Below are 144179 nucleotides of genomic sequence, written 5' to 3'. Positions count from 1 at the left end.
CAGAGTCCCTGTAATCACAACTACACAGGTAAAAGCTGCACTCTCTAAAGCCAAAACACAGCATCCATGGGACCGGACAATATCCCAGGCTGCATTTTACACAAACTTCAGAATGAACTGGCTCCCCACCTAAGCACCATGTTCAATCATAGCCTCACATCAGGCTTTGTGCCCACTGAATGGCACACAGCAACAGTTATCCCACTCCACAAAGGGGGAGCCAACACTGATCCCGAGAACTATCGCCCTATTAGCCTGATGAGCCTGGTCTGGACCCCACCAAGTTCGGGTTTGTGAAAGGCAGATCATGTCTCCTAAACCTGATCGACGTCTTTGAGGCAGTCACCAAAGCCATAGACGAGGGTAAGGTGGTTTATACAGCCTATTTTGACCTCGCCAAGACTATCGGCACCATCCTCCATTCTGGAATTATAGCTAAACTCACTAAACTAGGTATAAATCCCTACATCACAAGATGGGTTGCCAACTGGCTCACTGACAGAAGCCACACTGTAAAAGTTGCAGACTCCAAATCTGACTTCAAACCAGTGAAAGTGGAGTACCACAGGGTTCAATCCTGGGACCTCTCCTGTTTGGTATCAACTTCTCTGAAGTACAGGCTAACACAGAAGGCCTTTGGCTAATGAAGTTTGCAGATGACTGCAAACTAGGAGCCATAATCGAGTCCTCAAATGATGTCGATCAGGATGAGGATACAACTCATAGATTACTTCAGCAGTGAAGAATTCAAACATCTACTGTTATGAGTAAGGGTAACTTATACAATTGTACTTTCCTTCACCAGAGATGTCAACAGCACTTTTAGCAAGAAAGAACTTTACTTTTGTATCAGCCTTTCAGCAAGTTCTGCGTGTGAGGTAACCCAGGCATATGGACATCAAAAACAAACCAAAATTCAGGAGGAAATACTTTAGATTGATGACAAGCTTCTTTCTAACAAGTAAACACTTTTCTTTTGCAACCAATTAATAATGCTCAAAGTAGGTAACCTATTCAGAAGCAGTAGAAGAAAAACTGTGACAAACTTCTGAAAAGGCATTTGTTAACTAACAGAAAATGTAGTGCTATCAAGATGATCTGAAGGAAACATCACCAAGTGGTTAAACCAAAGTGCTGTACATGCATTTTTGGAAAAATAAAGTAATAACCTGTAAGCTTTTTTTGTATGAAAATTAGATGTCAATCTCTTGATAGCATCAGATTTAAATCTGCAAAATCAGGCAGTAAACTCTTGATAGCAGCTGGTCTAAAATTCACATATAAAATGCTGTTTTATGCACAAAACTGCATTGAGCAAATAGCTCAAGCATAGCACTGCACATTAACTTATATGCCCTTAGAAACTTTTACATTATCAGAACAGAAACAATTGGTAAACGTCTGCTATCAATGCAAACAAAGCCATGGACAGAGAACAGTTGATATATGACATAACCACCAATAAGATACATACCATTGACCAACCACAATTCACACATGGATTAAACCCCCCTCAAATTCTTATAGGTAGATAACACAAATCATGTCACAATATATCTCTCCTCATTTAACTGACTATATAGAGATTTACCAGACAGGAGGGGACAACTCTCAGGATCAATATTAGCAACACTTTAAAATGAACAACTGGATCCAATGTCACACTTGCGTTGAACATATGTAACATAAAACATACATAACATAACATAAAATTTCTGTTTTAACAAATTGCCAAGGAATGTGTACAATATACAATAATAGACATTTAAGTTACAGACTTCACATCCTTCAGAAAATGCATTTTTAGAAGTAAAACGTCTTTCATCTGCTTACATTTATAAGAGCAATTTAAAAATCTAACCCTGTGTTATGCTATTTATTATGCTATTTATTGTACTAGTATATCTACCTTTCTCAAGAATTTTTATGCAATGCATAAGACATATCCTGAAGTAGAACAACACTACCTTGTTTCAAATATCATTAATACATAAATAAATAATAAAATAAGCAATAAACACACTTTTGATGGAAACAAGACATAAAGAAACATGATCATTCTTATCAACTTCTTAGCCATTCGACATTTTGCTATGTTTGATCAAATGTTAGGTACTCATATATCTATTTATCTATCTATACATATATATATATATATATATATATATATATATATATATATATATATATATAAAATAAGCTCTAGATTTGACATAAACAGGAGTGTGTTGTTGATATAAGTACACAAGATTTTCAGGAGCTAGAAACATAAGCAGACTGGGTTCTTCAACGGCCTTCCAAATCTGGGGCATTTGATTGGGCTATTTTTCTCTGAAAGTCTGGCTGTTTTTGGACAGTTCTGGTTGGACTGTAATTTTTGACTGTTGACAACTAGATGATATTTCTTTGTAGCTCTTGACTGTCCCAGATTTTACAGTCTCCATTTTTCAGTTACAGTACTGACTGCTCTTCCTCCTTAAACATTAATGAGAGCTGGCTGCACTGCACTGTGTGATGTTACTGCATTATTTTCACTCAGAGTTTTCTTATTTTCCATGCAGTGTTTAGTGGACACCATGGTACTGTACTTATTGCTTAATATTTCTGTGATACCAAGGCATTGCTGTTGGTTGACATACCCTTCCTGGCTTATTCATATCTATATTCAGAAATCTTACTCTGTCATTCTGGTATTCTGTGGAGTATATTGCAGTCACCCCTCCACTTTCCCTCTTTGCACATTTCCAAATGTTCTTGACTATATACAGTTTCTGTTCTCTCACAGGATCACAGCCCTTGTACCTCTCTGGATTACATCTGCTTGCAATTCATCTGCATTATTTGTGCCATAGCATTTTAATGCTGATGCTTCTATAAGAAGTTTCTTTAGTATTTCCATTTTTTTCTTGTTCTTATATCCACTTCAAGGCTGTTTCTTGCTATAACTCTATGTTAGAGGCAGTGGTTATCTCAGCTGTATTAGCTACAAATTACAGAAGACACTGCATCATTCTTAGGAACACTTGAAAAATATGGTTTTCTGGATATGGCACACAATAATACAGACTTATTAAAACTTTTTTACAGTTATTCTTATTTGACTTTAAATTAGGTTTTGCTAATCTTTTTAGCAGCTGCATTATTCTTTTCTCATGTTATTCTTGCATTTGACCCCCGCATTACTAGATTGGTTATGTTTACAGCATCTTTGAGCTCCTCTGGTTCTGATGAAATACCAGAGAGAGAGAAGACTGAATAGTCTAGACCTTCCTAATAGTGCATAAAATGTACAGTGTTTGGGGCTTTGTTCATCTAGCTTTGTCTACTAGAATCACTGGTGTACATCTGCCACTGAGAAGAACTTTGCATTTAGTATTGTTGAGACTTCTTCAAGTATAACTATTGAGGAATGCTCTGCTTTATTCATGCTTTTCTAATCTTGCCAATCAGTTCAAATGCAAATATTGTATTGCTTCATAATAGTAATCATAGTATTCACCCAGTCTCATGGTTCTGATAGCTATTAATGACACTTAAGTTTTTTCACTTGCGTCATTTCTAAGCAACATAGCATGTATCACTGCATAGCATCAGGATATGCTTGCACATGACCTTCTGCCAAAATTTCATAGTCTTTAAGTATCTCAGTATAGTTGTAAAGAGAATCATTGCTAAGGGTATACATATATAGTATTAATAGTTTTTTGACTCGGTAGCTCTGCTTGATGCCTTGAATATGTAAACAAAGTGCACACCCATTTTTTTACCTTTTAGCCCAGGTACATTCAAAAAAGCTGTGGTGGTGGTGCAGCGTTGTCGCCTCACAGTTAGACGTTGCCCGTTTGATTCTCAGTTAAAGCGTCTACTGTGTGACGACATGCGTGAATGGGCGTTCCTTCGTTGAAGGTTGTGCGTTAGGCCCGGCAAGCCAGCATGTAAAACTCTACTGCCAATCATTAGCGGACCGGAGTTCCGCTGTGGCGACCCCTAACCGGGAAAAGCCGAAAGACACACACACATTCAAATATCTCATCAGACATAATTTCGCACTCTGTGCTTGTGTCTAATTTAGAGTTAATGTTTCATTTATTTCTTGTCATGAGAGTACATAAAAAATTGTCAAGAAATGTCACTTTTTTCTGATGCATGCATTGCATTGCATTTTTTAGACTTCAGATTCTTTTTTACTAGTGCCAATAACACATTTTCATTTTTGTGCTTGTAAGCCTAAGAATTCTTTTGAACATGCTTATTTTTCCATTTATACACTTTTTTTTTAATTATTCTTTCTGTCACACATTCTACATGCTTATAACCACCCTAGGACAAGAGGCTTGAATTTCAACTGTACCATTTTCCTGTACACTTAATTTCTCTATTGTTACAATATTGTGCCACTTTATTTCACATTTACTTCCATTTCCTTACTTAATGCTTTTAGTTGTGTAGCTGTAATTTTATCTGGTCTGCATATATATCCATAGACGTGTATAGATTCAGTTATATTTTTCATAATAGCTATTTCCTTGTTTGATCATTTCTATTATAATACATGTTTCTGTCTCTTATCAACAATCATGAAGCTCAACAAATTCAAAGTTTTTGGTTGATTATTCTGTTCAGTAACATAAGAATCTATAGTCTCAGTAGGACATTTTCCCTTGTAAAGAACACATAATGAATATATAGTAAGTTCTTTCTGTGCTCAGAGTAATTCCGGAATTTCTAATTGTTGCTATTTTGTCTTTTACTGAAAGACAGAGATGATGAATACCTTTAAGGCTTCTTCCCCAATTAGATTTTCAGCATTCTTGACTACTCCACTCTCAGTGAGGAATAAATAGAGTTCCTGGATCCAGAGTTTTCAGTTTTTTTTTTCAGAATTGCCTCACAGGAAAAGAAATATAGGTTGCAGCATTTATGGAATTTTCTTATTTAAAAAATTGCTAAACATATAAAGTCTCAAAATAAATGTAATTTTTCATTTCTACAAATCTATTTCTTCACTTTGTGGTGTAATATTTCAGATGTTCATCACTGTGCTCACTAAACAACACATGCACTGGGAAAATACTTTCAGCCATTTGGATTATTGGCATTGCTTCTAGTGGAAAATGTAGCACGTGACAATGCACATTCTTGTAGCTAGGCTTCAGCATAATGCTAGATATGAACCCCATAAACTACAAGAAGAAATACCACTATGAAAGTAAAGGGACTGCTTTCTTATGGTACAGCAGGGTATGGATAGAGATGCTAGCAGAGTAGGTGCTGCATTATTGTCTAAAGGAAGAAAATCAGGACTGGAAACAGAGATACAGGAAGTATGTGGATACAGAGACACAAGGAGAACATTGAACCTCATTCACAGGAAGATCATGAAAACAGACACAAGAGGAACTGAAACAGAGACACAGGGAGAACATGAGACACAGGCCAAACATGGAAAAAGAGACAGAAAGTGAGACAATAAAACAAAGACTCAGGGAGAACATGAGACACAGGCCAAACATGGAAAAAGAGACAGAAAGTGAGACAATAAAACAAAGACTCAGGGAGAACATGAGACACAGGCCAAACATGGAAAAAGACAGAAAGTGAGACAATAAAACAGAGACTCAGGGAAGACCTAAAAACAGAGACAAAGAACATGGAAACAGAAACCCAGAGGAAACAGTCATTGCCTAAGTTCTTCTTAGACTCCACTCACCCTCCTTTGCAAGGATTTAATTTGCTTGTCCAGCATTGGTGAGCAGTGACTGGCTAGAACACCACAGCCTAAGTAACCTGTAAGGTACTGTAGAAAAAAACGTCAAGTGTGCAAAAGCCTGAAGATGCAGCATTACAATCAGACTCTGAACTGGAACTTCATCCATGACAGGGGAATAGGATACTGCTGAAGGCACATTACATGAAACTGAGCACAGATAAGACAGCTGTCATGGCAGCAAATGGAGAAATCAGAAGAAGTTGAAAATTGAGCTAGACTTGAGAATAGTGGAAAAGGTTATCAGCTTCAAGTATCTGGGAATGGTAGTTAAGTAGAAGTGAAGTCTGAAAAGGAGGTCAAAGTTAGAATCAACAGGGATGCAGACAAGTAGCACAGAGTGTCAGGGATAGTGTGTGACATGAGGATGCCAAATAAGTGGAAAAGTAAGGTGTGCAAAACAGTTGTATGACCAATACTTCTGTACAGGCAGAGCAGATGAGGAAGCTAGAGATGATGGAGATGAAGTGCTTGAGACAGGTGGTAGGACACAGACTGGGGGACAGATGAAGAAATAATGGCACCAGAACAAAAGCCTGTGCAACTTCAATTGCAGAAAAGGTCAAGGAGAGCATTTTATGATGGTTTGGTCACATGTGCAGAAATTCGAAGATGATGTGGTGAAGAAGATTTAGTAGAGACAGAAAGAAGGCAAGAGAAAATGAGAACATCCAGCAGAGAGATGGATTGATTGAGAAAGAGAGAGAGAGAGAGAGATGACCTGCAACAATCAGGCATGACTGTCAATGAAAGTGGGAGAGTTGCAATGAATTTTGAGAGAAGGTGACATTTGACATGATACCCCCAACAGCATGGAGAAATGGGAAAAAGGGAATTGATGATGATAATTGGATCTGTAAGCATTGGCATATATATATATATATATATATATATATATATATATATATATATATATATATATATATATACTATGTTATTTGCACTCATATTAGCAGAAAGTGCAGAAAATTCAGACTTCTCTATCACATATTTCTTATATCAAAAATTCTTCAGCAGCTTCCTTGTGTGTAGGATATATGATTAATTCAGTGCAATTTTCTGCTTGAGATATTCAGGTATGTTAATCCATGTATTCTGAGAACTTTTTGCACTCCATCCAGGAAGTAATTTTTTATGTTCTCTTGGGCCCAAAACATTTTATTCCCATGCTTCTGCAGCAATATATGCACTGTCCAGTCTCACCAAGTGAATACACCTAGAAGTTAACTGACGATTTAACATTGCTGTCTCATTCAGTAAATGAATGTCCCTGTCTTAGGAATACTTCAAGGAAGGATCTTGGGAGTAACAGAGACTTCCTTAGAATATTGTCCACAGGTTTGCCAGGTTTTATTTTTTAACCATAAATCTGATCTAAAAAGCATCAAAGGATATATATATATATATATATATATATATATTATTATTGATTATATTAGTTTAACTAGCATTCGTCTTAGAACTGCATCCACACTCTGCAGTACATTATTCATTAATATTTGCTTTCCAATATTTCTCTTTTCAGCACAATGTGTATTAAATTTATAATCCTGAAAGGTTGTGATGGATCAGCAGGTTCTGCTTGTTTCACTGTCAGTGAAAACTCAAGCAGCAAACCAATTGGGGGCAGCCATGTTGGAACAATAGTAATGGCACTTCCGCAGGGTTTTTGAGTTAGTCCCGTCATGGAGGCATAAGGTGGTGCAGTCTTTGAATTCTTTGAGGGAGTATGTCCGTAAAATGAACTTGAAATTGTGATGCCATGATCACATCTGTAGTTTGTCTTTTAAAAATATGAAGTGTTTTCATCCCCTCATTAATTCCAGAGCAGTAAGCCTTCTTGAGTGTTTGAGTAGGGGAGATTGACAGCTTTTATCTGCGCCTCCAAGCAAAAGATACTGTAATCTCTACAATGAAGAACCTTTAGCCCTGGTACACCAGGGGAAGAATAAACATGCTAAATACTGAAGGCTGGCAAAGGAGGTGTGGTAGTATAGCTGGATGCCAAGTTGTATGCTAACAAAATGTTCAGTCTTGAAATATAAAGATAATGTTGATGAGTTGAGGATGTATGATGTCAAGAAGGCCAAATAGATGCCTTTAGTAAAGACTGGGTCCTTGAGGGTATAGGTTCATAGGTGTTTACTAGGCTAATGATCACAAGGGCCTTTATAAGCTTAGCGATGCATCCCAAATCTCTGACAAGTTCTGATACCCTTCATAAGTGTAAGCATGTACCTGGAAGATGAACCATTTACAGGTTATCTGTGTCCAATAGGTGCCAAACAAGGGATGAATTTCTGGTTTCTTATCCAATTGTCCAAATTGCACTTGCATTGGGTTAGGAAGGAACTCTGCTTCACATGGATGGGGAGCCTGTTTCATAGACAGGGAAGTCTCTGGGAAACATACCTATCTCTCCAGCAGGTCCTATTTATATCACAGGCAAGGCTTAAGTCTTTAGAATGGGTAATTCTGGTGTTGTTTGTTTTATGGATATGCAGGGGGTCCATCAGAGTGGGGTCTGACAATGCCTTATATGCCAGGCATAGCTCTCCCCTCAAAAGCCTGTAGGAGATATAATACAGTGATAGGGACTTGAGGAGGTCTGCATAGGACATTTTACTTACGCCCTGTATTCTTTTAGTGAGGAACCTCTGTGGATGTTCCAGTTCTTGGATATGTCTGGTTAGTTACATACCAAAGGGGGCATTGTACTCAATGATAGGTCTGATGAATGTCAAATACAGTGGAACGATGACTTCCTTGGACTTAGATGCCATACCTTTGTTTATAAGTTGCACAACATATAATGATTTCCTCACTACTGCAGACAAGGTTAGATTAGTATCTATATGAGTGCCTAAGCCCCTAACTACTGGGTCAACTCTAAGGGGTGTGTTGTCAATATGATAGTTACCAGGGATGGATGACTTCCCAAAGGATACTACTACGCATTTCTTGGCATTTAGTTTTAGTCCATGGCTCTGACACCCATTATTTGTCTTTGTCATCCCCTCCTGGAGAACATTTGTGTCAGTGTGAGATTCAGTCACAGCTCCTAATTTGCAATCATCTGCAGATTTAGTCAGCCAGAGTCCACTGACATTGGCCTTGACTTCTGAGAAATAAATGCCAAAATGGAGTGGTCCAAGGACTGATCCCTGAGTGACTCCACTTGTGACTGGCCTCTTTGTAGAGGTGGACTTCCCAGTTTTAACTTCCTGGGTCCTGTTTGTGAGTCAGTTGGCTATCCACTGGATGGCATACAGGTTTATACCTAACCTCTTGAGTTTGTCAACAATACCTGAGTGGGGTATTTTGTCAAATGCCTTGGCCAGGTCAAGGTAGGCAGTGTGAATGATTTTGCCCTCATCCATTGCTTTGGTGACCTTCTCAAAGCAGTCCACAAGGTTGACTAGGCATGATCTGCCCTCGACAAAACCAAACTAGGTCTGGTCCAGTGTCTGGAGGTTTACCATATCTCTATTGATCATTTCCATGATCATTCTTTCCATGGCTTTACATATAAGATTAGTGAGAATTATGGGTCTGTAGTTTCCAGGGTCTCTAGATGGCCCACCTTTGTACAGAGGGATGACTGTTGCTGTTCTCCATTCTTGAGGCACGAAGTCTGTTTGGAGGCTACAGTTAAATAGTAATTCCAGAATCCCAGATAGGTCATGTTTCATGCTATTTAGAAGGAATCCTGGGATATTGCCTGGGCCCATTGATGCAGTGTTCTTTGTCTTAGAGAGTGCATTAAGGTCCTGTTCCCTACTGATGGTAGGTAGGGGGAGTTATATTTGATGATATTTCCTGATGGAATGTTGAGGGTGAGAGAGGGGTAAAGTTGGAGCTGAATTTATCAGCCAGGAGGTTTGCTATATCTTCTAACTCAGTATAGGTGGCTCCATTTACAATGAGCTCTGCACAGAATTGCGTATTGCCTTTGAAGCTGCAGACATAGCTAAAGAATGCTTTGTGGTTGTCCTTGGCCTGGGAGGCCAAACTTACCTAAAATTTGGCTTTGGTAGACTTTATTTGCCCTCTGAGTTGTTTGTTTAGTTTGATGAGAGTGCCTTTATCCTGCTGGGTGCTGCACTTCTTAATTTTTTGCCATGATTTTCTTCCTTCTGTTATACTGCCTATTGATTTTGTGATCCACCAGGGTGGCATGTTTTTTGAGTTAGTTCTGTACTTTTTCCTAGTGGGTACAGCTGCCTCTATACAGCTATTAACATGTTTGTACAGGGTTTCTGTGAACAGTTCTGTATAGGCAGCAGTGTTCTCGGGGATTATGGGGGCTTGAAATTTTGCCAGGTTCTCACTTAATAGCAGGAGATTAGCCTTAGAATAGTTCCTGGATATTCCAGGTATAGCTGGGGGGTCCAGGTTTTATTTTTACTTCAAAGGAGACCATTTTGTGGTCTGACCTTACCAGGGAAGGCATTACAGTACAGGGTGTGCAGCACTCTCCCAAAGTAGTGAGGACCAGATCCAGTATGGTTGCACCCCTGGTTGGTGTATTGACTATATGGTCCAGGGATTTTGTGTTTACAAAATCCAGGAATCTCTGTGCATGTATGCTTGGTGTCATATAGGATTCCCAGTTAATAGTGGGTAATTAAAGTCACTCACGAATATGGTATTGTGTTGGATGGTTAATGTTTCTAATAAGTTAAAATACATGGTAAAGGCATACTTGATGAGAGCACAGAAGCTTAACTTGCTGTAAAGAATGGCATATCTTTTTAGGCTTCCAAAGATGCATAAATATATTTTAAACATCCTGCCCCCAATTGTGGTCCATAGTCTTGAGTAAAGAGGCCAAGACTAAACCCATAGCTATGGAAGTGACTGTGGCCCCCAGTTATGCTAATTTCATCAAAGACAGTGTGAGAAGAGAATATTTTAATGGTTCTTAATCAGTCCTGTATTACATGTTGTAAACACTTTATTGATGACATATTTATGGTGTTGGACTTGATCGAGACAACACCTTATGCTTGCTTACAGTGTTTAATCAGTTTGATAAGCATATGGCATTCACTATGAATTTTGTTCAACATGAAATTGTTTTATTAGATTTACATAAAAAGGGAGAAATTCTGCAGATGTCCATAGCCAGACAAGCTATATCCAGTAATGGCTATGTATCCCACAGCAGCATGTAGCCCCCTGAGTAAAGTGAAATGTAGTAAAAGGTTGAGTTATAAGGACCAGCAGATTAAGACCTAATAAAGGAGATTATTTATATGAGGCTAGCAACCTGAAGAAGCAAATCATTGGCACGTGTTGCCTCAAAAAAGAAAAAAAAGAAAAAAATATCTCTTGTTTTTCCTGCTTTACTAGTTTAGTCCAGTTTCAGAGTTGCTGATTCCTGGGCTTTGGTTGTAGTTCCTGTGTACTGTTTCCTTGCCTTATTTGGGGGAAGGGAAGCTACCTTGCTTTCCTGCTTTACTAGTTTAGTCCAGTTTCAGAGTTGCTGATTCCTGGGCTTTGGTTGTAGTTCCTGTGTACTGTTTCCTTGCCTTATTTGGGGGAAGGGAAGCTACCTTGCTTACCAGTGGGAGTGGGAAGCATTGAGCTGCCTTTTGTCCAGTTTTGTGAGGTTTCAGCCAGTAACTAGTAGTTTATTGGTCGTTTTGGGCCAGTTTCTAGCTTTTTCCAGCCCCCTGGTATAAAACGGCGCGATTTAGAGCGATTTAGCGCGGAGCTGCCACTGTTGCACACTAGGGCAGTGCCGGTTAAGCAGGTTTAAACTATTCGGGCTACCTAAAGTCCACTCTTCAAATTTTCCCTTAAAACTACCTTCCTCGAACTATACTACTGATCAAATCAGCGTATCCTATAACTAAAAAGATCAACTCTACTTGACTCCAAGTAGACTATTCTCTATCTATTAAACCTAGCACTTGCTCCTACAGTACTTATTACCTTGATACGGCACTCTTGTCATAGATAGCACCCCAAAAAGGCAACCCCCCATTTCTCGGTCACCCACGTCCTCCGGAATCTTTTTTAAAGTTTTTCGTCTACCCTTCCAGCATGTCGAGGCATCAGTTGCTAGTGTCCTCTCCTGCTCAGCTGGTGAACCTGGGAATATTGAGGCAATGTTTCAATTGCCTCATGTACACAGACAACCCTTTCCTCCTCCCACAAAACACAAATACATGCGAGAGATGCAACTATACGGCCAAACTGGAGGCTGAGCTCTCTCAACATAGGACTGGCAAGACCAGTCAGGAGGAGAAGGTTACCACACACACTATAGACCCAGTCTCACATAGTACCATTACAACCTCAAATCATACACATAAACACACAAAGACATACTCGGAGGCACTGATCAAAAATCTACCAAAACAGCAGAGGCCACCAAAGCAGACACCCAAACAACCACCACCTCAGAACACAACACCCGCAACACATAGACCTCACAGTCAGAGTGTCAAACAGTCACAGCCCTTAAGGCCAAACACAATGCCAGACACACTAGTCATTGGTGACTCCATAGTCAGACACACTGATGTCCCGCTCACCAGACTGAGTAAGGAGAAGGTCACAGTAAGCTGCCTGTCGGGCGCTAGAATCCGCCACATAACGCAAGCACTCAGGTCTCTCAACAGCAGGTACAAATATGACTCAGTCATTGTCCACGCTGGTGTAAACGACCTGAGACGCACCTCCTTGGACTACATGAAAAGAGACATTGAGGAGCTCTCTGATTATGTAGCCCAGGCAGGTATGACCCTGACCTTGAGCAGTATCCTACCTTCACCAAGAATGATGCCACAATACAGAGATAAGATGATCAGCTTTAACAATTGGCTTAAACACTGGTGTCATTCAAAGGGGATCCAGTATCTGTCTGCCTGGGATGACATGCTGGACAAGCCACGCTGCTTCGCAAGGGACGGCTTGCACCTGTCACCCTGGGATTCCGGATATTGGCAAAGGCTCTTGCCACCCCATAGTGCCTTTTTAGGCAAGGCTCAAATTCTAAACCTACCACCCTAGAACACAAAAAGGAAAAAACTAAGGGTAATGCTGCTCAATGCCAGAAGTCTAAATCTCAAAATGCACGCACTCGAGGCCCTTCTCAGTATGGAGAACATCGATGTCTGTGCTGTGACAGAAACCTGGTTCAAGGCTCCTGAGAGCACCCCAGCGCTATCAGGTTTTACCTCATATCATGCGTTCCAGCCCCAAAATCCGGACAATACCAAGAAAGGAGGGGGGGTATCCATATTCATCAAGGACACCCACACCTCAAGACTGGTGGCAACGCACGATGCATCGGAGACCATCCAGGTGCAATTAACCATAGGCAAGACTGCTCTGCAAATTGTAGCATGTTACAGGCCACCCTCACAAACTCAGGAAACTCACATGGCCTTCCTGAAAACACTAGAGGGGATAAATGTATCACCAAACACCATCATACTAGGTGACTTCAATTACCCTAATATAGACTGGGAACACTACTCAAGCCCAAACACCCTAGCCCAAAAGTTCCTGGAATTCATAAACTCAAATGCCATGGAACAACTAGTCACCATCCCCACAAGAGGGGATAACATACTTGATCTCATCATCACGAACATGGGAGCACAATGTTCAACACCGGAAGTATACCCCTCACTGGTGAGATCAGATCACAAACTAATCTCGCTGGAGGTCCTCATCCCACCCGCACCTGAAATAAAAAGACCACAGTAAAGACCTTCTCAAAAGCCGACTTCACACTTCTAAAGACTAGTGTGCTCTCCTTTCAGGCCCCGAGCCGGGAAAACAATACTCAAGCCGCTGAATCACTTACAAACGCCTTCTACCAGCACCTGCAGGACTGCATGGATAAGGCAATCCCAAGCAAAACAAAGACTCTTTGTACCAAAGGCAAGCGTCCAGTCTGGTGGACCCCAGCCATAAACAAACTCTACAACAAAAGGAGGAAGCTACTACAAGATAGAGCAAAATCCTTAAAAGGTAAGACACCCTTGATCACTATAAGTAAAAACTAAGAGCTCTCATAAAATCATCCAAAGCAAATTTCGAGAGAAAAATAGCTAAAGACTCAAAAGACAATCATAAGGCCTTCTTTAGCTATGTTAGAAACCTAGGAGGAAACTCCCAGATATGCTCAGAACTAGTTCAAAATGATGTGAAGATTACTGATCCTACAGACATTGCCAACATACTGGCTGACAGGTTCAGTGCAAACTTCTCCCCTCCCCCAAAAGGAGAGATATCTATACCAAATGAGTGCAGCCCCCAAACATCTCCAGCGCCCAAGTGAGAACTGCTCTCTCCAAAGCAAAAACACAGCATCCATGGGACCCGATGGTGTCCCCGGCTGTGTGCTCCACGAACTCAATGAGGAATTAAACCCACAGCTAGGACAGCTGTTTAATCAAAGTCTTACCTCTGGATACGCACTCCAGGAGTGGCGCACTGCAACTGTGGTCCCACTTCACAAAGGCGGTGCCTCCACAGACCCTGGAAATTACCGCCCATTAGCTTGACAAGCCTTATCTGCAAAGCCATGGAGAGGATCATAATGGACCTCATAAATAAAGACATAGGGAATTTGCAGACTTTGGATCCAACCCAGTTTGGCTTTGTCAAAGGCAGATCATGCCTTTTAAACTTGGTTGACTTTTTCAAACAGTCACCAAAGCCATTGATGAGGAAAGGCAGTCCATACAGCCTACCTCGATCTGGCTAAGGCCTTGATACAATACCCCACTCGGGTATCATTGAAAAACTCATCAGCTTAAATGTTAACCCATACATCACAAGATGGGTTGCAAACTGGCTGAGTGACAGAACCCACAGGGTCAGAGTTGCTGGCGCCATGTCAGACTCAAAGCCTGTCACAAGTGGTGTCCCACAGGGCTCAGTCCTGGGCCCACTCTTGTTTGGCATCTACTTTTCCAAGTACAAGCAAACACAGGAGGGTTATGGCTGACAAAGTTTGCAGATGACTGCAAACTGGGCCATAGTAGAAAACACATCTGACACAGATATCCTTCAGAAGGGTCTCACAGAAACGGATAACTGGTGCCAGAGCCACGGCCTAAAGTTAAATGCCAAAAATGCATAGTCATACCCTTCGGGAAAAACAAGGTTACCCCTAGCTACCAAATAGGTGGCAATCCACTGAGCACAGAAGAAGTTATCAGGGACCTGGGGACCCAGGTTGATAGTAGTCTGTCATTCGACACCCATGTAGCTAAAGTAGTTAGGAAGTCCTTCTACATTGCCCACCTTATCATGAAGGGATTCTCATCTAGATCAAGGGAGGTCATAGTCTCCCTTTACTCATCACTCATCAGACCAATGATTGAGTACAATGCCCCATTCGAATGTATCTGACCCGACACTTGCAGCAGCTGGAGAGGCCACAAAAGTTCCTCACCAAAAGGATAAAGGGTCTCAAAAATCTGTCCTATGCTGCCCGACTGAAAGAACTCCAGCTCTATTCAGTCGCCACCGCTTGCTCAGAGGTGACCTTTGCCTAACATACAAGGCCATGTCAAACCCAGATTTGATGAATATGCTTCACCTCAAAAATCTAGATCCATCAGAGCCACAAGGGCGGAGACTTAAACCTCGACACGGCTATTAATAGGACGTGCTGGAGAGATAGATTCATCACCCAAAGACTCCCTATGCTGTGGAACAAAATCCCGGTACATGTGAGGCAGAGCACCTCGCTGGCCTTGTTCAAGAGAAATCTTGACCAATGGATGGGAGATCGCAGATATACCCCAGGAATTACCTCAGTGTCACTGCTCGACAGAGGCACAGCAAAATAATGGGTATAGTTCCCCATACTAAAGGGGTGGCGTAAGCCACAAAACAATGGGCTAGGCTTATAAATGCCCTCGGGCAGATAGCCTAGTATGAACCTATGAACCTATGAACCTAAGAACCTTGTGCACCCAAAATATGCACAGCATCTAGAGGGGAGAAAGTACAAATACAAACCTTGTATTTTAGATGATGAATTGTATGCTAGAAACCTTAGTGATTCTGGAGAAGACAAATATTTTTCCATGAAGTTATTCAACTCCATTACTTCAGAGAGTATTAGACATGTTATAAATAACAACTGGGGACTTTTAAACAGTTTTCCTGATATAGCTAAAACTCCGGGAAGAAGAATCCCATGTTTGTCTTTAAGATAGAAAGAACCATGAAAGAAATATTAGAAACTGTAAGGGCGATAAGTAAGGTGGAAATGAATATCTGTGGCAACTGTAATCAGTATCAATATTTGATGGTGCTCAAGTCAGAAATAGTGTTATAGGGAAAATTATGCAGAATAGCCAATATATTGACTTGCAAAGCCAGAAATTTGATTTATGATGTCTGATGTATACCATTTAATGCTGTCTACACAGGCAAAATATCTAGATAACTATCAAAGAGAATTTATGAGTATATCTATGACATTAGGAATCAGGATGACAATAATGCACTTTCATCTTAAGTTTGCCATTTTGGAAGAGTTTTTTTTTTCTTATGCCAAAAAAAGACGCAGAAGAAATCAGGACTGCAATGAATGTGTATGGCAGATAAAATTAAATGTTTGCCAAGCACCAGGTCTAAATCAAATGGAAAATTTAAAGGTTTATTTAAAAAGAAGGACAGTTTGCTTATTAACAGTGATTATTTATGTTATTGAGCAAATTATTCAGAGTGAAAAATGCTTCCATTCATTTGTTACAATAAAATATAGGGTTGACATGATAGGTTCAAATGTTACATTTGATTTTTGAAACTAGTAACCTGTAACAGGATTTATACAAGCAGCTAGAATCTTTACATTAAGATATGACATTGATTGATGAATGATACTATTAATGTAATTGAGAAAGAAACGTATGTTTGAGTATTGAACATGAGATTTAGTGAAAGTGTTGCAAAAATGAGGTGAAAGAGAATGCCAAAAAGTGCTTGAGAGAAAGAAAGAGTGTAGATAAGATGAAGTACTAAAAACTTATTTAAGTTGTTGATTTGAGGAGCAAATATAGGTATTAATGTTATATTAGGTTATAGAAAGAGAGAGATAGAGAGGGAGAGAGCGATTGAGGAGATGACATTCAAGGTACGAATGAGATAAATGTCATAAAAGTTAGAAAAGGTAGGGGGTTGTTAACTTGGACAAGAATGTTAAAGGATTTTATCATAGGGTCATAGGAGGTTACTAGGTTATCTACCCGGAGATGATTTCAAGCCTAGACATTTCATCCCAATGTAATACCATAGATACTCTAATCAATACCTATGATAGTAATTATTAATTTACAGTGCAAACTTCCTGAGCTCCATTGGAGTGAATGAGTTAATGATTGTCCATATCCTGGAGGGCTGTGGGCAGTATTTACGGTGCCCCATCCACTCATCCAGGTTCCTTTTGAACAGTGTCATAGAGGTGCCCTGCTTTACATTAATTGGCAGCTGTTCCAAAGACACGTCAGTTGCTGAGAGACACATCTGCCCCTCCAGCATGTCCTATTCAAGTCATAGGGCATATTTAGTTCCCTGGAATGGGTAGCTCTAGTCCATTTGATTTATGGATGTGCACAAATTCATTAGGTTTGGGTCGGAGATTGCTCTGTAAGCCAGTCATAAGTCTCCCAATGATACTGAGTATAATGACAGGGACTTCAGTTGGTTTCTGTATGGTATGTGCTGGAATCCCTTGATCTTCTTAGTTAGAAGCCTCTGAGGTCTCTCCAATTGCTGCAGGTGCTTTGTACAGTACATGCCAAAAGGGGTGATATACTCAATTACAGGCCTGATTAGTGAGGAGCATAGAGGGGTTATAACTTCCTTTGCTCTAGAGGTGATGTCTTTCCTAATCAAGTGTGCTGTGTAGAAAGCCTTCCTTACTACAGTAGACACGTGGTGGTCAAAGTTAAGGTTGCGGTCTACTTGTGATCCTAGATCTCTTACCACTTCATAGGTACATAGGGTATTGTTGTTAATTTGATAGTGTGAAGGGACATTGTTTTTACAGAAGGGAATGATGATGCATTTCTTTGTATTCAGTTTGAGTCCATGAGTAAGGCACCAGTCATTGGTTTGCTTAAGACCATCCTGACGTATCATCATTTGGGGATTCAATAATTGCACCCAGTTTGCAGTCGTCCACAAACTTGGTCAGCCACTGCCCCTTAGTTTTGGCCTGAACTTCTGAGAAGTATATACCAAACAGTAGGGGGCCCAGCACTGAAACTTGTGGCATCCTGTTGGCGACAGATCTGTTGCCTGATGTGCAGTCACCCACTTTGATAGTGTGTGACCAGTTTGTGAGCCAGTTGGTAACCCATATTACAACAAAATAAAGGATAAAAAGAAAACCCAGTGGAGCCACCATGACCGGTTAAAACTTTATTTAACACACAGATAAGCACTTTTGAGCATTAGCTCTTCATCAGATCTAAAACACTTAAAATCAGCCATGTTTAAACAAATAGCAACCATGTAGAATCAATAGGAGAACCTATGCCCCTTCAGTAAGGGTTTTAAAGGCATACAAGCATTTAACCCAGGTGTATGGTTAGCTTGCAATTCAGCTATCCATCTTAACTAAGCTAATTCAGTACTATGTACAATGTCACCCCCCCATACTCACTTGTTGAATGTGTAACACCATAAACTGAAATCTATGCTCTTTATGTATTTCAATATGTTGATACATAGCATTACTTCTGAAACATAATCTGATATCACTCATATGTTGCAATATACATTGTTTTAACATTCTGTTGGCATGATATGCACTCAGCTAAATGCACCACATTTTTGTTCTACAGTCTGCATGTAATCTAGATATATATACTTCCTTACTGACACAGGGCGTACAAAGATGTTATTTTCTTTAATATATTGACATGCCTTACATTTCTTACATTTAAAAGTTCCCAACTTCTTTCTCTGTGTTTTGGACTTGTTGGGAAGTATGTTCTTACATAAAATCTGCTTCAGATTTTGGCTGTTAGTATAAGCAAATCTGGGGTGGGGACCTACTAGTGCTTTCAGCTTGTTATCATTGTGTAAAATCTTCTAGTTCTTTTTTTATCACCTGGGATATGGCATCTATATCACTATTATAGTGTAAATTTATTATCACAAATGGGTTATTTCTTAGCTTCTGTTCATTAACAATAATCCCATTGTCAGGACTGCCCATATTACATTCAAACCATGGCCTGCCTCTATTCCTTCTCCAACTCTTTGTTCTAGCTATTGTTCTCTTAACTCTTTGTGTTGGATAGCCATGACTAGCAAACATACACTGCACATTATCTACCTCACTTTCATATATACCCCAAGAAAACCAAACTTCTCATCTTTCCACCCACACACCTGTCTCCCTCAATGGATTTCACACTCACATCCAATAATGGCACCCTCATCACTCCAGACCAAACAACCAAACTCTTGGGTATTACTATTGACAACCAACTAAAATTTGACTTTCATATTAACTCAACAATAAAAACAACTAGCAGAAAACTAGGTTCTCTCTACAGAATCAAGTCTTGCTTAACTCCTGAAGCCAGATCTAATATAGCCAGAACCCACTTAATCTCTACCCTATTATATGCTTCCCCCATATACACTAATCTTTCTAAGTATAATCTCAATAAACTAGCCACATCATACAACAACATTGCCAGATTTGCAACAGCCTCTCCATATAGGACTCACCATTGCTTGAATCTCACAAAACTAGGTTGGCTGGAACTACCCCACCTAATACAATACTATCAACTTACAATTGCCCACAAAGCCCTTCATCACCTAGAGAACACACCAATGCTCTCCACCCTTATTAAACCCTATACCAATTTGAAGAACCTTCGCTCCTCTAACAAAGTACTGATTCAAACTTCTCTATCAAATAACATAGCAGGTGACTCCACATTTTCCAACTCAGTTGGCAAAATTTGGAATCAACTACCACCAGACCTCACATCCCTGACCTCAATTCCACTATTTAAAACAAACTCAAAATCTTCCTAACCAACCACTGGCTATGCTCTTGCTATAACCCTGGCTAACTTCTTTCTTTTTTCCCTCCTTCCTTTCTTCTGACCTCCCTCTCCTTCTCCTCCTAACTCTAGTATACCACAACTTCCACTTCTTAATTATTTCTATCTCTCTCTATTAAAAGACATAAATCTAATTTTGCTTCTCACGTATAATGTAGTAATACTGTAACTAAGTAGAATATCTAATCTTATTCACCTGCTAAGTCTCATATTGTACTCTTGTGTCTATACATTCTGGAAGAAATTTAAAGCAAATGTTTTCTTTTTATTGCATAATTCTGTATATTTTTTAACTTGTTAAGTAGTAGTTAGCGGAGCTTTTCTCCTCGGGCCTCCACTGAAAATGGACATGTATCCAGTTGGACTAGCCCGGTAAACAAATGTAAAATAAAATAAATAAATAAATAAATAAATATATTATCTTCAGTGCATAATCTAGAATTTCTTAAGCCCCTGCCCATTCATTACATTATCAAAAATGTGCCTTGGGTGCAAAGTGTCATACACTGTTATTTCTCCAACAACGTTTCCTATACACTCTGGTTTGTAGTTTGCCAGTCAAATCTTTGTAAATCTTCACATCTAAAAAACTTGATTGATTCATCAGAATATCTCACAGTAAAATGTAAGAAATCTTTTGTGTTTTCCAAGTATCTAATGAACAACAATGATTCTTCAGTTGTACCACTCCATAAAATAAATGTCATCCACAAAATGATTGTATATTTTCAAATTTACCTTCCATGGACAAGTACTAGACAGAACATGGGTAGCCTCCCACTGTGCCATGAATAAATTATTGCCCAAGATAATTCAAGAAAAGCACATATCTGTATAACTTTCTTTTCATCAAATGTTGCATGTGTTAAAATAAAATCTTTAACAGCTGTGATTCTATAAGAATTCAGAATCACAGTATACACATTATTTACACCTAAAGTCACAATTATGTAACTTTCATGAACAGTTATAGATTCATAAGAGTCATTCAGAGATCGTAAGAAACAGGAAGTGTCATTTATCACTGCTGGCACATAAGATAACATTATTTTAAGGTTCTTCTCCACCCATATGGATAGGAACTCAACCTCTGCCAGATACTATTGGTCTCTAGGGGGGTTTGAGGAGAGTCTTATGAATCTTAGGTAAACCTTTCAATATAGGTAACATGCAGTTGGAAAAGTGTTGGTTATTATGCACGTTAGATATTAGTGCATTATATACAAGCATTCCACACTGGGCAGGTCTACTGGCATTGGAGTTTTGGCTCTCAGGAATTTCCCTATACTCACCAGGATTTAATACATTCCTCCTATGTCTAACAGAACATGTGCTGAACAAAAATGTCTTTTATTTTGACAATGTATGCTACTTACAACTGAAGGGTACTGCAATGGAAACATCTTTTGCTCTCATTTATGCAGATCTGTTCATGTGTTTTGTGGAACACCACTTAACATGTAATGCCAGTCACAATTTATATCCTGGGGAGATTGACATTTGGCGCCACTACTTAGATGATTGCTGGTTAATTTGGTGTTCAGATGAGCAATATTTGAAGGAGTTTGTTGAGTATCTCAATGAAAACAAACGGGGGATTCAATTTACACTTAATTACCATTTGGAGACCATCACCTTTTTAGATGTTGAGGTTAAAGTATTGTAGTAATGTTTACAGGAAATATCCCCAGTTCAATAATTTGTTGCATGCTTCCAGTTGTCACTCTCAACATGTTATACAGAATATTCCCAAGTCTCAGTTTTTAAGACTCAAAAAGAATATATTCGACTTCGGATAATTATAATATACAGGCACTTGACATGGCTCAAAGATTCCATGACAGAGGTTATCGAAAACAAGATGTAGACTCAGTTAGTAGGATGGTCCAACAAGTTAATAGAAAGCAGACACTATCATACAGGGAAAAAAGCCAAGTATCTGACTTATAGTTCAGATTTATTATGGAATTTGGTGGTAATACTAGAAATTTGCAACAAATTATACATAAACATTGGGAAGTTTTGCACATGGAGGATAGATTAGCTACATTTTTACCACTTAGATGTAGGTTTAGTTATATGAGTGGAAAAACGTAGCTGGTTGGTTCAACCACTACAAAAAGGGAAATAAGGTAGTTCAGAATATGATACAAACCAGACTAGAAGGGGCCCTTTAATGGGTTGTTTTTCATGTGGACACTGCAGGTTTTGTAAGATGGTTCCTAAACAAAGTTCTTTTACTTCTTTCAATTGTTCCAAAGTGTATGACATTAAAGTTTTTGGTAACTATGGCAGTGACTGGGTAATTTACTTAGTAAAATGCACTTGTTTTGCCTTTTCTGTAAGGCAAACTTCTCGCCCTTTCAAACTTAGAATATCAGAACATATGAGTGATATTAAATGCCACAGAAGTACAAATGCCTTATTTAAACATCAGTTGATCCTTCTGCTATATTCAGGTTTGCTATCATAGATAGAATTTATAAGCAAAATACATCACAGGAGGATTTGCATTGTTTTTTGAACTTTAAGGAACAGATGTGGATAATTAAAATAGGAGCCTTATTCCCCCCAGGACTTAATGAACAATTGTGATTGGTTAATTATGTGGTGCACTAATCTGATGTCATGGTATATAAACTGTTTATAATATGTTAAGCTAGGTAGCATTGATGAAGGCTATATGCTGAAACCGGTATACTTTGTCACCCTTTGGGTGTTATGAGTTATGTATATTTAGAAGTGGGAGTAAAAGCCCACAGTTATATTTTTATATATTAAATATTCTTGTGGATTCTGGTGCTGGTCTGTTTGTTCTTGATGTCTGTAACTTATAAATGTAAGAAATGCAAGGCATTATTAAAGAAAATGACATCTTTGTACACCCTGTGTCAGGTTGGGAGTATATATCTAGACTACATGCAGACTGCAGAACTAAAAATGTGGTGTATTTAGCTGAGTGCATATCATGCCAAGCATTCTATGTTGGGAAGACTAACAGAATGTTAAAGCAACTTATATTGGAACATAAGAGTGACATCAGATTATGTCTGAGAAGTAATGCTCTGTATCAACATATTAAAATAAATGAAGAGAATAGATTTCAATTTATGGTGTTACACATTCAACAAGTGAGTATGAAGGGGGTGAGACTATACATAGTGCTGAATTAGCTGAGTTAAGATGGATAGCTGAATTGCAAACTAACCATACACCCAGGTTAAATGCTTGTATGCCTTTAAAACCCTTATTGAAAAGGTGTAGGTTCTGCTATTGATTCAAATTGGTTGCTATTTGTTTAAATATGGTTGATTTTAAATATTTTTTAGATCTGATGAAGAGCTAATGCTCGAAAGTGCTTGTCTGTGTGCTTAATAAAGTGTTAACTGGTTGTGGTGGCTCCAGTGGGTGTTTTTTACTCCTGTATGGAATATTTTACCACTGTGGACTTTTACTACTTCCTTGGCTGCTTTGGATTTTTGCATCTTACAACAAAAGGGTTTTCTTTCAGTTTGCTAAGTTTATCAGTAATACCTGAGCTTGGGATTGTGTCAAAGGCCTTTGCCAAGTTGAGGTATGCTGTGTGCACAGATTTACCTTCATCAATAGCCCTGGTCACATTTTTGAAGAAATCCACCAGGTTTAACAAGCAGGATTTGCCCTTGATGAAGCTGAACTTTTTCTGATCCAGGGTTTAGAGGTGTTCTATGTCTTTATTTATGAGGTGTATGATGATACATTCCATGGCTTTACAGATGAGGCTGGTCAGACTTATGGGTCTGTAATTCCCTGGGCCTGTTGCTAAGCCACCTTTGTGGAGGAGGAGGAATAACTGTTGCTGTTCTCTCTTCTGCTGGAACAAAGCCAGTGGTTAGACTGTGATTGAATAGGGTACTAAATGGTGATGCTGGTTCATGTTTTAGTTTGTTTAGAAGACAACTTGGGATGCCATCTGGCCACATAGAGGCTGTGTTTTTTGCCTTAGACAAGGCTATAATGACCACTCTTTGGGCATGTAGGGTAGGGGGGAAGTTGGGGGCAATGTTTGTGATATGTTTGTAGGGGATAAGGTAGTGAAATTTTAGCCAAATCTGTCCCCTAGCAAGTTTGCTATCTCTGCGGGATCAGTGTATGTGATACCATTAGTCACTAGTTCGGCACATGTTTGGTTCCTACCTTTTAAGATATGTACATAGCTGTAAAAGGCCTTATGATTATCCTTGGCTGTGATTTCAAGTTTTTCTCAAAGTTACTCTTAGGGTGCTTTTCCATTGTAGGGGCCTCACCTTAGTTTTCTTAGTCAGCATATTTTTGCATTTATTGTAAAGTTTATTGATGCTGGATGCCCACCAGGGCAACTTTTTTTTACTTGAGGCTCCGGCTTTGATTTTCTCTGGAATAGTTGAGTCTATACACTTATACAAGTAATTGTACAGGGCTTTAGTGTAGTTACCACTTCCAGCAGGGGATGAAGCTTGGAATACATTTATACCTTCTTTTAGGAGGGTATAGTTTGCTTTGGTGAAGTGTTTAGTCTGACTTCACCCTTTGTGAGTTCTGGTGTTAGTGCCACTTCTTAGGTAATTGATTTTTGGTTAGATTTAACTAATGAGGGTCCAACAGTTGCTGTGGTGCATCTGTTGTCATGTTAGTGTGGACCAGATCTAGTATATTTGTTCCTCATGTAGGGATTTGAACAATTTGTCCCAGGGCATTTGAGTTAACAAAGTCAAAGGACTTTTGTACTAGTGAATTAGGGCTGGAGTAGGTTCCCAGTTGATGGTGGGATAATTGAAAATCCCCATGACCGAGTGTTTGGTAGTATCTGGATTGACTCCAGTCTGGTCAAGAAGGCCTTGCGCTCATCATGATTCATGGAGGGGGATCTATAACTAGCTATGATGTGAATGGAGGTCTTACCCACAGTAATCTGAACTTGGAGTAACTCCATGGAGTTGTCCAGTCTAACTAGTCGGGAAGTGAATTTATCTCTAATATAGATAGAAACTCTCCCTCCTTTGGTTCTCATATGTTTGTTTTGCAGTCTGAAAGTGTGGAAGACTTTGTAGCCTTGCAAGGCTGGGGCACTCTCTGAGACCTGGAACCAGGTTTCTGTGACTGCAGAGACATGTACATCCTTCAGTGAAAGAAGTGCTTCCAGGGTGTGCAGTTTTTGATTTAACCTCCTAGCGTTTAGCAGCATAACCCTTATTTTGTTATGGCTGGCAATTTTCACATCTGCAATTTTGTTTTTGAGACCTTGCCTAAAAAATCACTATGGGAGAGGCAACATCCTTTGCCAGCAGCTGAAAGCCTAGTGGTGCCAGGTGCAAACCGTCTCTGGCAAAGCAGCAAGATTTTTAACTTTTTTATTTCTGTATTATGACAATTGATATTTAATATGTTGTATTTATGTACATTTTGCATGGTTATTTGGATTAGGGACATTATATTTTAAAGGTGAAATGTTTTGTAATTTGAATTTTATATATTTTTATATCTTGGTATAAATGTTTTTGATTGCTTTAATGGAGGAAGAAAGGATTTTATTGGTGCTTAGGAACTGTGATGTTGGCTAAAGGTTCATCTGGTTTTAAAATGTATTTCACATCTGATGAAGTCTCTTTGACAAAAATGCTGGTGATTAAGTTAAGGTGTTTATGTGCTATTCGCTGTATGTTACTGAATAAAGCCATTTTCCTTCACTGGTGCTGCTCGTCATTGGTGGGACCCTTCTGGCAGTGCCTTTTGTTGTTTTATTAGTTTATTTTGGCACTGGTACTCATTTTTTAAAAGCAGTGAGGTTTGTCGACCATGTCATCCCAGGCTGACAGAAACTGGATCGCTTTGAATGACAATTATTGAAATTGATCATTTTTTTGTTTATACTGTGGCATCATTCCAGGTGAAGGTAATATGTTGCTCAAGGCTAGGGACATACCTGCCTGGGACACATACTTGGAGAGCTCAGTCATGTCTCTCTTCATACAGTCTAGTGAGGTATTTCAGGTTTTTCACTCCAACATGAGCTATGCCAGAGTTATAATGGTATTTGTTGCTTAGAGACCTGAGTGCATGTGTGAAATGACAGATCCTGGCACCAGGCAGGCAGCTGACCATGATTTTCTCCTGATCTAACCCGGCGAGTGGGAGATCCATGTGTTTCACTAAGAAGTCTCTAATGACAAGAACATTTGGTTTTTGAGTGTTACACCTTAAGGGCTTGGTAGGTGAGACACTGATGTTGCTGTGTGTCTTGTGTGCTGTGGGAACTGTGTTAGTTGTAGCAGTCTTGTGTTTTGGAGGGCTCTGGTGTTTCAGTAAGTTTTTCGAGAGACCCTCTGTGATTGTTGATTTATATGTTGGATGCACACTATGTGTATGAGTAGTGCTACTATGTGCATGAGTAGTGGTGGGTGGGTTGACAACTTCTTCATTGTTACTGTTTTGAGTGCGAGAGAGCAGGGATTCAAGATTCTTGGTGTTGATACATTTCCCATACTCTGCACTAGAGTAAGTTATTAGTAGAAGATTGTCAGTGTACATGAGGCAGTTGCTACACTGCCACAGGAGACCCAACTCAACAAGGCTGGCAAGAGAAACAAGGGTAGTGCAACTGTCCATAATGCTAGGTTTGAAGAACTGTTATCACAAAGGGAGTGCTTTCAGTGTTAGGGAAGAATATGAGGTCATGAAAAAAATTGTCAGCCTGGAGATGAGGAAGAGCATGTCCAGAAACTGATTTAGATATTGTTTGACCTCTATTCTGAAGCAGGGTAGTTTGTGTATCATTTCTAATTTTGTGGGGATACCATTACATAGTCTGAGCACATAGCAGGAGTATAGTGAGTCTCCTAATGAGTTATTAGATTTAATAGAGCTTAGGAGGAATTTTATGAGGACTGAGCATTTTCTGAGAGAATGTAGTTGTTTATATGCAGTAAGTATCTGAAAGAATACGAGGCAATTGTTTACTTCTAGCCAATTTGGTTATTTTCAGGCCTTGCTGTGGTGGGCTCTATGTAAACTATTGGTAGCAAATTTTGTAACTTTATTATAACAGGAGCCTAGGATAGTCTTTAGTGGGACCCTTACATTAATAAGGATAGAATAAGTATAGAGGATATGGTAGTAAGCAGAGTTTGGATAGAACTCTTTTTGTCTGGTCATTTATGTAGTGTTTGACCCTGTAAAGGGATCCTATTTATTTTTTTCTTTTTAATAGTTTGAAGTATATGTAGAGTGAATTTAAGGTTGTTGTCTATTAGAATAATTAATAATTTAGCATGGGTTACTAGTTTGATTCTAGTGCTGTTAGCAACTGTGACTGTAAAATATTTTTAATTTGGTTAAGATATTGCTTTGGGCTGAAAAACATTAGTTTTGTTTTGTTAGGATTAAGAAGCATCTTTGAAGAGCTTAACCAGGTCTCAGTAGAACAGAAGGAAGTTTGAATGATTTCTTGGAGTTCGGGTTATGTTATGGCTGTACTTATTAAAGTTGAATTGTCTGTATATTGTACAATGCTTGCTTTACTTTTGGAAGTATGGAGCTTGTTAATGAAGATATTAAAAGGAAGAAGCCCAAGTGTCGAACCTTGTGAAACTCCTATTGTAACTAGGAGGGAGAATGAAAATTCCTCTTTCCATTTAACTGCTTGTTCTTTCTCTCTTGTAAATAACTAACAACCATGTAAGAGAGAGTTATGAGAGACATATAGATGCGAGTTTGTGAAGTAGATGCTGACAAGATATCATGTCAAAAGCTTTAGATAAATCTAGTAACATGGTTGACACTAATTTATTGTTATTTCTGTAATGGTTTATAGTATTAATAAAATGAAGGAGGGCAGTGGTTGTGCTGTGATGGGGTCTAAGACCATGCTGTGTTTTAGAGATGAAGTTATTTATGTTTAGGTATTGCATGAGTTGAGCATGGATACACTTTTCTAGTATTTTTGATGAGGAAAGGATTGCTATGGACCTGTAGTTATTCAGCTCTGTGGATACACTGTCTTTATTCATCATATGATGAATGATTTCTTCCAGATAGATGGGGTGTATTGTCTGTTTATTAGCATGGAGATAGGGTAAAAAGTAACATTAGCAGTTATTTTTAAGTAATCAGAGGGGAGTTGGTCACAGCAGTGGTGGTTTGCTTTAGATTAGATAAAAGTTTTCTGATAGTAGAGGTAGTAACTGGACTACAGTTAAGTTGTTATGAGTAGTTTGAAGAGAGTGAGGGTTCTTAGATGATAACTGAAGGATTTATGTTAGGCATGGATATTATTGTTTTTATGAAATAGGCATTAAACTGTGTGGGATTGAGTCAGTTGTGTTAATGGTTCTGGGGATAGGGCTGGTAGTTTGGAAAAGGGGTAATACTTTATTTATGGATAGACAGAAAAGTTTGGGCTTATGTTGGTTTCTATCTTGGAGTGAGTTATAGTTATGAGTTTGTCTTGTTTGATGCTGTATTTTGTAATATTTCTTATATGTCTAAAAATATGGTATATGTTTTATGTGTTTTGTTTTCTGTTTTTGTGCCAGTCTTTCCAGGTGTTGTCATGCTATAACATAGATTTTTTTTGTTTCCCTTGCTAACCATGGTGCTGTGTTAGCTTTAAGTCTTTTGGATACTGGGGCATGACTGAGGAATTTTAGGAATATATTATTGAAATGAGCTAAGGCCATGCTGAGGAGCAGCAGCTTGAGTACAGTTCAATTATACTGTACCGATGTTTGGGTGATGGTCTCTTTGTTAAAGTTGGTTGTATTGTGCACTTGGCTGTAAGTGATTTGTTTATCTTGACTATTGTAACATCTTTCTCCATAAGTTGGAAGCTGGTGACTTATGCTGTCTGGAGACTGTCATGTGTCGTTATTATGTCAGGATTATTGATTAGTGTCCAGTCCAAGGTAGATTGTCTATTTGCACATTTGCGGATGCCTGTAGTAGATGTGATTAGCTGAGTAAAGGTTCATGAAAACTGTTTGGGTGCAACTATGGTTCTACTGATCATATTCCAATCTATATTAAGGTCTCCTAGCATTGTTGTCTCATGATGGATATGATTAGATATCCACCATAGAATGTTTTTACAGTGGTGATGTTATTTCCCGGTGGAATATACATGGCTGATAAGCAGAGGGATTTTCTATTATTTATTTTGAGCTGTGTTAGTAGCATTTCTACATTATTGAACTTTGGTAGCTTTTGTGGGTAAGGGGTGATGTTTAATGAGTTTTTGTAAATAATGACATGACCACCTGACCTTTTTTGTTCACATGACTATATTGTTTATATGATTACCCCACTGCTTATATAAAATGGATAAAATGGATGTGCATTTGTCTGTGTTGTAAACAGTCTGAAGAGGTGCACTTGGAGGATGAAAACGCTTACTGTGATATTTTGTTTTTATAAATTTGTCATTTTACTAAAGTTGAATTCTGCGTTTCATCATTTGTTTCGCGGGATATTTTCATGAGTGACACAACCCCAGCATGCCTAGTCAACATGTCTCCAGTGGTGTCCGAGGCAGGCAGTCATATGACCTTGGTAAAACACCACATCTGTGCAGCAGAATAAGTCTATGTAACCTCCTTGTGCCAAAATATAATCTTCTCAGAAAATGGTCAGAAGAAACAACATACAGAAAATACAGTCCAAAACACCCTATCATTCTGTGTGGTAGCTAGATAAGGAAATGAACAGAGAGGTATGCCATTCACCACTAATAATACATTACATAGGAGAGTGCCAGCTTTCAAACATCAGTGGCAGTATGTGAGTTGTGCACGCTACAAAATAACAGTAATGCTTGCCCTACATGGATGTGCCATTCACCACTAATAATACATTACATAGGAGAGTGCCAGCTTTCGAACATCAGTGGCAGTATGTGAGTTGTGCACGCTACAAAATAACAGTAATGCTTGCCCTACGTGGATGTGCCATTCACCACTAATAATACATTACATAGGAGAGTGCCAGCTTTCGAACATCAGTGGCAGTATGTGAGTTGTGCACGCTACAAAATAACAGTAATGCTTGCCCTACGTGGATGTGCCATTCACCACTAATAATACATTACATAGGAGAGTGCCAGCTTTCGAACATCAGTGGCAGTATGTGAGTTGTGCACGCTACAAAATAACAGTAATGCTTGCCCTACGTGGATGTAGTGATAACAGGGTTTGTGTCAATAATACATCATATATCATAGATTACCACTAATATACTGGGCTGCCTACTAGACAGATACCACTTGGAAATGCTCTGAGATAAAGAGCATCAGAACTTCAAGTTTTATAGTTATGACGCTGATAACTAAATCTGACATCCAGGTAATGATTGTACTAAAAATTACACTTTACCTGGTTATCAGAGGGCTGAAGGTATCTATAGGTGCAACACAAGATATATATATATATATATATATATATATATATATATTCATTATATGAGGCATAGAGTAAATTGAGGCTGTGTAATACTGTTTTCCGCTAAACAGGCCATAACATACTCCGAAATGCCTTTCTTGAATGAGAACGTCCAGTAAGTGTATTTATATTGAGGTTCTTACATTTTTGTACAGATTACCATTATTACAATGATTACTGATTATATAATTTTGTGAAGTACATTTTCCTTACAAACGGGTACATATACATATCATGTTCAATATCATCTAGAGAAAGGCATCACAAGGTTAATAAAATGCAACTGATAGTAAATCTGCCTCTGAAACCGAAGGTTATAGGTTCTATTCTCAGGTGGGAAATGAGATCATACCTGAAGTGTGTGTGTGTGTGTGTGTGTGTGTGTGTGTGTGTGTGTGTGTGTGTGTGTGTGTGTGTGTGTGTCTGTGTGTCTGTGTGTGTGTGTGTGTGTGTGTGTGTGTGTGTGTGTGTGTGTGTGTGTGTGTGTGTGTGTGTGTGTGTGTGTGTGTTTGTGTGTCTGTGTGTATGCATGTATGTGTGTGGAGGGGGGTGGGGGTGGGGATTGCACTGGTAGCGCTAGCACGTTTTTGACTGAGATGTTAAGTCAAATCTCTCAGTTCTCCCTTATTTTGTAGGATGTCCCTGATTTTGCCTCATATATATATTTTTTGCCCTGCTCCTTGTAAAATTTTTATTTTCTGCTAAATCACAGAGTATTACAGTCAGTCAATCAGTAGTGATAAACATTATAGCTTCATACTTCTTGTTGTTCAGAAGTGTCCATGCTAATGCAAAACCTGATGTTCTATTACATTTTTAAATGAATTAGAATAATATTTAGAAGATTGTCACATATTTTGAGCCTTTGTCTTCTCTTATTTTTGGATTTGTCCCAGATTCTTGAACAAAGAAATTGACAGCTGTATGTTAAGTGGAGATTTCTTCTACCAGTCCTGGAGAGGTTACTGCCTTACAGACAGTAAGACATAAGTAAATGATATTAAGTTATTTTTCACAAAAATTGAATGGAATTTCTTGCGGATCTTCACCAACAGCTCCTTTCCATAAAACTAGTACATGCACTTTCCAGGTTGTATATTAATACTGTCGGTTTGTACACATTCAGTGACTTCCTTAATAGTGCTTTGGAATAAAAAAGCAATATACAAACAGGACTGTTTGTTTATTTGTTGAGGGGGTGAAGACAGGCCCAGCATATCCCATTTAACAGCTGGACATTTTTCAGTTGTTACCCTTATGTACAACAACAGAGGAAGGCACCTGCTCAGTGGGTGTGTCTGCCATTAAAATTCAGCATCTGTTTTTGTATGTTCTACAGATTTTGATAGTATGTTACTTTAAACAGACACAGCTGACATCACATAAAGTGTTCACAATGCTGCACTCAATAAATAAAGGTACTGTGGGTTACAATGTGCCCTTTCCAGGTCTGTGTCACCTGATGACATAACATCAATAACACCAGATGGCCATCGTGAAACTGTCCCTCAATGACAGCTTGATTTATAAATAAATTTACTAACAATGATTTTTATGAAGTGAAGAACAAAAAAGCAAGAATATCATTGTTATAGCAGTACAAATCCCTAATAGTGTCCCTAAAACTGCAGAGAAGTACTGTTACTCAAACTTAAATAGAGTAAACAAAGTATGGGCTGCATTTTTTCATAACTGAGTAAATTTCATGTTTTTGAAAACAGTCTTGAAACTACCGGTGTCACATAAAATATAGTGGGATAAAAAAGTATATTTAAAGTAGATGGTGCAATCTCATAGTTAAAAACAGTTAACTATTGCATTACATCTCTTCAAGGATCTTAATTTTTAGGAAAGCAGTAGGTGTAAGCCTCAGAAATGAAAAGCACATACTATAAAGAGGAGACATGTTGTGTCTCAGAGAACAATTATTATACTTGGTATATAGCATAAAGCACATCATAAAAGTTAAGCACAAATGCAAAGCAATCAGTATGAAACCATTATGATTTTCATTGTGGAGCATACCCACCAATATATCTATTTTTAAAACGGTATGAGAGAAGTCTTCCATATGCTATTTATTTAAACAGGAAGGGTATTATATTACCTTGTCATTTGTCCTAGTTCCAGAGAAAACACAAGACTTTTGTAGCAGTTAAAGCCCAATTGTGGTTTCCACAGGTGACAACAATGGGCTCTGAGTGCAAACAAACAAGCAAAATTACTCATCAATGCAGGTAGTTTTATGTTTTTTGTATTTCTGTTTAGGGTTAATGATCCATGTTGACAAATGTCACTTGCCTTTTAAATAGCCAGTCCCTCTCTTCCAGTGATGCGTAACAGCTGAAAAATGAGATCCCACTGATCAAAAGTGAACTCAGTATAGTATGGGCTTTTAGAACACATCAAATGGGAAAAAAGCTTTATTATGGACAAAGGTTTCATTAAGGATACAGGAACAGAAAATGAAATAAAATGATTGCATACCATGAAATGCAAAACTAGGTCAATGTTTTTGCGTTTTCTGCTTATACAGTTTCATGACCATACACCGCCAAATAATGCAGTCTTCTCAAATTTGACACACCTAAACAAAGATATAAAACTGAGGAGGTCATTGGTGGAGTGCCTTTCAGATGCCATGTATCATGAAGTACGACTCTCTATATTTTTCCTCTTCTACATTAAGAAATTGATATCATACATCACTCAACTATATTTACAAATGTAACCGAAATATTCTGTTGTGCTAAGTAGTTGACAAACATTCCAAGTTTAAATGCAGCCGTGTGTTTCTGCTTTTCAGTCTCTTGTTTGGCTATTGTCACACATTTTTCCAGTTTGTTACCTATTCTGTCACCTGTATGAGTGATTAAAGTTTCAGAGATGGGGCTTTCTGCCTCTGACACATTTTCCTGTTAAAACAAAAGAATGGAAATTGTCAGTTGCTAAGATTTCCAACCGATCGACTGATTATGTAAAGAAATAAATGTACACAAAACAACCTGCAGTTTTTGTTGACTTTTCACCCTGTCAGTCAAATCACAGGGGATTACCAGGCTGTAATTACTATTTTTGGACTTTTGTAGTAAACATTTGTTAACTCGATCTGACCTGCATCACTCTCACGAGGAATTAATAGCAGCAAAACACAAGATAGACAGCAGCAATGTAAAAGTTTTCAAAGTCCCAAACTGACAGCAAACAGAATCCTAGAAGATAAAGCCAAACATGTTTGCATGATACACTTTGCCTGAGTCTTCCCCAGTTCTAATGGAACATTACAGAGCCACATTTGCCTTCTGACTCTCATTCTCTCCTTGTCTTTGCATTGTGCCGTCTAGGTCTGCATATCTTTGGCATGTATCCATACCTCTCACCTTCTTAGAGCAGGAAATCTGGACAAAACCATAAATAATGGGGGGACAAAGGCCACGAAGTAAGGACGATTTTTAAATATTGTCTTAAACGTAAAAGTTGATAAAATAACAGGTTTTGCAATACCATGAATTTTATGAAGGGTATGAATTCTGAAAAATCAAATTTCTGTTATTATTTTCTGACTTCAGTCCTCAATGATTTGCCATAAAACCAAATGCTTATTAGGAACAGACAAAAATTAGAGTTAAAACTCTGGACATTATGTGAAAATCTGGACAGTTGTATAAATGCACCTATGTCTTATGCATGCCACTGTGGATGTCTTTGTCAGTTTGTGACTCCTTCAGAAATCCAAAGAGAAACTCACTCACGTTTCCAGTGTATTACTTATATTCAGTGACTATAGTATTTTTTTCATCCTTAACTTCACTAGACTTATTCTGCATTTATTCTTCCTGAAATGCAGTTTTCAAAACTTGGCTTAATACTTTCAAATGTTTTCTGGAGCTGTGACCAACACAACAGTATAACACTCCCCATCTTGTACTTGTGTAAGAAGTTCACGAGAAAAGTGCTTGTGAGTACAGGAAGTCCTGGCCTTCTGCACCCATCTGCATAGTAATGTTTTGTAGGTTTAACATTCACTGTAGAACAACATGCATATCATGCATAAAGTGGGGTTGATTACTTGTAAGTGACATGCATAAGGGATATTGATTTCTTGTGACATGCATAAAGGGGTACTGGTTTCATATGGTTATCAGACATAACTCATTTGTGTAAACTATTTTCTAGAATGTGAATGTGAGTTATCCTCATCTCTGTCTTTAAACAATGTCATTTAAATGTAGTAACCTTAACAATAACTGTAACCATAACACTAAAACTCTATTCTTAATATTAACCCTAAATTAACCACAAACTCTGCCTCTGTTTTGTTCTGTATATGAAATATATATATATTCTTCATTTTTTGAGTATTTCTTCTTGGCCCTCCACTGAAAAAAAATATATTTTTGGTTCAAACAGACTTTCATGGGAAACAAAATAAAAAAAAATAATAATAATAATCAAAGAAATCTGACTGTCCCTAACCCCAAAATGTTATACCTAACCTTAAAACACTATCTCTAACTCTCACTGTAAAACTCCAGCCCTAGCCCTCAGCACATCCCTAACCTTAATTGTAAAAATTTATCTCTAATGCTAACCCTAAAACTCTGTCCTTAAACCTAACCCTAAATCTAAAATGCTATCTATGACCCTAACCTAAAACTGTATCCCTAACTTCCAGCTTATACAGTAAAGTGAATTGCTTTGCTACATTGGAGTTTCGCATCAACATACAGGAGTGATAGATGGCCAACAAATTTTCCAATGGCCAGCATCTGGAAAGGCATTATGATGCTGAAGTTAAGAAAGTATGGTGTACTGAGTTAACAGATGACTCAAATAATAATAATAACCAGGAAATACCAAACTTCTCAGCACTACCAAATGACCAAAATGATGTTCCACACACATTTTTATTGTGCTGTTCCTCAATCATAGATATTAATACCAATAAAGAAACATTAAGCACTTAAATAATTATACCTTTTTATGTCTTCCAATCTATAATAGATTAATACCACAATAATTGTTTTCGTTTGAAACATCACTTATAGTCATTTGGTGGTGCTGAAAATTTAATTGTTTCCTGATTTCTTTTTGGCTCTTGCAGACCATCATGCAGTCTTAACCCTGACTTTTGAGTATTATGAAATGAGTATAACCCCTTTACTAGCTAGGTTAGCCCAGGCAGACAATGCTGCCGACTGCAGTTGTTGTTCTGGTCTTTGGTGCAGGCTGGAGAAGTTGGTTGACCGCAACTGAGCTACAAAATATAAGTATTTTTTGATTATTTTAACAGATTACTGTTTTTATAATTTAATATATATAAAGCACTTTGTCTATTCAGAATCTTCAGAAATCTTTTTCTGTTTAAAAACTGTCATAGCTTGTTGTCTTAGGCTATTTTGTCCCACCCTCCCTCCCTGTTGGTGTCTTGCTCTTATACTTGGTGGCTTTGCAGTTGCCCACCTCCCAGTCTAGTGTCATTAGCTCATTCTTCTTAATACAGAGAGAACATTTGATAAGGCCTTCTGTTCCTCCTTTTTACCTTTTCAAAATGTAAAACAAAACTTTTTTTTTCTTCTTCGCCTGAACCTTCTTGTGTTCTGACTGTCCTTCTCAAACATATTGGAAATATACAGTATATTTCAGAGCATTTGTTATAACTGTATTTGCTATAACTGATTTAAGTATTTTTTCTGGCTTTTGAATATTTACTGCTTAGCGACTGCATCTTAGCCTGTTTATACAGCTCTGCATTCTATTTAAACTGTTTTTGTGTTGATTAACTGTTTTGCACTCTTAAAAAGTTATTTGTTGCTTAATTTTACCTGTAGGCTAACACACTCAAGTGTGCTAGCCACTTAAAAGCATTTATAGCATTTACTGTCTGTTTTTTCCTTGTCTCTGTAAAAAAAAAAAAAAAAAAAAAATCTCTTGTTTTCCCACCTTACTGAACTAGAGTAGTCCAGTTTCAGAGTTGCTGATCCCTGGGCTTTGTTTTTAGTTCCTGTTACTGATCCATTGCCTTATTAGGAAGGAGGGAAGTTTCTTTGCTTACCAGTGGGAGTGGGAAGCACTGAGCAGCCCTTTTGTCCGACTTGGTGAAGTTTCAGCCAGAAACTAGTAGTCTATTGGTCGTTTTGGGCCAATTCCTAGCTCCTTTCAGCCCCCTGCTATAAAACACGCTAAACACGTGTTTTCCAGCTTGTACCAACTCTGCACAGATCCTCGTGGTGGCCTGCAGAGTGATCCAAGCAGCAGAGAGCTAAAAGAGTGACTTTCTACCAGATATAAGTATTTTTTGTGGCTTTCCCACTGTTATTAAGCTAGCGACTGCATTTCGCCTGTTTTACTGCTACTTTAAGTGATTTCTGCATTTTACACTGTTTATTGCACTTTAAGTTACTAATTGTTGCAAATTGTTTCTGTAGGCTACACACTAAAGTGCGCTAGCCGATTTACAGCATTTATAGCATTTACTGTCTGTTTTTTTTCCTTATCTCTGTAATAAAACAAAAAAATCTCTTGTTTTCCCACTTTACTGAACTAGAGTAGTCCAGTTTCAGAGTTGCTGATCCCTGGGCTTTGTTTTTAGTTCCTGTTACTGATCCATTGCCTTATTAGGAAGGAGGGAAGTTTCTTTGCTTACCAGTGGGAGTGGGAAGCACTGAGCGGCCTTTTTGTCCGATTTGGTGAAGTTTCAGCCAGAAACTAGTAGTCCATTGGTCGTTTTGGGCCAATTCCTAGCTCCCTTCAGCCCCTGCTATAAAACACGCTAAACTGTACTGCTGATCTAACCAGCATATCCTATAACTGAAAAGTTCATCTCTACTTGATTCCCAAGTAGACTATTCTCTATCTGTAAAGCCTAGCACTTACTCCTACAGTACTTGCACCTTGATAAAGCACTCTTATTATAGATAGTACCCCACCAGCCCAAAACCCACTCCCCCGGAGTCCTTTGAAAGTTCTTTATCTACTACTTCTAGTATGTCGAGGGATCAGTTGCTAGTGTCCTCTCCAGCTCAACTGGTGAACCTGGGAATATTGAGGCAATGTTACAATTGCCTCATGTACACAGACAATCCTCTCCTTCTCCCACAAAACACAAATACATGCGAGAGATGCAACTATACGGCCAAACTGGAGGCTGAGCTCTCTCAACATAGGACTGGCAAGACCAGACAGGAGGAGAAGGCAACCACACACAATACATACCCAGTCACACATGGTACCATCACAACTTCAAATCATACACATACTCACACAAAGACATACTCGGAGGCTCTGGTCAAAAATTTACCAAAACAGCAGAGGCCACCAAAGCAGACACCCAAACAACTACCACCTCATGACCCAACACATGCAACACATAGACCACACAGTCAGAGTGTCAAACAGTCACAGCCCTTAAGGCCAAACAAAATGCCAGACACACTTGTCATTGGGGATTCCATAGTCAGACACACTGACGTCCCGCTCACCAGACTGAGTAAGGAGAAGGTCACAGTAAGCTGCCTGTCGGGCGCTAGAATCCGCCACATAACGCAAGCACTCAGGTCTCTCAACAGCAGGTACAAGTACGACTCAGTCATTGTCCACGCTGGTGTCAACGACCTGAGACGTACCTCCTTGGACTACATGAAAAGGGACATCGAGGAGCTCTCTGATTATGTAGCCCAGGCAGGTATGACCCTGACCTTGAGCAGTATCCTACCTTCACCTAGAATGATGCCACAATACAGTGATAAGATGATCAGCTTTAATAATTGGCTTAAATTCTGGTGTCATTCAAAGGGGATCCAATGTCTGTCTGCCTGGGATGACATGCTGGACAAGCCACGCTGCTTCGCAAGGGACGGCTTGCACCTGTCACCCCTGGGCTTCCGGATATTGGCAAAGGCTCTTGCCACCCCCATAGTGCCTTTTTAGGCAAGGCTCAAATTCTAAACCTACCACCCTAGAACACCAAAAGGAAAAACTAAAGGTAATGCTGCTCAATGCCAGAAGTCTCAATCTCAAGATGCACGCACTCGAGGCCCTTCTCAATATGGAGAACATCGATGTCTGTGCTGTGACAGAAACCTGGTTCAAGGCTCCTGAGAGCACCCCAGCACTAACAGGTTTCACCTCATATCATACGTTCCGCCCCAAAATCCGGACAACACCATGAAAGGAGGGGGTGTCCATATTCATAAAGGACACCCACACCTCAAGGTTGGTGGCAACGCACGATGCATCTGAGACCATCCAGGTGCAATTAACCATAGGCAAGACTGCTCTGCAATTTGTAGCATGTTACAGGCCACCCTCTCAAACTCAGGAACCTCACATGGCCTTCCTGAAAACATTGGAGGATAAATGTATCTCCAAACACCATCATACTAGGTGACTTCAACTACCCTAATATAGACTGGGAACACTACTCAAGCCCGAACACTCTAACCCAAAGATTCCTGGAGTTCATAAACTCAAATGCCATGGAACAACTAGTCACCATCCCCACAAGAGGTGAAAACATACTTGATCTCATCATCACGAACATGGGATCAAAATGTTCAACACCGAAGTATACCCTCACTGGTGAGATCAGATCATAAACTAATCTCGCTGGAGGTCCTCATCCCGCCCCACCTGAAACAAAAAGACCACAGTGAAAAACTTCTCAAAAGCCGATTTCACACTTCTAAAAACTAGTGTGGTCTCCTTTAAGGCCCCTGAGCCAGTGGTAAACATTACTCAAACCGCTGAATCACTTACAAATGCCTTCTACCAGCACCTACAGGACTGCATGGATCAGGCAATCCCAAACAAGACTAAGACTCTCTGTACCAAAGGCAAGCATCCAGTCTGGTGGACCCCAGCCATAAACAAGCTCTACAACAAAAGGAGGAAGCTACTACAAGATAGAGCAAAATCCTTGAAAGGTAAGACACCTTTGATCATTATAAGTAAAAAACTAAGAGCTCTCATAAAATCATCCAAGGCAAATTTTGAGAGAAAAATCGCCAAGGACTCTAAAGACAATCATAAGGCCTTCTTTAGCTATGTTAGAAACCTAGGAGGAAACTCCCAGATATGCTCAGAATTAGTTCAAAATGATGTGAAAATTACTGAACCTACACACATTGCTAACATACTGGCTGACAGGTTCAGTGCAAACTTCTCCCTCCCCCAAAAGGAGAGATATCTATTCCAGAGGATTGTAGCCCCCAAACATCTCCAATGCCCAGGTGAGAACTGCCCTCACTAAGGCAAAAAACACAGCATCCATGGGACCGGATGGTGTCCCCGGCTGTGTGCTTCATGAACTCAACGAGGAATTAAACCCACAGTTAGGACAGCTGTTTAATCTTAGCCTCACCTCAGGATACGCACCAAGGAGTGGCGCACGGCGACTGTGGTCTCACTTCATAAGGGCAGTGCCTCCACAGACCCTGGAAATTACCGCCCCATTAGCTTGACAAGCCTTATCTGCAAAGCCATGGAGAGGATCATAATGGAACTCATAAATAAAGACATAGGGAACTTGCAGACTTTGGATCCAACCCAGTTTGGCTTTGTCAAAGGCAGATCCTGCTTCTTAAACTTGGTTGACTTTTTCGAGACAGTCACCAAGGCCATTGATGAGGAAAGGCAGTCCATACAGCCTACCTCGACCTGGCAAAGGCCTTCACACAATACCCCACTCAGGTATCATCGAAAAACTCATCAGCTTGAATGTAAACCCATACATCACAAGATGGGTTGCAAACTGGCTAAGCGACAGAACCCACAGGGTCAGAGTTGCTGGAGCCATGTCAGACTCAAAGCCTGTCACAAGTGGTGTCCCACAGGGCTCAGTCCTGGGTCCACTCTTGTTCAGCATCTACTTTTCTGAAGTACAAGCAAACACAGGAGGGTTATGGCTGACAAAGTTTGCAGATGACTGCAAACTGGGCCATAGTCGAAAACACATCTGACACAGATATCCTCCAGAAGGGCCTCACAGAAACGGATAACTGGTGCCAGAGCCATGGCCTGAAGTTAAACGCCAAAAATGCATAGTCATACCCTTCGGGAAAAACAAGGTTACCCCTAGCTACCATATAGGTGACAATCCACTGAGCACAGAAAAAGTCATCAGGGATCTGGGGACCCAAGTTGACAGTAGTCTTTTGACACTCATGTTGCTAAAGTAGTTAGGAAAACCTTCTATATCGCCCACCTGATCATGAAGGGATTCACATCTAGATCAAGGGAGGTCATCGTCCCCCTGTACTCATCACTCATTAGACCTATGATTGAGTACAATGCCCCGTTCGGAATGTATCTGACCAGACACCTGATGCAGCTTGAAAGGCCCCAAAAGTTCCTCACCAAAAGGATAAAGGGTCTCAAAAATATGTCTTATGCTGCCCGACTGAAAGAACTCCAGCTTTATTCAGTCTCATACCGCTTGCTCAGAGGTGACCTGTGCCTGACATATAAGAAAGGGTGGCAGGGGAGATTTTATTAGATACCCCGAACCCAAAGGACAATCAAATTGTACCTGATAAGATATTAAGCAATACTGTCAAACACACCTATGATAATTTTACCATTTATAATTTTAGTTCACTTGAGTTGAATCCAAACCATTTTTCATTATTAAGCAAAGGACTAAAGTATATACCTAAGAGTAGAGGGGACTTTACTCGTACAATTTTAGATGTTAAACTATTTATAAGAAAGATTAATTTGGAAGTAATGGCTTCCAGGATGGGCTTCAATAGAGAGGGAGGGGGTGAAAATACATTGAGAAGAAAGTCCATCTATAACCCACCATTAATCCCTCAAATAAAAAACTTTGAAAATATTATGATTGATTTAGTAAGGACAAAACATAATGATAGTTGGGTACAATACAACTTGAGTAATGAAGAAAATGAAATCTTAAAAGAACTGAGTAGGAATACATCATTGAGGGTTATGAAACCAGATAAGGGTGGGGGGATAGTCTTTATGGACAAAATTTTGTACGAAGGAAAGATGAATACTATCCTAAGGGACGAAACGAAATATACAGGGGTATCATTAAATGAAATTAATGTAGCATACCATAGGGTTGATTCTATCCTACAGGATTTAATGATAGAAAAAATAATAGATGACAAAACTTTTAAGTATTTGGAAGTTAAGAAACCTAGGGTAGCCACCATATTCGGAATTCCGAAAATTCATAAAGATATGGTAGACCCACCCCTCAGACCTATTGTCTCGGCTGAGGGCTCTAAAACTGTCCCCCTAGCAAAGTTTGTAGACTATAAGACCAAACATATTTGGGTCAATAACAAGCAAATTCTTAAAGATTCCTGGAATTTTTTGGGGGAATTAAATCAAGACAAGTTTAGGGATGATATTAGGTTCATTACAATAGATGTCATCGATTTGTTTGGAAGTATACCACATGCTGAAGGTATGAATTTATTTGAAGAATCTGTGTTTGAAGACGTTAGTTTGAGTCTCAATGATAAGGTAGCGAGTGTGATATTAATGGACACGGTACTAAAATACAATTTTATTATGTTCAACTGTGAATATTATAAACAAAAAACAGGGGTGTCCATGGGGGCCCCCACATATGCCAACATCGTACTTTCCAAATGGGAAGAGCAGTTCATCACTAATTGTAAGTTCAAGGAACAATGGATTTTGTACCATAGGTTCCTGGACGATATCGTCATATTTTGGATTGGGAGTGATGATAGTTTTATGGAATTTTTTGATTATATTAATCACACTACCAAGTTTCTGAAGTTCACCTATACTATCAGCACAGAATCTTTAAAATACCTTGACGTAGAAATATATAAAAGAAATGGAAAATTCGAGAGTAAGGTATATAGGAAGGAGACCTACATCAATTCATACCTACATTACAATAGTGCTCACCCCATACATAGCAAGAAGAACATTGTCAAAGGACAATTTGTTAGGGGTTCTCGAATGACATCAAATGACTCTGATTTTCAGGTGGAATGTAAGTTATTACACAACATGTTTAAAGAACGAGGTTACCCAGAGGAGTTTATCAATAAACTTAGAGAAGAGGTAGAAAAGGGAAGACCGGGTAGATTTGAACCCTTAATAGGTAAGGGGAATCAAAATAAAACTGGATCAGGGTGTTACAGAGAAACAGACAAAAAGAAAAATGATCAAGAAGGCTACAGGAGAAGTCTAGTTTTGGATTACAATAGTTCCAACACAAAATTATGTGACTTTTTCAAAAAAGAATGGAAAAAATTTAGTATTCTAACGGACATAGAGGAGATACCCAGAATGGAACCTGGGATAGTATTCAAAAATCCACCCAACATAGGTAAAATTTTGGAAAGGGGAAACAATAAGGTTAGGGACAACAGCACAAGGAGATGTGGGACTTATAAATGTGGAAGATGCCCACAATGCCCGTACATTACTAACAAGGCAGAAATATATATAGATAGTCGAAAGAGAAGAGTTACAAGTAGGACTTACTACAATTGTGATAGTAGGGGAGTTGTTTACATAGCAATATGTCAGATATGTCAGTCATTCTACGTTGGAAAGACTGAGAGATGTCTGAAACGTAGAATTTACGAACACAATTATGATATTTTAAAAGCTAAAAATACTAATGCACTTTACAAACATAGCAATGTATGTCCCGAGGCCAAATATGAATTTTTTGTATTGGATCAGGTTAAACCTGACAAAAGGGGAGGCCTTTGGGAGGAAATCTTGGAGAACAAGGAATTATGGTGGCAGGTGCATTTGGACTCTAACACCAGTCCAGGAATCAATGAATACCTGACCATAACACCCCTACTTAAATTAAGAGCTAACAAATTATAAAGAAGTTCAGAGTATGGACACCAGGGGGCATTAACACAGGATGAATATCCAAGTTCCATTCATTCGAAACACAAGTGAAGAATATAAAACAATATTGGTTTTTAACATTCATTCATTCATTTATTTTATATTTAATACATTTATATTTAAATATATATTTATTTATTTATTATAACCTATGGATAGAAGTCAGTTTTTAATAGTAGAACATATTTATATACATATTTTTTAACTCATAGCACTAAGCACTTTACTATGAAAAGAATTAATATTAATGAATTTTAGGTAGGGATTGGTGTGTTTGACTGAGTTTAATTGATTTATCGACCAATGGAATTGTTCATTAATCAACTGTTTTAGTATTTATATGTGTGTATTAAATTTATATCTTTGTCTGATGAAGTCTTCAGTGACGAAAACGCAGGAATTGAGTTGTATGGAAGAGCGTTTATGGTCTGGCATCTTGGAAACTAGGTGCAGCGTGGTTCATTTTTAAATTTTGTAATAAACCTTCGTGGATCATTTAACAGCGTGTCCAGGCACTTTTTTGGACTTAACAGTGTTTACGAGTGCTGTGTTCGTTTTTACAGTTTGCAGCTTGAAAGGCCCCAAAAGTTCCTCACCAAAAGGATAAAGGGTCTCAAAAATATGTCTTATGCTGCCCGACTGAAAGAACTCCAGCTTTATTCAGTCTCATACCGCTTGCTCAGAGGTGACCTGTGCCTGACATATAAGGCCATGTCAAACCCAGATTTGATGAATATGCTTCACCTCAAAAAATCTAGATCCCTCAGAACCACAAGGGCGGGAGACTTAAACCTTGACACGGTTATAAATAGAACGTGCTGGAGGGACAGATTCATCACCCAGAGACTCCCTATGCTGTGGAACAAAATCCCGGTACATGTGAGGCAGAGCACCTCGCTGGCCTTGTTCAAGAGGAATCTTGACCAATGGATGGGAGATCGCAGATATACCCCAGGGATTACTTCAGTGTCACTGCTTGACAGAGGCACAGAAAAATGATAGGCATAGTTTTTATTCAAACTAAAGGGGTGGCGAAAGCCACATAACTATGGGCTAGGCTTATAAATGCCCTTGGGCAGATAGCCTAGTATGAACCTATGAACCTATGAACCTATGAACCTATTTGTCTGAAGTGGTACCTGTGGAACATGACATAATTTGTGTACAATCCATGTACATGACATGGGAAATTGCATCATGTTTGTTAGACTCTGACTTCCTGTAGAAATAATCATCCCAGTGCACTTTGCCACATTTTCTCATGCTGGTACTTTACAAAATGTATGCCTTGTACTGGCACAATGTGTAATACTGCAGTGATACTCTCAGGTAATGACAAAATGTATGGCCTTGTACTGGCACAATGTGTAATTGTAATACTGCAGTGATACTCTCAGGTAATGACAAAATGTATGGCCTTGTACTGGCACAATGTGTAATACTGCAGAGATACTCACAGGTAAATAAAGACAGATAGCAGAACCATGTGTACCTATCAATGGAGATTAGGTCACCGACCACACTACCTAAATTCCACACCTCTCTAGTCAGTAAGCAACACTTATGTACCAGTAAATGTAGTTTGCAGATATTGTCTTTCAATATAGCCATATCAGTACAAATCACAATGCGTACACAATGTTTGAATGCAATATATGCCAAGGATGCTTATAGTAATTACTTAAACATGCGGTTGTGCATCTGCTTAAAGGTGAACTCTGGATGTTAGCTTGTCATCTAAACTCAAATGTTGTCTCATACCAGCATTACAGTATCTAAGCTGCCAGCTGTGAAATGACTTCATCATACTGTGGAGTGAGCAGTGCAAAGAAAACTTTCACCTCCACCCAGCACACTATGTACCTCTTAACTCACAGTTACCCACTATGTTATCACTGATGACAAATAACACTTGCAGCTTTTCAATGTTCTACACTATGTTAAGGTTATTCCCATTCTAAAACATAGGAATATTTATCTGTGAATTGTGGATGGCAAAGCATGTCCACTGAATTGATGCGGCATAAATACTGTTGTGCAAGGGCTGTAGCTATACATCCACATGTCTTTAAAAGCTGTACCGGTGGATAATGCACAGTAGGTTTGTAACATAACAAAGATCCATAATTGAGGTTAATATGTAGCAAACACACACACACACACACACACACACACACACACACACACACACACACACACACACACACACACACACACACACACACAACTGTTACCTTCACATATGCTTTATATATCTCCAGGTGTTAATCTGGAACAGGATTCCTGTGAGATAAGCATATGAGATGGTACACTATGTGTTTCTGTTTGGAATGCTTGCCCCTGCATATCATTGATAAATACAGTCGGGATGGATAGCTGGACTTTCTAAGCTACAAGGCTGACCTATAGACTTGTGTGTGTCCTGCTTTATGGCTCTGTTGTCTGATCTCTTTAGTGTGTGTGTTTGCGTGTGTGCATGTGCGTGTGTGTGTATGTTTGTGTGTGTGTGTGTGTGTGTGTGTGTGTGTGTGTGTGTGTGTGTGTGTGTGTGTATGTGTATGTGTGTGTGTGTGTGAATGTGTTTGTGTGTGTGTGAATGTGTGTGTGTGTGTGTGTGTGTGTGTGTGTGTGTGTGTGTCTGTGGCTGTATATGTCACCTGCTGTATATGTCATCTTAGTATACCTGCAGAGATGCAGTATATTATTGCCTGTTTTCTAGAATGTACATCCATATATTTACTTAATCATTTTCTACCTTCTGCATAAACAGCTTTTGCTGTATCATGCTTGAGCTGCATTCGCTTGATTTTCTGCTGCTGTCTGTGGAACTGACTCTCATGCATTAGTATACGTGATAGTGGAAGCAAGTTTATTGACTGACAAATGTGTAACATATGTCCTGCCAATATAATGGTCTCCTAACAAGTTAATTTTACTGCCCTGTGAATATGTGAATATACCAACCTGTGTGCTAATCAAATGAATAGGCACTGTTGTAGCTCATTGTTTGACACCTCTGCCTCACAGTACCAGGAAAGAGGGTTTAATCATGATCTGCACTGTCTGTGTGGAGTCTGCATGGTCTGACCATGTCTGCAAGTTCTCCTTATTTCTGCATTGCCTCCCCTCGTGAGCATGTATTCCCCATATCAGCATGGTCTTTGCATGTCTGTATGTTCTCTCCATGTGTGCATTGTCTCCACATGTCTGCATGTTTTTCCCCGTGTAAGCATGGTCTTCCCATGTCTACACATTCTCTCCATATCTGCATATTCTTCTCATGTCTGTATGTTCTCTCATGATTACATGTTCTTCCAATATCTGCATGTTCTGTCTGTGTCTGAAGCATGTTTTCCCCATGCCTGCATGGTCTCTCCTTGGCTACATGTTTTCCCCATTGCTGCATTGTCCCCTCTCTCTCTCTCTGTTTCCATACCTTCATGTTTTTCCCATGTCTATATGGTTTCTCCTTGGTTACATGTTCTCCCCATAGCTGCATGTCCTGTCTGTCTTTCTTTCTCTCTCTTTTTCTCCCTCTATGCCTGCATGTTATTCCTATGTCTGCATGTTCTCTCCTTGTCTTCATGTTCTTCCAATGGCTGCATGTCCTACCTCTCTCCATGCCTGAATGTTCTTCCCATGTCTGCACGGTTACTCCTTGGCTATATGTTCTCCAAATAGCTGCATGTCCTGTCTCTCTCTCTCTCTCTCTCTCTGTCACTCTCTGTCACTCTCTCTCTTCATACCTGCATGTTCTTCCCATGTCTGCATGCCTGTCCTCTGGGTGCTGTAAACCCCTACCTCATCTAGATTAATATTTTGGTTAAGTCAACAATCTAAAATATCCATAATAGTGCATTTACTCCTAACATAATGACACTAGTCATGACAAAGAAGGGTCTGAGAAGGGCATTTACCTTGCTAAATTAATTAAAAACTTATATCTGACAGAAAAAAGATTTTATTCATTAAAATCAATTGTGTTCATATGGGTAGTACTATAAAGCTCCCACTTAGTCTTCCAGCCCTATTATCCTGTTGCAGCTAGTTTTAAGCCTTCCTCTATCCTATACCTAATCAGGTCTTATTCTAATGTATTTCAAGGCTTTAGCCCCCTCTACATGTCTCTGTGTAATAATAGTTAATGCCTAGTATTTGGGAGACATTTACAGCAAAGCAGGAGTAGTAATTTGTGAAGGAAAGTAATATTAATGCTGTTATAATATTTATTTAACATTTTGTTTTACCGGGAAAGTCTGAGTGGGACAGAGCCCTTTTTCAGCGGAGTCCCAGGTAGAAATGCTCCAGATGCATGTCTTTAGAATGTGGGAGGAAACCGCAACACCCAGAGGAAACCCACGCAAATGCAGGGAGAACAAGCAGACTCCGCAAAGAAGGCACCCAGATGAGAATCAAAATGCAGGACCTGTTGCTCTGAGGTGACAATGCTAACCGCTGCACCACTGCTCCACCCAGTGTTTAATCACTGATGGTTTTGAGGAAACTTTTCTTGAATGACTACTTGCTTTTTTTGTAGGCTTTATCTTGCTCTGCTTTGAGCCCCAGTGCTTTTTATTTGTCTGAGGAGATACGAGCTGTGTTAATAAACTACTACTATAAACAGGCATAACCTAATTTCCCCTGATCTGACTCAATGCCAGTCCCTACAAGACCAGGGAAGTGCACATTTTACTTTTGTTTTACTTATAAGACACATTTGTGATTTGCTTGTTTGCTAATTCTGGATACAGCTTACTCTGCTTAATATTTGGGGGCAACCTGGAATACTGTTGTAGTTGTTATAGGATCATGTGATCACAGGAATTATCTTTGCACTGAAGCCAAATATCAATTACAATACAGACATGAATGTGCTCAAGATGAAGAAGAGCCTTGAGAACAATCTGTTATTTAGACTCTAATGTTGAGAAGAGCTACCTTAACATAGTCTGAATTTAAATGTGTTTAAGCTTTAAGTACATTGAGATGTCCAGCATCCAGCCTCTTGACTAAAAAGGCACTATGGGATAGCAAGAGTTTGGCCAGCTGGTGGAAGCCATGGAAAGAAAGATACAAGACTTTTTTTGTGGCGCAAGTATACATGTCCCTTTCTGACACATGCTGGGCCATCTGAAATGACACAAACTTCTTAGTCAGTTATTGAACCAGATATCTTATCTTTGTATTTAGACATCAACCTAGGTGAAGGTTGTATTTTGGTCAGCACAGGTGTGTTATCTGCATTTGGGAGATGCATAATGAGATCCAGCTTATCTTTTTGCATGTTCCTTGTGGGGTACTTATTTATTATTTATTTAATTTGTTAACTGGATGAGTAGCATCATCTGAAGACCCTTTCTTAGCCATGATCTGATCCCATAGCAGCAATAAATTTATTTATTTATTTTTATTTTACATTTGTTGACCGGGCTAGTCCAGCTGGATAATTTCCATTTTCAGTGGAGGCCCGGGGAGAAAAGCTCCTCAGATTAAAACAAGGCTATAGAAATTAAACAATTACAATAAAAGCCTGAGAAACAGACAGTGAGCAACAATGGATACATATTAGTTTAGATCAAGTAATAAAAAACACATAGTGCTATCTACGTATTGAGAAAGGCATTAATTCTTTACAGTACAATTATATTAGGATGGGGTAATTACATATTTTAAAATGTATGTACATACTTATAAAAGACAATGTTTGTCCCTCTTTTTTTTTTTTTTTTTTTTTTTGAGAACAGTCGTAACAGTACAGTCATTGAGACATTCGTGATCACAGAGAAAGATTGCAGTTTTGACATAAGGAATTATGATAGTAGAATGAAGATAGTAGATTAGTCTGGATTGGTACAAGAGCAGAGCCAGAAGTTGTTCAGATGTAAAAGAAGTTGTTTTTTAAAAAGATGAAAGGAGCCGAGAGAGGTAATGTGTGAGGGGAGGTTATTCCATATTTTGCCTACTGAGTTGGAGAAAAGGCAGTTACCTGCAGAATTTGTAATTCTAGTTGTGTTGATTTGTAGCTTTTCAAGGAGTGCAGCTGTTTCAAGTTATTATAGGGGGTCAAGAGGTTACTAAGAGCAGGTGTCTTTGAAGGTTGATACAGAATATTATGTGTTATTAAGAGTTGTTGATAGATAAGTTTATTAGGAAGTTCCAACCAGTGTAAGTGTTTTAAGTTTATACAGTGGTGAGTTCTATACTGGGATGCTGTGGCAAAACGAGCTATATTGTGGTAGGATGTAGTCAGTTTCCTAAGGTTGCTTTTAGAGAGGTTAGTGTAAATAGAGGAAGCATACAGTAGGGTAGAGATAAGATGTGATTGTGCTAAGGTGGTCCGTGTTTCAGGTGTAAGGAAGGGTTTAATTCTATACAGTGACCAAATCTTTTTATTAACTGCTTTTATAGTGTTATTGATGTGATAATCATAGCTAAGATGATTATCAATAGTAACACCAAGCAGTTTGGTAGTAGAGTCGGGGGAGATGAGGGAATTATCACTTGCAGTAATAGTAAAGTTTAGTTGAGAAGATTTGTGGGTAGGTGAGAATAGTAATAGTTTTGTTTTCTTAGGGTTGAGGAGAAGACATCTTTTGAGAACCACTGTTCGACGGTAGAAAAGGTAGATTGTGTTAGTGACTGGAGTTCAGATTGAGTGGAAGCTGTGCAAATAATGGTGGAATCATCTGCATATTGTATACAGGTAGTGTTTTGGATAGATGATTGGAGATCATTAATAAAGATAGAGAATAAGAGTGGGCCTAGTATAGATCCTTGAGGTACTCCTAAAGAGATAGGTAGTAGAGCAGATAGAGAATTTTTCCATAGTACTGCTTGTTGTCGGTTTTCAAGATAGGATGAGAACCAGGTTAAGGAAGAGAAATCCAAGGCAAGGGATTTTAATATATGTAGAAGAAGTGTATGGTTGACCATGTCGAAGGCTTTTGACAGGTCTAGGAAAAGAGAAGAGGTTAGTTTGTTGTTGTTACGGATACAGTTGATGCATAATGAGATCCAGCTTATCTTTTTGCATGTTCCTTGTGGGGTACTTATTTATTATTTATTTAATTTGTTAACTGGATGAGTAGCATCATCTGAAGACCCTTTCTTAGCCATGATCTGATCCCATAGCAGCAAGCTCCAAATCTTTGGAGTTGTTGTAATTAACACTATATTTCAGAAGTACATGGAATATTTACCAAGCTGTAGATATGATTTACATAATTTCATACGACACTAGAGAATATCTCATTACACTCTTACAGCATTTTATACACAATAGCCTTTTCCTAGTATACTTTATTGAAGGTGTGGCTTATCAACGGCTCAGCAAAATAAGAGCATTACTTTCTTAATGTTAGAGTTTGTCACTGTAAGGCTATAGCGCAACATTCTGTTTAATGCTAACGTAGATCTGCCACTCTGCTCTCAGTGGTCCAGGCCCTTATCCTGTCCAGCCACTATCACTTTCTCCCACAAAAATGACACTTCACACCAGAGTCAGTGTAAACAAAATGCAATACTTTGTGGTTTAAAACCTCAGTTGTCATCTTTTTACCCCTCTGTATAGCCTTTGATATTTCTTCCTTAGACTTTTCTCCACCTTCCGATGATGCGCCTTTGTGTCACCCCTAAATACACTGACACTGCTCTTTTCTCTTACATATGTCTGAAATGAACATCTTAAAGAGAAGCGGACCTAGTAACCCGACCACTGTTCCTTCATTCATTGCTTCCCTTACTTCTGACATATCCTTCTCACAACAACCTTCTGTGTTCTACATGCATGCAGTAGTCAAGTTCCACAGTCTCAATCCTTATTCATTCCTTGCAGTTTTCCTAGCATCTGCCTGCGTGGGACTGAGCTCGAGATCTTGATGAGATCCAGTAGTCCACATCTAAGCTCAGTACATCCTTTGCAAAACTGGATCACATTGAAATGACCCTTCCGTCTGGTCACAGTCCCACTGTGTTATAATATGATCTGCTGTGTCTAAGTCTTGATCAGAATATTACTTTTCTTGCCTTGGTAATTCTTATGATACCTGGACTCATAGTTTAGAACAAGAATGTCTAATTTTTGGAAGCCACAACGTCTACAAAACTCTGGCCTCGTAGTCCTCCCTTATGCATAATGTATTTACTATGGTAACCATTTGAAATGTTGAGACCCACAAGACTGAGTACAGAAAAGTGGAGACAAAATGGCTGAAAGAATGGACTTACATATATTAAATCTGAGATGCCATTGTTCTGAACTTTTCTGAATATTCTCTTTTCTCTGAGGTACAGTGATCTCAGAATTGGTATAATACATAATTCTGGGATTGTGGGGGTTTAGGGGAGCTTGCAAAAAAAAAACATTTTAAGGAGAAATGTGATTTTTCAGATTCAGTCTTCTGTTTTCTGTCTTTTTTTGGCTTGTTTACACTCGGCATTTCGAGTGGTGACATTTCAATAGGAAGCCATTTACTACAGCAGTTCAGGGTCTATGTTTTGGATCCAGTAGAAAAGATAGCAAGGAAAAAAAATACACTGAAACATTCTTTGCAGAACCTAGAGCCTGTCAAGAGCAGTTTTTAAGTACTGTCATGCATGTGTAATACAGTCTACACTTTACTTTATGAAAGCATTAATAACATTGGAGGACTTTATATGGAAAACAAACTGTGTCACAGGCCTGATAAAGCTGCAAAGTATGATGTTCTTTATGTTCATCACTGCTGCAGGAGCCTAAGCTATATGGATTATATCCTGCATAGGATAAAATGGTCGGCCAGCTTCCAAAGCTTCAGGGTAAATTCCACGTGCCCAAACCATTAGACAGATCAAGCTGAGCTGACTAAAAGGTTTGTGTACCAAGCTCTTCAGATCTTTCCCGCTATTGAAGAGACTGTTTCTCTGTGGGCTTATGAGGATCAATGGTCATCTAACAATGTTCCATTGATAGTTTTCTATGAAAAGAAACTATTTTAAAGCTATGGAAAAGTATTTTTATTAATTTCATGTTACTTTTATGTACTTCTAAATGGAAGTGGTAAAAAGTTGTTAAAAGTTGTTGAAAACTACTTTTTTCTGTAGTCAAATTGTGTTCATTTTACTTTATGGGGACGGAGAAGGTTTTATAGTACTTTTTACTGTGTTTTTGTGGGAAAAAGTGATTTTTTGTAGCTCTCCTGTTTTACCAGTTATTGCGGCTAAACTTCCCCAGGAAACAAGCACGTTTTTTGTCTCAACCACAAAAAGACAGCCTTTGCCATCAAAACAAGCTAGTAAATTACCTCAGCTGCAGGTGGGTGACTTTGCTGTGGCTAAAGTCACATCCTCAGACCACTCTTCTTTTTCATTGCAACCCTCTAGTGTTATCCATACATCCACTATGGGTCAGGAGTTAACCACATCCTCTGCAAGCGTTTTGAGTCCTGTCAGTGGTGACAGCCACTTTGTTGGTCTCAGTTGAAGGGGCAAAGAATGTGCCCTTGTTTATCTGGAATGGTGTGCCTATCTCTGGGGAAGCTGTTGCTGGCAGTACTAGGTTTGTTTGCCTCAGCTTCACTGTCAAAAAGAGTCAGAAAATTAAACATTTAAACATTTCCAGTGTCTGTTTTTTAGGACAAGAGTAATTTCTTGGCTTGGTGTAGGATCTTGTACAGGATATTGAACCTTCTTGTAAGGTGGTTTCTAATAAAAAGAAAAGGTATTTGTCTTTACCTGAAGTGATTCAAGATGGTGAATCTGTGGGGAAATGTGAAGGGACAGATGCATTTTTTTCTCCTCAGGTTTCTGATTCAGATTCAGAGGACACTATGGTATCTGGATCTCCCTGTGAGTGATTCACTTTCTCTGAGACCATTTCCAGAATGCACCAGTATTTTCAGTGGATGAATACTGAGGTTTCTCAGTCCTTCAGAAAATAGTATGAATTGCTACAACTGGAATTATTGGAATATTCACCTATGCTTCAGAGCTGTCAGCATTATAAGATGTGTTTGTTATAGCATGTGGTTTCCCTGACAGCCAACCTGCTCCCCCTACGAAAGCAGATAGAATATATAAAGTTCCTCAGTCTTTCAGGTTTTCAAAACTCATCCCAGACTTGACCCAGCAGCTATAGCTTTAGTTAATTTTGCTGCTCCCAAGCATTTTGTTAAGTCTGATTCTTCTTCTTCTAACAAGGATGGTAAAGCTGTTGATCAGTTTGTAAAAACAAATATTTGCTTCTGTAACTTTGATTTTTAGTATATTGATTTGTCAGTCTCACTTGTTAAAGTTTATACTGGGTTAGTCCAGCTGAGCCAAAGCCCATTTTCAGTGGAGACCTGAGGAGAAAAGTTCCAAATGTACCAACAAGGACATAGATTCTAAAGTGTACAAATTGAAAATTAACAATTACATTTGAAGTTTATACAAGATCAAATGGCAGGTTGTAAAGAGCAGGGACAGAATTAACTAACAGAAGGTGCATAAATATAACAGGTTAGCGCTAACATGTTAACATACAAGTGAGCATTACAGTGTATTACAGATTCAAGCTTTATAGCCAACGTACCACAAAAGTGTTGATATTTACATTAAATATATTTACAACAAAGCTGCTAATATCCTGCCAGAAATCTCTCAGATTATTCATCCCTCCTTCTCTAAATTTTCCAATGGATTTTCTGCACAATCCAGCTGGGGAACAGAGGATTTTATTCAAGAATATTTTTAGAGCCAAATAAAGAAAATTCCTGGAGACCAGTTCTGGATCATTCCTCCCTGAATCAATTTGTGATAGTGCCCAAGTTCAAAATGCTTTCACTATACAACCTGTTATCCCTTCTTCTTCATTTGAGCTTTTTTTTACCAACCTTAGATTTAAAAGATGCATGTCATCATATTCCTATCTATCCAAATTCCAGACATTTCTTAAGGTTTTGTGTGTCTGTATCACATTATCAGTTTTCTGCCTCACCCTTCTGGATATCCAGTGCTCCAAGTGTGTTCACAAATTGTTTACCTCCAGCTATAGCCTATTGCAGGCTAAAGGGTATCTACTTTTTTCCATATTTAGAGGACTTGTTTATCCTTAACATGTCTTTTTCAAAGCATGAGGACTCACTCAGTCTGGTGAGAGATCTCCGACACTGGCTGGGATTCCAAGAGAGTATTCAAAGGTCTTTTCTGACTCTGTCACACAGAAACATATTTCTGGGGTGCCTACTTGTTACCTCAGTTCAGAGAACTTTTCTTTCACTTGAACAAAGTAGATCTATTCAGGGGTTTTCCACTCAGACTTCTTTCACTGTGAGGAGATGCCTCAGGATTCTGGAGTTCTTGACACTCGTGATTCTTATAACACCCCTTGCATGACTCCATATGAAAAAGATACAATGGTATCGGAAGTTTCTTTTGCCCCAGCACCGACACCCATTGTCTTTGAAATTCCAGGATATGTGAAAAGAGAAGTCACTTGGTGGAGACATCAAATATTCCCTGAATTCAGGTTGGTCTCTCCTTCTCTCATCTTGCTCCAAAGCAGTCAGTCACTACAGATACTTTGGACTTTGCTTGGGGAACAGTGTCAAGAATGATAAAAATGCAAGGTCTGTGAGACAAGAAAGGCAAACCAAAGTACATAAACATGAAATAAAGACATGCTAGCTCTTGTAAGGTCTCAGAACTCTTTGAATCATTTATTGTCCTCAGGATGTCTTCTGGTTGTTGCACAGAATACCATAGTAATGTTGTACATAAGCAAAAAGGGGGCACCAGATTTTATCCCTATTCAGACTGGCCATGTTAACATGGGATTTAGCTTTAAAGCACAATCTCACTCTACAGACATCTTGCATTCCATCAGAGCAAACTGGTGTGGCAGACAAGTTGAGCAGGACAAAGGCAGACCCTCATGAATGGAAACTTGATCAGGGGGTCTTCCAAAATTTGATCCATCTGTTAGGGATTTCTCGGGTAGACCCTTTTTTGTTGTTTATTTATTTGCCTCTTCTCTGAATAATCAACTGGCAAAATCCTGTACTAGGATTCCATGCAAGAAAGCCTGGAAGACAGAAATCTGTATATTCCTTGGACATGAATGCTCCTATATGCTTTTCTACCCTTTCCACTTTCCACTGATCATTGTGGTGATGCTGTTCTAGCCCAGGCAGCAATAATTCTCACTTCTTCTGGAAATATCCAAGGCAAGTACCATAAACTCCCCTACAGACTTGATTTACTCAGATAAAAACAGAGGTGTATGAGACATGTTGGTGTTAGCCTAATACTACTCTATGAACACCCCAGTCACAAACAACTATAACTGACTGCCTGGATGTATGATACATCCCAACCACAAATAACTATAACTGACTGCCTGGCTGTATGATACAGCCCAACTACAAACAACTATAACTGACTGCCTGGATGTATGATACATCCAACTACAAACAACTATAACTGACTGCCTGGATGTATGATACATCCAACTACAAACAACTATAACTGACTGCCTGGATGATACAGTCTTAATACCTTTTAGGCACCTGTTTACTGAGGATGCGCAGCAGGTACTAATGCATGCAAGAAAGCCTGCTACTACAAAATTATGTATTAGCAAATGGTGCAAATAAAACAACTAGCACCCATTCAAAGGTAGTGTTTTCTGGTTTTATAGTATTTGTGCGAGTTACTTTCATATTGCCCGTCATACTTCTTTATCATTTATCAGCATTTTCAGCATGTCTGCCTGTGGATCTCACTCTTTCAGTGCATTCCCATATCAATATGGTTTTGAAAGGGGTGCTACATATGAAGCCTGCAGAAAACTGTTGCCTTCTCCTTGGAATCTTAATCTGGTGTGAGAGAAGCTCATCTGGCTAACTTGAGGTTCTTAACATGAAAAGCAGTTTTACTGATTGCTCTGACCTCTGCAATAAAGGTATCTGAGTTTCAAGCTGTTATGGTGGGTCACCCTCTACTCATTATCTGCACAGACTGGGATTCTAAGAGAATTAATCCTTCTGTTATTTTATTTTATTTTTATTTTACATTTGTTAACCAAGGATGTGTGACTGAGCCGAAAAGGCCCTTTTCGCAGATGCCCAGGAGAAAAGCTCCACACAGAAAAATTACAGATACATTTAGATATTTAGACATGATCAGTATACACACAAATTACAATAGACATGTTTTTACAGTGGTATGCAGCGCATCAACAGTTACAGTGGAGAGAACAAACAAGAAAATATTAATTTAAAAATAAAGGTAATTGATAGATTTGTGGTGTACAGCTGAAATTCGGAACATAGGTAGAATACATACATAGTACACATTAAAATAAAATAAAATAAATAAAGGGCTTGGTGACCATGCCTGTCTTTTAGTCAGCTCAGCACAAGACGACTAACAGTTTATGTGCATGGAAGGTGCCCTGAAGCTTTGGAAGCTGTCTGGCTGTTATAGCCTATGCAAGATATAACTCACATAACTTTGGATAATACAGCAGTGATCATTTGAACATCTTGCTGTTATAAGTTTACTTACACAGCTATACACTACTACTAAATAAAGTCCCAATAAACATGATACACTTTCTGACATTTTCCTTAAAAGCATTATACTTTGAAGGGATGAAAGAATAAAGGGATGGAACAAAATATCCACAATAATTTGTAAGTCAGTCAATATACATTTTCTGATCCTAAATGAAGATTAGTTGCTACTGATGTCCTGCGATTTGAAGCTTAAAGCATTCATCTATTTATCCCTAGTGTTAACTATGATTTAAATCCAGAAATTTTTTACAGTATTGAGATCCTTTTTAAGAGACAAATTTATTATTACCTTGTACAATATATATATATATATATATATATATATATATATATATATATATATATATATATATATATATATATATCATGCCACTTAGAATACGGATTTGAAAAGAAAAGAAGCTTGATGTATTAATTGTATTTCTTAGATTAGAATTACTTCATATATGCAAAAATGTTAAAAGTAAACATAATATCACTAGAATGTATCCTGTTTTATTCTCTTGTCTTTTATTTCCATGTTAACTGTCCCCTTTTTATATGTCTATTAACAACTGAAATGTTTTAATTAAGTACATTTTTTAGTCATGGTCCTTCAGGTTATTAATTTATTTGTATTTTTGTATGTCAGCTAAGGAAGTGAGCTTGTCACAAACTCTTTTGAGCCATGACTCAAACCAGAGGGAAGGAAAAATATGTATGAAAAGCTCACAAACGTCATTAGGACAAAACAAGGAAAGAAAAGCAGATCTGTATTACCAGAAGGAACAGAACAGAGATTAAGCAGCACATACAAGGAACAGCCAATATCTGAACTCATACAGACTAATGTAAGTATAATTAGAGAAGGCAAACACATATGGGGTCCATGCTGGAGTATTTCCAGTGACGTATTTTGAATTACAATGTACTCACAGTTTTATGTATAACATTGGTGTTTAAATATGTTGTGGAGACAGCTCATGTATTCAGTCAGTCTGTCTGTTTGTTTTGTAGCTGGAGCATAACTTTAGCTGCTTTTGGCTGCCCTTGGAGACATTATAGTGTTTATACCAACAAAGTGAAGATCAGGCTGCCTTTTTGTTGATGTGTTAGTTTCCTTCTACAAACAGGGTTATTGTTTTTCATTTTCCCCTGTGATTAATCAGGGGCAAATCGAAAACACAGGATTTCCATGGTCTAAAGCCAAAGCCCTTTAGGAACTTTCTAGAAAGAAGTTTATATTCAACCATTCTGATGGAAAAGTGTAACTGTGGTAATGTGTGTGTGTGTGTGTGTGTGTGTGTGTGTGTGTGTGTGTGTGTGTGTGTGTGTGTGTGTGTGTGTGTGCGTCTGTGTTTGTGTGTGCCTGTGTGTCTGTGTGTAGTTCTGGAAACAAGCAGATTTAAGTTTCCTTCTGTCAGGATTTCAGGTTTTGAGGAAAGCCAGATGCATGATTATTTCATTTGAGACTTAGGCTTTTAATATCATACTGTTTTTAGCTCAATTTCAATATATGTTGCAATTCATATACAAGACATTTTCTGATGTGTATTTCCAGTCCTGTTGATTTGCATTGATGCTACTGAAAATAAAATGGAAGTTTGAAACCTTAAATTATTGCTGTATACTTGTCAGTTTGTCAACCTGCTATGAAGAAACAAAAGAAAAGTCTGAGGAATTTCCATGGAAAAGTACTTAACAATATTTAATAAAATGTTTTGTAGGCAAGTAAATACTGTTCATGTAGGTGGGATAGCCTTTTATTCATTACTATAACTCTATGTTAATGGGCTAAAAATGGGGTGTGCCAGATACTTGGCTGTGCTTCGCTGATTCTGACAATGTAGAAGACAGATTCGAGACAACTTACAACATGTTGTGCTAAAGAGTTGCTATTTTGGGGTCAATACTGGCCAAATGCCACTAAAGTCTTTAAGCAATGTCAAGCATGGGTATTATTGTAGAGGTTTTAATGTGATATGGTATTCACTTTGTTATATGATTGCCTAGGATATTATTAGATGGTTGGGTACTTTCTGATAATCTTTTTGAAGAAAATAAATCTTTCTGACTGCCCTGTATGAATGGAACCTAAGCACTAATAAACAAAAACTGAACAAACTCCTAAGGCTGTAGTGAAATAAAAACTATAGAACACCTAAAATACCAGTTATTTTTAATAGCCACTTTTGTATCGAACAAACTTTATCAGAAAATACCATGCCTGATCTCGTCTTATTTCCAAAGTTAAGCAGGGTTGGGCCTGGTTAGTACCTGGATGGGAGCAAATACTTTGTATCTAAAATCCATAAGAGATACACAAAATCAAACACACAATTCAACCAATAGTGTAACATAATCAGTTAGATAATTAAACAGATAAATAAAAAGGTGAATGTTAACCTTTCAGCAACCACCTAATTTGCGATCACTAAGGAAACAATGTTTATCATTTCATTCAAACCAGGTAGAGAATCAGCACTTAACTTTATCTGCCATTCTGCTTTTTTTTTCTCTACTTGGTTTTTAAAATTGCCACCTCTGTTATCTTCAAAACCTTGTTCTAAACTGGCAAGGAAAACTTTATATAATTACTGCATAAAAGAGAATGTCTAAATAAGGCATTACTAAGACCCTTTGCTTTTATTGGGTAGGTATATTCTTTTAGTCTTTTTCTTAAACTTTTACTGGTCATTCCAACATAAAAGCTAGAACAACCTGAACAAAACCCAATATACACTACTCCTATAGAACCACAATGGCACCTTCCTGGGACATTAATAGTATAAGGAATGTGATTTAAAGAAATGTCGGGTCCCTCATAAATAAACCTATATGCAGTGAAACTATTGCAGTTATAAGTACCCCACCTTTTATTAGAGCTAGGTGCATAGATCTTTGTGCTATCACTCTCTATATTTGTTTAATAAAAACATTTTTCTTGTAGACGAAAGATGGATGTTCCCCAAAAATTGTGTAAAGTTCACTGTTTCCAGTTATAATTTTCCAGTTATTTTTGATTAGATTATTGATATTATAAGTATCTACAGACATATCAAGGTAGTATTGTGGAATCTGTTTCTTATCTACAATTGCATCGTTAGTTGCCCTTTGTGTTTTTTTTGCTCCTCACTCCCTTTATAAAAATGAATCTAAACTGTTCTTGTCTTTTTGAACAAATGTATTGGGCGGTTTTCTCAAGAAACTCAGTCTTATAGTCCGTAGCTTCAAAAAGAGAAATAATAAGCTTTATCTCATGCTGAAAATGTTGGTCATTGCTGACCATATGAGAGACCCTCATAAAATCGCCCCTGGGTATATTTCTTTTAATAAAACTTGGGTGATTACTCTGAAAATGACGATCTCCATTTGAAAAGTATTTTCCTATGGATTTTACTATCATATCTATTCATTTCTAGGTTCCATTCTAGCTGGATATCTAGGAAAGAAATATTGTGACCCTTCTCTCTTACTGTAAACTGAAAAAATGGGGAATACTGGTTTAAATGTGCACAGAAATCTAAATTATTGGTCTCTTCTTCCAAAACAAAAAACAAGGAATCTATAAATCTTCTATAGAAAGTTTCATTTTAGATTCAATAATAGTGGGCAATATCTCCCTTTCCCACCATGAAGCACTAACCTAGTATAAGTGATGGCCACTATTGCCCCAATTGCAATGCCTTTCTTCTGCTGGTAATATTTGTTATTAAAAAGGAAGAAATTGTTTTCTAGAAGAATTTCCAATAGTGCACAATACATGTTAGCTGAACTATTACTAACATAGGTTAAACAATCCTACCTAGGTTTGGGATTTACTGTGGAGCTGACAGGTAAGAGAAGTTTTATTTTAATTTATATTTTATTTGTTATCACTGTTTTTCACTGTTTGTAGGTATGAAAGGATACCTTGTTAACAAGATTTACTTTGATTCATATTTTGTTGTTTTACATTTAATTTCACTGTTGGTTGCTAGAAAGGACAAGCTCTAGCCATCCCAAGGGTCCTAGACAGCTATAAATTCACACAGACTGCAGAGAGGAAAATACAGAGCATATCTAAACAATCCCAGATTGGTTAGTGATTTATTGATCTTTACTGTTAAAAAGAAGTGTGACTGTGAACGATAGTGAACAGAAGCTACTGCGCTCATTCACTCGCAATGTAAAGTAATTACAAGTTTTATCTGGCTTGCAGAACTTGTACGATCAGAACAACTGTACTGTACTTACTTTAGTATTTACTTGTATATTGTTTGTGTGATTTTTGTCATAGAAGTTGATTTAAGTTTTCTTTGACTTCTGTTTAACTGATTTTAATTACTCTTTTCTTTTACAATATTTTATTCATTTGAAGCTGAATATGGATTCCTTAAATGAGTGCGCAATTAACGATTTGCTAATGCACAAATATCTTGTATAGTGTAGTAAATGCTATGTATATTTAAAGGTAACAGCTGATAACTCTGGTGATCTGTGTTCCTTGTGTCAAACGTTGGATGATTTGCTTACCATTGTTACAAGTAAATCTAGACTTAATGATGATGATTGCAGTTGTGTAATTGGCATGGCTTGGAGAACTGTTGTTTTATATATTAATGACTGGACTGGTGAGATAAATAATGTTAGACATAGAACAAATAGAACACATTTAGGGAATGATGCATCTATTGTCAGTAAAGATCATTCAACCCCTATGAAACAAGACAATGCCCCCGACAACTTTGGAATTCTGGTTGCAAGTATTCAGCAATCTGAGAATCCAGATTGTTTAGAAAGAAACAAAAAATAAAGAAAGGAAGAAGTTCACAACAAATAGCAAGGAAGAAAAAGAAATTGATTAATGACTGTAAAGTAAAAAGAATATGTAGTAAAAAAGATTCTGCTTTGTGTAACATACTGGTTACAGGGAATGATAATATTTTTCTATCAGAAAACCTTCAATCTACAGTAAAAGGCATACTTTTTACAAAAGAGAAGGCAGAAAAAAGAGGCAAGGGGCAGGTGAAAAGGAAGAAATCAAAACTGAATGTTGAAGGATTGAAGAATATCACTGTAAGAAAAAAAAAGAGAAAGACAGATGTTGACTACATGGCTCAAGCTGTAGATTTACAGTGTAAGCTGGATGAGAATTTAATACACAATAAAAACAGTGGGATTAATAAGGCTAATGGTGATGATGATCTATCCTTCAAAACAATTGATAGAGCAGATATTACTGTATTAGTAGCTGAAGATTCTTCAGAGCTGGTGAGCAATAATATTCTTGTAATTGGAGATTCAGTAATTAGAGGAACTGATACTTATATTTGGAGAGAACATAATTGACATCGAATAGTGTTATGCTTGCCAGGAGCAAAAATAAAAGATATGAGACAAGCCTTTGAACACCTTAATGTAAGGAAGTACGGATCTCTTTTGATTTATGCTGGTACAAATGATGTCATCCACAAAGATTCTCTGACTATTAGTCGGGAACTGACAGCCATCTTAGATAGTATAGCTTGCACTGGTATTAGGACGTATTTTTCACAAATGACCTATAGAAAGGATAGTCAGGTCACTGTGAATGAAAAGATGTTGGGGTAAATACCTACATGGAAAAAATGTCCTGTTTTAAAAAATGGAAATGTGTAGACCATCCAAGCCTTCTTTTGGGCACACGTGTTCAGACAGGATGGTGTGAATTTGTCTGGATCAGGGAAGAGAATTTTTGCAGCAGATATTTTGCAATATTTGACAAATACTAGGCAGGATTTTTGCCAGGTCAAAATTTTAACAGTTCACAGATAACAACATTTGATGCATCTCTGATGGTTGTTAATGTTAGGAGCATTAATATTAAAGTTTTTATTGGAAAATCTGCTACATTACCACAAGACTGATGCTGTTATTGTTTGTGAAACATGGTTAATGTTACAGTTCTGCCAGGGTATAAATGTTTTTACTGTAACAGACATTCTAACAAAAAATCAGGTGGAGGTATTATGATAGGGATTAAATGTAGTTATGATACCTGTGATTATTACATGTTCAGTGATAGCACCAATACTATAGACTGTATAACTGTAACAATAAAGACAGCATTGGAACATATAACAATTGTTGGAGTGTATAGACCACCAGAGTCAAGTGCAGATGACCTAGAGGAATTCAAACATTTCTTACATGAAACACAGGAGGGAAGAATAATATTAGCTGAGGACATAAATTTACCAGAAACAGACTGGAATAATATTGATTGAACAACATTAGTAAGGAAATTATTTGCAGTGTATATTCAGGAACAACAATTACTGCAGATTGTAAAAAAACAAACTACCAGGGGATGGAACATACTAGACATTGTGTTCCTAAAGAAATTACTGTTACTTCAAGTTAAGCTTTGCCACCATTGATGTGCAGTGATCATGGGGTTATAAAGGTTAATTTGTTGCTAGACAATTCTGCCAAACTGAAATCTAAACCAATATACAGAAGGTTAATTACAGAGTATACAGAAGTAAAACAGTCAGTATCTAAAACTAACAGGAGTGAGGTGTTCAGGGGAAAAAAAAACTGCAGAGGGAATGTGAAAGGTTTGAAAAGAGAAATTGTTTGAGTGCAAAAAAAATCAAAAAAATGTTTAATATCAAGGTCTAGGCATACAACACCAGGGGGATACACTTCCATAAGAACAAGATATCTGATTAAGGTGAGAGACAACAAAAATATAAGAAATGGAAGAGAGGTCAAACTACAACTTTGAAAACTGAATAAACAAGCTGGACAAACAAAGTAAGCATATTGTGAGAGCAGATCAAGAAAAAATTGAAGACAATTTATATAAAGATATTGAGCATAATAAGAAACCTTTTTATAGATACATAAGATGTGGAAGGAGTAAAGACACTGAAATTGATAAATTGTATGCGGATTCTAAAATGTATTCTCAGAAACAACAGATTATAGATATAGTTACAAAATCTTATGCAAAACAGTTTGGTTTCACAAAAGGGTGATATGTTGTCCTAGTGACATCCAGTTAACCTCAGATACTGGAATCAAATTAGATTATATTGAAAAAGAACTGCTCAAACCAGATCTGAGCAAAGCACAGGGAGACGATAGAATTTGTAACAATGACCTGAGAACACTTCAGCAAGAACTTATGGTACCATTATATATATTATTCACTTTAAGGGAAAGGGGAGTGGGACAAACCCAGAGTCATATAGACCCTTAAGTCTACTTTTATGTTGTGGAAAAATAATAGAGAAGGTAATATTGGATAAGTTATTGTCAGAAATGGTTAGGTTGGGACTTGAAACCATATATCTGCATCATATGTTGAAAATAGATCTAATACCACCTGTAACATGATGTTCTATAACAATATGACAACAGCTGTGAATGAAAAATTGAGCTGTGATGTAATTTATATAGCTTTAACTTCAGCATTTGACAGGGCCATTCACAAAACACTGATCAATAGTATAAAAATCCACGATAACTTGTTCCTTTACCCGTACACAGTTTCACACCAACACCCTTGTAAAAACACTTCTTTATTCCAGATAAGATTCAGTTGTTGAGCGCTTTCATCTAATTACAATAGACTTCATCAGAACATTCCTGAAACAATAATCCATTGCTTAAATACTTTTTTTAAAAAACGTCATTTTGTTAATCAGTATTTAAAGTGCCAGTGTGCTAATTCAAATAAAACCGTCCTAATGCCTCCATTAAACTGCTAAACTAGTTGCATAAATGCATTGCTCATATAAAAATATATACAAATGCTGCTGCTAAGTCATTTATTAAAACTTATTTATTAAAACTTATATTAAAACTACTCTATAATACCATTATTGTGTGTTATTATAAATTCATTTATTGAGAATGTCATTTTGTTAGTGTATTGATATATTTGTTTCACAAATGGATATTAATTTACTATATTTTTTCTATATTTTATCTAACATGGGCTTAATAGATATATGGTCATTGAGCCCAGAATGTGACATTTAGCCTAATTTGCCATCTGGTCTCTAATTCTGCAAGTTTCATTTTATACATCCACCTTGGATTCTCCTTGGCCATCTCAGTATACCAAATGAAACTCACTACATCCGTTTGACCATTTGACTGGGCAATATGCCTCCATAAAGCATTCCTAGTGTCTTCCTTTTAATATTATAGTAGTGGTCATATATTCTTTGTCGAAGACACCTGTCGGTCTTCCTATATAATAACATGGACACTTAGTACAATAGGCAAGGTATACTATATGTTTTGTCCTACAATTACCTTTTTTGAAGTTAACATTTGTGTGGTATAGGTCATCCAGCCTAATACTATTCTTCTTAGTAATGAACCTACATTGGTTGCAGGTGCCGCAACTAGTGGTTCCCCGAAGGACACCTGCATCCCCATCAGTTCCAAATTTCCTTTCTACCTCACTTTTCAAATTAACTCCATTCCTACCCACGAACTTTGGTACACTTCCTACTATATCCACTAATTTTTTGTCAGTCTTAAAAATACTCCAGTTTTTGGTAATAATGTCCCTTACATGTTTGTTCCACTGGGAGTATTGTACTATGCAGGCTCTACTATATTCCACACTTTCATCATCCTTTGCATTCCCTTTATTGTTGTTCTCTTGCTCCCTAAGGGGGCCAGTTCCTAAAAGGGGGATGTATTTATTACCCCATTCTTTTTTAACATATTCAAAAAAAAAAAAAAAAAGAATGGGGTAATAAATACATCCCCCTTTTAGGAACTGGCCCCCTTAGGGAGCAAGAGAACAACAATAAAGGGAATGCAAAGGATGATGAAAGTGTGGAATATAGTAGAGCCTGCATAGTACAATACTCCCAGTGGAACAAACATGTAAGGGACATTATTACCAAAAACTGGAGTATTTTTAAGACTGACAAAAAATTAGTGGATATAGTAGGAAGTGTACCAAAGTTCGTGGGTAGGAATGGAGTTAATTTGAAAAGTGAGGTAGAAAGGAAATTTGGAACTGATGGGGATGCAGGTGTCCTTCGGGGAACCACTAGTTGCGGCACCTGCAACCAATGTAGGTTCATTACTAAGAAGAATAGTATTAGGCTGGATGACCTATACCACACAAATGTTAACTTCAAAAAAGGTAATTGTAGGACAAAACATATAGTATACCTTGCCTATTGTACTAAGTGTCCATGTTATTATATAGGGAAGACCGACAGGTGTCTTCGACAAAGAATATATGACCACTACTATAATATTAAAAAGGAAGACACTAGGAATGCTTTATGGAGGCATATTGCCCAGTCAAATGGTCAAAACGGATGTAGTGAGTTTCATTTTGGTATACTGGAGATGGCCAAGGAGAATCCAAGGGGTGGATGTATAAAAATGAAACTTGCAGAATTAGAGACCAGATGGCAAATTAGGCTAAATGCCGCTACCCCCCCTGGGCTCAATGACCATATATCTATTAAGCCCATGTTAGATAAAATATAGAAAAAAAATATAGTAAATTAATATCCATTTGTGCGGAAACAAATATATCAATACACTAACAAAATGACATTCTCAATAAATGAATTTATAATAACACACAATAATGGTATTATAGAGTAGTTTTAATATAAGTTTTAATAAATAAGTTTTAATAAATGACTTAGCAGCAGCATTTGTATATATTTTTATATGAGCAATGCATTTATGCAACTAGTTTAGCAGTTTAATGGAGGCATTAGGACGGTTTTATTTGAATTAGCACACTGGCACTTTAAATACTGATTAACAAAATGACGTTTTTTAAAAAAAGTATTTAAGCAATGGATTATTGTTTCAGGAATGTTCTGATGAAGTCTATTGTAATTAGATGAAAGCGCTCAACAACTGAATCTTATCTGGAATAAAGAAGTGTTTTTACAAGGGTGTTGGTGTGAAACTGTGTACGGGTAAAGGAACAAGTTATCGTGGATTTTTATATTGTTGAACTGTTCCTTGGTGTTACGAACACTGATCAATAGATTAGAGCAACTAGGTATTGAAGTACTGTTGATAAGATGGATAGCTGCATGGCTTGCAAATAGGACATGGCAAGTATCATACAGCAACTAGACAGGTAAAATCCTTGGCTGCAGTCAGGGTGTCCCACAGAGCAATGTCCTAGGGCCTTACTTGTTTAGGTTGTATCTTTCAGACCTAACTTTTTCATCTAAGGTGTTCTACAGTCTATAAGCAGACGACCTGAAATTGGGTAAACTGATTACAAGTGTTACAGATAAGGCATGTCTGCAAAATAACTTAACTAAATTGACCATTTAAGCACAGTAGAATAATATACTGATAAATAAAAATATCAGCATATGGGATTTGGGAGACATAAATTGAAAGGGGAATATTTAATACAGCAAACAGGAATTGAAACAATAGACTCATTTAAGGACCTGTGTATATGGGTAGAGCCAGCTATGAGTTTTTCTAATCATGTCAACCAATTGGTAAATGATAGTTATAGAACTATAGGTTGTGTAAAAGATGTATAAAGTCTAGGAAATCAAAAATGATGAAGTCATTGTTTGTTAGTTACATAGACCCAGACTTGAGTATGGAATAACAATATGGAAACCCTATACCAAGGACATTACTGGATATAAAAATGTAGGTTATTATGAAAGAGTAAAATATCTGAACTTACACAGTGTGTCTTATAGATATCTAAGAGGATATCTCATACAGGGCATTTAGGGACAACTACCTCTGGGAATGTTTGCGGTTAACAAAAGGTACTAGAGACTCATCAAACAACCTATGTAGAAGATTCTATAAGAATGAGAAGTGTACTAACTGGTTCTCTGACAGAGTAGCTGATGCATAGAACAGACTACCAAATTAAATTAAACCAATTACTAGTGTAGATATTTTTAAAAACAGCCTGGACACTTATTATGGGAACAAGTGTTTTGGTATATTGGCAAGCTAGAAAGGTGGCAAGCTAGAAGGGCATTAATGCCCATGCTTCAAATATTTGTATGCATGTATGTATGTATGTATGTATGTATTTAGAAAGGCCCTCATATATTCTACACCATCTTCTTTAAGAATAGATGTAAAGAGAGTCACAACATCTACCGTAACCATAAAATTTGTACTAGTTTCATATTGATATTCTTGACTAAATAACCTGATCCTTTCTAAAAAGTCCCATGAATCCTGTGTATATGAGGGAAGTTGTTGTACTAACGGATTGAAAATAGAATCTAGGAATAAAGAGATTCTTTCGGTAACCCCACTAGGAGCAGAAATATTTGGCCTAACTGGAACCTAGAAATAAATAGATTTGATAGTAAAATCCACAGGAAAAATACTTTTTCCAATGAATATCTTCAGTTTCAGAGTAATCATCCCAGCTTTATTAAATGAAATATACCCTGGGGACAATTTATCAGGGCCTCTTGTAAGGTCAGCAAGTGGGGAAAAAAATAAAGTGGAAAAAAGTTGATTTCCTAACCTCAGTGTATGGTGATACACTGAGGTTAGAAAATTAACTTTTTTCCCCTGTAGTGTGATCTTGTAGTTGGTATATTTAATTTACGGGGGTGTGGGGGATGCATGGGGGCTTGCCCCCCTGCAGAAACATAGTAGAAAGTGTGTTTGTTAGTTAGGTCTTGTTATAGGTGGGGGATGTTATTTATGTATGCATTGTAGTTTTCAGTGTTATGAAGCACACTTTCAATGTTCTGATTTTTCAATGTTTTGGGTTTTCAGTGTTTTGGGATTTAGATGTTTTGGTCTCAATGTTATAAAATTCAAAGTTATGAAATGTTGATGTTATGAAGTAGACCATATATATATATATATATATATATATATATATATATATATATATATATATATATATATATAAAGGTTCATAGATTTCTACTAGGCTAGCTTCCTTTCTGGTCCATTTTAGCCCTATCCATTTGGTTAGAGATTGCCCTTACCCATCACATTGTTGACAATTATATATTACCCATAATAAGAATAAATGGGATCAATCATACCATGGATAATTCGAGGGGATCTATGCATGAGACAGAGGATCTAGGAGTTGCATCTGTCCATTAATAGTACAGGGTGCAATCCTGGGATAAAATTTCTGCTTTCCATCCATAGACCCAAGTTGCACTTGAATACAGACAGGAATTAACTTTGTTTTATGTGAATGGTGAGTCTGTTCTGCAGCAATGGTATCCTGTGCAAGATAAGCTTGTCCCTCCAAACCATTCTGTTGATACAGCAAAAAATCTCTAAAGAGGTTTAGATCCCTAGACAGAATAGTTCTGATGCCATTTGACTTGCTGATTTGCAGTAAATCCATCAGTACTGGGTTGGGGGATTCCTTGTGTGCTAGACAAAGGTCACCTATTTGTAGTCTGTAGGATACTGAGTTTAGTGACAGGGCTTTGAGTTGGTCCATGTTGGGCATATTGTTTAGATCTTGTATCCTTTCAGTAAGGTATCTCTGTTGATGTTTCAGTTGTTGTATGTGTCTCAACAGATACTTGCCAATGGGGGCATTATACACAATCAGGCCTAATGAGGGTTGTGTAACACGTTCTACTTCAGAATGACAAAAACGCAAACTCTCGAACGCTCACATGAGCTAATAATCAGAAACTTGAAAGTGGTATTTTGGAATCGCAGTACAGTGAAGATCGGAATATTTGCCCTTTCCTCACTGTAGTGCAATCTCGGAGTAGGAATATATTTTTAGCAGGGGGTTTGGGGGGCACAGTCCCCCACAATATCAATATTGAGTTTCTGATTATTCACTCATGTGAGCATTTGAAAGTTTGCGTTTTCAGTTTTAAGGCATAGACTCATGTAACAGGGGACAATAACATCCCTATATCAAAAAACAATCCCTTTATTTATAAGCTGCACAATACAGAAGGACTTTCTTACAACAATGGACACATATTGGTCAAAAGTTAGGTCACTGACTACATATGTTCCAAAATCCTGAACAACTGACATCACGTTATATTACATTAACAACAGTTTAGGAATGAGATCCTTTCCTTAGAGTTATCTCTGGGAATAACCACATTCTACTACATGGAAGAAATCAGTTTCATAATCAATTTGGCTAGATATCAGTAAGTGAAGAAAAGGTAATGTTAGATGATTAAAACAAAACTATTTGAATTTATTGTTTTGATGAAGTCAGAAAGGAGAATTAATGAGAATTATGAAGAGAATAAAGACGATGGAGCAGAAAGGAGAAAAAATACAGAGGAAATTAGCGCAAATAGGGTGATATACATGCTAAGACCGAGGATTTGGAATCCTCATGGATAGTGAGGTTTAGGGCTGATGTAGGACATGGGCTTAATGAATCAGTTCCATTAGTACCCAAATTAAAAAAGAGATCCCTAAGAAGGTAGTTATTAGTATTGAAGTATAGTTTTAGTATGCATTATTTATGTATGTTTTTAAATTAAATTTATATGTCTTTTATATGTGTTGTGTCTTTAAATTTGTGGTTTTAAATTTGAATTTGTATCATGTGACATTTGATGTATAAATAAGGGTGTGTTTGTTAGTGCTTTTGTAATATACCTGATGATGCCTGTTTGGTGAAAGCGCTTGTGTTTTGTTGCACTGCAGTAAAAGTTTGAACTGGATATATCAGCTGTCTCTGTGTCTTCCTATTCATTTGCATTTGAATTTCTTGTTTGGATGAAGTCAGAAAGGAGAATTAATGGGGGGCGTGGCCAAGGATGAACACAGGATAGCAGCAGATTTCTTCAGCTCCACCAATTTCATTACACTGACAGGAATTAATTACTTAAAAAAATAATTCTTGAAGTAATTTTCTTTCTAAATATGTTTGTTTTATATAGTTCTTGAACTATATCTAAAAAAGAAAGGAAATTTTAACAATATTTCTGTCAGAAATCACTTTGGAAATTTTCCTGTCAGTTTATCAGTCTGAAATGAGTTCCAGTAAGACAAATTCTCAAGACTCCAGCATCAAGAAAGAACTTCAGTCTCTGATAACTATAATCCAGCAACTTACTGCTAAGATGGATAAAATGGATACTAAAATAGATACTTTCATAGAAAAAACTACAAAACAAATAGACTTGTTACATATAGACATGCAACAACAGAAGATCCAGATGACAGGCATAGAAGAAGCTGTGAATGACATGGAAAATAGAATCCAAGAAGAGGAAATCAACATTGAGTTTCTGCTGAAACAAAATACACATTTACAAACAAAGCTGAATGACCTGGAAAATAGATCTAGGCGCAATAACATTAGGATTTTTGGACTGGCAGAAAATATTGAAGGTAACAATATTACTTCTTTTTTAACAGCATGGCTCCCTAAAACTTTAGACTTACCAGAAGCATTCTCTTTTGGTATTGAAAGAGCACATAGATCTATAGCTAATACTAACTCTAACAAAAACTATTCCTAGATCAGTTATAGTTAGATTTCTATCATCTTTTGATAAAGAGATGGTTCTTAAATCTGCTTGGGCTAAAGCTCCTGTTAAGATTAATGAGACAACTGTGCATTTTGACAATGACTATTCTTCCTTGGTAATAGCTAAAAGAAAAGTTTTTCTGCCACTAATAAGGGAGCTTAAAAAAGCACAGTTTAAAACATACCTTCTGTTTCCTGCCAAGCTAAAAATCTTCCTTCCTGATGGTCCTAATAAAAAAAAATAAGATTTTGGATAAAATAGAGGAAATGGAATGGGCTAGTCCTTCATTAAAGAGACTGACAACGGAAACTTCGTGGAAGACTTCAGAGAAGAAGAAGAGACTAAAAAACAAATGATTTGTTCTATGTTTTTTTTTCTTTTTTCTCTCATCATTTTACTTCATTATTAATCTTTTTAAATGTAGTTCCTGCATTTCCAGAAAGCCACAAATATTCTGAAAAAGATTTAATCAAAGTTATTCTCTGTGTGCAAAGAAATGTTTTGTTTCATAACCAGTCAAAATATCTGAGGAACTAATAACAAGCTATTATTCAATTTGTTTCTCTTTCTGAAAAAGAGAAGTAAGGTCAGTAATTTGATACATTTTTTTCTCTCTTTTCTCCTTTTCTTCTTTTCTTTGTTTAAACGATGACATTCTATTTAGATTATGTAGTGGGTAAAGGGTGGGGGAGGGCAGGGAGAGAAGAGTAATGAAAATATGATTAATAGAATAATAACATATTTATTCCTTGTAAAAAGTTTATATGTTCTTCAAATGCTATTCCTAATTATACTTTCTTGATTATACTGCTTATGCTTGTTTGTAAATAATCTGTCATGCTTTAACTAATAATAATTAGAACTAAATAATAGTAAATAATATGTTTTATTTTTAACTCTATTAATATAAACAGTAAGTAATATTCCATTGTATATACATCTTATAGCTTTCTCTTACATTTTTTTTTTATTTCTGCTTTACACTCTTTTATTTTCTACTCTCTTTTTCTTTTCCTTATTCTTTCTCTTTATTTTTTTTTCATATTAATATATAGAAATGCTTTTGATCATATAGACACAGTAAATAATACGATTTGCATAAAAATTGAGTTGGGACAAAAATATTGAGTTTTATTACTTATTAATAACTTTGGGCTTAATTTCACTTACATAGAGGCTGTAATAACCTGTAAAATACATCGCGAAGGTTTTGTCATGTTTAGATGCATTTACACTGCTAAATGAATGTTTGTCAATAGTTTTTAACAAGTTTCCCGCCAAAATGTTAAGGGAGACAATCTGGGATGTGGGCTACCTCATGAACAGTGTCCTCAAGTTGTTTCAAAAGCTTCAACTCTCAGAATTCTCACAGAGAAGCTGAAAGCAGTCAAATTGACCTTTGACCCAGATGTCACACTGACACATCACAGATTCAGGAAGAACACTCTACCAGGAAGTAGAACTGATGCAAATGCGACTATGTGAAGGAAAATTAACTCTTTAACATCTAAATGTGAGTTATTTTATATAATTACTTAAATATCTATGTTATAATTCATAAAATATGTCAGTTATAATGATTTTAAATGATGCAGTTTCTTGTAGTAAGTAAATGTCTTATTTTAGAAGGCATAGAAAATGAAACATTTATTCAAGTGTTTTTGAAAATCTACTTGACTGCAGCATACTAATCTGTGTTAAAAACTTATGTTCGAAACATATACATTACTATAACTCATTTAATTCATCTGATTGACAAGCATAAATAACTTTATAACTCTATTCTGGAAGAAATTGTCATGTGATATATTTTAAAGCAGTAGTATAGACATACAAAATACAGATGGCTTTTTTACAATAATGCAAGTGTTTCTGAGAATTTGCATAACTATGCAGTATGATTTATAACAATTTCTATAAATATAATATTTTATTCTATTGACAATAATGAGTATGAGTAAAATGCTCATATACAAGCAATTCAAGGTTTTTTTTTGAAAGCTGTTGACTGCATTTACATGACAGAAAATAGATGCATCTTAATATATGTAATGTCTGAACCATATTAGCCAAAGTTTTGATTTAAATGAATGTTAGAACTTATTTTTACATACTTTGAATAAATTAATATGTAAATATGCCTTCCTTTTTTTTTTTTCTCTTCTCTCTCTCTTTCTTTCACTCTCTCTCCCTCTTTCGCGTCTTTTATTTCTCTCTCTCCTCTTGGTTCCTAATATCAAGATTATTTGAATGCTATTTGAATACAAGTGTATTATATTACATAGATGTATATAGTAGTATGAATAGTTTTTAAAAAAAAAAAAAAGTTTATTTTAGTTTATATGATGCTGTTTTATCAAATGTGTAGTCTTGTCTTGCTAGATAATTGAATTGAAAGCTGTTAATTTAAGTTAAATATAGCCAGTATTAAATTGATAAGGTGGTAGCTGAGGTACTGCTGCTTAGGGTAGGGCGTTAACTTGAGTGGTAAATACTACTCTAAGTTGGAGTTTTTAACTCCAGGCTGGATGCAAGGTTTAATCCTTACATTATTTTCACTTGTTCATTGTTATATGTATATAGTTTTGACATCCACAATATATTTTGTACACTCATTGTCACTACAAACAAAATTGAATCCTATACAAAATCCCATAAGAGATTCAATAAATACAGCTATATTTAAAGGTACACCTAAAGGAGGAGATGTAACATTACTTATGTTGTTATTTGTTATTTTGATCATAAGATTCTTAAGTTTTAAAAATGCCAAATGACATCTTTAAAAGGAATTTCTTTAAACATTAATGGATTGAATAATCCATGTAAAAGGGCAAGCCTAATAAGATACATTAATTTACATAAGGCCAACTTAGTCTTCCTGCAAGAAACCCATCTCTTGAAAAATTATATTGATAAACTAGCCACAAACAAATATACAGTATTGGTTAGTTCAGAGCACACTCAGAAAAAGAGGAGTGGCTATTTTATGGAATAAAAGTATGCCCATTCCTAAAACCATTAAGTCTTATCAGGATGACAAAGGAATGTTTTGTATGGTTACAATACAAATTAATGGGAAGACTTACACTTTAATTAATGTATATTGGATACCTGGAATTGGTATTAATACAGTGAAACATCATCTTGATAAGATCATATCATTCTCTATAGGAGATATTATTTTAGCTGGTGACTTTAATTGTATACTACATGAAAGTGATACTACCACTATAGGAAAAAGAAGAATTACATCTAATGCAAAACATTTAAATGATTTTGCTAATTCTTATCATTTGAATGATATTAATAATCAGATAGATTCAAAATCATTACCATACACCTTTTTTTCTAACAGATACAAAACTTATTAAAAAATAGATAGGGTCTTTATTTCTAACCAGATGGTAACAGATTTAATTAATTCCAAAATCATTTCATGTCCTATATCTGATCATAATTCAATTGAATTCATGATAAAAAATACTCATAATGTTCAGATCAAAAGGATACCAGCATACTTAACTCAACTAAAAGACTATAAAGAATGTATACTTTCAGAAGTAAAACATTTTTTAGACATAAATAATACTCCTGAAGTCTACATTGTCTATGTTTGGGATGCCTTAAAATCATATCTATATGGACAAAGTATCAGATGGTATAATAATAAAAGGGAATCTTGGGATAAGGAATTGTTAGATATTCAAAGTAAATTAGACTCTTATAAACATAATAATAAAGAAAATATTATGGACAAGAAAGTTATTGAAGAAATAAACAAACTAAATGAGAAATACAAAGAAATTTTAACTCATAAAGTTAAAATAACTTTAGAGAAATACAAGTTTTTGTCTTATTCAATAAGCCCCAAATACTTACATAGACTTAAAAATAAAACAAAAAGGTTGAATAAACAAAACCATATCAAAGAAATATTTTCTCTAAGGAAAAAGAAGAATGTTTCTAGTATAACAGAAATACTAGATGAATTTAGAAATCACTTTCACAAAATTAACCATAATAACATTAACATGGAACGTAAAGATAAAATAAAGGAGTTTATAACCACAAACATGAATAAAAAGCTTAATAAACAACAGATTAAACTATTGGACAAAAGTATTTCATATACAGAGGTTATTACACAAATAAATAAGCTTAAATCAAACAAAGCACCGGGTAATGATGGTATTATACCAGAGATATATAAAATCCTTTCTAAAAGTACATATTCATTAATACGTAAGGTTTTTATTTTGGCCCAAACTGAGTTAATAACCACCCCATCTTGGCAATATACATTTATTTCGCCAATTTTAAAACCTAATAAAGATCCAACTAGATATACTTCATATCGGCCCATCTCATTACTTAATGTTGATTATAAAATGTTTATGAGTATTTTTGCTGATAGATTGAAGACAATCATCCCCGGCATTATAGATATAGATCAGACAGGCTTCATTGTAAATAGAAATACTTTTGATAATATAAGAAGAACTTTAACATTAATTGATTTTGCAAATAGGAAAAAGAAAGATTTAACACTTATTAGTCTTGATATAAGTTCAGCATTTGATTCAGTAAGTTGGGACTATCTGTTTACTTTACTGAAGTGCACAAACTTCTCAGATGCATTTGTAAATCTAATTGAGCATTTATACAAAGGAACATTGGCTTATATTAAGGTAGGAACATATGTTTCACAAAAATACCCATTTTAAAGGTACAAAACAAGGATGTCCACTTTCTCCACTATTATTCACTTTAGTAATGGAGCCTTGGGCTAATTTGATCAGAAACAGTACTGGCATAGAGGGTTTTGAAATAGATGAAAATGCAACATCCAAAATTCAACTTTTTGCAGATGATGTTCTAATTACATCAGCAGGATCTAATTCTTCTATGCAGTCTCTATTTGATAAAATGATGAATTTTAAAAGTATTTCTGGTTTAATATTCAATGAAGAAAAAAAAACTAAAATACTACCTATATATACACGAAAAAATATTCTCATTAGTGATTTTACTAAATATGTACCCAATTCAGGTCAGATAACTTATTTAGGTATAATACTATCTAAAGATATTAAATCTATTATATATAATAATTATAATACATGTTTTCTTAATATACAAAATCTTTTTAATACCTGGAATAATATGTTTTTTACTATGGAGGAGAGACTTACAATTACTAAAATGATAATATTCCCCAAGATTTTATACTTAATACAATCAATAATACTTCCACCTACAAAAATAATTATCAAGAAACTAAATACACTAATGTTAAATTTCCTATGGGCACCTAATAGACCTAGGATTGCATTAAAGAAACATACTAATAGCTGGTCTCAAGGGGGTATTTCTTTTCCAGACTTTAATTTATATACTATCTCTTATATTGTAAAAGTTATTACTTTATTAATAGATCAGTCATATGTCGCAAAATGGAAAGATTATTGGGAGCTAATTAGTATGCACTTCATGAAAATCTCCTTAACACATAAAAATATGATTGTAAATAACTCTATGTTATGGTTACTAAAGGAATTTTGTACTTTACCTATTACACCTAAACATATGGTTTGTTACCCATTAAATATTATTATTAGCTATCGTAACTTTATATTCATGCACCCTAAGTATAGGGAATGGAATTTGATTATATTCCCTATAATGTATACTCAGGGTATGCTTTTGTCATCTACTTCTGAAGGAACTCATTTAGCTATAGATAATGATCTAAAGTACTGGTATCAGTTGATATCTGATAATAAAGTTAAAAATCTAGATTTCTTAAAACAATAATTTGATCTAAGAGAAACTTGCTGGTTAGAGGTTCAGACCTTTAGACAACATTTCATTAATAAAATAGATCTAATGTCTATAACAGTTAAAGAATCTATTCCAACACTGATTGATTACTTGATATTAAATTTACAACATAAAGTTTCTGGTAAAGGTAAACTTTCATACATACAAAAAATTATCAGACAAGAAACTTTTTACAGTGTAGATTCATACTAGAATTATTTCACTTCTATTAATGGGGACCCGCCAAATCAACAAGATAAACAATATGTATTGGAATCTGCCTATAGAACTACGTCTTCCATTGTCTGGAGACTTTATACATGGAAATTTTTACATAGATCTTTTTATACACCTTTGATGATGAATAAAATAAATAATAAAGATAATCTATGTAAGAGATGTAATGTAGAAATTAATGCTGACTGGGCTCATATGTTTTATGACTGTATAAAATTGAAAGAATACTGGAAGTCAATTAATGAATTTTGCAGGCTCTTTTACAGATAATTTCATTATTTCTAAATCTCTTATATTATTCAACACACCTGTACCTCAAAGTGTTAAAAAGGTTAAGCTTCCCTTGTTATGGTCTATTCTAGCAGTGGCTAGGAAAATAATAACCAGAAATTGGATTTCAGATACACCTCCTTCGTTCAATGAATTTAAAAATGTTATGAATATAGTGTGCCATATGGAAATAAACACAATTAGGTCAAGAACACTAGAAAAACATCTTATTATATTGTATGGGATAATTTACAAAATTTGTTAAAAAAATCCTAATTTCAATAGCATGGTATTTTAGTTTAATTAATTGATCTGATTGTAGTGGATGTCTTTGTAAATACTTTAGTTGTTTTGTTGAATGTTATAATCATATCTATTTTTAATTACTTGTATAAAATTGTTATCATATTTCTCTTGTATGTTAAAACAATAAACCTGTTTTGAAAAAGAAAGGAGAATTAATGAGAATTATGAAGAGAATAAAGACAATGGAGCAGAAAGTAGAAAAAATACAGAGGAAATTAGCACAAATATATGTAAAATGGCATGGGGGACATAAAGTTTCCCGAAATTTATGAAACAAAATTCATCACAGAAGTAATGAAAAGAATTATTCACAACTATCCTCACATAATAAATACAAGGGTAACATACCTATTCTTCATGTTGCCAAAAATAGCAAGGATGTAAGAATAAAGCATTTGAAATTGAGTGCAATTAATAGCACATATGCTTTCATAGTTATTAAATTCTATATAAGAGCAAATATGTGTACAATAATTAATCCCGTGGATCAAGAAGCAGTTAGTGGTCTGCGTTAAGTGAAATAATTAAATAGTACAATGAATGGCAGTGAACATGTTAGGGACCATTAAGAGACATGCACAGTGACATGGGAAATAGTGCAGGCAGCATCATATGCAAATGGCCATTTTATGATATGCAAATGAATGACATTATGGAATGAGACCAACTGTGACTTCAAATGAGAGTAAACAACTAGTGGAGTGATTCAGAAACCCATGAAACGTGCGCAATGAGCCATGTCGAGCAGCAAATCTGTACAGGGTAATTTCTTGGTGAAAATAAATTGACCACACAAAGATGCAGGAATTGCATCTGGATTAGTTCAACAGCATATTTTAGGGGCTATCATCACAACAGGTGCTCATGGTGGTGCATATCATTTTCTACGTGTTGCAGATGGTTCCATGTGTTGTTAATATACCTTCTATAGTCTATATCTTGCATAATGTGTCATCATCTACTTATATCCTGTCCAACCTACTTTCTTGTTTATCTTCCTATCTACTAAATGTAAACTGCTTCAGCTTTCCCCCTTTTTTCCACTTGCATCTACCACTAATATATGACATTTCTAATTAAACTCTGCCTTCCCATGTAACCTACTTAAATTTGGGTCTAATGGTGCATTGAACCCCCCCCCCCAATATCAATCTATTTTTCTCTATATCATTCTCCTTTAATTGTTCTGCACAGCCTATCATTTTGTCCACTTCATCTCTGTTCAGACCATAACAGAATCCCACTACCACCCCAGTTATTTGAAGATGCCTCTACCCTTGTACCTGGTGCATCATCATGACCTCCACAAAGGTGTTAAATGTCTTCCACATTGAGGCTCTGAGGCTTGTACAGTGTGACCACATAACCATTGGAAGGCTCATGTGCTCAAAGTGTACAGTGTTATGGATACTTTGATATCTGTTTGGATTGACCCTCATGACTTTTGTGAGTTTCCTGTATTGATGTGCAAACATGGCAGCCTGTCATTAAAACCTCCTTGTTAACCCTCTCTCTGTCCTTGATCCCCTTGCTTGCTAGATCCTGGAGTATAGCTCTGTGTGTGATTCGCCTTCTGTGGCATATTGAAACATGCTGCAGAAAAACAATATAATAATTTACATTTTCATACTCAGTTTGGGTCATATATCACTTACATAGTGAAGATTTAGGTATATTCTGCTAATCTGGATATCTTTTTAGTCTGATAAAACTCTTTTTTGAATTATATGTTTGTAAGTAAACATTGTTAGCAAGTCACTGGGTGCAATTTTCATATACTTAAGGTGTACCTATTTTTTCATGTTTTCTGAATTGCTTTCATGTTTGCACTAAGTTTAATGACCTTCTGCCAGGTACTAACTGTTTCCTAACTCTCATATTCATTTGAAAGAGATGCAGGAACCTAATTTCTGATTGAAATTGACAGAGACCTTTCATTCACACTGAAAACATTCCACAGCATATCAACGGTGAAACGAGGTAGTTGTTAGTGACGCATACATTGATCCCATGATTCCTGTTACTGCGAATTACGGCTGCTGCTACCGCATATTATTGCATCACTTTTCAGTTCCATGTACCTTGTGGCTACATGAAAAGAACTGAAATATTCAGTGTATTTTTGTCATAAAAATTGCATAGTAGTCTGCAGTCTTCTGACAGCCTAGCTGAAAAACCTCATGCTCAGATTTTCTGCGATCAACTGATGCCGATATATTTTCCTTGCTGCAGAATATTTTACTTCTCAATGCCTTGTATCTTGACACTCAAAGCTGACCCTCATAGTTTAATTATGAGGATAATTAGCATGACAAATGCAGTAAAAATATGAGCTGCAATCTGATACTCAAAACATATCAATACACTTTAGCATGTTTCTGTTTTTCTGCTGTTGACTGTTTCCAGCACAAGGACTTTACAAAATGTTGGGGGGTAAGCCTACCCTCACTAAAACATGGTTCAGCAACTGCAAACAAGAGGCTTGTATTTTTAGGACAAAATAATATAAAAAATACTCTGGAAAACGAAACACACGTCATTTTTAATTTTCTGGACAGCAAGCTGAAGTGACTGAGTTTTAACAAAGGGGTCATTCATCACACAGTGGCTATATGAATCTAAAATAATCTCTCCAAAATTACAGGAAGAGGTTAGCTGAGCTGCAGGGAACAGTGACGCTCTGCTAATGCTACGCTTTTCATTAAGAAGCAGGTAAAACTGAATGATGTCACATCCTTTTTGAAGATAAGTAAAGTGACAGGCAGCCTCAGTGACTAATGTTATAGTCTGGGTTTTTTTTTGTAATGAAACATCTTCGTTGCAGTTATAAATGATCCTGAAATTAAACTGTCAAGTTACAGAAACATTTGAAGTAAGACTGCTTTTATTTTACTTAATATTTGTTAAACAAGTAGTTGGTTTGAACTGAAGACCCATGTCATCAGTGACCTATTGCAAATTGCATGCAGTCTCTTACAGTACTGCTGCAATTAATTAAAATATGGACAGAAAGAGTCAGAACAGACATATAGAGAATGATATTAGAAACATGCAAAAACAGTTTCATTTAAATGAAGGAGGTAACAAAGCACTTAATCATGTAAAACTGCCTAAACACAGTGCATCTGACTTGGCATGTTTCTATTTAATTTGTTGCATTATACTGCTAATGTTATGTATGTCTGATAAAATACAAAAAACAGTTTGGAATGAACAAAACCACTGCTGCTGTTATTGATATTATTTTATTCGATTCAGTTCTTCACAGCAATGTGCCTAAGCACCCTTCCACTTATGTACATAAGTATATTAAAGTCATTATATTAAATAAAGGGTGAAAATTAGCTTCAACCAGTCAAAACGTATCATTCATTACACTCATAATAGATTTTAAAGCTGCCTTCATCAAATATGACTCCTTTTCCAGTTACACAGGGTAAACTGTATGAGCAAGATAAAGTGCACATTACTAAAAATTAAAACACTGATTATCTACTCCCATAATAAGAATAAAATATTATAGGGCCTGATTCCAAAAGACTTGTTCTCAGTATAAGGTATCACTTACATTGAAAGCAGGCTGAGAGCAGGGGTTTTGCCATTTGGCCCCCGATGTAAGCCTGTTTATAGACAGAACTTACACCATAGGGCTCTTACACTGACAGCAACTCTTTTGGAATGTGCCCCATAATGTTGTGGTAAAAGAGGATAAAAATAATAACAAAGCTAAAGTATATGATTATTACAGTAGCTTGCAGAAATGTTTTTATTGGAAAACATGCCACATTGTGTCAAAAGTATTATACTTCAAAATGCATGTAGTTTTAACCTTTTCCAGTTGGAATTTATGCTGGATTTTATTCTACCTACAAGTCCATTAAATGAATATAATTCCACACATGAAAGTACAAACATTACTTGTGGGTACTTCAACAAAATGCTTTTCCAGTGAATTGTAGAGGTTGCCATTAATGATAGCTCCCAAAGATACTCCTGAATACTCCCTTTGAACACGTATAATATGGGGTACAACCATGATTCATACTAATTAATTCTGTAAACTATCTTTTCCATATCACAAACTGAAAAGCTGTTCAACTTATAATTAATACAGTTAACATTACCTGCTGCACAAGAATTAAGGTGTTTAAAAATGGTATAAAGGTGGCATTAGTTTCAGCAGCCCTAAACTTATATATATATATACATTCTTCTTCTTCTTTTCGGCTTTTCTCAGTTAGGGGTTGCCACAGTGGATAATGATTGGTAGTAGATTTTTACGGTGCTGAAGTACCAGCCCAATACCCAACCTTCAACGAAGGCACTCCCATTCACGCATGTCTTTCGAATGCCACTTGACCGCGGGGAGAACATGCAGGCTCCACATAGAAGGTGCTCCAGCCGAGAATCGAATGGGTATATATATTTAAGAGCCTAGACAATTAAGCACACTGAAGGGATATGACGAGAAGGAGTGTTGTGTGGTGTTATTCTAAATTTGTCAACATATTTAGGGATCTAACTTACTGGTGAGAAGGGCAGATGCAGATAGAATATAAATATTCTAATACAGGAGCATAACTATATATTCCTTAACAATATCAAAGCAAAACACTAAACAAAAAATAATGACTTTGTATTTATTTGTTTTATTTTGGAATGAGGGAAATCAGGGTAAATTCAGAGTAAAAAAATCACAATTTACATAATCTTCTGTAAGATAATTGCTGTGCTTTTATGTATTATAATGAACATAATAGAGAACATTCTTATCAGTCGGGAGAGTATTTTATGATCAGGTAACTGATTTAGATGGATGTGTTTCAGGCTTAGAAACTTGAGAGATCAAGGAAATAAATCATCCAAGAGAAAGGATGATTTACTATAGATTCACTTACATTTATAATATTGTAGAATGCATTTTGAAATACTCAGAATTCAGCTGGGAAGCCCACTGAAATTGTAATTTTGATTTTCTATTTTCCAGCATATCTCTCACCTGTCCAGATTTTCACAGAAGCCCAGATTTTTGGCTCATATTTTTGCTCTGTTCCTCATACAATTTGTGGTTTTCTGGCAAATCACTGGGATGATCTGAGGACTGAAGTCACTAAATAATGACATACATTTGAGTTTCAGACTTCATTTTTTTCAGAAAATGTATGTTAAAACAAACCCTGTTATTGTAGCAACTTTCTAAGTTTATAAGTGCAGTATAAAGTATGTCCCTATTTTTGGGCCTTTGTCACAACATTTTGTTAGCCTTTGTCCAGATTTCTTGCACTAAGAGGTTGACAGGTATGTTTTCCAGTAGCATGTTGTCACCGAGGTAAGTCACAATGGCCCTAAAATATATCAGTTGTTGTTGGGATTACATATCTTCTGTGAACAAGTACCCCTGACTGATCCATGAAAAATTATAAATAAGTCTACAAATTATTATAAAAGTATTTGTGGTATGAAAGCCAAAGAACAGTTTAATCAGTTGAGTGCATTCCGTTGAAGGAGAATCCCTAATAGCTTCTCACGTCATCACTCTTTTAGCAAGTACTTTCCAAGCACTAGCAATTCGAAGAAAGTATTTTGATTTCATCACTCTGCTGTAGTACTTTGATTCTAAGGAGACAGTTCTTCATCCCAGTCTAAAAGACATTATACACTTTCCTTAAAAGCTATAATGGTTAATGGGAAATTCTTTATTTCTAGTTTCTACTTATTTACTACTGATGATTTTTGCCTGTCCATAGATGCTGACAAATAATGAACCTTCTGGTTCTCAACGAGGTTGGGGAAGTGCCCTTTTTCCATTGCAGTAGATCTTGTATGTCTACAATTGCTACTTGAACTTGTGTTGCCTCATTAGTTTCAAACATCTGTATCACATCAGGTTTGTGGATGCATATCCTACATATTGACAAAATCAGTATTCCATGAGTTGTAACCGCTCAGTTACAACTCATCAATGTAAAAAATTCCCCAACCATTTTATTAGTATTTCAATGGGTTTACCACCGTATAACCGAACACACGGCAGTCGAACCCAACAATGATTGATTCCAGTAACCGAAATTTTGCATATCAGAATGTCGCAAAACCACCAAATGTGACATTTTAAATGGCTCTACATCCAAAACGAGTGCTAACATGGGTCACAAAGGGGGAGTGGCTTTGCTATTCTAAACTGTTGTGTTCAGCAATGTGCATATTTGCCGCACTCCTTTCGGTCATCAGGGCTCAACCATCAGTCCGTTGGTTATACGGTGGTAAACCATTTCAATGTGAGTACAACATTGTTTCCTAAGTGATTTCATCCTTGTCTCCAAGGTTGCAGGACTGTGGAGTTAACAGATATAGGTACAGTATCATGGGATCCCCTACAAAAGACACTGACTTTGTGTTGTGCGTCTGTACCTGGTGAGTTGTATAGTTACCAGTTTTGATTGATTAATTTGTATATCGGGCATTGTGAGCCATGCATTAATAATGGATCCCATGGTGGGCTCAAGGAAAGGAAGTAGACCATTGTCAGTGAGGAGTGGATAAACAGAAACTCAAAGTGTCATATCTGGGCAATGCTATGCATAACTTCCTGTCCTGACAATGGGGCCAGTTAGGTAATATTATTTGGGGGCTGAAAGGTAGAAAGTATAGTGGTAAATGATAGGCAGAATGCTGAGTCAGCGTGACTAGATATTCCTGAAGATATGACAATTAAAGACCCTTTGGTCTGCAATAGTTGGTCTTCTTTTTGAGGACTAGTGCCCATTACATTATAGACAGATAGGTTCCAGTCTCTGTCAAAATGGAGAGCTTTTGGATTAAAACCTGCTGCTGTAGGTATTTTCTTACCAGAAGAAGGGGATAGGAACAGCATTAGTGTGGTGTTAACCAGCAAAGCTAACCAGCAAAGCTAATAAATCATATTTGTAAGTCCTTATAGCATAGACATATTTCTCTTATAATCTCTTTTTATCTTTTTAATGATCAACTTATTAAGTAATTAGATAGTAGCAACAGAAATATTTTGAAATTGAAATCCAAATATAGAAACATTTTTTAATTTTCAATAACAGAAAGTAAATTCTTTTATTATTATCCATAACATTATGTTTATCAGGTTATCTTCTTTAGTACATAAATATCAACATTTTCACCCTGACATTGGACAGCATTACAACAGCTGTGCTGCAAGACTGTGGTGCTTGGGAGATCCTCCATTTGATATAACTGGTGCCTTATGAGAGCTGGTATTAACCCTCCTTCCTCAATATCCTTGTTCACATAAATATGTCCTTTCATTCAAAGTATGAAGTGACATGCAAATGGATAGCTGGGAAGAATGGATTGCAAAGAGCATCATATACTGGTGTGACTTATGTAATATTAGCACATTAATAATAACTTCTATACCTTTGAAAAAGTTTTTTTTTTTTTGGCTGTGTCGAATTTACAGATGGCACAGGCCTGAGCTTGGAATTTAGGCCACACAACAGGTTTCAGTGAAAAACTATAGTCCAAAAGAAGGTTGAAAGGGTTATTAGTCTCATTACCACTGGTATTGACCTATAAAGAGTAAAGATTACCTCTGCATTGGAGGGATTGTGGGAGTTTTTGTAGAAGCAGTTCATATTGCTTTATTGAGCAATAGTAGCTGCTAATATACGCCAGAAATCATGATTCACTCAAATAGTACCTTAAACTGCATAGAAAGGAGCATATAAGCAGTATAGAACCACTCAAACCTGCTAACCTTCTATTCTAAAACCACTATAATGTTATCTGGTATAACTGAGGCACTTTCAGAACAACTCAAACATAACAAAGCCCACAGACCACAATAATATGTCAGTGAACTCTCATAATGATCCTTGAGACTTGTAAATTCAAAGAAATAAACATAGTGATTCCAAAACTCAAATATGGCTTACATATTACAGCTCAGCAAACAAATTAAATCAGTGGTTCATCCTTAAAGAACTATGGGTCAGTTAGAAATCCAGTAAAAAAACATTAAGCTGATATTAATTGATAAAACACTTTATGTAATTATATTGTCAATTTCTATGTCTTTTGGAGATATGGTATGCTGCTCTGTGGGTTGTCTCTGTCTGTTGATGGAATGAAACTTATCAGAACTCTCTCTCTCAACACTAAAAGTGTACCCTCTCAGTGACAAAACTTCCCATCATTACAAGACCACACGTTTTTTCTTGTTTTCTCTTTCTGCAGGAAAATTGCACTTGTTTAGGCAGTGACAAAGTCTTAGGACTTCAGATTTAAATTTCTGTGCCTACAATGTCCAGTGTGTATAAAGGAATTAAGCTGAAACGAGTCTTTGAAAAAATAAAACAGTTGATTCCATATAACAGAACTACAAATCCAGGTTCTTCCAAACAACACAAAGTCTTGGGTTCTTTTACATAAAGTAACATAGCACCTTAACACAGTCAAACATAGCTGGGAAAACAATTTCTGGTAATGGAGTCTCTCAAGGAGTTCTTAGTAGTATGAATTCCAACATCTTGTTTCTGGTTTCTTTCCTTTATACATGGACCTCCAGTGCCCTGGTTTCTCATGGTCTGATGAAGCTTTTTAGCGAAAGCGCTTACCTCTTTCATTTTTATATTTTGTTAATAAATTTCTGAATATTAGAAATCATGAAGAGCCTGGCTGTCTCATTACTGGCATATGCACTGGATTATTTATTTCTATTTCTCTGTAACGAGCCTCTTATTTTACACACACATACACACAGTTATCCTGTAGGGGACTTTTATCGATATATATATATATATATATATATATATATATATATATATATATATATATATATGTATATGTATATATGTGGGTGTACTTTTCTACAACGAAAATTCACTTTTTTGAAATAGGAAAGTACATCCCCACTTAAGCGAAAGTAGACTTTAATGAAAGTGCAGTTTCGCTTAAGCTCACTTGACCGAACCTACCGCACCACAATGGAGGACATTGAAAAACGGGCTATGTCCTCAACTGTGGTGTGATAGTCATGGACCTTAGGGTTAGGGCTTGGGTCAAGGTAAGGGGATAGCCCTATTAACTATCCCCTTACCCTAACCTGTGCCCTAAACCAGCCAGTAAAAAAACATTAAGCTGATATTAATTGATAAAACACTTTATGTAATTATATTGTCAATTTCTATGTCTTTTGGAGATATGGTATGCTGCTCTGTGGGTTGTCTCTGTCTGTTGATGGAATGAAACTTATCAGAACTCTCTCTCTCAACACTAAAAGTGTACCCTCTCAGTGACAAAACTTCCCATCATTACAAGACCACACGTTTTTTCTTGTTTTCTCTTTCTGCAGGAAAATTGCACTTGTTTAGGCAGTGACAAAGTCTTAGGACTTCAGATTTAAATTTCTGTGCCTACAATGTCCAGTGTGTATAAAGGAATTAAGCTGAAACGAGTCTTTGAAAAAATAAAACAGTTGATTCCATATAACAGAACTACAAATCCAGGTTCTTCCAAACAACACAAAGTCTTGGGTTCTTTTACATAAAGTAACATAGCACCTTAGCACAGTCAAACATAGCTGGGAAAACAATTTCTGGTAATGGAGTCTCTCAAGGAGTTCTTAGTAGTATGAATTCCAACATCTTGTTTCTGGTTTCTTTCCTTTATACATGGACCTCCAGTGCCCTGGTTTCTCATGGTCTGATGAAGCTTTTTAGCGAAAGCACTTACCTCTTTCATTTTTATATTTTGTTAATAAATTTCTGAATATTAGAAATCATGAAGAGCCTGGCTGTCTCGTTACTGGCATATGCACTGGATTATTTATTTCTATTTCTCTGTAACGAGCCTCTTATTTTACACACACATACACACAGTTATCCTGTAGGGGACGAGGGGACTTTTATCGATATATATATATATATATATATATATATATATATATATATATATATATATGTATATGTATATATGTGGGTGTACTTTTCTACAACGAAAATTCACTTTTTTGAAATAGGAAAGTACATCCCCACTTAAGCGAAAGTAGACTTTAATGAAAGTGCAGTTTTGCTTAAGCTCACTTGACCGAACCTACCGCACCACAATGGAGGACATTGAAAAATGGGCTATGTCCTCCACTGTGGTGTGATAGTCATGGACCTTAGGGTTAGGGCTTGGGTCAAGGTAAGGGGATAGCCCTATTAACTATCCCCTTACCCTAACCTGTGCCCTAAACCAAAGGTCCGTGACTATCGCACCACAGTGGAGGACATAGCCCGATTAGGAATGTCCTTCACTGTGGTGCGATAGTCACGGACCTTAGGGTTAGGGCTCGGGTCAATGTAAGGGGATAGCCCTAGTAACTATCCCCTTACCCTAACCTGTGCCCTAACCCTAAGGTCAGTGACTGCTAGCCCGTTTGGTGTAGCGGGTTGGTGAGAGTCCACTTTCGTGAAAGTGCACTTTCGTGTTAGTGTGGGTGTACTTTTGAAGTTCAAAGTAGTGAACTTTCGTTCTTCAAAAGTACACCCATATATATATATATATATATATATATATATATATATATATATATGTATACATTCACACACACACACACACACACACACACACACACACACACACACACACACACACACACAAACAAAGACACATCTATATCTATCTATTTGTCTCTCTATATATACACGTGTGTGTATGTGTGTGTGTGTGTGTGTGTGTGTGTGTGTGTGTGTGTGTGTGTGTGTATGTGTGTAAGTATATGCATAGGTTCATAAGTTTTTCCTAGGCTTATGGGCAAGAAGACCATCTTTGAAGCTAACCAACATCACCCAGTGCTTGTAATAGATTAATAATGGCCTCATTAAATAGTCACTCTATATTAAAATTGCAAAAGACATTTGAGGTAGCAGATATGTAAAGACACATTTTTTCCAGTAATCCATAAACTAAAATTGTAACCCACTTAGCACTGCAGTTTCAAAACAAAGAAGGCAGTATCTTACAAAATTTCTCCTAACAGTATACTATCCACCCAGCCCCTCGAGGATACAGACTTTCTTGTAACGCAAGCAAAGTGCAAGGCTTTGGGTCTTTCCCATATCTATGTTTCAACTGTAAAGGATAGGAGCTTCAACAAAGCTATACTCCATTGTTTACACTTGCTAGGTTATTCCCAAAAGGACTCTTTTACTCCAGGCTTCTAGGTTTTCCTTCAGATACAGGTCTTCCTTCAGAGTGATGGCTAACTAACATCCTGAGTTTCGCTCCACAGGCTACTATATTTTATATAATATTAATTGTCAATTAAGACCTTTCACACTCTATACTGCAGTTTGCATTCTGTTACATATTTAAAGGTTCATACATATTTTCCATAAGCAACACATTACAACTACCCTCTTCCATCACAAAACCAAGCATTTTGGGATTGTAGCAATGAGCTGCGCACCCTTGTATAACCTATCGGAATGTTTGCTGGCTAGATCATGTCTGTGATGGTACTGAAACGACTGCATAGGTAATGCAGACAATCACAATGTGATATTGCCATCATTTTGCTGACTTAAACATTGAATATATTTTCCAAATTGAGGAACCTGCCTACCAAATAATGTTTCAAGGCACAAAAAGCACACTTTATTACTAGTCGCTGTCTTTCAAAAGCTGGGTATGACCTTTCTGCATTGCCCAGCTTCTTGCTGGTACACAGCTACAGAGTTCCTCAGCCTGAATACCTTGAGATAACACTGTCTCCAAACCAACCCCTGATACATTGGCATATAAGGTAAGCTCCATAGTAAAATCAGGATTTACTTACACAGGTTGAGAACAAAGACATCATTGCACCTTGACATGAGGTTTCCCTCTTGTCAGGTCTATGAAAGGGCAGGTGATAGCTAAAAAATTAGGCACAGACTTTCTCTGATTACCAGCTGAGGTTAAGGTGTTCACCTTATAAACACAAGGTGCAGGATTTGATTCTCAGATGGGCTAATTAGTTAGGCTTAAAATGGCCCAGACGGACATTTAACCTAGTACTTATCTGTGAACCTTCTTCAAGGAAAGCTTATATGTGTCTCTTAGTACAGGGTGTTGGCCAGTTTTTTTTTTTTTTTTTTTTGTGGCATATATATTCTTAAAAAAAGTTAATTTAACAAACTAATGCCTGGCTCAGGGTAAGTCAAGATTTAAGCAGCATTACATAATCATATGAAAGTCTGACAAAGGGAGTAATGTAGTCTTTCAAACAAACAGCTTCCTGAGTTGTTGAATGGGGGGCAATGTTTGGTTTTAATCAGCTAATTAGAAAACCCAGTTTTCTTTTTTTCTTTTTCTTTTTTTACATTTGTTGACTAGTTAAACTGATTGAACACAAGTATTCTTTTTCTAAGAGTAATACAAGACAATTGAGTGGTTAAGTGACTTGCTCAGAATTAAACAGTGGGCAAATGGAGGGGGAGAGCAACTTATTAACATCTGCGAGCCATAACTTTCTTTGCTAACTGCTAGTTAAAGAACTATATATTTCTGTTTTACATTAATACAGAATTAAGGCAGTGGCAACTTGCTTACAAGAGGATCCATATTTTTCATATATTTTGTTTTTATTGAGTTGTTGACTTACAGTATGTCCACTTATGGGAATGACAATTTTTATAGGCATGAGCAACTGCCATGGGGCCTTCTTATGCCCTGGCTTGTGTGAATATTTTATGGCGACTTTTGAAAGGACATTTATGTATAATCTGGCATTTATCCCACAGTTTTATACTTGCATTACAGTCAATCTTGCTTTATTATGTAAGGATTATTTTTAAGAAGATTTTTGTTTTGCTTGTCTAAAAGAAACAATTGGGGCAATTATTTAACATACAGGATGAATTCATAAGAAATTAATTTTTTAGGTCATCACGGTCAAAGGATAGCATGGACACAAAATTGCTATTTAAGAGTTTAGAAAAGAAACATTAGCTAATACATTTTAACATACTTGTAGTGCTTATCTCGGACATTTATTTACCCATGGAAGAGTAGATTAAGATTCAGAGGAATAAAACCAGTAGTGAAACTACTGAAATGCAGAATATGATTTAATAGAGTGTTTATAGCCAAAACATTTTGGGGGAAGCTAGAAAAAAGCTTTTAATAATAGTACTAGGAAGACCATTAACAGAAGAAGGAGTGCGCCAATGATTCAAGTGCTGAAAGTAGAACAACTGTCCATTTTACGTATCTAAGTGCACAACATGTTCTGATGCTGTCTCCTACATTGTAACAAATAATGATGGACTTCTAACACTGACTTCTTGGCCTTTGTATAACCACCGTTTGTAAGATATATATTTTTTGCTGTTGTAAGGATTTTACACCTAAAATAAGAAAGTCTATACACACACACACACGCACACACACACACACACACACACACACACACACACACACACACACACACACACACACACACACACTTACCCATTTTACCCACCACTTTATTGACTGTGCTCACCTCAGATACCTTATTTTGATCAAATGAAAAAATCAATATTTTAACATAAATAATATCACCAGTAATTTATTTTAGGTTATTGATGTCAGGCACACATGGTATAAAACATTAGAGATCTGCCACCCTTCAGTGTTCACTTTGTCAGACATAGACACACACACACACACACACACACACACACACACACACACACACACACACACACACACACACACACACACACACGCATGCACACACACACATGCATGCACACACACACGCACGCACGCATGCACGCACACACACACACACACACACACACACGCACACACACGCACACACGCACACACGCATGCACGCACACACACACACACACACACACACACACACACACACACACACACACACACACACACACTCCTGTGTTTGCTTGGTTAAAATCTGTTTTGTTTTTGTTTCTCTCTCTTTTGCTGTATCTTTTTTAAGAGCCATGGTTAGTGAGGGAAAGAAAATGATGGCTCCTGAAAATTCACAGTCTCAGTGGTTGGATTTCTTGCCAGATTAGGTGCTCTACTTTTTTACAAGGCTCTAGCTGTATATTGATACCCCCTCTGAAATGTCCAGTGGGGATCACTGACTCTGCAAGCCCTTTTCTAGGGGATGTTAAAAGTGAACTTTCTGTTTGTGCAGTGGCCCTTCGTGCTAAAGAAACCAATACTGGCAAAAATGGGTGTTTTACTTTTTTGATGCTAGGTAGGTTATATTTGAGAAGAGGTGGCAATAAGGCACAAACATTAAATAAAGTTGAAGCCTGCTTGATTTTCAAATATATTCCTAACTTAAGCCTTGACCTTTAAATGTATATTTATCATGCAGTTTTTTGCTGTAGAAAGGTAATTAGTTTTACAGTATAAAATATGCATGTGTGGGACTGAGGCTTTTTGTATGTTTTTTATTAAATTATAGTGAATCTCTGGGTTCTTGTCACATTAAATGAGTAATTACTTTCTTGAGTCTGTATATAAAAGAGGCATTGAGACAGTATAGAAAAGAGGTGTTTTTTTCTGTAAGAGTTTTTCGCTCCCTTTTTTAATTTCTCCAGGTCTTTTGGGTTTCTAATATCATGACAATAATGAACCCCATGCTTATGATTAAAGTTCATGAAATTATTATTGTTTCAATCTTTGATGTCAGCCAGAACTACTCTTTGCAGCACCTGCAATGTGCACAGTAATGCCTCCTGCAATTTGTAAGGGGTTACATGTATTGGTAACATATCTAAATACAATTGTAGATTCTATTTTATAAGACCCATTGCTCCTACTACTATTGTAACTGTCTAGGCATCTTTATTCTACATTGCTCTCATTTCTGCCTGCATATCCTGATATTTTATAACTTTGTGTCTCTCTGTATACAAGAGACTGTAGTCACTGGGTGTGGCAATTTCAATGATCAATGCTACTTTTGTCTTCTTTTCATGGACAACTATATCCAGTTTTCTAGCATCTATCTTTTGAACTGTCTGTAATGGATGATCCCCTGTGATGTAGACTTCCTCATTTTCTATGATGCTTTGTTGGTCATTTTTCCAGTGTTTTTCATCCACCTCAGTATCATCATTTTTGCACAATCGCCATTGCAATAGTCTTGCCAGTATAAAGTCCTTCTGCCATTTGTATGTCACAACCAGCAACAAGGTGTACAAAAGTTTCCAATTCTGTTTTAGAAAACTTACATTTGTCTGTTTCTCCCACATGTTCAATGGACTTTGCAAACCAATGTGTATGTAGCCCACTATCTTGTGTCGCCAATGTTAACCTTTCATCTCTTGGTTTGAATTTGCCTCTTCTTAACCATTCCTGCATTTATTCCTGATCAATAAGAGGTTCTTCCAGAAGTTTTCTATACTTGCAACTATATTTATGCATTTTTATATATTTCTTGCCTGCTCATCTGATCCTTTACCTTATAGTATTTCTTTTGTTTTTTTTTTTGGCACATTCAGTTGCTGCCTGGTTTTTATTTACTTGTGGTTTGATTTCCATTCCTGCTTGACGCCGATATGTTTCTGCTAGACTGATCAGTGAAGTCATCTTAGATTTATTTTCCTCATGTTTCAAAACTTTCACTACATTTGGGTCTTGTCAGCATACCTCGCAACCTGGAAACATCAATAATCTGAACAAGGCCCATGAAAAATAGGTACAAATCTGTACGCTGATTAACATAATATTTGCATACATAATTATGTAACCCCACCCACTCCAATGGAATTGTGGGATACCAACTTATAAATGCAAATTGAAAAACAGACAACCAAAATATAGCACCAGAGTCCATCTGCAGCCATTCCAATGTCCCATTACCTGGATATTTTGCCCCATTTACAAAAAACACTAATGTGTGCATACTGCTTTACTTCTACAATGATTATTTGGATTTTATTTTTAGATTTTACAGCCCAATGCACAAACACCAATACACATCTGCTAAACAAAACAACACTGTCTCACAATGAAAATAGACTTGGCATCAAAACTTCTCTGCCCTTGAAAATCACATTCATTGAAACAACATTGAAACCCATACCACATTCAAAGAAAATGCATCTGGCCAGTGGTGGATAAAGATTATCTTTGGGCTGTTTTCAAATCATAGGCCCCTTGCACACAAAACAAGAAACATACATGTTTTCTTTGATACACCTTCCTGACTTTATTAAATTATGTTCCTTGTATAATACCGCACACTTAATAGAGCGCCATTTTTCCAGTAGGCTGTAGGCAATGAAGCAAAATGCATGAACCATCAATGACAAAACTGTCCAATTCAGAACATTTCCATCATAAAAGTCTACTTCCACACCCACACTATAAATAGAATGAGAGCAGTGTAAGCTATTGGCATCTTGCACCCCTTCTTGCACTTATTTTCAATTTAATTATTTTGGGGGGGTATAAAAGGCCAAAAACCAGGGACACATTTTAAACATTGCTTGTATAATTTTGGAAAGTTGCTAGAATAAAATGCTGTGTTACCACCATGCAATTCACTGGCAAGTCTTGAACCCAGTACCCTGTGCACTACAGCCACAGCAACATACCACTATGCCAAATCAGCAGTTTTCTGAAAGATAGGAAGACTGAAACTTAAATGGTTATCATTTAGTGAATTCAGTTCTCACTTTTCACCACAGCTCTCAACCTCTTTGCACAAAAAACCTGGACAAAGCCAATAATGGGGGAATACAAACTCATTTCTCACTTCTCACCATAGCTCTCAACTCTTAGCACAAAAAACCTGGACAAAGCCAATAATGGGGGAATACAACCCCAAAATAGGGACAAATTTCAAATACTGATCTTATTAACTTAGAAAATTGCTAGAATAAAAGGTTTTGTGTTACCATTTATTTTCTGAAGATTATGAAGTCTGAAATTCAAATGCCTGTCATTATTTAATAATTAATTCAATCCTGCAGTGATTTGCCATAAAAATCCTGAAAACCACGATTTTATGAGGAACAGATCAAAAATATGAGGCACAAATTTACAAGTGGTGGTGGCTAGGGACTTTAGACTCTTTTTACCTTGTACCCAAGGTACAGGGTTTGAGCCTGATTACCTCTACCCACCAGGTATATTACAATGGGGGCATTTTTACACTACAATGGGGACATTTACACACACACACACACACACACACACACACACACACACACACACACACACACACACACACACACACACACACACACACACACACACACACACACTTTCCTTACATAATTCCTGTTACAGAAATGAAAATAGGTTTCCTTACATAATTCCTGTTATAGAAATGAAAATAGGCTTCCTTACATAATTCCTGTTATAGAAATGAAAATAGGTTTCCTTACTTCTCTGTTTCACTTACATTGCACAGCCAGCCTTTCCGTTCTCGTTCTTGTGCCTTCTAAATCCAAGCATTTGAACAGCCAGGTGAGCCTTCTAAATAATTCTGTTTTCTCAGAGCATGGGTAAATAATTCCCACTCACAAAGCATTTGAACCAGAGCCAGAAATATGTGAGTGAGCTCAATTCCAACAGGCTGGTAGCCCTGATGGAGCTGACATCATCGCTCATGCGATGATGTCAGCTCACAAAGCGTGAAAAATAAAAAACAAAGAAAAAAATTGAAAATGAAGAGGTGCCACTCAGGAATCATGACTCCCCATTATTTGGACCCTAAAACCTGGTAAAAATGAGTAATTCAGTACAGTTGGGTGGTAAGGTCTTGTGAGGTCAGCAGATATGTATGGAGTCCCACGATTGCAGATCTATACATGTAATCAATTTTAAGAAGGCCAATCCCTCTTTCAGAACAGGGAATATATAATCTTGGTATCCACTGATTTTTATAAATCATTTTGTGAGCATGAAGCATCTTTCTTGTTTTCCTGTCTAATCTATCCAACACATTTTGGGGCCAGTCAATCACTCCAAAGGTGTAAGTTAGGAGAGGAAGAGGAAATTGGTTTATAGCTTGGATTTTGTTCCTAGATGTCAACTCTGTCTTCAGAATTAATTTAAGTATTCTAAAGTATTCCTTACTAAATTTTGTTCACATTTGTTCATGTTTTATTGTTGATCCCTCATCAATTCCCAAATATTTATACGCTCCCTTTTGGTCAAGTTCATTTATATGACATTCTTGTCCCAAACTGATGTTTTCTTGGTGCTGCAGTTTTCCTGCTTTAGAGGTTGCTTTTGCACATTTATCAAGACCAAATGACATTCTTACTTCATCTGAAAAAGTTTTGACAACTTGCAGTTGTGCTTTCAGTTCCTCATCTGATGAGATATATAGTTTTAAATCATCGACAAAGTGAAGATGAGAAGTCTTTATACTTCGTTGTTTTCTAGGAGCTGAATTATAGCCATGGCCTAAGCTGTTAAGTAGACAGCTTAATGGGTTAAGGGCAAGGCAGACTAGCAGCCGTGACAAAGAGTCACCCTGGAATATCCCCCTTTCAATTTTTATCCCTGGAATATTAATTTGTCCTTTATCATGCTTAATTTCAAAGTGGTCTGCCACTGTTTCATGGTCACTGTAATGTAGTTGATCAGTGTAGGGTGTATCTTATATATTTTTAAGCACTCTTTTATCCATGAATGTGAGTTACTATCAAATGCTTTTTTGTAGTCAATCCATGCCATACTTAGATTCTTCCCCTTTTTACAGTTCTCCACTACAACTTTAACAGCAAATGATCCTTTGTTCGGTATGAATTTCTTTTATTGTCCTTTTGATCTATTGCCGTAATTGAGTTTTTCTCTAAATGACTATAAACTCGGTCGGCATCAATTCCAGTGTATAGTTTATACATCAGCGGAAGGCAAGTTACTGATCTATAATTTTTAGGGTAGCTTGCAGGTTCACTCTTAAGTAGGAGCATTGTTTTTCCTGTTGTTAGCCAGGTTAGTGTCTGTTCGGGGTGTGCATATAAATAGTTCTTACTCATGGCTAAATCTTCATGCAGAGATGTTAATACTTTTAACCAGACGTTAAGCACTGCATCTCGGTCTGAGGTTTTCCAATTAGAGGTTTTTCTTAACTTTGGTTCATTCTCTTCCAATTTCATATTCTATACCTTTAAACTTTTCATTCCTTCTTTACTTCATCTATTCATTTACCATCTTTGTTATATTCCACAGGATCTTCATAGATACTTCTCCAAAATGTATCTATTTCTTTTGTTTTAGTGATCTTTCAATTCCTTTTACCTTGTTTCCCAATTCTCTGTAAAACATTTTTGGGTCATCAATAAATTGCTTATTTGTACTTCTAGTTTATATTTATCTGCATTTCTTCTAAGTTTTTCTGCTTATGCTGAGATTTTTAGTTCGTTATTTGAGATAGTGCATGATAGATCCTGGTCTGTTCTAAAACTGCACATTGCTGTTATTACGTCTATCTTTCTAAGTATTTTTGTTGATATGTTCCCTCTTCTATACTCTTCTAACAGCAATACTTCTTGTCTTAATTGCTTTATAGTTCTTTTCTATTCGATACTTCCAGGATGCTATTCAATTTCTCCCCTTCCTTTCCCTCACTACCCTGTGTTCTTGTGTTAGAACATTATCAGTTATTAATTTAGCTGCACAGTAATATATCCTGTTTACTTCTGTTATATCGCATGGATCTCTATGGACAGTCCTAGTTACTGTGTTCATTTGTTTTATCAAACTTGTGTCTTTTTGGGTTTTAATGACCTTCTGCAGTCTGTTTCTTTCATTGATTTTAATATGTCTATCTATCTCTAATCAAGGAACTCTTCTCTTAGCTCGTATTCTTCTAAACTGATGCCACATTTTTTGTTTTTCATGTCCTATGGGCATACTATAGCATTTTCCTGTGGCACATTCTCTTCAACTTCATCCTGAGCCATCTGTTGCACTATCATATGGGAACTCACTGGCCTGTCACTCCTCAATATTGACTGTATCAGAGTTTCCACAGTTTCCTGTTCCTTCCCTTGCTGTCCAGATTCAACTGAACATTTATACTGGCTTCCTGTGGAAGGCTCCAAAATATCTTCATATGGCACCTGACCAATTACTTCCTGCTCCACTGGTTTCCCCTTAATTTGGAGGTCCATTGCTCTATACTGTTGTGGGGTTTTCTGAATTAGATTTTCTACACCGAATCCTTCACTTTGCAGGCAATCCATAACCACAGTTTCTATTTCTTTCACTCCTCCATTACTAATCTATTTTTCTACTTTTCCTCTTTATCTTCTTATAATTTGTATTGTAAAGTTTTCCATGTCCATATTCCTTTGCCTGTATTTCTCTTCAAATATCTTTGGTGCTGCTCTTTTTGTATTACCTAGTTGTGCTTTCTCCTTTGCATAAATATTACACCATATTAAATCTCTTTTTGTTTCCCATGTCCATATTTCTTCTTCAGATGTCGCCTGATTTTTCTGTTTCTTCTTACTTTGTGGACACACTCCATCTTGCTGTGATGTAACCTGTGTTAGAACTTCTATACCAAATCCTTCACTTTACAGGCATACCATAACTTCAACTTCTATTTTTGAACTTTTTCTTTGCTAATCTTCTTTTCTACATTCCCTCTTTGTGATATTATTTTTTTATTGTGAAATTGTCCATATCTGGATGCCTTTACCTATATTTCTCTTTGAATAACTTTGGGGCTGCCTTCTTTATATTGATTAATTTGGCTTTCTGCTTTGCATAAATGTTGTACCATATAAAATCTCACTTTCTCTCCCATGTCCATATTTCTTTTTTTATACTTCAAAAAATCTCTAGGTTTTGTTGTTTATATGTTCGCACTTCTTCAGATGCTTCTTTTTCCAAACAGATCAAAGTTTCTTGATCTATATACTGTTTTTCATAAATCTGTTGTATGAATGAATACACATGTTTATTTGAAGCTTCTGATAGTTTTTCTTGTGAAAATATTTTTCTTTCCTCTAATTTCTCTCTTAATTGTTGTGTATATCTTGTGTCTGGAAGTTCTGGGCTTTTTGCATAATAGTAACAATACATCATTTCTTTCTTATCCTCAATAATCCACTTTATTGTCTTTATGACTCTTCTTTGCCTATCAGTTTTTATGATTTTTGTGGACTGCTACTTCCTTCTATAACAGTGAGCCATCCTCCCTCTGGACCTGGCCTGGCCCCATTGTAGGAATGTTTCCATTATTTTGAGGATTCTACACTGTCATCTTTTCCAGTCCTGGCACCAGTGTGCCTACCAGGATTGGACACTTTTTATCCTGGGTCTTGTGCACCCAGCTATCTTTTTTAATTTTTAACCTACTTCTGTCCATGATATATGCTATATAAATACAGTCTGTATATCAGTGTTGTCTTGGTGAGATTTTGTGAAAAACAGGGTCCACCTTGTGAAGGTGCTCACCAAGTCTTGAAGATGAATTCAGTTGCAGCACTACTATTCTCCCTTGCTTGCTGACTTATCATGTCTCTATTAGGACCCCAAATTGGCTCCCTTTTTTAATTTCTCCAAGTCTTTTGGGTTTTTAGTACCATTATGGGAATGGACCACATTCCTAAGTCAAAGTACGATTAAAGTTCATGAAATTCGTATTGTTTCAATCTCTGGTGTCAGCCAAAAGTGCTCTTTGGAGCACCTGCAATGTGCCCAGTAATGACTCCTTCTGCAGTTCGTATGGAGTTACATGGATTGGAAACATATCTAAATATGATTGTAGATTCTTTTTTATAATACCCATTGCTCCTACTACTATTGGAATTGTCTGGGTATCTTTCTTCCACATTACTGTCATTTCTGCCTGCAGACCTTGATATTTTATGACCTTGTGTCTCTCTGTACGGAAGACACTGTAGTCACTGGGTGTGGTGATTTCAATGATCAATGCTACACTTGTCTTCTTTTCTTGAACCACTATATTCGGTTTTCTTGCATCTATCTTTTGAACTGTTGGTAATAGGTGGTCCCATGTGATATAAACTTCATCATGTTCTATGATGCTTTGTGGTTCATGTTGCAAGTGTTTTTCAGCCACTTCAGTCCCATAATGTTTGCACAATCCCCAATGCAACAATCTTGCCACATTATTATACCTTTCAGTAAACAGTCTTTCTGCCGTTAGTATGAAGCAACCTGCAACAAAGTGTGCAACTCTTTCCAATTCAGTTTTACAAAATCTACATTTGTCTGTTTCTCCCACATATTCAATGGACTTTGTAAACAAATGTGTACGTAGCCCACTATCTTGGGCTGCCAATATTAACCTTTCATTTCTTGGTTTGAATTTGCCTCTCCTTAACCATTCCTGTGTCATTCCTGATCAACATGAGGTTCTTCCAGAAGTTTTCTATACTTGCAACTACATTTATGCTTTTTCCACATTTCTTGCCTTCTCATCTGGTCTTTGACCTTATATTCTTTCTTTTGTTTTTTAGCATATTCAGTTGCTGCCTGATTTTTATCCACTTCTGGTTTGATTTCTATTCCTGCTTGATGCTGATATGCTTCTCCTCATGTTTCAAAACTTTCACTACATTTGGGTCTTGTGAGGGCAGCAGATATGTGTGGAGTCCCATGATTATAGATCTATACATATAATCAATTTCAAGGAGGTGCATCCCTCCTTCAAAACAGGGAATATATAATCTTGGTATGCACTGATTTTATAAATCATTTGGTGACCATGAGTATCCTTCTTGTTTTCCTATCCACTCTATCCAACCCGTTTTGGGGCCAGTCAATCACTCCAAAACTGTAAGTTAGGACAGGAATTATAGCTTGAATTTTGTTCCTAGATGTTAGTGCTGTTTTCAAGATTAATTTAAGTCTTCTGAAATATTCCTTACTAAGTTTTATTCACATTTGTTCGTGTTTTATTGTTGATCCTTCATTAATTCCCAAGTATTTACACACTCCCTCTTTCTCAAGTTCATTTACATCACATTCTTGTCCCAAACTGATGTTTTCCTGGTGTTGCAGTTTTCCTGCTTTAAAGGTTGCTTTTGCACATTTATCAAGACCAAATGACATTCTTATATCATCTGAAAAAGTTTTGACAGCTTGCAGTTGAGCTTTCAGTTCCTCATCTGATGAGCTATACAGTGTTAAATCATCAACAAAGAGAAGATGAGAAGTCTTTACACTGTTGTTTTCTAGGAGCCAAATTATAGCCATGGCCTAAGCTGTTAAGTAAACAGCTTAATGGGTTAAGGGCAAGGCAGAATAGCAGCGGTGACAGAGAGTCACCCTGGAATATCACCCTTTGAATTTTTATTCCTGGAATAATAATTTGTCCTTTATCATGGCTTAATTGCAAAGTGGTCTGCCACTGTTTCATGCTCATTGTAATGTAATTGATCAGTGCAGAGTGCATCTTATACATTTTAAGCACTGTTTTATCCATGAATGTAGGATACTATGAAATGCTTTTTTGTAGTCAATCCATGCCATACTTAGATTCTTCCCTTTTTTACAGTTCTCCACTATGACTTTATTTTACAGCAAATGATCCTTTGTTCCATATGACTTTCTTTTATTGCCCTTTTGTTCTACTGCCATAATTGAGTTTTCTTCTAAATGACTATAAACTCTGTCAGCATCAGTTCCTGTGTATAGTTTATACATCGTCGGAAGACAAGTTATTGGTCTATTATGTTTAGGGTAGCTTGCAGGTTCACTCTTAAGTAGGAGGATTGGCTCCCTGTGTAGACCTTCTGCTGTAGTGCTAGGGAGAAAATTATTTTTTGGAATTCCAGTCTAGTAGTTATGTGTTGTTCCAGCCATTCTTTTGCAGTTTCTTTTCTAGTGGTGATTTTACTTACAGTCAAGCCTGCTTGTTTTATGGATAGCTAACAACCCACCCTACTCTTTAGATAAGTGAGAGTCCCATGTCACTCTGACTTCTCCATCATACCTAATTTGACCATTTTTGATCCTCTCTTACTGTTTTTGTGACTCTTACTCTTACTCTAAAGTTCATTCCCTTGTTTGTTTCTAGTTTTCTCGGTCATCTCTTCAAATACTCTATTTCTTAATAAAAATTCTCGCACCTCCTGCTTTGTTTTATTCTTTGTCAAGGATTCCTGCATATGCACAGTGCAGGTAGAGATTTCCTAATGTCTCTTGTATGAACTTCAGTCTATAAGCTCTCTGCAGAATTTGCTACTTTCCATAATGTCAACATATTGTGATAAATTTATTTTTTATATCTTTCTAAATCTATAGTTAAATTCATTTATTCTTTCCGTCACCTCAAATAGCTCCTTCCATTTGGCTAGAAATTTGTTTTCCATTCAAGACATTTGATCATATTACCTAATCACCTGTGTTAAATTATCTAATTTGGAATTCTTATTATAAACACATTGCTGCATTTCCTGGGCTTTCTGTATGTGTTCCATTTTTATGAGTATTACCAGGTTTAATCTATCCTGAAAACTAAGTCACACTTTTAAATGGTGTTTTCTTCTTATTTCCAACTTTCTTAGCAATGCTGAGTTACCGACTCAGATGTCTGCCATTTAGAAGTTCAAATGGGTGAAGTTTGTGGCACCTCTCTGATTACAAATCATAAGTAGGGTAATAATTGGTCCCAGTTTTTATAGACTGAGTTCACAACTTTCCTCAGTGTGGATCTCAGTGGTTTATTAAAACTTTCTACTAATCCATCAGTCTGTTAATACTAGACTGATGTCTTTACCTCTTTGACTTTAAAGTAGTAACATAACTGATACAGTACCTTTGACAAAAACAGAGTGTCCTGCTCAAAACAGAGGGTCTAGCAAAGGCAATATTCATGTCTACACTAGATCTGATAAGGGGATATTAGCAAATTCCCTTAACATTTGAATCCAGAGAGAAAACAGTCTTTCTTTTACATCTGATGGCTTATTTGTGAACCTGCAACATTTCATGAGTTGGGTTTTAAAACTTCATCATACATATGCTGATGTAGCCATTTGTTTTGATGTTTGTGATTCCAATTTGGCTAAAGTACTTGGTGTCAAAGATGCATTGAGATAGGCTAAGCTATTTGTTAATACACCTAGAAGCAAACTGAGTGTGACTTCTAGGCATACCTTTCAAATATCCTGATTTTTGCAGAATGTTCAGATTTTTACCTCATATTTTTAGTCTGCAACTCATAACATACGTTGTTTTTTGGTAAATCATTAAGGGCTAAAATCACTAAATAATGACATACATTCGAGTTTTAGACTTCATATCCTTCAGAAAAATGCATGTTATCACAAAATCCTGTTATTCTAGCATCTTTCCAAATTTTTAAGAGCAGTATATAAAATCTGTCTCTATTTTTAGTCCTTTGTCCCCCCTATAATTTTAGTCTTTGTCCAGATTTCTTGCACTAAGAGGTTGAGAGATATGCTGCCAGGAATGGTTAGATGCAAGAAAAGAAAAAGAGAAGCTGGAGGCTTTGAGGCACAGGCTCATTCCAAGAACGAAAAAGAGAAAAAAGAGTAAGAAAGAAAGAAAGAAAGAAAGAAAAAGAAGCATAAGAGCATTCCTAAGCCTGCCTAGAAGCAAAAGAATGTTTGTGCCTTTTGTCACAAATATGGTCACCCTGTTAACTGACTTAACAAATAGGAAGAGGGTCCTAAAGATAAGATGAAGAGTGGAAGCAGATAATGCCCTCAACAATCTAAAAGATAGTCTATATTCAGAACCAGGACTGGCATGTCCAGTCTAGTAAGCTATGTCTAGTGTAGCGACATGCTTCAGCATTGGGTCTGAAGGCTGTGCACTCACAGGTCTGGGATGGGAAAGAGTACCTGGTTTATTTGAAACACACATAAGTAAGGGAGTGCTTGTTAATCAAATGTGGCTTCTCTTCCTTTAAATACTATTTTGTTGGTACAAAGATCACAGTGATGACTGATTACGCTCTTTGATGTGGTTTCACAGCAACCAGATGGTAACACCTATCATTGTTGGCTGGGTCTCTCACTTCAAATGTTACATTTCAATGTAAATACTGATATGGCTCAACTTAGCACAAATGGCAATGACCTATTAAGGGCTTATAGGCCATCCAGTAGACATGAAAACTAGGGTCTCTAGCTGGGAAGGATCAATGTAATACAGTGTGGTGGAGGAGTAAAAGTCACACAAAAGTTGACAAAAATTAGTATAAATAATGTCTACAGTAGTGTTATAAAGGATTCATTTTAAATAAACATTTCTAGCAATGTTATAAAGAATTAATTGTAAATAAATAATATTTACATCAGTATTATAAAGTGCGCATGCGTGTGTGTGTGTGTGTGTGTGTGTGTGTGTGTGTGTGTGTGTGTGTGTGTATACACACATATATATATATATATATATATATATATATATGTGTGTGTGTGTGTGTGTGTGTGTGTTTATATATATATATATATATATATATATATATATATATAAATAAAGAGAGAGAGTCATTTCCAAAAAGACACATATGTTAAAACACAGATTTAATCCAAAACCTATTGATCCACATAGCTTTTCAGTTTAAAAGAAAGCAAACAGCATCTTAATCAAGTTCTCACTACAGTTTTCATTCTACATAGTCCCTTCAGGATACAGGCTGTCTTTTAATGCAAAAAATGACCAAGACTGCAGGCCTCTTCCAGACAGAACATTTACCTCTAACAATGAAAATACTTCCAGAAACTATATGCATGAGTTTCATTTCACAGTTTAGCTCTAACTGGCCTTGCACACTCTGCATTTGCATCTCTTCCTTCAGATGATTTATTTCTTATTTATTTATTTGCAATTTATTGATTGGGTTATTTCCACTAAGCCAATGGCTTCGTTTCAGGGTGCACTCAATGTGATATTCATACTACCTAGGGGAAATTTGGCCACAATACTGTAGGACTTCCTCCTACTCTTTTCAGTAAGTACTTTGGGATCTTTTAAAAGCACCTGAGCTACCATTAAATGGGGCAGATGGGGCCTCAGTTTAATGTCTCATCCAAAGGATGGTACACTCAGGAGTACAGCACTTCTTATGCTGTACCACAGTGTCAGTAATGGAACACTAATCTAATTGTGTGGGAATAGAACCCACAGCTTTATGCTGTACCACAGTGTCACTACTGGAAAACTAATCTAATTGTGTGGGAATAGAACCCACAGCTTTATGCTGTACCACAGTGTCACTACTGGAAAACTAATCCAATGGTGTGAGAATAGAACTTAAAGCCTTATTCTGCACTGCAGTGACAGTAGTAGAAAATTAATGCATCTAAGTGATATGGGGACAGAACCAACAACCTTGTGCACCAAATGAGAATGTACTACATGTTGAGCTACTGAGCTGTAAGCATTAAGCTCAGATAATTTGAGCTAATGATTCTCCATGTCAGAAAGTAACTTCCTGAGTTTAACTCCAGGCTATTCCCTCTTATATCATAGTAATTAAATTAACACCTTGTAATTTAGTGAATTGCTCAAGGAATGTTCCCATACTCCATTCTGCAATATACCAGTGTATATTCTCGGTACACATTTAATAGCACATGTATATTTTCAATAACTGGCATGCACAATCATCAAAACATGGGTGTTTGGGTGACTGATGCCAGTATGTCCAAAACATACTGAAAACAGTCAATAACACAGGTGTTTGGGAGACTGATGCCAGTATATCAAAAACATATTGAACACAATCAGTGGATCAAAACTACAACTGATCTCAAAATGAAAACAAATAGCTTCCTCTTGTAATTGATAATCCAGATCTTACCATTACCTTTGGATACACTTGGTTTGAATAGTGGTACTGTTATGCAAGTTTTTTCCCCTAAGGTATGGTGTAGGGTTGGAGTAGAGTTAGAGTTAGGGTTAGAACACATTAATTAGGATATTCGCGATGGGGAATTCTATTCTAAAGCAGAATAAGGATCCCTATGATTTTAGTATTTATGCACCAATACAAATTTTAAACATAGCTCTTAAAATCTATATGCATGTTTTAACTGTTATTGTCAAAATATGAATAGGAATCTTGCATAAGACCAGACAGGAATTATATTAAAAATCAGGCACAGGACACTGTACAGATATTACAATAATTAACATATATATTGATAAATCACTTAAATCTTTACACAGGTCTTATTTATTTAATGTTCTGGAGAAGTAGGCATTTTCATGTACTTATACTGACCTTTTAAAATAAATTACACTTTAATACTAACCTGTGTGCTAAAACTGCATTTTGTTCTGAAGATAAATAGTAGTCAGTAAGGATGCATAGCAGGGATATCCTTTGTCACCTCTGCATTTTCAGAATAGCATTAGAATCTCAGGCAAACTACACTAGACAAGATAATATTAATGTGTATGAAGTTTGGGAGAAATTAGAAATAAAAAAATCATTATTTGCAGATGACTTAACAGTCAGAAATAAAAATTAATCTGTTCATCACATCAGTATAGTACTCTGGTAGAATTTAGCTCTACTTCAAATTTAAAATTTAACATCAGTAAAACTATTACATTTCTGATAAATCAAAATTAACTTGGATTGTGAATAAGAATATTTAGGAATCATTACAAAATCTGATTGAGTAATTAAAACAGACAATGACAATAGTATTAAATGCAAATAAGTACTTTCTCAGTGGAGTATTCTTTTAATTTGTAGACAAAGTATTTCTTATCAATAAAATGATATATTTCTTTAGCCACCTATTAAATCTAGAATTGTTTTAAAATCATAGTAGACATGAAATAAGGGTGGTGTAGAACTATTAAAATGTAGGTATTAGTTTGATTATTTAAGGTAATCATATATTGGACAGATTCTGCATATGATTCTTTTTGCAAAGATATTAATTTTATTTTTTGTAATAATAAAAATTTAGTTTGGACAAACTTTGTACCACTTCTACCCTTGTGCTTTAAGTAAGTTTTAGGCAGCCAGTCTTTTCTGTATGTATTTTAGCCTGCATAGTGACTAGTCTGAAGACAAGTGCTTCAGTGCTCTAGTTTGTAAGCTATAGCCTTACAGTTTGTAAACCCTTCTCCACGGATATCTGGCTAGTTTATTTTTACTCTTTACTCCCTAACAGACACTAAGATTTACTCTTACTGCTCTTACTAAAACTATTTCTTTCTTTTATTTTTTTTCCACTTCTTCTAGACTTGCTACTCCCATTATGTATATCCTCCTGTCTGTCTTCAGTGGAACTGCATGACTTCAAGGAAGTCACCCTTGGTCTCCCTTCCTTTTTTATTTCTCCTTGTCAGAAACAGTTATTAAACCACTTTCAGCTCTGTGCCAGCATTTGTGCACAGTCACCACTGACATGGGGCACAATCTGCCTCTTTAAGCTAGAAAAATGTGTTTTTAGTTTTCTGTAGAAGTGGCCCTGCAAGCAAATGGATCTATAATGTCTGTAGCAATTAAGTTTGCAGTTTGAACACCAGTCTTTAGGTTATATATTTATGCAAATTATAACTATTTGAGCAGCATAAAATGAAGAACTTTGACCACCATAAAAGCTCTATTTTATTAGACCACAGCAGCCCCATTGATACTCTTTCCTTCTGTCTGGGCTCCATTGATTATTGTTAGCAATCCCCTGTCTCCCTTCCTTAAGTTTATTTCTTCTTTGTCCCAGACAATTGTGTAATGACTTTCAGTTCTGAGCCAGTATTTCATTTTCCTGAACTGCAGTCATGCATTTTGGCTTACTTTTCTTGTTTTGTTGATCTTTGGGAGGTAGAAGGTAGCTTTTGGACTTTGCAATTCAAAGTCCATAGAAACCTCCTTACTATTAGGCAATTCTTGGTGTTGTATATCACCATTAGACAGGATAAACTGATATTGGACAAAGTCTTATTAAAACTGCCCTAGAGAAACAAAATCAAGAGTTTCATCTGCAAGGACAGCACTCTTTTTAACTGAACTGTTCCTTTTACTTATCCCTCTCAGCAGATCTGTGGCTGTTTTGATTCAAGCCACTGATTATTTTTCTCTGTCTCTTTGCCAACTTAGAGTTTTTAACCTGCTGTTTTCACCCTCACTAAAGCTCAGACTAACTCTGCTTCCCTACCCTACCCTACCCTCAATTCCCACCCACCACCTCCTACTCTACATTTAAACTTCCATACTGCCACCCACATATCCCACAAATCAATATGAACAGTTCCCTCCAGACGAAAATAGAATAAGTCACAATACTAACACCCACTCTAACACCCAGCTGTAGCTCTCAAACTATCCTACTACTTGCCACCTATAACTATCACATTACATCTCTACAACCAACCCAGTACCCTCCAAACTTTTTCTGATCCTAATTTATATCAAAGCTAAAACTCAAGTTAAATAAGATGCCCCTGACTCAGATTATCCTTACTCTTCTAACTTTCATCACCAATTATCAAATCCACCTAATTCAAATATGTAGGACCTCAACCAGTCCTCACACAGAAACCTCAGACAGAATATCAACATCTACCCAGTCTGTCTTTCTCTATAGCACCCTATCTCTACAAACTAACCACATCTAATTTATTTATTTATAAATACCTTAAAACTAAGTATCCAAATTTAAGAACAAATATAATACCAAACCAAGACCAAAATGTAACTGACCACACTCTATCCTCTGTAAAATATTGATACAAATAACTTACAGTCCTGTAATAAATCAGTCACTTTATACCTCTTACCAAAAAAAAAAAAAATAGAACCCAGACTCACCTCACTAAATATGAACCTAAGAAGTATGTGAAATAAAATCCATGACCTCCATGCCTATCTTGCCACACATACTTCTGATGTAGTCATAGCTACTGAAACCTGGCTGAAAAAAAGAAATAAAGGATAATGAGATCATACCCCTAGGATATAATATACTCAGTCATGACAGACAAAGCAAGTAGCAATCATTTATAAAAATTCCCTAACAATCACCTTAGTCCCACAGCAAATACCCAAATATTATATAGCATATATCATGGACAGAAGTAGGTTATAAAATAAAGAAGATAGCTGGGTGCCCAGAATAAAAAAGTGCCCAATCCCGGTAGGTGCACTGGCACCAGGACTGGAAAAAATGACTCTGTAAAATCCTGAAGACATGGAAATATTCCTACAATTATTAATTACTATTCCTCTGAGCCAGGCCCAGAAGGAGGATGGCCCCGTGTTGTTGTAGCAGTCCACAAAAATCACAAAAACTGATAGGCCAAAAAAGAGCCATGAACACGATAGAGTGGACTATTGTGGATAAAAAAGAAAGTATGTATTGTTACTATTATGCAAGAAGCCCCACATTTCCAGACAAAAGATATACAAAAACATTAAGAGAGAAATTAGAGGAAAGAAAAATACTTCCACAAGAAAAACTGTCAGAAGCTTCAAATTAAAATGTGTGTTCGTTAATACAACAGATCCAAGAAAAACACTATGTAGACCAAGAAACCTTATGCTCTTTAGAAAAAGAAGTGACTGAGGAAGTGCAAAAATTTAAAGAACAGGCTTTAGAGACATTTGAAGGGTATAAAAAATTAAATATGGACATGGGCAAGAAAGAGAGATCTGATATGGTGCAATGTTTATGCAAAGGAGAAAGCCAAATTAATCAACACAAAAAAGACAACCCCAAAGATATTTGAAGAGAAATGCAGGCAAACACATCCAGATTTGGAAAATTTCACTATGAAAAACATAAGATTAGAAAGAGGGAATGTAGAACAGAAGATTAGTCATGTAGAAATTAAAAAAAAAAGAAGATGAAGTTATGGAATATTTGCGAAATGAAGGATTCAGTGTAGAAAGTCTAACAAAGGTTATATCACAGCATGAGGGAACAACTAGTCCCCAAAGTAAAGAGAAACAAGAGGATCAGGAGATATCTGAAGAAGAAATATGGACAGGGGAAAGAAAAAGAGATTTAATATGGTACTATATATGCAAAGGAGAAAGCAAAACTAATCAATGCAAAAAGAGCAGCACCAAAGACATTTGAAGAGAAATACAGGCAAAGACATCCAGATATAAAACATATTACAATACAAAAATAAGAAAACAAAGAGGAAAAGAAGAAAAGAGGATTAGTAATGGACAAGTTAAAGAAATCGAAACTGAAGCTATAGATTACCTGCAAAGTGAAGGATTTAGTGTAGAAAAGTTAACTCGATGACAACACAACAGGATGGAGCAATGGACACCCAAATTAAGGAGAAACCAGTGGAGTGGGAAGCATCTAATCAGTTGACATGCGAAGATACTTTGGAGCCTTCCATAGGAAACCAGTGCAAATGTTCAGCTGGAACTATACAGCAAGAGAAAGTACAGGAAACTGTGGCAACTCTGATACAGTCAATGTCATGGAGTGATAGGCCAGTGAGTTCCCATATGAAAGAGCAACAGATAACACAGAGTGAAACTGAAGAGAACGTAGTACAGAAAGATGTTCTGGAACTTTCTATAGATTGCCTGCAGGAAATGGAGAACAAAGAATGCACTCTTAATTTAGAAGAAAATGATCTAAGAGAAGATTTGCTTGATTTAATAGTGATGGATAGATATATTAAGATCAATGAAAGAAACAGACTGCCGAAGGTCAATAAAACCCCAAAATTTAGAAGTTTGATAAAACAAATGAATACAGTAATTAGGACTGTCCATAGGGATTCATGTGATATAACAGAAATAAATACTTACATTACTGTGCAGCCAAATTAATAACAGATAAAGCCCTACTAGAAGAACACAGGGTAGTAAGGGAAAGGACAGGGAGAAACTGAATGTCATCATGGAAGTATTGAATACAAAAAACTACAAAGCACGAAAGACAAGAAGTGTCACTGTTAGAAGAGTATAGAAGAGGGACTAGATCAACAAAAATACTTAGAAAGACTTGATAAAAGCAATGCACAGTATTATAATGGATCAGGATTTATCATGCCCTATTGCAAATAATAAACTAAAAATATCAGCACAGGCAGAAAATACATAGATAAATATAAAGGAAAAGTACAAAATAAGCAATTTATTGATGACCCAAAAAAGTTTTATAGAGAATCGGGAAACAAGGTAGAAGGAATTGAAAGACTACCAAAAAAGAAGAAATAGATACATTTTTGAGAAATATTTGTGAAAATCCTGTGGAACATAACAACGATGCTAAATGGATAGAAGAAGTAAAAGAAAGAATAAGAAGTTCAAATGTACAGGATATGAAATGGGATGAAATAACAGCCAGAGATGCTGAAACAAAGAAAGAAAAGCCTCTAATTGGAAAACCCCAGACCCAGGAGCAGTACCTAACTTCTGGCTAAAATATTAACATCTTTGCATGAAGGTTTAGCCATAAGTAAGAACTATTTATATGTGCACCCTGAACAGACACCAGGCTGGATAGCAACAGGAAAAACAATGCTCCTACTTAAGAGCAAACTTGCTAGCTACCCTAAAAACTATAGACCAATAACTTGCCTTCCGACGATGTATAAACTATACACTGGAATTGATGCTGACAGAGTTTATAGTCATTTAGAAGAAAACTAAAGTATGACAAAAGAAAAAAGGGTAATAAAAAAGTCGTATGGAACAAAGTATCATTTGTTGTTAAATCAAGTCATAGTGGAGAACTGCAAAAAGGAGAAGAATCTAAGTATGGCACGGATAGACTAGAAAAAAACATTTGACAGTATCCCACATTCATGGATGAAAGGATGCTTAAAAATGTATAAGATACACCCTACACTGATAAACTACATCACAGGGACCATGAAACAGTGGCAAACCAATTTGCAGTTAAGCCATGATAAAGGACAAATTATTATTCCATGGATAAAAATTCAAAGGGGGGATATTCCAGGGTGACTCTCTGACACCGCTACTCTTTGTCCTTGCTCTTAACCCATTAAGCTGTCTGCTTAACAGATTAGGTCATGATTATAATTTGGCTCCCAGAAAGCAACAAATTGTAAAGACTTCTCATCTTCTCTTTGCCGATGATTTAAAACTATATAGCTCATCAGATGAAGCACTGAAAGCACAACTGCAAGTAGTTAAAAGTTTTTCAGATGATATAAGAATGTCAGTGTTAACGTTACCAACTCACAGAAAAAGGTTCTCCAGTTTAATTCTTAGCAGGGGTGCCTTCTGTCTGCATGTCCTCCCTGTGTATGTGTGGATTTCCTGTGGGTGCTCTGGTTTCCTCCCACATTCCAAAGACATGCTGCAGGTGAATTGGACACTCTAAATTGGCCCTAGGTGTGCGTGTGTGTGCATTCTGTGGAAGGTTAGGTGCTGGCCTGGAAACTCAATACCATAAAACTCCACTGCCAATCATTCTGTGGACCATTGTTCTGCTGTGGTGACCCCTAATGGGTAAAGCTGAAAGGAGGTTTGGTCTGGATAAATGTGCAAAAGCAACCTTTAAAACAGGAAAGCTGCAGCATCAAGAAAACATCAGTTTGGGACAAGAATATGATATAAAAGAACTTGAGCAAGAGGGAGTGTATAAATATTTGGGATTTGATGAAGGATCAACAATAAAACATGAACAAATGCAAATAAAACGCAGTAAGGAATATTTGAAGACTTAATCCTGAAAACAGCATTGACATCTAGGAACAAAGTTCAAGCTATAAACCAATTTGCTCTTCCTGTCCTAACTTGCAATTTTGAAGTGATTGACTAGCCTCAAAAGGTGTTGGATAGATTAGTCAGGAAAACAATAAGGATCCTTCATGCTCATCAAATGATTAATAAAAATCAGTGCATACCAAGATTATATATTTCCTGTTCAGAAGGAGGTATGGGCCTCCTTGAAATTGATCACATGTATATATCTGCAGTTGTGGGATTGCATACATATCTGCTGAACTCACAAGACCCAAACATAGTAAAAGTTTTGAAACATGAGGAGAATAAATCTAAGATGACTTCTCTGTTTAGTCTAGCAGAAGCATATCGGTGTCACGCGGGAATGGAAATGAAACCTGAAGCAGCAGGCAGCAACCGAATGTGTCAAAAAACAAAAGAAAGAATATAAGAAGATGGATCAGAAGAGAAGGCAAGATTGTGGAAAATGCATATATATAGCTGCAAGTATAGAAAACTCCTGGAACAACCTCATGTTGATCATGATTGAATGCAGGAATGGTTAAGGAGAGGCAAATTCAAACTAAAAGATGAAAAGCTAATATGCCCAAGATAGTGGACTACGTACATATTAGTTTGCAACCTCCATTAAACATATGGGAGAAGCAGACAAATGTAGGTTTTGTAAAACAGAATTGGAAACAGTTGCACACCTTGTGGTTGGTTGTGACATACTAATGGCAGAAGAACTGTATACTGAAAGGCATAATAATGTGGTAAGACTGTTGCACTGGGGATTGTGCAAACATTATAATATTTAAGTAGCTGAAAAACACTGAAAACATTTAGCCACAAAGCATCATTTAAAATGATGAAGTCTACATCATATGTGATCACCCATTACCAACAGTTCAAAAGATAGATGTAATAAAACCAGATATAGTTGTCCATGAAAAGAAGACAGAAAATCACTACACCCAGAGACTACAGTCTCTTGTGTATGGAGAAACACAAAGTTATAAAATATCAGGATTTACAGGCAGAAATGACAGCAATGTGGAGGAAAGATACCCAGACAGTTCCAGTAGTAGTAGGAGCAATGGGTCTTAAGAATCTACAGTCATATTTAGATATGCTAGCTATACATGTAACTCCATACGAGTTGCAGTAGGAGTCATTACTTGGCACATTGTGGGTGCTGTGAAACACACTTCTGGCTAATATCAAAGACTGAAATAATACTTATTTCATGAACTTTAATCATACTTTGACTTAGGAATCGGGTCCATTCCCATCATGGTGTTAAAAACCCTAAAGACAGAAATATCCAAATTTAATAATGCTGAACTTCTAATAACACACCAAAAAATCAACAAAAGGAAAACAATATGTTTTACAGCAATTATATACCAACAGAGAATAATTTTGGCACTGTAGAAAACATCCTGTATTGGATATCCTGACAAATTAACCATGAAACTATAATACTTGGAAACTTATAGATTGGCAACTCATGAATTCCACTACCTCCACTGAATCCGTAAACTTGTACAACTTCAATCAATTAATAACCACACCCCCTAGAATCAATAAAGCTTCAGGGAAACCCTGAACATTAAACTGTATCCTTATAAACAAATCAGACAAATTGCCAAAAGTAGACTGCCTCTCAGATAACATTAAGTGACCATATACCAACATATGCCATTAAAGCTCATCACAACCTAGATAGACATTGGGGGGAATTTACTAAAGCATACAAGGAAGTTTTTTTTTTCCATGTAGGCATCATGGCACACTGCTTATATAAAAGTAAGTAGGTTTGCGATCCAATAAACGGAGCTGGGGGGCGAGCACGCACGTGCCAACAAGGAAGTATCCGTGGCATGCAAATCATCCCATAAGCAGGTGAAATGCATGCAAATGAGGGAGGTAGAGTGATCCAGCAAGTAGATAGACAGTCCTGCAGACCCTGTGTTGGTGTCCGTAGTCTACACAGAAAAATTCTATGTACAGGAATTTTAAACAAACAACAGGGGCTGCAAAAGTGTAGTTTGATGGACAGAAATAGCATAGCAGACACAGATGTGTGCAAAATTATCCACCGTGTGTCCAAAACCATATGGGAAATACTTTTTTTTAAATTTTTTTAATGACCTGTGTACGTTTGATGGCATGCCACAGTGTGCAAATATGATGTTATGAACAAAAAAAATAAAAAAGATTGTAAAACCAAATTTAGTAGTATGTGACAGTAATGAATTATAGGACTCTGCGTGGAGTATCTACAATGGTGGAATGGAGCTGTTGCCAATGAGGCAGGGCCTGGAATCATGTAGTATCCAGGTTGTGTGCACAGATCCCTATGCAAATGAGATGGGGTTACTGAATAGCACAAATGGGTATCTGTGTCCACAGATCCCATCTGTGTAGGCACAGAACCATGTTGGTGTCTGGAGAAGAGGTAGCTGACATCAAGAGAGAGGGTGTGTCTGAGGACTTGTAAGCACACTGGAGCTCAGCTGCACCTGTTTGTGTGGTGCACCACTGTGATCAGCGGGGGGGGGGGGGTGTGTGCACTGGTTGCTAAGCTTTGTTTACCTTCAGGGCGCATGATTCAGTGTGTTTGTGTGGTGTGCCACCATGTTGAGCATGGCCTTTCAGGGGTGTGTGTGTGCAGTGATTGCTGATCATTGCTTACCTTCATGGTGCATGTTTGTGTAGTATGCTGCAGTGCTGAGCAAGGAAGACTGTCCAAATAAAAAATAAAAAAATTGGCCGAGAAAGCCATTGGTATGTTAATTACTGATGACCCCTGTTTCACTTAAACTAGGGCCATTAAATCTTCTTAATGTTGTATTTGGCAGGTGGAATGCATCATAGGTAGCCAATCACATAGTCAACACCTACAGCAGAGCACTATAAAGGTTGCATACAACCTACAATCTGATTTCACCCCCATACTCTGCACTAGTGGAGTACAGACTTGGGAGTTTTAACTGAAGGAATGCAAGGGGCTGCTGCTGATCTGCTACATTTGTATGTGCTGGATGCTGAGGTCAATGCTGCTGCTGCTGTAGCTGACAATAGGCCTAGGCTGAGAAGGAGAAGAGTGCTCAGGGCCAGGGTAACCTTCCAGGAGCTACATGAGCTGGAGATTGTAGAGCTCTACAGAGTGGACAGGGACATACTTCAAGAACTCTCTGAGCTCTGCCACCCTTAACTCAGACTCAGTCAGTAGAAGAGAACCTATCCCAGTGGAAACAAAGGTATGTGTAGCTCTTAGGGTACTAGCTACAGATACATTCCAAAGACCAACTGGGCACATGATGGGGGTTTCACAGGCATCAGCATCCAGGATACTCCACCAGTTCCTGGATACCATGCTACCACATGCCAGTGAGCACATTTATTGTCTCCACACCCCTGAGGAAAGGGCATTATCATGAATGTGTCTGCTGGCAGCCCTGGCAGTTATCACAACTCCCATATCTGACATGCATCACAGCTGTGCCAGATGTTTGCTAGGGGGGACTTCCTGCATGGCCATTTACTGGGGAATGCTGGCTACACACTGGAACAGTGGATGATGACACCCACACTGGAACAGTGGATAATGACACCCATCAGAAATGCACACACACCCACGGAAGGATGCCATAATGAGGCACATGCACAAACTAGCAACATCATACAGCATGTGTTTGGGCTGTTGAAATCACAGTTCCAGTGCCTCAACATATCTGGTGGAGCCCTGCAGTACTCTCCAAATACATGTGCATTGATGCTCACAGTATGTGCCATGCTACACAATATTCTTATTTATTTATTTATAATTTGTTAACCAGGAAGGTCCGGCTTGGATCAAAGCCAATTTTCAGTGGAGGCTGAGGGAGAAATGCTCCAGATGCATGTTTTTGTAACATGGGAGGAAACCGGAGCACCTGGAGGAAACCCACATGAATGTAGGGAGGACCTGCAAACTCCACAGAGAGGGTCTCCCAGCTGAGAATCGAACTGGAGAACCTTTTGCTATGAAACGACAATGCTACTGCTGCACCACTGTGCCATCCACAATATGATCCTGTGGAAACAGCTGCAGCAGGATTAGCAAAGGGAAGGGATACACAGTCCCCCACCAGTGCCTAGGTCTCGACAGCCACACCCACAGGGGGACTTGGAGAAGGAAACCCCCGTGGATGTCCCTGTAGGCAGATATAGGCATGCCCAGTATGCCCTGGCCTTGGCCAAGAGACAATGCATAGCACATGCACTGACAACCTAGGGCTCTAGGGACTGACACCTTACTGTGACTTGCATACATATAGTAAAAATGATGCCAGGCAACATACACAACCTGTACCTAACCATGTATTGGCTGTGTACTGCGTGCATCAAACAGAGTCAGCCCTGAACTACAGTTCTGTCAACTGCTGCATTCACAAGGTAAGCCACTCACCTACACATCACTTGTAAGGAGTACTATAATATACTATCATATATATGGACCTGCTGCATGTATGCAAGGGAATGTAGTGGGTTATTTGGAGAGATGTAGCATCCACATGGGACTACAGATACCCAGTCTAGTAGTATGTGTTCCATAATATTCACTAGGCCTCATGGTTGGAATATTCACTACAGCAGTCAAGGGAAATGTTAAACAGTGAGGTCACATGTTATTTGCACTACTGTCTGTGCCAGCAGATCATGATCTGTTCTTCCCCCACCCCCAGCACATCAGTGCTCCCATACAACTGCTGTAACAGTAAGTCAGCAATGATAAATCAGCAGACTAGGCAATCACAGGGCTGTGACATAGAACCTGGCCACACATTGAATGTGTCACATAATACAGGGGTGACAGTGTATGTCTGTATGCTGTTGATTGTGTGAGGAATGACACCTCTTTGCCTGGCGGATGTTGTGGCTCACTGGGCTAGGGATGGTAGCATGGGTGATGGTGGTGATGATTTGAGTCTGACAGCATCCACATTTTTTGCATGAGAGATACTCGTATGGTGGTATTTCCACAGACTGTCATACCCCTAAATCTGTTACTGCAAGACAGCTGTACAAAGTCAGAGAGAATGGGGGACAAATGACCAAAACTACAAACAGACATTACACATGCTCTGATGAACCTAGAAGGTGACTAGTATAACAGCAGGTTGCAACAGAACAGAATAGCTGCAGGACGTAAAAGGCATTACTTAAATGTGTCAGTAATTAGTACAATTCAGTGACTGCATTATACAATATTATACCTGAATACCACAAATGTATGAGGAACAGACCAGACATATGGGGCGAAATGCCAGACATTCTGCAAAAACAAGTTCAGTGGGAAGTATGCAAACTGTCACTTCGTGTGTGGTGTTACATTATGTACCCCAGTCACATATTAAGTAAAGCACACAGCCGGGAAGTGCCTTGGACAATTTTAGGGAAGTGCTGTACTGTGGAAACAGGTGCAGCAACCAATGTCTGCAGCACACAAAATCGCGGACCAGAGTACAGGTAGCTGTGGCCTGGAGACACCTTGTAAGTACTGACAGTCCCACTGGGCATGCTCCTATACTTAGATAAGTTGAGCACTGTTGCCTCTTCCACACAAAGATCTGCTATGTGGAAATGTGGAAATACATCTGCACTGCAGTTGGCTACATATACATATTTGTCTGTCCCTATTCCCCTCACACATGATTAGTGTATCTATAGGTATGTATGACATATACACATGATACCAACATATATATTGCTATATAAATTACAATGATGCACAGGTTCTCCACATATATCTATGTAACACATTTACATAACGTGCACACACATCAGCATTTAAAGAGACATCCCTGTTATACATGTATATACATATATATATATATATATATATATATATATATATATATATGTATATATGTATGTGTATATGTATATATATATATATATATATATATATATATATATGTGTGTGTGTGTGTGTGTGTGTGTGTGTGTGGATGCAAGAATGTCTCCACATACCCTCAGAATGCTGAGGTTATCTGCACATACACATCACAACAGTTGTCCAAAGGAACCAGCCCAAGGCCGCAACAGTACATAATTCACTCACCCACAGTCCCCTGTGCCTGCAAAATGTCACCTTGTAGACAGACACAGGTGAGTAGGTGTTGTAATGTACAATGGTTTCAACACATGCCTTGGATAGGCCATATTGTCCTTGGCCACATGTTTGCCTATCTCACTGCAACTAGCCATATATGGTCATACTGGTAACTGTATACACATAACAGGGGTATTAACAGGTATCCCAGTCCTAAGACACTAGATACAATAACAGTACCGAGCATTATCATTTTGCAGGCCACACATGCTGTCCAACACAAGGCTACTTTGCATACTCCACAAGTACTGTGCCTGCAATCACATATACAACAGATGTAACCTGTGGCATATGCAATAAGTACTGAGCTATAGTGTGTGATTGTAGATAGGTAGGGAGTCTAATCTCACATCAGCCAGCTCTGTGTGTGTGCAGATATATCCCGTTGCAGCACTATGGACATCCCCATATGGCCTATCTTTGTGCAAAGGTTTTAAGGCCCTGTGACTACCTGCTGGCATCTACATTGCCCTCCTCTACAAGAGCTGCTGGCTTCTACATTGCCCTCCTTTACAAGGTCTGCTGATGTCATACACCTTAAGAGCACTGGCAGACAATCTAGTATTAGATAAAGTCTGTGGCACATGCAGTAAGTGTTGTGAGCTGTAGTGTGTAATAATAGATAGATAGAGGTTCTAATCTCACATTAGCCAACCGTGTGTGTGTGTGTGTGTGTGTGTGTGTGTGTGTGTGTGTGTGTGTGTGTATATGTATATGTATCTCCTTGCAGCACTACAGATATGCCCATATGGGCTGTCTCTGTGTAATGGTTATGCATTTTAAGGCCCTGTGACTACCTGCTGGCCTCTACATTTTCCTCCTCTACAAGACCTGCTGATGTCATCCACCTTCAGAGCACTGGAAGACAATCTAATGTTAGATAAACTCTGTGGCGCATGTTGTAAGTATTGTGAGCTATAGTGTGTAATAATAGTTAGGTAGGGGTTCTAATCTCACATCAGCCAACTCTGTGTGTATAAAAATATATCCCCTTGCAGAATTGCAAACATGCCCATATGGGCTATTGCTGTGCAATGGTTATGCATTTTATGGCCCTGTGACTATCTGCTGGCTTCTACATTGCCCTCCTCTACAATACCTGCTGATATCATCCACCTTAAGAGTGCTGGCAGACAATCTAATGTTAGATGAACTTTGTGGTGCATGCAATAAGTATTGCAAGCTATAGTGTGTAATAATAGATAGGAAGGGATTCTAATCTCACATCAGCCAACTCTCTGTGTGTGTAAATATATCGCCTTGCAGCACTGCAGACATGCCCATATGGGCTATGTCTGTACAATGGTTATGCATTTTATGGCCCTGTGACTAGCTGCTTTCCCTAAATTGCCCTCTTCTACATAATCATATAAAATGTCCGCCACCTGTCTGACCTGGACATAGGATATTTGTAGATGTGTCAACTCCATCACCACACCTTCTAGATTTATAAATTCAGAAAACATAGGTGACACATAGCAAGGGTAGTGGACCTTATCACACAGTATGAATGCATGATTATGCTGACTGCACCCATTGTTCCTGATAAACTGTTCTACATATATACACCTAGGAAGCCATGGATGTATACTGACGTATCTTGCTGACATCATATTTCTTCTGTGCTGACATGACATCTTGTGCCGCTGTATTGCCACTATGTGTCCATAGTTTATCCCTTCAGACTCCTGGAACAGAAACATAAACAAGTCCATGACACATGTGTCATTCTGTAACACTACTGCCAATCCTGCAACAAAGATACATAAAGTGTGATATGCAGTCATGACATATACCAGCATACAGTACCTGTTGTGGTCCATATGTCACATGGCAAAACAATACTGCACTACAGAAGTATGTGTCAAGTAATGTAGACACCCTGTGCATCAGACGCACAGTAGCATTTCCCTGCATTGATGGCACAGATGGCAGGGATGTGGCACATGTATCATCACATGCACAGTGTTTGGTGCATGGGTGCCTGAGGCCTAGGCTGTGCCACACAGTTGACAGCATGTGTGTGAGTCAGGAAGGGGTGCAGGTTAGATGGGCCATTGAGAGGTGCTGTGTGTGTCTGTTGGTGACCTGCATGTGACAGTGGTGCTTGACTATGTGCGTGTACACAGTCAAGCCCAGTGCTAGCCCTACACATGTGTATGCTGGACAGCTGTGGACTGTACATGGTAGAGTGAACAGTTCCCCATCTCTGGCCATAAACATGGAAACTGGCTCTGCCAGGAGTAGCACTAGCACCACCATGCCCAAGGTCAGATGCAGTGCTAGTACCTGATGGTGACTGCTGTCTGCTAGGGCTATGTCCCCCTAAAGACTGCCCAGAACCATGTGCCCATGGCCTGCCAGGTTGTGGTGGGGACAGCACACTTCCCTCTGTAGCACTGGAGGAACTGCCACTATGGGAACATGACTGTGCATGGCCACTTGGACACTCAGCAGATGGTGTTGTTGACCTACTTCCACATGTCTGACACCGAACTTCGACAAGATGTTCCAGCACAATGTGCAGTCCATGACAGATGCTGTCTCAGCCCACCGTCTGTCCACTGCATCAGTGAACTGATCCAGGGTGTTGTCAGTGCAGTGGAGGAAGTCACAGATGACAGACTGTGCTGCATCCATAACTCCAAACATCAGTATGGTGTTGCATTCAGAATGTACCTTTGCCTCCATGATGGCCCAAAACATGTGCTGAGTGACCTGTGATGTGACACCTGCAACAGGTGCTGGATGGACAGCAGTCCTCCTATGAGCACTCCTGTCAATCCACCTGTGTGGGACTTCACCAGCTGTCTGGCTATGGCCAGTGTCTATACTCACTGATGCCATAGTTGCCACACTGTCCTGTTCAATGTCACCACCCTCTGACTGTTCAATATCTGTGGCCTCTGGGGACTGGGTATGTGTGGGCATACTGACTGTGTACAATGACAATGGGAAGAGACGAGGGGTGTCAACCTCTGAGACAGATTCAGCCCCCAACAACCCCACCTGTGCCTCACTATGGCCACCATCATCATCAGAGTCCGATGAGACACTGACATCAGGTTGTGAGGGGGATAGACTCCACCCCCCCCGGTCACCTGTGAAAACCAAGACTAAAGCAGCACATTACTACCTGCACTTTAATGTATGGTAATCCACACAGACTCATACAAATGAGGATCCAAAACTGCATTACCAGTCTCACATCTTCTTATCTCTGCTCCATTGAACAACAGACAACCTCACAACAACATACACAGACAAGTCAAGCCCTTTCTGACATGCATTTTAGCCACATCCAGTTAAAGTTGCCAGTACAATCTGCCTGAAAGGTATATAATATGACAGTATACATGATAGAAATATACATAAAACCCAGTATCCTATAATGAGAATGATATGCCAGTACTAGTGTCACTGCCTCAGGTATGTACCATCTCCCTTTTATGTTTGAACAGGCATCTTGGCATAATTGCCTCATGTATACCAGGCTGTGTAGCCGCTCATAACTATAAGTACAAACATGTCAGTGGTTATTCAAATACACACCTGTGATTACCCACTCTATGAACCGTAGTTAACTGTTCCAGAATGGAACATGTAAATCTACTACTCTGGCTAAAGACAGCACTTGTACATAGTGCAATATGGCAGCCCTTAACTGTCATAGGGTATATATGATCCATAAAAAACAGTACCACACTTACAGGTACAGGACCACGGACTTGGGCCACACCTAACAGACCTATGAAAAGGAGAGGGAGAGGTATTGTCAGCAAAACCAAATGTTGCAGCACTACAAGGTAATATATGCATATATCTACATGTACAGCAGCTACTGCAATATTGGATGTATTGCTGACATTCTGAGTATGTGTGCACAACTGAGTGTACACCCCAACACCCCCCTCAAATGCAGATAGACCTGACACCCCTGTACAGATATGTATAGCCTGCCACAATGACTGATACAGTATTACACTGGTGAGCACATTATGCTTACCTGGATGCTCCTCTGCTGTGGACACTGTGATGCCCACCTCCAAGATGTATGGTGTGATGGATGCCTGGGAGCTGTTGTGTGCTCCTAGGTTCACCAGGAATTCCTCTGTGGCTGAGAGTGGTTGTTCTGTTGCAGGACCTCCACCGGTGGTGGCACGATCCCTGGCAACATCAGCTGCCCTTTGTCATGCAGCATTCAGCATGTCTGTGGTCCGATGCCCGATCTGCTCATAGGTCCTGTCCTGTTGGCCAATCTGATTGACATCCTGTACAAGGTTTGCCCACAATGCTGCCTGCTGTTCCCAATTATGCCTCCTCCTGGACAACAATTTCTGATGGTGCTGTCTCAGGCCCCCCACTATTACGTCATTCTTTGCATCTGAGAAGGGGGCATGTCTTCTGCGGTACATGGTTCCGGAAAGGCAACAAAAGGGGAACACATTACAGGACCAGATATGTGGACATCCACTATGTACAGATCCAGCACACCCATAATGGCCTGCACTATCCACTGCTCCCTCACATGTCATACACCACAGTCTGGCAACACACTACATGTGTGGATAGCACTAAGATAGTAGTGATACTGAGATATGTCTTTGTGTGCCGTGACAGTTTCTGCTATATGTTCCTACACCCAGCACTGCAGTCTACAGTGGTGTGACCCCCTATGGGCAAACACCCACTAATATATCATACAGCCACTGCCAGACAAATAGCAGTGTGCTATTACAACCACTATATGGGGACAGTCCAGCAATACCAGTGTGCCACAATGACAGAAAACAATGCAAACCTGCTGCAGTATATGTTCCCTGTAGGCATCATACTTCTCAACTATAGAGATGTTTGCTGAATGTCAAGATGTTTGTCTCATAGTTTTGGTCATTTTCACACAACATTGCAGATTTCTGACAAAAGATTGACCAATAATTAATTAATGGTTGATGTCAGAAAATAAAGACAGACATCTGAGTTTAAGATGTCATACCCTCAGGAACACAGTTATGCTACTGGAATATCTGTTATTCTATTCACTTTCCTACTTTGTATGAGCAATAGTTACAGTGTCCCTAATTTTGGGCCTTTGTTCCCTCCATTAATTATGGCTTTGTGCAGATATCTTACTGTAACAGGTTGACAGCTATGTTAGGCATAGCTCTAAACCAGACAGGGAACAACGTAAACAGGATTATGGACTTAGCCAGAGTACATTAGGCACAATCAGGGAAACTTTTAAAATGTTAGAACTATTTATGTGAGACAATGAAAGAATGAGAGGAAGTGAATTAGTGTACATCATCTGACATTACAGGAGTATACACCCTTACTTATTGTCAATATGTTTTATGTATAATTCACTAGCTTCCCTACAACAGCCAGCCATTGTTGGAGGGAATGGGGGACAGAGCTAAGATGTGAGTAGAAATCAGGGACATTTGAGAGGCTTGCCTGTAGATGTAGGACAGCTGAGTATCAATGACATGTCATTACCATAGATCTAAGGCAGGCTAACTGCTGTGATTCCTATTCCCCATACTTCCATCCTCCCATCTGCATACTATTGTATGGGAAAATCAATTACATACCTGGTTGAGTGCAGTACTCCTTTGTTGAACTTTGCTTCCAGTAATCTTTTGAAAGTATGATCTCTGTGTGAGGTAAGTCTCATACAGACTTGTTCCCCATAACCAGCTGCTTGCCTTTTTAAGGTACTGCTCATTAGCAGGTAATTGGCTCTACACCGATCTGTGGCTCTGATATAGTAATTGCAGCCAAAATAGCTGAATTATGCTATCATTAGCCAGTGACATGCCACCACAGTACAACAGATAAGGCCTTTATGTAGACCTGGGCCCCTTTCTTAGCTGCTAAGATGGACGTTACTGAGGTGTGGAGGCTACAGCATCACAGAGATAGGTGCCATAACAGTCAACTGTATAAATTTATGCAGTATGTCCTCAGTTTCACTTCATATGTGTGATCAGTGTCCCATGATATTGTGGTCTTCTGACAATTCCTTGGCAAACATTGTGAGCTGAGGTCAGTAATGCTAGACACACATTTGAGTGTCAGACTTCATACCCCTCTGAATATGCAGTAGATGTTATTGTATCAACTTGCTATCAATGTAGGAGCAAACTGTAAAACTTGTCCCAATCTCTGGACCTATGCCCCCCCCCCCATTAAGTATGGATGTGTCCGGATCCCTTGTGCTAGGAGTTTGGGAGGTATGGTAGGTGTGTAGTAGCTACCTTTGCATACAGGTGTGTGTGCTGCAGGATTTAGCAGCAGGGGAGAGCTAAGATGTGAGTGGAAATCAGGAACATTTGAGAGGCTTGTAATGTCCATCAAGCTGTGCATGTAACTGTGTCAGCTGTTTCAGCCCTGTCCTTATAGCAGAGCCAGGGTAAGGATACCCTTTATAGTCCAATCAAGGCATGTGATTAAGGTGCATCTGTTATGCAACAGTGCCAATAACAGAGCAGTAGGCAACATATACTTATGCTATATGGATATGTGCAGTGTGTCCCCACCTGCAGGCCTTTGACTTGCAAAACTGGATAGTAGTTCATCAATTAACAATGACCTGTGCAGATAAAGATTGCATGACTCAGTCATTAATTGCTGTCTTCACAAAAATGTAATTGCACTGCAGCACAAGACTGGATTTGAACCCAGGACTGTGTGTGGCAAAATGTACTGCATGCAAGGCATTTAACAGACTGAGCTACTGAGTCACTACTACAGCAGGTGTATTTGCAAGGTATATGTGCAGATGATTCATGTTAAATGAACGAATCGCCACTTCAACGACACGTACAACAACGAGACCACATCACTGAAAGACTAAGTAACCGACACAGCACTTCCCCCCACAACAACTGCACGACCATACAGCATCTGCCTAAACTACAGGCAGGAACATCTGGTAAATTGCTGCCAAAAGTCAATATAAACAAGGATTACAAGCTGTACACTACGTACTCTGTACCACCTACACAAAACAATGGACGAGTTCCAAATGAACGGTCCTGGAGTTATCGGCAATGTTTACCCCACTGTACAGTCCCAATGCAGCAAAGACATCCTTGTGATCAAAGGTTTCCTCTATCATTGTGAGAGAAGTTGGTAAACTAAAAGGTTCTGGGGGTGCAAATACAAAATCACAGGAAATTGTAGAGGTAGGGCCGTTACAACTGTTGTAGCCAGTGGTGAACGGCTGGAAAAGTCAGTCCAGCATAACCATGCAGGTGAACCCGGGGAAGTACAACAGTATATTGTGAGCTCTGATGTGAAGGATAGAGCAAGACTTAGTAGGGACAATTCATGCCTAGTTGTAGATGACACCTTAGCTTCCACGTCCCTGGCAACTATACATGAAGTCCCGAGTAGGAAAGCCTTGCTGCAACAGGTTAGCCGTGTACGTCAGAAAGTGTTCTTAGCAGAAAGGGACGACACTCTAAATCTAAATACTATAGACTTCCAAAAGTTCCTTTTGAAGGCTGGTAGTTTCACTAGCAAAACATCATCAGATGTAGGCACTGGCACCACAGTGGTTGTATTCAGTACTATAAACAATCTATATGACCTCAGTAGAGCCACAATCTGGTTAATGGATGGGACCTTCTTTTGCAAGGGTGTGTGCTGCAGACAACTGTATAGCGTACATGGCCTAGTCCACTTTGGGAATTATATTAAGGCCATTCCACTGGTGTATTGCCTAATGTCAAAAAAGTCACTAAAGGCATAAAATTACATGTGGCATGCTATCTTTAACCTGCTGTCTGATAATAGGTTTGAACCATCTGTGAAGTATGTGCTGCTGTTAGATTATGAAATCGCTGCCATGAAGAGTATTAGGCTGAATATCAATGGGGCTGTGTCTAAAGGCTGTCTTTTCCATTTCAGCCAAAGCATATGGTGTAAGGTACAACAGCTAGGATTGTGTGCAGTATACAAAAGCGATATGTCCTTTCAGCTACATGTAAAGAGCCTTATAGCGCTAGCATTTTTGAATGAAAGGGATGTGATAGCAACATTCCAGCAGTTGAGGGAAGTGTTTGTACCACAGGGGACGGAGTTACTCCGTTACTTTTCCGAATGGTACATTTATGGTAAACTAAGGAAGTTCAGTGCTTGCACCACCTCTATGATGCGATTCCCTCCATTGTTTCTAGTGACATTCTGGAACATTTCCGAGTTAAACCATCTCTTCTTACCTAGGATGCAAAATAGCATGGAAGCCTGGCATAGGCGCTTGAAGTGTTTGCTCAGTGGCAGGGGTACTGACCTAGCTGTATTGTTAAATGTTCTAACACGAGAACAGAACAGGATTGACGAGTTCCGGAATCTGATGGCAACCGGTATCCCCTCGTCCCCAAAACGACACCTGTTACTGAAAAGACATGCACAATTCAGGACTATTTTAGATAATCAGGAGTCCTATAGTAATCTTAACTTTGTGACAGCTATAGCCAAGCTACTTAAACTGTGAATGTGGAACCATGTACTATCACATCTATGAAGTGTATCTCCCGGTCATAGCTAGTGTTTATTATGCTGATAGCTCGTCTGCTTGCACTACATTAATATTTTTGTAGGGATGAGTTGGTATTCGTCTTCTGCTTCTTTAGAAATGCTCGGAAATCAGCACATTCTCTTTTGCTGATAGTACTGTGCTGGCGTTGCTGATATGTCTTAGTTATGTGTGTTACATAGGTGTCGGTGGGGTGTGTATTGGTGTTGTTATAATCTATGACTTGGGCATTGGTGTATTGTTTTGTTGGTGTCCATTGTCAGTGATGTGGTCTCGTTGTTGTGCGTGTCATTGAAGTGGTGATTCATTCATTTAACATGAACCTGTGCAGACATACAGGCTGTGACACACATTGTCTGCATCCATCAGTATGTGCATGGTTTTCTATGGCTGTATTTCTGCACCAGGGTCCAGGTTGAACATGCTCTTTGCCATTGCTGTCTTAGCAGGTGTCTTTCTACATGTTGTTGATATAAGGGCACATTTACCTGCTATCATAGGCCTCACTTACATCTATTTTTATGTCTTTGGCTGTCTAATGGTGTATTATTGCACCAGAGTCCAAAAAACACTCTTATTTTCCAATTAATTTTTAATTCCAGTTTGTGTGGTGTGCACAGCGCACAGCTCTGCTGAGACATACCTAATGAGTGTAAGTGGCAATCACTATGTTTTGATGCAAACACCTATTTTAATTAAGATCTGTGTGGTGTGGTGGGTTAATGCAGTGTGCTGCAGGTGTGATGGGTCTGGGTTCGAAACAATGCAGAGGTGTTTATTTTGTACATGTGACTTACAATGATATAAACACATATACTCATTAGAACTGTATTTAGCTGAGCTAAGTGAAGCTGTGCAACATGGCACGCTGGGCAGCTGCACACTAAAAAATATAAACAAAATAAAAAAGGGGAGCTAGGAAAGTGGTGAAATGGGGAAAGCAGGTGGAAAAACATAGTGAAAGGCAGGTAGGGATGTGCAGGAAGCATGTAGGAAACAACCATAGCTATTCATTTCTTGTACAGCAACAGCTGTGCACTTTGACAGATTTTGTAGATGAATTTGAACTCTGAAACCCCAGAGAGAGGGGTGAGGACAACATAACTGCATTGCCAAGCCAATTGGACCAAATTACTTTTGTCCAGTTGACATGTGTGTGAAATGGAAAGCTATATATGGGACGATATTTTTTTTTTGGGACAGGTGCTCATTTTTTTTTTTTTATTAAGATGAGAGTGGAATGTTAGGGAAGAGACTTAGGTATGTGTTTGGAGGTAAGCTGGGTTGGACAGGATGCATTTGCAGGCAAACAAGACAGACAAGACAGCAAACAGGGACAGTTTGTGACACATGAGGTGGGTGAACACCTTGGATGGGGAGGGTGTTGTGGAATCCAAGTCACACGTGCCTCCAGATGGCAGCAGTGTCATTCATGCCCACACCCATGGGATTGACAAGACTGGTCCTTCACTGACCCGAGGGTGGCTGTGCTGGAGGCTGGGTGCCAGGGTGAGGCTGCCCCACCAGGTTGGCCAGCATGCCCTCAATCCAGCGCAGGCAGTGTTCATAGCTCCGAAGAGCAATCCTGCGCACCATGACTGGCAAGTTCAGCCTGGGTGACAATGCCTCCACCTCCACCACTCCTAGGGGGAGACTGGGCCCCATCACTGGAGGCGGTCCCACCCAATGCCGCACGTAGTGCAGAGGGGCAGTGGAAGAGCCCCCACTGGTCTTGGTCCCAGACATGCTAGGACCTGGTGTCATGGCCAGTTGAGGCAAGGAAGGTGGATCACTGGAACCAGTCTACCCTGACTTGGTGTAGTAATGGAGGTATAGCAATAGGTATAGGTTAGTTGTGAACAAATCATTGTTAGTAACAACAGCATGGCAGAACATTGAAAATAACCCAATTACATATCAATGCATATTATGTGAAACACAACAATAAATAACTGTACAGTCAGTATGTTAGATGTCAGTAACAGTTACAGCATAATGCCAACAAAATAGGTAATGTAACAAGATATGTTAATATGCCGCCATTATAAAACAAAACAATAATAAAACACATGTCCAAAAATACAGTTAATGTAACAACATATGTTAAAAGTAAACCATAACCAATGAATAACAATAAGAAATAAAGGGGTGGGGAGAGAGAGAAAAACAGTCCATTAGTAATATTTCCGGTTATTTCTTTGACAACAGTACTACTATCTATGGGTCTTTATTTTGTTGACACTATGGGCCAAGTAGTCACAACTGTGGGTACACAACTACAAAGAACACTTGCATTTCAGGTGGACCTATATAACTACCAAGGTGTTTTGTGGGCTGATTTGGTGATACTTTGCAATCTAGGTAATCATTTCCATAGTAATCCTGTGACAGATGGATTACGCACTATTAATAACATAATGTGAAATCGTGACACTTGAGAGACATGTATGTGTACAGTACAGACACTAAACAGCTGTCATGCCTTGCTTGGCAGGCATGGGAATAGAACCCAACAGCAGTGACTGCTGAGGACATCTGCATAGGATGTATGAATTGACTGCAGCAACTTTTAACAGACACTCCAGACATACAGCCATACTGGAATTACACATTTTATTTCTGATTGAACATTGCTGATGAACACGTTCTTGCTAACGATTTTAACATTCTATGACATCTAAACACAGAATTATCTACTCATAATATGGGCTACCTCACCCATTTACCTGTAGTTCCTGTGGAGAGAGAATTTTTGAGCATTACATGACTGCTACTGTAATATTTACTGGTATGTACCACTGGATTTGAACCCAGGACTGTGTGTGGCAAAATGAACTGTATACAGCGCATTTAACAAACTTAACAAACTGAAATACTGAGTCACTTCTGGTTATCAACTGACTGATATTTGCCTATAGCTTACCTAGAATGATAATCTGACCTGGTAATATTACTACAGTGTTATACTAGACTGGAGTGACAGTAGAACACACATGCATGAAATATAAGCATAACACAGATAGTTGGTAAGCTACATTTCAGTATCATAACTGTGAAGTCAACAAACAATATCATCTCATAGAGTGGGATACCATACCCATATACCTTCATTACCCGAGCTCTGTGGATGGCAGAGCATTATGTGACCAATATTGGCCTAGAATCAGCCTTGAACAATACTTATATGAGTTAACCAATACAATTTGCAGCCATTAGATTTGCATTCTACAGCTATTACAGTGTTATACTTGATTGCAGCTCCTTACCTTAAAGCATCAATGCACACAGCTCTACTGCAATGGTTATGACAACATAGTTCTGATGTATAACATTTTCCTAGGTGTTATTGGTGTTGTTTCATGTTTTTATTGTATTACAGTTGAAATTATTCATTCATTGCAATACAGCTCTTATTCCACATTTATTGTACTACTAATTTTATTGTATATATTTTAATGCAGTTATTGGTATTGTTTCATTGTTTTTATTGCACTACACTTGGCCTTTTTGCATTTGTTGCAATACAGCTCTAGTTCCACATTTCTTGCACTACAAACCTCACTGTATATACTTTGATGCAGTTATTAGTATTGTTCCCTGTTTTTATGGCAGTAGAGTTGGCATTATTCATTTATTGCAATGCAATTCTAATTCCACATTTATTGCATCACAGCCTTTACTGTATATATTTTATTATGGTTGATGATGATAGCATAATACATCCATACTCACCACACTCACGTCGCAACCTGGCCAAGTGCCAGGCATGCGACGTGACATTGCGAGCCCTCTCAGCTACAGCTGTTGGGAGAGAAGCACACCATTATGCATACCAGTTTTGTAGACATTCAGAAAACATATTGGTAAAACTGAGGAAAAATACTTACATACTTGTGGGGCATTCCCTGCCCTCACTTCTTGGACCCAGGTGTTCGAGAGTTCCCTCTTCCATCTTTTTAGGTCTTCATGGTGGAAACAACACTGCTCAGCTGTGCTGGGGATACCAATGATACTGGTGAGTTCTCTGGCCAACCAGTCCCAGGCCACTGCTGTCACTGGTGAGTTCTCTGGCCAACTGGTCCCAGACTTCTGCCTTACACTCTGAGCCCTGGAAAACTCCCTGCAGCGGCATGTCTGCATAGTTTTGTACAAGGAGCCCAACCATGACCCTGGACTCCAGAATGCCCCAATGCTGCACCTGAAAGCACGTACCTTCACCACCACCATCCATTGACTACTATCAGTGATAGAACTCCAATGGATTCTGCTGTATTCCCACCTATTGGGCTTAATATAGCCTGTTTACCTGCATTTACACATCATTGGGCAACATTCAAAAAAAATCATGTCACTTAGCACCATGCAAACCAGCACAGCTGAGCTGAGAAGTGTAAAAACTGACAAAACCAGATTTAGCAGAACTTAACAGTGTGCAAACCAGCTAAGCAGAGCCGATCACACAAACATTAGCAGCCATTACACATGTTCATGTGATGCTTAGCAAGTCTATGCACAGTTGAGTACAGCTTCGCAGAGCACACCTATTATTTACTATATTTACTATAATAATAATAATAATAATAATAATAATAATAATAATAATAATAGTAATCTATTATACACCTATATTTTTTATAACAAAAATGCATATGTATATCAAAATTAAATATATATTTTCCCTTCCATATATTCAAATCCTGGACCTACCTTCCATGTATTCAAATCCTAGACTTACTGCACATGAAGTCGGCACTCTACCCATTTAACTATGAGGATATTAAGAAATTTGGGATACCTTCACATATACCACTGAGCTACCTATAAGCAGTGCTAAATACTGCACCATGCCACACAGACACTCTTAGACACACTTAAACATGCCTTCAAATAAATAAATAATTATATCCGGTTTCCATTTTTAGATATCTGGCAGGTGTCTGCTATCTTATATGTGAGTATCAAGTACTTTCACAGTTAGCAGTGCTTCATCAGGCAACAGAACACATGTGATTAACTTCATGCTTTATATAGAATCAAAAGATCTCTCAAATTAAGACCAATAAATTACAATCAGCAACTTAAAAAGATGTATTCTTAAAGAGACATATAATACATTTACTTAATACAGTTATGTAAAAACTTTAACTCAGGTTGTAAGGAAAAAGCTTCATTAAGACTTGGAGGAGAAACTGCTCTAAAATATAAAATCCATTTGTTTTCATGTCTCTCTGTTTATAGACCCTGTTAGAAAAACTGTTTTTCATGTTCAGGTGTATGGAAATTGTTGTACTACAAATCTGATATATATGGTGAGATGCACAAAGTGTGATTCCGTCTATGTGGAGAAAACCAATCAAAGATTTAGGGATCGCATTAATAGCCATATTTCAGAGATAAAAAGAAAGGTTTTAACTAATTCCTTATATAAACACATTTATAATATTAATGATGCACATACTTTTAAGTTTTTAATACTTCTATTCCACTTAGAGGAGATGATATAAGAAATTTTGCCAAGAGACATGAAAACAAATGGATTTTATATTTTAGAGCATTTTCTCCTTCAGGTCTTAATGAAGTTTTTTCTTAAAACCTAAGTTAAAATTTTTACATAACTCTATTAAGTAAATGTATTTTATGTCTCTTTGAGAATACATCTTTTTAAGTTGTTGACTGGAATTTTTGGTCTTAATTTGAGAGATCTTTTGATTCTATACAAAGCATGAGATTATTCACGTTTTCTGTTGCCTGATGAAGCACTAACTGTGAAAGTACTGTACTTGCGATTATTTTTAATACAGTTATTTTTGGTATTACATGAGGTTCTTGTGGTTCTGGTACAATTATCATTCTTTTTGGTGGACTTTTTCTGATTGTACTGGTTTGCTGACCAGGTATCCTGTGATTTACATCTTACATCTGAACACAGCTTGGCATTGCTGTGCGCCACACAGCTCAAACATGCTTTTTAAAAAAAAAAATCATAAAAATGACACAAATGAAAACAAAATAAAAATAAAAATAAAGCAGAACATTGCAAGGAGTCTCATACTCTGCAGACATGGTTAGCACTACATCTCTCCTTACACTGATTCAATAACTGTGTTCCTCGGCTCTTCCTTGGAAAAGTGTGATCATTAATATGAGTGGCATGCTGCTGAGGGGGAACTGTGTCTGTAGACATGGATGCATTCCATGTAGGCTCTACATGGTGCCTACATAGATTTTATTAAATCTTGGGGATTATCTATAACCAAATATGAAATACAACCAATTTCAGTAAATATATTTTCACTGAAATACTAAAAGAATATAACTGGAATATACTTAGAACAATACCACTAGATACTGCTGTAGAAGAGTTCAATGACATATTCTTACAGACCTTAAATAATCTAGCACCAGTACAAAAGAAAGCAGTAAAGTCCAACTCCACACCATGGCTAACAAAAGAACAAAAAACTCATGCTGAAAAGGGATAAAACATGGCAAAACTGGTACAAAAATAGAATGCAAAATGCCTTCCAACAATTTAGACATCTTAGAAGCCTTGTAAAACTCCATGTCAAACAGAACAAGCAAACATACTGTACCAGCCTACAAGACAAACTTCAAAGCAACTCAAGATAATTTTGGTCATCACTAAATAAACTACTTCACCCAGGAAGATCACCACTCCCTCTACAAAAACAGGCAGTATGACACAGTCTATCCCCACACAGTTTAATTCCTACTTTATACACTCAATATTGTCTCTCTTCATAGGATTATAGGAAGTTCCTAGGCTAGTGGCCCTTACAAGCCTAGCCAAGTTCTGCCCTTACTTCCATGATCAGCATGTAATGACCATGTCCAAGAGGGACACAGATGGAATCCCTGAGGTGAATTTGTGGTTACCCATCCAATCATCCAGATTGTGTTTGAAGAGGTGCTCTGTTTGACATGAAGTGGGAGTCTGTTCCAAAAGTGTGGTAACCTCTGGGAGACAAATCTGTCCCTCCAGCGGGTTCTATTAATGTCACATACCAGGTTAAGGTCTTTAGAGTGAGTAACCCATGTACCATTTGACTTGCGGATATGCAGCATTTCAAATAAAGCAGGGTCAAAGATTGCCTTATATGCAATGCAGAGATCACCTCTGAGCAGTCTGTATGAAACAGAATAAAGTGACTGTGATTTCAGATGCTCCACATAGGACAGATGCTGAAGACCTTGAGTTTTCCTTGCGAGGAACCTTTGTGGGTTCTCCAATTACTGCAGGTACTTGAAAAGGTACATAGCAAAAGGGACATTGTACTCAATTATTGGCCAGATGAGGGAAGAGTACAGGGAGGTTATAACTTTTTTTCTGGAGGCAATGCCTTTACTTATGAGATGAGAAATATAGAATTCCCTTCTTACCACTGTGGAGGCAGGGTGATCAAAGGTAAGATTGCTGTCAACCTGTGTGCCCAGGTCTCTCACCACTGGGTGTGTACTTTGGTTGTTGCTATTGATATGGTAGTGAGCAGGAACATCACTCTTACTGAAAGGGATGATAACACATTTTTTGCATTGAGTTTAAGGCCATGACTTTGGCATCAATCATTTGTTTGTGTAAGACCCTCTTTTAGGATGTTGACAACACTTGGAGATTCTATGACTGCTCCTAGTTTGCAGTCATCAGTAAATATTTTCAGTCACAGGCCTTTAGTTTTTGCTTGTACTTTGGAGAAATGGATTCCAAACAGCAGAGGTCCCAGGACTGATCCCTGTGGAACACCATTGGTTACAGGTCTGCTGTTGGAGGTGGATTCCCTTATTTTGACTATATGTGTTCTATCAGTGAGCCAGTTAGTGACCCATCTAATGGTATAAGGGTTGATACCTTGTTTGTTAAGTTTGTCAGTGATGTCTGAATGGAGGATAGTGTCAAAAGCCTGGGCTAAGTCTATGTAGGCTGTATGCAAAGATTTCCCCTCATCCAGGGCCTTGGTGACTGTCTCAAAGAAGTCCACCAGGTTTAACAGGCATGACCTCCCTTTGACAAATCCAAACTGAGTAGGGTCAAGTATTTGGAGATTACCTTTTTCACTGCATGGCCTTGCAGATAAAGCTAGTCAGGCTAAAAGGTCTATAGTTCCCAGGGTCAGTGGAAGCACTACTTTTGTGCAAAGGAATAATGTTGGCCATTTTCCATTCAGCTGGGACAAAACTGGTGCTTAGACTATGGTTGAAAAGAATACTCAGTGATGTTGCTAATTCTTGTAGGATGCAGCCTAGGATGTTATCAGGTCCCATAGATGCTGCGATTTGGGCATATTAGATAGATGTTATAACCTGCTCTTTAGAGATACAAAGTAGGGGACAGGTGGTAGGGATGTCATGGGGAACATGTGGCAGGGACAGGGGATTGAGGTTTTCACAGAACCTGTTGGCCAACAGGTTAGCTATGTCCACAAGCTCAGTATATGTGATATCATTAACTACTAGTTTGGCACAAATCTGGGCCTTTCCTTTTAGGTTACAGATGTAACTAAAGAACGCCTTATGGCTGTCCTTAGTTGAGGAAGCTAATTTGGTTTCGTAGTTTGCTTTGCAGGACTTCACAAGATGTCTTATTTGCTTGTTTATAAGCTGAGGAGGAAGTGTTTCCACTTTAGGACTCGCTCCCTCTTACTCTTCAACAGCAATTTCTTCCTCTTATTGTAAAACCTGTTAATGGCAGATGTCCACCAGGCAGGTTTGTTCTTCCTTGAGGAGCTTGTTTAGGTCCTATCAGGTACAGCAGAGTCAATGCAGTTATACAGGTATTTGTATAAAGTATTGGTGTAGAAATGAGCATAGTTGCTAATTCCATCTGGGGGTAGGGGGTGCAGTGAACCTATTTATACCATCCAATAAGAGGTTAAAATCTGCTTTGGAGAAGTTTTGTAGTTTAGTTGCTGGAAGGGGGGGGGGGGGTCAGGTGGGATAGTTACTTTGAATGAGACTGATTCATGGTCAGATCTCACCAGGAAAGACCTCACACTGGGGGTGCTACAGTGGTCCCCCATACTGGTAAGTACCAGATCCAGGATGTAGGCACCCCCTGTGGGGGTGTAAACCATCTGGTCCAGGGCAGTGAAGTTAACAAAGGTAAGGAACTTTTGGGTAAGAGAGTTTGAGCATGAATAATTTACCCAGTCAATGGATGGTTAGTTAATGTTGCCCAAAACCAAGGTGTTCAGATGTATCTTGATAAACTCAAATAGATCCAAATAGGCAGAATGGTTGTCCTGATTCATGGAGGGGATCTTGTAGCTCAAAATGACTTGAATAGGTGTCCTCCCAACAGTTGATTGCACCTGAAGAATCATACTGTTTAACCAATCTGGTGGTGTATTTGTCTTTAATGAATATTGATACACCACCTCCTTAATTTTCACACCTTCAGTTTGTGGTCTGAATGTGTGGAAGAAGGTATAACCTGGTATGGCTGGGGTGCTCTCCACAGCCTTGAACCAGGTGTCCATGACTGCACAAATGTCTCTGTCTTCCAAGGTGAGGACTGCTTCCATTGAGTGAAGTTTCATGTTAAGACTCATAGTGTTTAGCAACATAACTTTGAGGTTGTTTTTAGATGGAATTTTTACATCAGAAATTTTGTTCTTGAGACACTGCCTAAAAAGGCATTATGGGGGTGGCAAGAGCCTTAGCTAGTAGCCGAAATCCCAAGGGTGACAGATGAAGACCATCTCTGGCAAAGCATCGAGGTCTGTTAATCATGTCTTCCCAGGCTGACAGATACTGGATCTCCTTAGAATGACACCAGAAGCTAAACCAATTATTGAAGTCAATCATTTTCTGTTTGTAGTGTGGCATCATCCTAGGTAAAGGTAAAATACTGCTTAAGGCTAGGGACATACCTGCCTGAGACACATAATCCGAGAGCTCAGTCATGTCTCTCTTCATATAGTCCAGAGAGGCACCTCTCAATTAGTTCACACAGACATGGACTATTACCAAGTCATAACAGTACTTGTTGTTGATAGACTTGAGTGCATGTGTGATATGGAAGATCCTAGCACTGACACACTTGTGACTTTTTCCTTATCCAGCCTGGTGAGAGGGACATCTGTGTGTCTCATGATGGCATCACCTATAACTAATATGTTTGGTTTTGTGTTTTGCATTAAGAGCTTGACAGGTGAGATACTGGTGTGTGACCTATTATGTGTATTGTGTTCTGTAGAGGAAGTATGTGTAGTTTGCTTGTGTTTGTGTTTGGGAGGTCTCTGGTGTTTAGGTATGTTTCTGGTGTGGACCTCTGCATACATAGGTATGTGTGAGGTGTTTAGGTGGAGTAGGAGGTGAGATGTGCATGCTGACAACCCACCCATTGTCATATATACTGACTGGTATGTGAGAGAGCATGGATTCAAAGTTTTTAATATAGTTGCATCTCTCACATGCTGAGTTTGTGTGACTAGGAGTAGAGAGTTTTTGGTGAACATGAGGAAGTTGCTACACTGCCTCAGGATGCCCATGTTAATCAAGCTGGCTGGAGTAACTGTGGGAAATTGTCTGTCCATAGTGTTAGGTAAATTTATATGGTCAGGAAAAGAGGTCACACTTAGGAATGGCTAGTGGGTGAGAGGTGTGTTGGTACTTCCAATCTAGGCTTAGTGTTCCACGTGACAGTACAGCAGGGTCATGAAAATCCTCTGGAGGACCACAAGCAAAGTGCTAAGGGAAAATTTAACAAGTAAAACATTTGTGTCTATAACTGTAGTATTCGGGCTGGTAATGTTGTTGTTGTCCTGTAGGGGCACTGTGGGGATTGCAACATGTAATGTTGGTTCTGTATTCTCTGGTAACTTGTTGGTTCCGGTGTATGTATGACTTGCAGAAGTTGTGAGATGTAGCATGGGTGCGCACCTGGAGGCTCTGAATAAAGAAAGGCCTTACAACTCTAGAAACCGTGTGGTCTCCTTCTTTCCCAGGATATAACATATTGGCGACGAGGATGGGATGCCTCCGAGTCCGCTGCGAGTGAAAACGGTGGGGTGCAGTTAATGTTGGACGACGAAGAGACTGGGCCTGCCGGAGTGATGTCTGGTTCCATGTTGGGGTCACTGGTTGCATACGACTGTCAGACACAGACCTGGGAGGAGTATTGTGAAGTGTTGGAACATTTTTTTGTGGCAAACCAGATAATGGAAGCGGGTCGGAAGCGAGCCATATTGCTGAGCTCGGTGGGCAGCAAGACGTACAGTCTGATGAGGAACTTATTGAGTCCTGATAAACCGGGGGACAAATCGTTCACAGAGTTGACGAACTTGCTTCAGTCACATTATAACCCGAAGCCGAGTGCAATAGTCCAGAGGTTCAAGTTAAATTCAAGGACTAGAAGGGCCAATGAAATGGTAATGGAGTATGTCGCAGTGTTGAGGGAACTGGCGCAACATTGTGATTATGGGGACAGACTGACAGAAATGCTACGAGATAGGCTCGTATGTGGCATTGCAGATGACCGCATACAATGCAGATTGTTAGCGGAGCCTGAGTTGTCGTTTGAAAAGGCCTTGAAGTTGGCACAGGCCATAGAGACAGCGAATAAAGACATTCGTGATTTACAACCAAGAACCATTGAAGGGGTGGGGAGCAGGAGTGCTACCCCTCTGCCAGTGCATAAAGTGGTCATGGAGCATAAAGCACAAGGGAAGTCTGGTCAGTATGCTTGTTACAGGTGTGGAGGTGAACATCTGTCACGGAACTGTCGTTTTTTAAGTGAAAAATGTCATGCTTGCGGAAAAAAGGGCCATGTGAAAAAAAATGTGCCGCTCAACGCCCTCTCGGGACCAGCCGAGAAAGGGGGGGGGGAAAGAGCAGTATAATGGAAAGGAAGGGAAACCGAAAAATAAAACGGCAGTATGCACACCACATGCGTGAAGGTACAGATCCACAAAACAGGGAAGCCGAGGAAGTGTTTACTATGTTCAACATGAAAGAGGCCAGGTGGGAAAGAGTTGATTCCATTAAAACCCAGTTGGACTTAAATGGTAAAATGGTGCAGTTTGAAGTGGATACGGGGTGTAGTGTGACGGTTCTGTCAAAGGCTGAGTATGGGAAGTTATGGCCTAGAGCAGCTCCGAAGCTGCAGGACTGTTCAGTGACTTTGAGAACATATACCGGTGAGATAGTTCCCACAGTGGGGATGGTGAACGTGACTGTGAAATATAAAGACCAAGCCAAACAGTTGCCAGTCATGGTGGTAGCAGGTAAGGGACCAAACCTGTTAGGCCGGGCGTGGTTAAAGGAGCTGGATATGGACTGCCTACAGCTCCATAAAGTAGAACAGCAGGGGATGACCTTGCAAGAGGTGCTGGAGAATAACGAGGAGGTTTTCAAAGAGGAACTGGGGACCTGGAGGGGTCCACCTGCAAAAATACACGTTAAAGAAAACGTAACGCCAAGATTTTACAAACCCCGACCCATACCATACGCAATGAAGAAGAAAGTTGAGTGTGAGTTGGAGCGACTCACTAAGCAAGGTATAATTGAGCCAGTAAAGTTTGCGGAATGGGCCGCACCAATTGTTCCCGTATTAAAGCCAGATGGTACTGTGCACATATGTGGTGACTACAAGTTAACAGTGAACCAAGTCTCGAAGCTGGAGCAGTATCCCTTGCCCAAGGTGGAGGATGTGTTTGAAAAATTGTCGGGAGGTGAAAGGTTTAGTAAACTGGACCTCAGTCAGGCATATCAACAAGTAGTGCTGGAAGAAGGGTCAAAGGCGTATGTCACCCTTACCACACACAAAGGTTTGTTCCAAGTCAATCGTTTACCCTTTGGTGTTTCCTCTAGTCCAGCTATTTTCCAGAGAATAATGGAGGGACTGGTGGCAGGAATTCCGAATGTGGCTGTGTATTTAGACGACATCCTGTTGACGGGTAGGAACATTCGAGAGCATCTGGAGACGCTGAACGAGGTGCTGAGACGACTGCGAGAGGCAGGTCTGAGAGTGAAGCGGAGTAAATGTGCTTTCATGGCAAAGGAAGCAGAGTTCCTAGGTTACAAGGTGGATGCATCAGGCCTACACCCCCTGCCGAACAAGGTGGAAGCCATTCAACGGGCGCCAGCACCCACAAATGTTACAGAGCTAAAAGCCTATTTAGGCTTACTCAACTATTATAACAGGTTCTTGCCAAATCTGTCAACGCTGTTAGCTCCTTTACATAAGCTATTAAGGAAGGAGGCTCAGTGGTTGTGGCAAGAGGAACAGGACAGAGCGTTTGAGCAGTCGAAGGAACTAATGCAGTCTTCAGAGGTTTTGGTGCACTATGATAGTCACAAGGACTTAATTTTGTCATGTGATTCCTCACCTTATGGGTTAGGGGCGGTTTTGGCACACCGGATGCCAGATGGACAAGAAAGACCCATTGGGTTCATGTCATGAACTTTAACACCAGCGGAGTCAAACTATTCCCAACTAGATAAAGAGGGTTTGGCTGTAATGTTTGGAATTAAGCGGTTTCACAAATACCTCTATGGAAGAAAGTTTACTATTTGCACCGATCATAAGCCTTTGTTGTCACTGTTCAACGAGATGAAAGCAGTGCCGCAGATGGTTTCTCCCCGCATTCAGAGATGGGCTGTAACATTGAAAGCTTATGAATACGAGATTGTTTATAAGCCCGGGAAACACCATGGTAATGCGGACGCGTTAAGCCGTCTGCCGATACCAGGGCATCTCCAGGAAGAGGAAGCGGAGGACCGAGTTTTGATGATGGAGGACATCACGTTGGTGTCTGCCAGGGAACTGAGTGAATGGACACGCAAAGACCTGGTGCTAGCTAGAGTGTTTCAGTGGGTCCAGCAAGGCTGGCCAGTCCAACAAATGGATCCAGTTTTTCGGCCTTATGAGGTGAGGAAAACAGAGCTGAGTGTGCAAGCTGGATGCGTATTGTGGGGGGCACGAGTGATAATTCCGTCCCCAGGAAGAGGGGCACTTTTACAGCAGTTGCACCAAGGTCATGTGGGCATCACACGAATGAAGGCCTTAGCCCGAAGTTATTTCTGGTGGCCCAAGTTGGACCACGATATTGAAGTTGCTGTGAATGAGTGTAAAACATGTCAACAACATCGCAACTTGCCTGTGGTGGCGCCACTACACCCATGGGAGTGGCCGAGTAGACCTTGGCAGAGACTTCATATAGATTATGCCGGACCTTTTATGGGGGCCATGTTTTTGATAATCATGGATGCTCATTCTAAATGGATGGATGCCTATCAAGTCAAAACACCCACTTCCCTCGTTACCATTGAATGCTTGAGGAAGAGTTTCAGTAGCCAAGGACTACCAGAGACTATTGTATCAGATAATGCTTCATGTTTCACGAGTGAAGAGTTCAAGGGGTTTCTGAAAAAAAATGGCATCGTACACATCACACCAGCACCTTACCATGCAGCCTCAAATGGTTGTGCTGAAAGGGCTGTTCAGACTTTTAAAGCAATGATGAAAAAGTCCGGAGAAGGAAGTATGGCAGCAAAAGTGTCAAGGGTGTTATTCAACTACCGTATTACACCTCAGTCTACCACGGGTTTGTCACCTGCCGAGATGTTGCAAGGACGGAGATTAAGATCCACGCTGGATCTGGTGCATCCAAACGTCCGAGCTAAGGTAGAGAGGACCCAGTGGAGGCAAAAAGAATGTCATGATCGACGACGGAGAGAGAGAAGTTTTCTGGAGGGAGATGCAGCGATGACGCGAAATTTCAGTTATGGACCTAAATGGATTCCAGGGTTCATTGTCAAGAGTACAGGTCCATTATCGTACCAGGTGAGGTTGAATGGAGATTTCTTGGTGAGGAGACATGTAGACCAGATTCTGCGGAACGAACATAAGAAGGATTCCATGGAACTGCCAGCCCCGGAAATACCGTTAAGTTCGGAACAAGGGCTCGCAGCGGCAGGAGGTTCGCCAATCCAGGGAGACCGCCGGGACGCGGAAGGAGAGGTTCCCGAGGATCCAACCGTTCCAGGGAAGGACACACTGATACCTGAAGGGGTAACTGTGACACCGGAGTCACCTAGGGTGGTACCACTGCGCCGTTCTAAGCGTGTGCTGGTTAAACCTAGTTACTTGAAGGACTATCAGTGTTAAAAAAGTGCATGTATTGATTACAAGAACAACATAGCTAGATTGAATAGTAACCAGTTGCTAACTAGCCCGTTATTTAGAAGTAAGTGACTAACGGAATTGCTTTGGACTTGCTCCCTAGTTTTGCTTATGTAAGGGATTATGTCATAGCTTAAGAGGGGAGGAATGTAGTATTCGGGCTGGTAATGTTGTTGTTGTCCTGTAGGGGCGCTGTGGGGATTGCAACATGTAATGTTGGTTCTGTATTCTCTGGTAACTTGTTGGTTCCGGTGTATGTATGACTTGCAGAAGTTGTGAGATGTAGCATGGGTGCGCACCTGGAGGCTCTGAATAAAGAAAGGCCTTACAACTCTAGAAACCGTGTGGTCTCCTTCTTTCCCAGGATATAACAATAACCACCAATGGTAACCTCCATTACACAGCAGTGCATGATGGTGCACAACATGCAAACAAGCACAAACGTGAAGCTGCAATAAAACAAAAAATAACCATTTTAACTCAAACTAGCCAATAAGGACACTCTTTCTCTGAGCTCTAGTCCAATAACCGCTAATTAGATGGAAGCCAGACAGGACTCTCCTCTCACAAGGGGGCAGAAGGACCTTAACCACCAAGGATGGCTTGAATTTGATGCTCAGAAGTTACAAAACAGACTCAGAAACAGCAAACCTGGAACTGGGCTATGCTACAGCTGAACTAGTACAGTATACAGTAATATGTGGCAAAAAACATTTCAGACAATTCAGACAATATAATTGAAATCCAAATTTAAAGTGCAATATAAGAGCAAAAACAAGTATGTATAGTTAGTTGGAAGCAAAGGATGCCTCAGATCTTTCATTATTTCAGTGAAGTGCTGGTTTTAATACTCAAGTGATACTAAACAGGCTACATTCAGCAAACTTCAGAGATATTGACAGCTTGGGACCAATAACGTTGCATGTACTTGAGACATCACCAAACCAGGATCCAGTATGTCTATAGCAGATGAATAACTGAGATTCCCAAAACTGAGTGGCCTGCTTTCATCTTCTACTCTAAAGGGGATGAAAGATGGTGCTGCAGAACAACCCACTTTTGAGGTTTATTTTATAATCCCTTTAAAGTGCTGGTGTTTGCATATTTTGGTTCCTTCTCTATCCTGTTATTATGGCCACTAGCCCATCTAGCCCAAACTTTAATTTAACAGTCAAATTGAAACCATGATTAAGTAATGCCATGAATGAGAGCACCATGCATGTTTCAGAGCCTGACACATAAAACGTCTGTCTGTATGTAGACCCCAGGTGCATATAACAGGTATCCTGGCATTATCCCTGGATTCTCCTGGAACTCAGTGCTCCTATAATCACTGTCAAGATTCTCCTGCAGAAAGCAGACAAGAAGCTTCTGCACTCAGTCTATTCCATCCTCCCTCTCTAGCAGTCTCTCTGTTGTTCAAGTCATTAGTCAGACCCGGGCCACCTACACTATATGTGGATGTCAAAGCTACCCCGGCACTCATTTGCCAAACGGTGTTGGGAGTTCTGGTGGTGTCTCTACTAGATGTCAACCACTCACTGTTAATGTCATTTCAGGGTTAGATGAAAAATATCCAGTTAGATAAGTACATTTACTGGGTTACCAGCTAAGTAAGCAAGCAAGCAAACAGACAACATTAGGTAGAACCATGTACCGAAGGCAAAGATTGATATTGTATTATCATTGCTAAAGCAATGAAAGACATTTGAATAATATTTTTTTAGCACGTCTAAGTTTTTGCTTCCTACATAGTGCACCTGGTACACAGTGTGTGTTTTATTTTTTTCACGTGTTGAGAATGATATACTTTAGCCCATTATGAAATGCAGTACACAAAACCTTGCAAAGGGAAATGATGCCATGAGTTTGGTAATGAAGATGGTAGTCATAACCACGTCACATGTTCCAGAACCACTTATTTATGACTTTAACTCTAAAT

The sequence above is a fragment of the Protopterus annectens genome, chromosome 2.part0 (genome assembly GCF_019279795.1).
Source record: "Protopterus annectens isolate FY-2018-M chromosome 2.part0, PAN1.0, whole genome shotgun sequence".
Taxonomy (NCBI): domain Eukaryota; kingdom Metazoa; phylum Chordata; order Ceratodontiformes; family Protopteridae; genus Protopterus; species Protopterus annectens.
The sequence above is the reverse complement of the archived record's forward strand: the minus strand, read 5'-3'. Positions refer to the sequence as shown.